The sequence below is a fragment of the Adiantum capillus-veneris genome, chromosome 24 (assembly GCF_014529385.1).
Source record: "Adiantum capillus-veneris isolate H3 chromosome 24, ASM1452938v2, whole genome shotgun sequence".
NCBI lineage: Eukaryota > Viridiplantae > Streptophyta > Polypodiopsida > Polypodiales > Pteridaceae > Adiantum > Adiantum capillus-veneris.
This window is the reverse complement of record NC_140954.1, coordinates 99,549,851-99,694,029: the sequence shown is the minus strand read 5'-3', so window position 1 is coordinate 99,694,029 and position 144,179 is coordinate 99,549,851. Positions and strand designations below refer to the sequence as shown.

The 144,179-nt window shown below is 43.4% G+C and overlaps 1 protein-coding gene across 3 annotated transcripts; it reads left to right on the top strand.

Moving 5' to 3' along the window:
- The first annotated feature begins 50,606 nt into the window (after positions 1–50,606).
- Positions 50,607–127,696, top strand: LOC147426849 (ycf3-interacting protein 1, chloroplastic-like). Of its 3 annotated transcripts, XM_086498859.1 has the most exons (7): positions 50,607–50,951; positions 51,259–51,303; positions 93,066–93,179; positions 93,364–93,444; positions 93,527–93,694; positions 126,876–126,997; positions 127,240–127,696. In XM_086498859.1, exons 1-6 carry the CDS (start codon positions 50,676–50,678, stop codon positions 126,963–126,965), a joined length of 774 nt encoding a protein of 257 aa, XP_086354985.1. In that variant the 5' UTR covers positions 50,607–50,675; the 3' UTR covers positions 126,966–126,997; positions 127,240–127,696. The 3 variants fall into 3 exon arrangements, with proteins under 3 accessions (XP_086354985.1, XP_086354986.1, XP_086354984.1); XM_086498860.1 differs by lacking the exon at positions 126,876–126,997; XM_086498858.1 differs by lacking the exon at positions 127,240–127,696 and having other exon boundaries at positions 126,876–127,208.
- Positions 127,697–144,179: the final 16,483 nt, after the last annotated feature.

The following is a 144,179-nucleotide window of genomic DNA, read 5'->3' as shown; positions in this document are numbered from 1 at the left end:
GTATATCTAAACACTATGTGAACGTCATCGTTTTCTTTCATTTGGGGCCTTCTTCTTCGTGGATTTGTAGATGACCTAAGGTGGAGCGTGGATTGCCATTGGTTGTCCCGCACCTAGATTATTGGTACCAACATTCTCCTTTTGAATAAATCAAAAAATGGCTTCCTACTCCAAATGGTCCTTGCATTCAGCCATCATCTCCACATTGTAGGGTGTCAAGGCATTCCATGTCTTTTTATCAGTATCATACAATGTGCATTGTCCCATGGTTAGCCTAGCTCTGGCTGGCTTATAACACACTGAAGCAGTATGTATCCATCCTTCTTTGATCCAAGCCTTGAACAAGACTTCAAACATTTCTCTGAATTGAGGCTCTAATGCAACCTTTTTTGCTAGTTCCTTCTCTGGAATCTTGGAAGCTTCAACAGATAACTACAATAACTCATTGGTGATCTTAATCAGCTATCTAAGTTGATCCTGCCACTAGTACATTTTGCTTTTGAAAAGTTACAGATCCTCTTTCAACTCATCCACAATGAACTTCTGCTTGTTTCCAGACAAAATATCTCTCCTAGCCACCCACTGTGATTTTCTTTGCTCATACCATTCTTGTAGCTGATCTACTATCTTGATGTAGCATTGCAAATCAGCTATTTTTTTATACTTGGGATTTAGAGCATTGAAAACTTGGGAAGAAGATAAGCCCAGATTCACCTTTGAAAGAAAGTGCAAGGTATAGACCCAATAGTCACCCACAAGACAATATAACCATTAACTCCATCATGCATAGTATTGTTACAGAATAAAGATACAAAACTGACAAAGGTAAATTGACGAAAGTAAATCAATAACAATTGTACAAATCATAGGCAAAACCACTTGATTGTTAAGCTTTGCAAATGTAATAGTTACAACACCATTGTCATTATTGAGAAAATACAAGGTTTTCCAATAGTTACAAAAAGACGTATACATGTCATCTTATTATACATGCTATGACAAAAGGAAACTAATGCTATCTGGCTATGGCTAGACTGACGTTGTCTAATCAGACATCTCATCACATCCAAACGACGTATCTGTCAGATTCTGCAAAAAACATTAAGACTTTCAGTAAGTATAAACATATAATTACAAAACAATCTATTTTCTTAGCTTATCATTAAAATACAACAAATGTAAAAGAGTAAAGTGAAATGCTAACCATGCCGCTGTGAGAACTTAGAATGTCCATCAAGGCGTTAATGCCCTTTCTACCTGCGTACTCGCGGGTCACGTCCTGTCATCGACCACTGTTCAAAACATACAAAGAATCAATTATGTTAGAATTTAAAAGTACAAATAGACATAACTGCCAAACCTAAAGAGCAATGTAAAAACATTTACACAATCGACCTCAAATGATGCCCACCCGTCGCTCCCCAAGTGGTGCGAGCTCCCTGCCTCTACTCGCTCTCCCCTCGCGCTTTGGATGCCTCCTTTTGTTGCTTCCACTTGTTAGGATTTTTGCATGTTGCTCGCTTCACATTCTTCCAATCTTCTTTGGCCAGCCAATCTGGTATGTTCCACCCATGCTTTATTGCTTTTTGTACTTCAGAACGCTTGTGCTTGCGGTATTTGCACATTCAAACCTTCATTAGGTCTTCATTGAAGCGCTCATCTCGACTTGACACGGGAAACTCGTCATGCAGCATGCTGATGACTCTGTCTTTTAATTCACTTGGCACTTCACTCCAGGTGTTTAGTATGTAGTGTCACGAGATCACCTTCTTGCCTTTGTCATCCAAGATGACGCCGCCGCTGAGGTCGACGGAGTACGGCAAGCCCTCTCGCCTGTGACAAGTGAACCTGGGTGTCGTGGCAGGGGTCTCTAGCGGCATCTTGATGGAGGTATGGATGTCAGGACTCTCCACTAGAGTCTGGCCCTGAAGCAAGGAGTGTCGACTGGGGTGACTCCCGGAGGAGTAGCTAGTGGTGTGTAGCCAGGAACGACCGATAGCCGTGCAAAACCTGGCATAGATGGCGATGTCGTGGCTGGTGTGGGGGTGGGCAAAGAAGGGGAAGGTAAGGAGCCTTGTCGAACACGAGGCGGTGTCGAGGCATCTACGGCGGCATTCCCACAACAACTGTCGCCGCCACCACTAGAGCGTTGGTGCCTAGACGAGTGTGAAGAGCGTCTTGTTGACACTGAAGCTTCGGAGTGCACTGAATGCTCCAAAACAAAGGGAGATGTTGAAGGAGTGGAACGACGTGATGGTGCTCCAAAGTGATGACACTCCTCGCACCACCTCCTCTGCTAGGGTGACAAAGAAGAAAGAAACTCATCATCATCCATACCTGCATTAAACACATGAACATTTAAACTTAATATTGAATGGAGAAGAAAACATGGACAAGTTATAATCTATACTATAGATAATAGGGAGAGGGATTCTTGTGTAGAGAGAGAGAGAGAGAGAGAGAGAGAGAGAGAGAGAGAGAGAGAGAGAGAGAGAGAGAGAGAGAGAGAGAGAGGACTCATAAAGGGGGAGGGATTCCTGTGTGGAGAGACTCCTGTGAAGTTCTTGTGAATTTGTCTCCCGTGTGCATTCTACGTATCTTGTAAAAGGATGAAACTCATAGTGCGATGGAGACTGAGGCTGCAATCGCGAAAGAGGTGATCCATCCCTGCTCATAAATGCAACATCTATGAGCAAAGACGGATCACCTCCTTCGCAATTGCAGCCTTAGTCTTTATCGCACTCGGAGCGCAATGCTGTGTCGGCATATCAGACTTTCACGACACACCGAGGAGTGTCCCTGCTTGTGAGAACATAACTGGAGTGAAAGCAATGACGATTAAATACAATTTAAATTTCTCAATTATTGCATATAGACAGGAATGGACAAAAAGGCACGTGAATATAATATATATTATAAAATGGAGCAAAATTGTTGAAATACAATGTTTATGGCTTAAAGAGGTCTCTCTCTCATCCTCGCTTAGCTTAGCATAACTCCCTATGTCTAGATAGAGCTCTCCATTTAGGCAGATGTCCTCCGTGATGTCCTCCGTTTCATTTTGTAGATCCTCTGCATGCACCCCATAGAGAGTAGCAGCTTGTTTGGCACTACCTCAGCGGCTTCTGACTGAGCATCTTCTCTGATCTCCTCCATTGATGCCGATGTGATTGGCACATGGTAGCCCTCATACGTCCGTGCACTACGAGGGGCTACCTCTATGACGTACCACCAGTTTGATGCAGACTTTCTAGGATGAAATATCACCTGCCAGAGCCACATAACTTACATGAGAGCTTCCAAGCACATAACTTCTAAAAATGGATGTTAACTATATACATACTTACTTGTTCACAATGCTCGGGTAGTACAAAAGTGTCTCTTAGGTCGGTCCATTTTTTAGTTGAATCCACCTCAAGGCAACTAGACTCTCCTCTGCGCACAGTAGTGTTGCGCCCCAAAAGCCGTCTCGTAACACATGATTCTCTGGAAGATACGCTTGATGACCTTCATAGATTTGCTTTTTCAATGAGGGTGCCCCACGTGCATTAATTCTAGGTCCACATGTGACAGATGCTCTATATCCACTTGTTAGAAGCCCTGCATGTATACACATGACAATAGATAAGCTTAAGAAAAACCAAGATTTACAGTGTTTGAGTTTGAGTGTAAATCAACTGAGCATTCTGTTAGTCCGAGATAGTCATGCATGTTATACATTAGAATGCCTCTGATCAAAGCATTCTGTCGACCTGTGTGTCGGCTCATATACACCACTTCTATGCCAATCCACAATTGTTGTAGCTCTTCCAATAGTGGACGAAGATACACATCCATATTCTTCACTTTATACCGCCCCAGCACAATCAAGCTTAGCCACAGGTGTCCCTTCTTGGTAGTCAACCACGGGGGGATGTTGTAATTGACGATGACAACTGGCCATACACTGTAAGATATTGATCTCTGACCAAATGAATTTACGCCATCCATAGCCAGGCCTATGCGCAAATTTCGAGCTTCCTTGGCAAAATCCAGCCATGTATCGTCTATATGTTTCCAGGCTGCACAATCTGTAGGAATCCGTAGCACACCATCCGAAGATCTATTCTCCTTGTGCCATGATGCTAGGGCGGCCATGGACTTACATTCGAAGAAATGCTTGATGCGAGGAAGCAGAGGAAAATGTTGCAAAACCTTTTGTGGAATATTTTTTCGGTGGAGATCTACTCGATATCTCTCGAATCACATTTCAGACACTTCTCCATGTCTATGTATTTCCCTCTGAAAAGAATGCAGTCGTTAGGACAATCGTGAATCAAATTGTAATCAATTTTTGTTCGGTGGAGATCTACTTGATATCTTTCAAATCACATTTCAGACACTTCTCCATGTCTATGTATTTCCCTCTGAAAAGAATGCAGTGGTTAGGACAAGCGTGAATCAAATTGTAATCCATCCCCAAGTTTTGCGAGATCTTTCTTGCTTCCTCTCTAGAATCTGGTATCACATTATCAGCTAGCAGTATGTGCTCTTTGAGCAATCTACACAGCCAAAAAAATACGGTACACTTGTGTAAGTAATCTATCAGATCATTATACATCTAGAGTTTTTTATTGAAGTAAACACATTGTAATAGATCACTTGAAAAGCGTTGTGATGCTAGTGTCACTCCATCCAAACTTTGCCTGCATGTTGAGAAGAACCAGAAGCGCCTTCAATCTAGAGACACGTGCTCCATCATACAATGGCGTATCGGCTTCACTTTTCATATCATCATAGATAAGCCTTTTTGAATCCATGATCGTATCGATCATTTCATCGATCTCAGGCTCAAACATTGCCTCGTCAGGAATGTGGTCTACGTGATCATCCTTCGAGCTGTCAGAGGCTACATCTTGTGGCCTCACGTATGCTGCTTTACCAAACCGCCTACGAACACTTCTATTGCAATCACTTATTGCATGACCCTTTATAGAATGGTTTCTCACTAAATATGTACAATGGATCCATATTGGCTTATTGGAAAAATAGCTACAATACTATGCAAAGGTAAATGGCCCAGAAGTATTATTTAATTGTTGGTGTTGTCATGTTGTGGCACGTACATAGTGGGAACAAATGCTAAGAGATTTATTTTGTGCCTTTTGATGCATAAGTATATTTCTCATAATGTACATATCCATGTCTAAATATAAGGATAATCTTTCTATCTCATCCTAGTATGTATCTCAAGGGTAACATATTCTTACTTTACCGTTAGAAAGTATTGTGGAAAAAACCATCAACAGTTGTGCCTCTTTAACATGGGGAAAAAGGCATTGGTGATTTTTTCTACTACCTCATTATCATCTCACACTCTAGCTAGATCCTATAGCTATAGTATGATTTTCAATATATGTATTTTTCATATTTTTCTCATATTTCTTTTCATAGCTACTAGGAAGGTATCAAATCTTTGTGGGAGTCTAGTTTGCATAATTTTCAAAGATGCACCTATTTTAATCCATTATTAAAAGGAAACTTAAAAACTTTTGTCAAGGAGCAATGTCATGCTTTCATATAACATGAGGTGTCCATTGGAATCAAATGGAAGTCTGGGCTAAGGAGACCACAAGTAGATTTTTGTTCCCAAAAAGATATCCTATTTTGATGATTTTTTACACATAGTTCCCATCCGAATAGAAAAACATATAAAATAGAGATCGTAGCCCATGTACTGAATTTTTTTCATATATTTGTATTTTTATTTAGAGACACTATTGAGGAGCTATGCTCAAAATGGTGGACCCCACTCTATGGACCCCAGTCTACCCACATCATGCAAGGACAAACCATTTCAAACTTTGCCATCTCCTATTCACACTGGCTCCTCTCTTTCTTGTGTAACCCTTGGGGGTTCTCTTCACCTATAAAAAGGGACCTCTTATTTTTTAAAAACCATTGAATTTAGGGTGAGAAGATTAATGACTAATTATACTTAGCCATAAACATCAACTTAAGCCCTATACTTGCTACTTGAGTAAGACTACCAATCTGGTAAGCATTCCTTGAAAGATCAACTCTAATCAACTCTAAGCATTCCTTGAAAGATCAAGTCTAATCAAAGAAGGCCTTGAGGGCTTGAAGTCTTCTCTCTCCATCAATTTGGCAAATAACTCCTGAGGGGTTTATCAAACAAGGTGTGTTTTGCTTTATGATTTTGTTGGTTTTTTGTTGTTTTGTTTTTCATCTCTATCCCTACCTATATCTCTATCTCTGTCTCCAAATCTATTCCCAAACCTAGGTATTATCCATTTCTAATTATACATCCACCCTTACCTCTATATGTACTTCTACATTCTATCTCTATTCCTATCTCAATCTCTCTTGTGTCCTAATTGTATTTATTGAAGGCATTCAAGCAATGACACTCCGCCAAAGCAACAAGCAACCTTCGTGGGAAGCTATGCTGATGCACAAGGTGAGTAGCCATATCCTCACCTACAAACACTCTCACAAATTTATCTCATTCTTAAAAGCGCATTCTCTCTACAAAATCTAGGTTCACCTTGCTAAGATTAGTCATAAAATACACTTCCAACAAACGTATAGTGTTTCTCTTTGGCCTAGAAAGGCTTAATGAAATACTTTGTTTATTGGATCCCATCACACTACCCCTTCTAGACTATAACTTTTCTTTAGATATAAGTATAGTTATTTTGCTATGAACCAAGAGCATTTGTACAGATAATTAATCCCAATCACTAGACAAAACATATATATCATAGTAAGCACAAAATTACAATTCCAAATAACAATGCATACCTTGTATGGTCGGCAAAGGTTGAATGCCATTAACACATCTTTTAACCCTTTCATATTACCCATGATAAGATACGACCAAAGCCTTGACGTATGTATCTTTGTGTTGTTTTGATTTTCTCTTTTATGTTCTTTCTTTGTGTATGTGAGTGCACAAAAAAGTGCCTTACCCCAATTCGAGTGACTAGCGCTACTGTGCCTTACCCCATTCTGAGTGACCAGCACTATTGTGCTTTTTGTTCTCCACATGCCCCTACACTATTCTAAATTCACTCACACTAACTAAAAGGAATGGAGGTCGGCTCACTTGATAGAGGAGTATGGTTAGTCTATCCCTTCCAATATTGGTACCTTGCCCAATCTCATGATTGGGAACTCTCTATGGAAAAAATAAGTGTATAGATAATTTACTCTTAGCCTTGTCCATCAGCAAATAATATTGGTATCAACTACTATGTGGATGTTGCAAACGCTATTTGTGTATGCCTACAATGGGATTGTTATATGCCTTTATTTTTCCACTAATACTAGTTTTCATCTAATTATTTTGCACAATTACATAAATTTATGATCGTAAACACCATGTGTATAAGGGAATGTGAACTCAATGCCTGTCCTTTAAGTAAAATGTTGTTGATGAAGCTTTATTGAACATTTCATGTATTATCATTCATCTTTTTAAACTTGATCATTCAAGCATGCCCCTTCTTTCAAGGCTTTGTTACTTGTAGATGTGGATTGCACTACCAATTGCTTTGTTTGAAAATACACTCAAGATTGTATTATTTTTCTTCTCTCTGTTTTATAAGCAAGGACTTGTAGATGTGGATTGCACTACCAATTGCTTTGTTTGAAAATGCACTCAAGACTGTATTATTTTTCTTCTTTCTGTTTTATAAGCAAGGACTTTTTATTAACTTATGGTAGAAAGAGTTCTCATAAAACGAGTTAACAAGAGTAGGCTAATTGTACATGGAGATCATATACATGCTTCTAGAATAGGAGTGCATGTCTTGTATTACTGCTTAATGTAAATGCCATGTTAGAAAAATGGAAATTATGTTTGAGATGCAACACAATGCAAAAGGTTGAGGGCCAAAGTATCCTCAGAGTGGCATAAAACGATTATCAACATGTTTGTTTGCATGTGCAAAGTGCGTATTCAAGAAACTTTTCCATCAAAGCATAAATTTATCATGTCTAGGGACTTTTTATCATCATCAATCGATCAAATGCCTGCTAGATTTATATACTTTTTTATCTTACTAGGGTTTCTTTAAGAATCTTTTTTATCTTATCAGGGTTTCTTCAAGAATCTTGTGCATTGAACTATGTCACAGGACAAATCTTCAATTCACATACTACAAGCCCATATTTGTAGAAGTTAAGAGTTGTATCTGATGGTAAATTAGCATAAACATGTGTCAAGAAAGTAACATGTAACTACATTTCTTTTGGTAAGAGATAAAGAAGATCTCTTGGGAGAAGGATTATTTATGGATGACCCTATATAGACCTCTGCACATACCCACTAGCCCTACATGAGCCGATACTTATTGGATTGTTTTGCACTTTCTTAGTGTTTGGAAATGGTTTGACATGCAAGGTCATCCACCCTCACTTAAGACATTATTTTGTATCTAAATCGTAGTAAAGTAATACTTTAATTGCTCTTTGTAGGGTCATACATTCTATGGTAAAAGCATTTAAATATAGCCATTCCAAATAGTGACATGCAACACTATGGTAAGTCTTTTTGTAAAACTTACTTGAAATTTAAAGTCGATTTAGCAAAAAATATATTATATCTTACAACTTGCCCAATAAGTTGATCATAGGCTATATATCTTTGTCAAAATTCTGGTGTTGTTATTTTTTTCATTGCACTCAGTTATAGTATGGTTAAGAATCCACCAAAACTCTAAAGTAATATCCGTTCAATCACATCTAGCATTTTTATACATGATTTTTTTTTATTTTGGTCAAAGAATCTAGTACTTCTATGTGATACAGAATTAATTTATGAAATGCTAAATTTATACCAACTAAATTTAGACTATCTTTGGCAAGTTAGAAATTTACCGTGAGGGCTTCTCAGACTTAAAATTTACACAACTAGCTTCTATTTTTAAACTCCTATATTTGCCTTAATTAGACCCCTTTGTCATGTATCGTTGATGAAGGTTGCTCGAGATAGACTTATCCTGCCTTGACCTTTGACTTGGGATAATTAGATAACAATTATCCTTGCTCTATTCTAGACTTCTTTTCTTTGGTCCCAATTTTTTGACCTAAATAAGTCTATAAGCACTTCAATCAATTTTCATGTTCTCTTTTACTTTCCCCAAACTTAAGTGGCCAATTTAAGATGGAAAATACTTTTAGAAGGTTAAAAATTAATTTTCATAGTGATGGATCTCATGAAATTTCTAGTTCCTTTTCATGATTTTTTTGTTTCCATGTATATAGTGGTGATGTGTAAACACATTTGGGACCATCGGGGCGATTGTTGCCCTCACTTGATGTTTTTTTCCCTCCATGCTTTGTATATATGTCCATCACTCTAGGGCTATCTTATCTTGAATTCACACATTTAGTAATACACTCTCATTTCATGTGCCTTGAGCTTCTTCTCCATCTCCAAGTTGTGTGTGCATTCATGCAATCTTAACTCCAATCTTTGGTATTCGAGTAGGTCACATCCCCCGAGCATAATTTCCAGTGTTGTTAGCACCCCCTGCTCACTTTCTTTGATTTAGGTGAGCTTTGGTGAATACTTTGGGAAAACTCGTATAGCTTGGTGTGATCAAAATTTTGATTTGAGCTTATTACAACCTTCGTTTCCACTACTGCAACTATTATACAAGCAATTTTATCATTTCATGAAGAATTTCTTTGACTACAAATTTCTACATAGTAGGTCTTCAAAATTCTATGGTTTGTGTTGTATAGCATCTATAGTTTTCCTTCAGTTTCTACTCAATTTAGGCATTTCCTATATCACATTCACTCATTCACTATGGTTGAGAGCAAGAATGGTTTTAAGACGTTGTTTGTTGATGACCGACTGACTAGATGGAGACAACTATCCATTGTGGGCTTACATGATGCAACACGGTGTATGGAACGTTGTAAATGGTTTTGATGTACTCCCAAAGTGTGTGTATTCAATTTATGTGGAGGGTATTGCACGTTCTTTCATTTCTGTTCCTATTGTTCTTGTTGTTTTATCTACAATTGAACATGCTTATTCGGATAGTAGAGATGCACAGGCACATGCATTGCGTGCAATCTCTATCAAGTGCACCATTACTCCTCGCATTTGTTCAAAAAAATAAGAAAAGGAGCTTGGGACATTCTAGTTGGATTGTATGTAGGTCACGATGAGGAAAAAATAACATATCCACGCAAACAGCTAGAATCAAAGAACATGCATGAGGAAGATGAAATTGACATTTTTCTTGATCAAATCAAGATATCAATGAGCAAGTTATTTCTACAAGTGAATTTAGGTTCTTATGACAAATGTGTGGAAAACTATGCAAATGTAGTTATGGATTCTAAAGCAATTTTAAATGCTAAACTATGACATGCACATTTTGGGCATTTAAATTTTTCCATTTTAAAGCATTTGTAGGAATCAAATATGGTTGCCTCATTACCCCATTTTGGAGCCACCATCTAAGCATGTTTGTGAAGGCTGTATTTTGAGGGAAATGGAACATTCTTTCCAAATAATGGTTTAGAGTAAGCTATTTGCAACTTGTAGCTTGTAGAAATCTAATTTGGTTGCCTCATTGCCCACTTTGGAGCCACTATCTAAGCATGTTTGTGAAGGCTGTATTTTGAGGAAAATGTAACATTCTTTCCAAATGATGGTTTAGTGTAGGCTACTTACAAGTTGTAGCTTGTTCATAGTGATGTTTAGAGCCCGATGCACACTCCTTCTTTTAGTAACAATTTGTACTTCGTGACTTTCATTTATGATTATTCACATCATACATGGTTCTATCTCGTTAAGGCTAAGTCCAAAGTGTTTATGTGCTTCAAGTAGTTTTTGTTGTTGACTAAAAATGTATCTACTTGCACTACACGCACCCTCCATTTTGATCGAGGGAGGAGAATATGTCAATTTGATGCATTTTTGTTGGAAATAGGGTTGTTGGGAAACATGCACAGCTTGGAGAAGATGAAGAAGCTCAAGGCATACAACAGAGATTATATTGCTTATTGCACAATGGAAAGAGTGATGGGCATATATACAATGCACGTGCAAAAATGCATATAATGATGGGCATATATACAATGCACGGGGGGAAAAAGCTCCTAGTGAGGGAAAAAATGCCCCTACGGTCCTAAGTGTGCTCACACACATCACTACCACATATATATGGTAACAAATCCCCCTAGGAGTGATGCAATAAACAAGAGCTAGCACATAGTGCAGAGAGGCGTGCCATGCCCTAAGAACATGATCAATCCACAAAGGGGAGTAAGCACAAAGCTTTGCAAAAAGCTTAAAACTTCTCACAAGACAATGCCTTTGTGAAAAGATCTACAAGGTTGTCTTGTGTTGGCACATAAGCCAAGCTGATCCCTCTAGATGAGAGTCTCTCTCTAACATAGTCATAATGCACCATAATGTTCTTTGTGAGAGCATGAACAATTGGGTCCCTCGCAACTGACAATGTTGTTTGACTGTCAAGGTAGATGATGTTGGTAGTGTCCTCTCCAACACCCAAATTAACCATAAGGAGTCTGAGCTATACACACTCAACCGTAGCTATGAAGATCGCCCTGTATTCAGCCTCACAATTGAAAGTGTCCATAGCAAGTTGCTTCTTGCTCAACCATGATATGCATGGACTATCGAGCATGAAACAAATACCACTTGTGGTGGACACTCACGTGACAGTCATAACAACTAGCCCAATTTAAGTACAAACAATCATGTAAATATTGCGGCAATGATCCCTCCTTGGGATAAAACAAGCCAAGATGTAAAGTGCCACTCAAGTAGCCAAAAATCCTCTTGATAGCCTGCTAATGCTTAGACCCTCGGCTATGCATAAATATACTAACCTGTGAGACTACAAATTGAATATATGGCCTCGTATCACATACATAAATAAGGCATCCAGCAATAGTCTGATAAAGACTGACATTGACCAGATCACCAACATCATGAAGAATCAATTTCAAACTTGTTTCCATGGGAGTAGAAATAGGTTTGCATTCCTCAAGTCCAAACTTGCATAGTAATGTCTATATGTAGCTTATTTGACACAAGACAATACCACCATCACACTGCTAAAATGTATGCCCAAGTAATGATGCAACAATCCCAAGTCTTTCATCTTGAAAGTAGCAATCAAATCAACCTCAAATTCAACAATATGTGTCTCATTTGGTCCAGTGATCAGCAAATCATCAACAGAAAGAACGATGATGAGAAGTACATCACACTCACGCTTTACACACAAAGTGCTTTCTCTTGGACTTTTATGAAAGCCGTTTAACCAAATGAGTGTCAGCTTTCTCATACCAAGCACGAGGAGACTGTTTCAACCCATATAAAGCTCTTTCAACATCAAGTACATCTGCATCAGAATTAGGCTGATCCGTAGCATTTTCAAAAACCCCCCATAGGCTGTACATTTGCCTCATTGGAATTTACATTCAAGTTTCCACCATTAAAAAGAGGCAACAAATTGTCATAAATGTCTTGTGAGATTACATTATTGTCTAGTACATGACAACAAAGGCTGAACAAAATCTTCCATAATGACAATATTTTGAGAAACCAAGCTATATTTTGTTTGTGGATGGTATGACGTGTAACCTTTGCTTTCAATACTATAACCAAAAAATCTCCGTTCAACATCGCCTATATCCACAGAAACATCAATGCCCTGCACAACATTCCAAACACCCTTTGACACAAGAACATGTTGCATCATGTAAGCCCCCATTGGGTAATTGTCCCCATCCAATTTATTCTTAGCAGCAACAAACATCTTGAACACATTTGTGTTGTTGTTAGCCATGGCGAGTGCCTACACCACCTGATGTGAAAAGTGCTCAAAAAGAGGAGAAACGAAGTGAGACCAAGAGGTGCTATGTAGCACAACCTGAAGAAGACTATAAGGGACCTATTACGCAAAAAATTACATTGACAAAAATTCTACACAAAAGACAAAATTGCCTACATAGTACTATGTGTAGTGGAAACGAAGGCCGGAATGAGTTTGAATGGAAATTTTGAGCAGACACAGTTCTACAAGATTTCCCAAGGTATTTTTTGACTTGCTCGCACTCACCACAGCTCACAAAAATCTAAGAAAGTGAGCAGGTATGTGCTGGCGAATAAGCTTGGGAGGATGCAACCTGCTCTGATACCAATTATTGGAAATAGGGTGCAGGGAAACACACACATCTTGGAGAAGATGAAGAAGATCAAGGCACACAACAAAGATTATATATTGTTTAGTGCATAGTGAAAGATAAGTTAGTCCTAGAGTGATGGGCGAACATACAATGAATGGGAGAGAAAACCTCCTAGTGAGGGAAAAAATGCCCCGATGGTCCTAAGTGTGTTTGCACACATCACTACCACATATGTCTGGTAACAATGTTGGGAGAGAGCGCATCCTCTGGCTCAATAGACTTCTTCTGTGAACCTCTACACTCCGCTATTAGCATACCCATTACTCATTGCAGGACAAAGCCCAAAAATATGCAGTACTCTATCTACGTAAAGCTCTTCCTCCTCTGGCGGGTACTCATTGTTGAGGTAATCCAACCACCACGGACACTTTACCCAAGCTGTCGTTGGTTATAGATCATCTATCCACACGTCTAGATATAAGCATGTCTCCTCTCTTTTAGACCTACACCATGCATCACTAGGGTGCAATACGATAAAAAGTGTGAGATGCTAATTCACCTATGAGAAAAATGTTGTGTGGCACAAAAGTCCAACCTATCAAACATATGTAAAGTGAATAGCACTAAATTCCAACCTATAAAACACGAGTCGTGTCGTGCAAGCAAATTGGGGCTGCTCTTCAGGCTCCTGTGTGGACTTGATCCGTGCATTCCACTTCCTAAAAGATTTGTGAAAGTACTTTCTTTGGTAAGTCTTCAATATATGTGCGAGTGTGCAACCATGCATTTCTTCAGCCTTCAAGTGTAGGTCGGCAAAATGTTGGTTTTTGACCTCCATCTTCTCTACCATCTCAAGCACTCACCTGCACAAAATAGCAATGCATGCCTAAGACTACTAACAAGCTAATTACCAAAACATAATCACTACTCCTACCTTTCCAGTTACCACCATAACACATGGTAGCAAAGCCATTGGATCCAACCCTTCTCCTTCATCCCTGCGACATTCTCCCTTAAAGTTGAATCACCACCTTGGAGCATGTCAATTAAATGGCACTTTCTAGCAAAAAGAATCAGCATGATATGTTTATTATAACATAATCTTAATCACTCTACAATAGACCAATGAAAAAAACTTTGCTTACTCTTCTATTTTGATGCACACCAATGCGACCTCGGTGGCCATTTTGCTCAAGATCTCGCGATGTCATATGATTTAGATGAGGAGCTTCATCTCATGGACACTATATGCCCTAACATGACTCCATGTTTAACCCAAAATTGACATTTGAAAGGGTTTAAGGAGATGCGATACAATCTACACTTCTCAAACACTTTTCGTAAGCATGATAGATGTTCTTTCCAAGAGAAATAAACACAAAGGTCATCTAAGAAAGCTTCACAAAACTCCCTCAAATATTCTCTAAAAGTAGTGTTTATTAATCTTTGAAAGGTAGCCGGGGCATTGGTTAAGCCAAAAGCCACAACACGAAATGTGAACACTCCAAATTCGGTTATAAAGGTTGTTTTAGCTTGGTCCTCCAGCGCAATTGTGATTTGATTGTAGCCAGAGTACCCATCTAAAAAGCTATAAGCTTCCTTCCCTGCAACTCTTTCAAGCACATGTTCTGAATATGGCAAGGGATAATGGTCCAACCTAGTGGCGGCATTGACCTTCTTGAGATCCACGCACACTCTGAGTTTCCCATTCTTTTTTGGCACAATCACTATTGGAGACACCCATTCTGAGTGCTCAATAGGGTATATGAATCCACATTCCACAAGCTTTTCAATCTCTTCTTGTTAGGATTCATTGGGTAGGGTCGTTGCTGAAGTGGTTTAACCATGCTATTCATGGGGATTGTGTGTTGCACCACGGAAGGTGGAACACACACACCCTTCATATCATGATATGTCCATGCAAATATATCCCTGAATTCCTTGAGAAGTTCTTTAAGTACACACTCCTCAGTCTCTTTCAGATCTTGGGCAATGAAAACAGTTTTAGATTCTTCTCCTGGGTCTGCTTACTCTATTTCCTTAACTATCATTGGACCGTCATAGACTCCATTGCTCCCATCGATAGGTTTTCTTTGAGCCTTTGTATACACAACCTTATGTTCCTCTGTGGTATAGGATTTGAAATGTTCAGGTGCAGGGTGTAAGTTTGTGGGGTCCTGTTGTTCTGTGGACTGTGATTTCACTTCCGATTCCTTTTGTTGTTGAGCTAACTCTCGATTTTGTCATCTCCTTACGGTACGGCCCAACTTTGGCTTCTCTGTAGCCTCTAGTTGTGCGATGTCAATGGGTTGTGGGCTACACCACATAACGCTTTGAAGGTATTCACCCCAGTTATCTACCAACTTTCGATGAGCATCACATGCCCCTATGTAATTAAGCCATTCTGCGTTCTTTTCATTTATTCTAGCACACACATTTGCTCGATATTGTCGCCTCTTATATCTCTTACTCTTCTTGTCTAATTTTCGATTACAACAGATCTCCAATGAAGAGTCACTAGATGAATTGCTTCTTGTGTCTTCTGCTCCCGGGCTGCTCCCTTGGATAGATTTTCATCTGGGGTACCACTGGGCTCTGAATGGTTTGTCCCCACATTTGTACTAAGATTTAACTCAAATTCTTCGTCCTCAGAGTCAATTTCAATTGATGATTCTGACCCAAAATCGTGTGGGCTATAGTCTTGTGAGGCGCTACTGGTTCCAATGCCAGTCAAACTTTCATCTTGTAGGTCATCAAAAGCTATATGCATCACTTCTAGCACATTTAAGGGTACAAGTGGTGGCATTTCAGTAGTGACGCTCGTAGTGCGACGCTCAAACATGAAAAACCACGGCGTTGCTATAAGCGTCTCTATGAGCATCGCTATGTTACAAGTAACATAGTGACGCCGCCAGGGCTAAAAATAATAATCGAGAGCGTCCGAAAACTCAGATCTCAAATCTGAGTTTTCGACGCGTACTCAAGCAAGCAAGGTAACGCTCTTCCTCTCTCTCTCTCTCTCTCTCTTTCTTCTACACACACACACACACACACACGAGGAGAGGAAGGAGAGCCAGGTATGCTCCTTCCCTCTCCTCGCTCTCATGTTCCCTTCCCCTCTTTCTCTCTCCCTCTCTCTCTCTCTCTCTCTCTCTCTCTCACACACACACACATTGTGTTTTTGAGAGAGAGAGAGAGAGAGAGAGCACAAGCATAAACAAAAAACGCACACACACATGCATAAACAAAGAATGCACACACACATTGAGAGAGGAAAAGAGAGAGAGAGAGAGAGAGAGAGAATGCACACACACACACACACACACATTGTGTTTTTGAGAGAGAGAGAGAGAGAGCACAAACATAAACAAAAAACGCACAAACATATGCATAAACAAAGAATGCACACACACATTGAGAGAGGAAAAGAGAGAGAGAGAGAGAGAGAGAGAGAGAGAGAGAGAGAGAGAGAGAGCATGCATAAACCAAAAACGCACACACACATGCATAAACAAAGAATGCACACACACATTGAGAGAGGAAAAGAGAGAGATATATATAAAACAGAGAGAGAGAGAGAGAGAGAGAGAGAGAGAAAAGAAGAAGAAGAAGAGAGTCTTGACATCGTAGGAAACTATCCCAAGAGACCTTAAAGATCTAGTCGACAGGAGTTGAACTCAAGACCTGTTATTCACGAGGGAAATGGCATAACCAACCTATCACACTTCGGTGATAGAAAAGTTATACCATTTTTCTCCTTTTTTTATTGGCGTGCACACACACCCGAGAAGAAGAGAGTTTAATTTAACGTCGTAGGAAACTAATTAAAGAGACCTAAAAATCTAGCCGACGAGGAGTTGAACTCAAGACCTGTTATTCAAGAGGAAAATGGCATAACCAATCTACCACACTTGGGTGATAGAAAGGTTATACCATTTTTCTCTTTTTATTGGCACACACACACCCACACACACACACATACACAAGAAGAAGAGAGTTTTAACGTCGTAGGAAACGATCCCAAAAGACGTTAAAGATTAGGTTAGATGTAGACTTACGTTAAATTAGATTTAGGTTTATTTAAGTTAAATTAGATTAGATTTATGTTTATTTTTAGTTAGATTTATGTTTATTTACGTTAGATTTAGATTTACGTTATATTAGATTAGATTTCGGTTTATTAATTTAGGTTTATTTACATTATATTAGATTAGATTTAGGTTTATTTACATTATTTACCTGTTATTGAAGAGGGAATTGGCATAACCAATCTACACACTTGGGTGATAGAAAGGTTATACCATTTTCTTCTTTTTATCGTTTAAGATAAGGTTAGAAGAAATGGCGAGAAAATGACGAGAAAATTTCCTGCGCTCACAACCTCGACAGTCCATGCGGACCAGCAATTCCACCTGCATGTTCGACTGCTGCTACCATACAATAAGCCGTCATGTTCAGCTAATGGAAGAGAAAATTGAGCCTACATAGAAATTAGTGATGCAAGATGACGATTCCAAGGGTCACACACACACACACACCACATCCCGTCAAATCTAGAGTAAGAATTAAGTACCTTGAGCAGACATCAGCTACATTGCAAGAATGGCGTACCTGCATGCTACAAACAAAGATCTACTGTGAAAAGATGGTAAGATGCTGTGAAATGCTAAGCTAGAAAAGAGGCAAAGGCGTTTTGTCCACTACATGCAGTATCATGCAGACGTGGGTGTGTAGATTTCTTGTACCCACAAATATAGGCATTGACCAATAAAGACGAGATTATAACCCGGTGGTTCTGATCTCCGTGCACCTCTAGATCGAGGTGTGCGAGGATTGGACATGACTAGAGAATGTGAGGTAGTTTACAGTGTGAACACAGAGAGAGAGAGAGAGAGAGAGAGAGAGAGAGAGAGAGAGAGAGAGATAAAAGACGAAGAATTCCAATAGAAGATTAAATTTCTTGTCCAGGTTATAAGATTTTTACCCTCATTGACGAGGATGTGGGGCAGTCCAACCGAAACACCTATCTCTCAACGAGGATCTTATGTCCTTGTAATCATTGCAAGCATGCTGTGCGACGGACAAGACGCGTTTCTTTTCAGCACGTTCGCGAATTTGGCGAGTTTTCTCCATCTATTATAGATCGAGTTGTTGCCAATTATAACTCGTCGGACTCTGACGCTGGCCAACATGCAGCAATCTTGCAACCCAATAGACGTGTTCGCAGGCGCTTTGGTCAAGCAGCATATGTGAGGCCACAAGATATAGCCTCTCACAACTCGGGGGATGATCATGAAGACCACATTCCCAACGAGGCAATATTTGAGCCCGAGATTGATGAAAGGATCGAGACGATCATGGATTCAGAAAGGCTTGTCTATGATGATATGAAAAGTGAAGCCGATACGCCATTGTATAATGGAGCACGTGTGTCTAGATTGAAAGCACTACTGGTTCTTCTCAACATGTATACAAAGTTTGGATGGAGTGACACTAGCGTCACAGCGCTTTTCAAGTGATCTATTACAATTAGTTTACTTTAATAAAACTCTAAATGTATAATGATCTGATAGATTTTTACACAATTGTACCGCATTTTTATGTTATGTAGATTGCTCAAAGAGCACATACTACTAGCTGATAATGTGATGCCAGATTCCCGAGAGGAAGCAAGAAAGATTTTTTGAAACTAGGGATTGATTACAATTCGATCCACGCTTGTCCTAATGACTGCATTCTTTTCAGAGGGGAATACATAGACATGGAAAAGTGTCCGAAATGTGATTCCGAAAGATATCGAGTAGATCTCCACAGAACAAAAATTCAGTAAAAGGTTTTGCGACATTTTCCTCTGCTTCCTCCCATCAAGCATTTCTTCAAATGTAAGTCCATGGCCGCCCTAGCATCATGGCATGAGGAGAATAAATCTTCGGATGGTGTGCTACGGATTCCTGCAGATTGTGTAGCCTGGAAACATATAGATGGAACATGGTCGGATTTTGCCAGGGAAGCTTGAAATTTGCGCTTAGGCCTGGCTATGGATGGCGTAAATCCATTTGGTCAAAGATCAACATCTTACAGTGTATGGCTCGTTGTCGTCGCCAACTACAACATTCCCCCGTGGTTGACTACGAAGAAAGGGCACCTATGGCTAAGCTTGATTGTGCCTAGGCGATATAAAGTGAAGAATATGGATGTGTATCTTCGTCCACTATTGAAAGAGCTACAACAATTGTGGATTGGCATAGAAGTGGTGGATATGAGCCGACACACAGGTCGATGGAATGCTTTGATCAGAGGCATTCTAATGTGGACCATGCATGACTATCCCGGACTAACAGAATGCTCAGGTGATCTATTTACACTCCTCACTCAGACACTGTAAATCTTGGTTTTTCTCAAGCTGATCTATTATCATGTGTATACATGTAGGGCTTCAAACAAGCGGATACAGAGCATGTGTCACATGTGGACCTAGACTGAATGCACGTAGGGCGCCCTCATTGAAGAAGCAAATCTACAAAGGTCATCAAGCGTATCTTCCAGAGAATCATGTGTTACGCGACGGCTTTTTGGGAAGAGAGCCACTGAAGATGTCTTCACAAGCATGGTTAGAGCAGAAGGAGATGTGTGATGACGGATTGCCCCCAAGGATGAAGAGACTATCTCTATGGTACGAGTTACCATACTCGCCCCGACTCATGATCAATCACTTGCTCGATCCAATGCACATATTCAAGAATGTGGGTAATCTACTATGGGACCATCTGACCGGCAAGAAAGATACTTTGGGAGCCAGAGTTGACCTTAGAAATGTGGATCGTATGGAGAAATATTGGCCGCAAATAGCTTAAGATGGTTGCACAACCAATTGAAAAGCGCACAACAGTGTGGTGAAGAAGTGACTGAGGAAGAGTGGGAGTACTCTAGGGGTTGCGTGACCAAGGTAAGTTTGCAGTGTACGACTAGTAACTTTCTAGATGTTTGAACGGCCACTCATAATTTTTGTTGGTTGTAGTATAAGTCATACACAGCAACATGGTGTAAAGGTCAACATTTTATGGTGGAACGGATCGACAAAAAGTGTTTTACTCAAGATTGCGGAATCATGGCAAAATTTGAACAGTCTAGTCGACGACGGTCCTCTGATGCAGATCTTGTGGTGGCAGAACTCACTTACTTCGGCACGCTACAAGAGATTTTGAGGATCGATTATAGAGGATTTTTTGTCGACTTGTTCGACGTGCAATGGTTCAAGATAATCATGGAGGGTCACAACGCTACTGTGCGTAGAGGAGAGTCTAGTTTTCTTGAGGTGGATTCAACTAAGAAATGGACTAACCTAAGAGACACTTTCGTACTACCCGAGCATTGTGAACAAGTAAGTATGTAAATAGTTAACATTCCATTTTAGAATTTATGTGCTTGGAAGCTCTCATGTAAGTTATGTGGCTATGGCAGGTGATATTTCATCCTACAAAGTCTGCATCAAACTGGTGGTACGTCATAGAGGTAGCCCCTCGTAGTGCACAGACGTATGAAGGCTACCATGTGCAAATCACAGCGGCATCAATGGAGGAGATCGGAGAAAATGCTCGGTCAGAAGCCGTGGAGGTGGTGCCAGACGAACATCAAGCTGCTACTCTCTATGGGGTGCATGCAAAGGATCTACAAAATGAAACAGAGGACATCTGTTTAAACGGAGAGCTCTATATAGATATAGGAAGTTATGCTGAGCTATGCGAGGATGAGAGAGAGATCTCTTAAAGCCATAAATATTGTATTTGAACAATTTTGCTCCGTTTTGTAAATTCAAAGTTATGCACTTGCCTCTTCCATCACTCAAGTTGAATAGAATAAGAACGCTTTCTATTGCTGCTAGCCTTTGAACATTCCAAAGCTACAAGCACCTTCAAGTTCTTGTACGATTCTCCGTTTTGAACAATTTTGCTCCGTTTTGTAAAAACTCTGGCTCTCTAAGTATTTGCATCATTGCGTCATTGTATTTATATGCGTCATTGCATCATTGTATTTAATGGTCTTTGCGTCCACTCCAGGTACGTATGCTCTAGGTATGTTCTCATAAGCAGAGACGACGAGCACCTACTCTCTCTCTCTCTCTCTCTCTCTCTCTCTCTCTCTCTCTCTCTCTCTCTCTCTCTATCTCTCTCTCTCTCTATCTATCTATCTATCTACTTGTCCATGTTTTCTACTCCATTCATTCAATATTAAGTTTAAATGTTCGTGTGTTTAATGTAGGTATGGATGATGAGGAGTTTCTTTCTTCTTTGTCACCCCAGCAGTGACAGTGGTACGTGGAGCGTCATCGCTCTGGCGCACCATCGCGCGTTCCTACTCCATCCGCATCTCCCTCTGTTTCGGACTCCTCAATGCGCTCCGAAGCTTCGGTGTCGACGAGACGATCTTCACACTCGTCTAGGCACCGGCGCTCTAGTGGTGGCGGTGGCGGTGGCGGTTGTGGGGGTGGCGCCACCGATGCTTCGACACCGCCTCATGTTTGACGAGGCTCTTTACCCTCCCCTTCTTTGCCCGTCCCGACACTAGGTTTTACACTGCTGACTGCCGTTCCCTGCCGCTACACACCACTAGCTACTCCTCCAGGAGTCACTCCAGTGGACACTCCTCGCTTCGGGGCTCAGAGTCCAATGGAGACACCTGGCGTCCGTACCCCCGTTGACACACCGCTAGAGACCCCTGTCGAGACACCCAGGTTCACGCGTCAACGGCGAGAGGTCTTGCCTTACTCCGTTGACTTCAGCAGCGGCATCATCTTGGATGATGAAGGCAAGAAGGTGATTTTGCGCATGCACGGTATTTGCTCTCAGGTGTTTAGACACTACATACTAAACACCTGGAGTGAAGTACCAAATGAATTAAAAGAGAGAGTCATTAGCATGCTTCATGACGAGTTTCCCGTTCCAACACGGGATGACCGCTTCAATGAAGATGTGATGAAGGTTCAAATGCGCGAATACTGCAAGCATAAGTGTTTCGAAGTGCAAAAAGCAATCAAGCATGGGTGGAGCAGACCAAATTGGCTGGCCAAAGAAGATTGGAAGCATGCGAAGAAAGAAGCGCGCGAGAATCCCAACAAGTGGAAGCAACAAAAAGAGGCAGCCAGAGCGCAAGTAGAGGCAGGGAGCTCGCACCACTTGGGGAGCGGCGGGTGGGTATCATTTGAGGCCGATTTTGTAAGTGTTTTCGCATCTATGTTTGATAGTTTAGGGTTTATGGGATTTGAAATTCTAACATAATGGATTCTTTGTATGTTTGACAGTGGTCGTTTACAAGACGTGATCCCACACCGTACGAGCGTGAGTACGCAGGCAGGAAGGGCATAAACGCCCTTATCGACATCCTGAGTTCTCACGGTGGCATGGTTAGTATTAGGGTTTATTCTTTTCTATTTATTGTATTGTTTTATAAACATTGTTATATGTTTATACTTACAAAAATCTATCTTATTGTTTTTTTTTTGCAGAATCCGACAGATACGCCGCTTCGACGCGATGAGACGTCTGATTAGATGACGTCAGTTTAGCCATAGCTAGATAGCATTAGTTTCTTTTTGTCATAGATTATCTATCATGAGATGACTTTTATACGTCTTTTTTAAAACCGTGTATAGTTTTTAAATAATGACAATGGTTTGTAACTATTACATTTGCAAAGATTAACAAACAAGTGATTTTGCCTATGTGTATAATTGTCATTGATTTACTTTCATCAATTCACGCTTGTCATTTTTGTATCTTTATTTTGCAAACAATAGGTACTATGGATGATGGAGTTAATGATTATATTGTCTTGTGGGTGACTATTTTGGTTCTATATTTACCTTTGCACTTTTTTTCAAAGGTAAATAGGCAAATGAAACATTCAATATGGTTGATGGATGCCCTACCACCAAAAAAATTTCATCTCGTGTGTCGCTATGACCGTCGCTATATTAGGCTCTGCAGCGTCGCTATTGATGGCCCTGCAGCGACGCTTATAGCGACTGGCATAGCAATGCTTATAGCGACGTCCCCGTATCGACGCTCTTTGCGACGCCGGGGGTTATAAAAACCCAGTGTATTTCCGTCGCTAAAAGCGTCACAAGAGCACACAACCTCTTGTAGTGTTGGTGAGGTTGTTGTTGCGTAGGGAACATGGTGTCTGTAATCTGGATCTGCTTAGGTGCTGGTTCTAGATCCCTTTGGGTATCTTCTACCAAAATCCTTAATTGCTTGACTTGCTCAATCTCCTCTGTAGGGTTTGGATAAGTTCCTATCTTCTTCTTGGATCCTGGCCATTGTGGCTCATGAAGATCTTCCTTGTTGGTTTCTATCTTAGTGGTCGTTTTGGTCTCCATGGTTTCACCTGAATCAGAATCCTCTTCAGCGTCGTTCATATATACGGGGTCGTCACCAGTCCCTATGTTGGTCTTTGAACTGGGGTCTGACTTCGCTGCTTTTTGCGATCTCTTCCTTCATGTTTTCTTCTTTTTTTGAGATTGGGCAATTGATGTCGTGTCTCTTTCCTCAAGAATATAATTTTGCTCTTGATCGATCGTGTGAGTACGTTTATTGGTACCACAGGTGCACTTTGTGATGGCTCCTCGATAACCTCAATCAAGTTTAATGGCGTGATCTTCGATGCATTTGGATTATTTGGACATTGGGCAATCAAATGATCTATGCCACATCGATTACACATGAGTATCGTCATTGTAGACGTGCTCACTTGATTGGTTTGCATTAGTGTGGCATTCTTTTGTAGCCTACTAGGACACTCGGCTACACGATGTGGACCTCCACACTCATAGCATTGAAGATGTGGTCCATGGCGTGCATATCTTGGCTTGAGCTATCAGGATTAGGCATTGGGAAACCCTCCATGATGTCATAGTCAGAGGAAGAGTCACTAGCCGCTATGTTCGGGTCTTGGTTTGTACTACCTTGGATCCCCGCCGAGGGCCCCGAACCTAAGATAGGTGGATATTGAGAACTCGCTTAAGTCAAAATGCTCTCTAGTTGCTTCGTCTCGAGCACACGACCAGAGCACAGATGCATGTGCCTTTGGCACCCTACAAGCATCGACGAATAACCTCGAAAGTTAACCGCTTACTTTTTTAGGCGTTCGTTTTCATTCGTTTTTTAATGTTTTTCAATGTTTTTTAATGATCGGTTTTTTTATTAAAGTGTGTGATAGCTCAAAACGAGCATATCACTCATAGGGTCGCGGTGTGCTTTACATCACAACGTTCGGTCACCTGAAGCTCCGTTGGTCCTCAAAAAAGTCAATTTTTAGCTACGTGTGAAGCTAAAATACGTAATTTCAAAGGGCGATTGAGGCCTGAGCCTGAGCATGAGCTTGGGCTTGGGTCTAGGAGATACTCCCGATCCCGGTCCTACCTTTAAATTTTTTTATTTTTTATTTTTATTTCTTTTGTTGGGATAAGGTCGCCGCGGCTTGCGCGCGAGCGTACACACACTCTACCTACCTACTTATAACTAATACACCTATTGTTACACACTAACACACTTCATTAGCTCTAACAGATCTACTTTCTTGTTAGCAGCAAGCTAACGTGGACACCATTTCTCGGAGTTCTCTTTGTAAAACAATTATTATTTTGATAAATCAAGAATATTGTAACTCCTATTTTCTTGGTAAACTTTGTAATTAATGAGCCGAGGCTACAAGCTTCTAGATTGTATCAGCCAGTCAACTCCCACCTTTGGTAGAACTCCAAATTATTACTTTTGACCACTCAAAAACAATTTTTATAAGTTTTTTGGATAAGAACTACACAGCGTGAGCAAACGGTGCTCACTTCTCTCCTTCTCGCACTTCCTACTCCCTCTCCGGTTGTCACATTGCGATTGCGTTTGTTGCATTGCAACCGCCGCAGGTAAGAGCTCTACGCATTGACGTAAGCCATTCACAGTATTTCGTAGCTTTTGGCCTCGCTGACCCGCGGCCTAATTTCATCATAAATAGAAATTTACATGTTTAAATCAAAAACTAAGTATAGGCGAGGTATTGGGGCATCATTGCTAAGCATTTAGATGCATTCTGGGTCGAAAACGACTAGGTCAAAAATCCATTGTTGTTAATAATCGCGATTTTGGAACTTGACCTAAAGTGGGGTTTGAAACCATAAGCATGTGTGCTTAGGTCTTATAAACTTGTCTTAGAAGTTTCGTTACGTTTGGATGTCATTTGATACTGTAACGGATGTGATTTGCTTGCCGATGAGCGATTGGCTTTTGGTGATTTCAGTCACTTGAGTGTAGCCTGAGTTAGATGCGAGTTTTAGTTGTTTTCCGAGAGATTGACAACCTCTTGTAGCCTCTATGCACTAGTCGAGTCAGCTTCGTCCCATGGTTTGACAAATTAATCGTGGTTCTCGCTAATACTGCAATAAGATAGGATGGTGAGGTTAGACATGCGTCCCACATTTGACGCCGCTGTCGGGGATCGAAGAGACCTAAACTAGAGAAAACACGACCGTCTTGTGCAATTGTCCTTTAACTTCCTCTAGGTTTGCCTAGAGTTCAAAACTCTGTTTTAGAAACCACATAGCTTAAAATTGTCGTCTTTGGCTGTGTAGAGGTAGCTTGAACGTAATCGTACTTATTGAGTACCTTTAGGACTGTAAGATTTTAGATTTAGATTAGGATTTGGAGGATGATTGATAGATGAGACAAGTCTTAAGATCAAGACTCTGAAAAACAGAAAAAAAACAAACACAAAAAAACGAGTGTTTGTGGACACTTTCCACAACCCCATTGCATGAGAAACTAGGAGTAGGGTAAGTAAGATCCGAGGTGGATTTCATAACATTGCTCTCTCTGAAAGAATCACGTGTGAGTTGTTATGTAAAGTTGCATAATTTCAGGTCTACGGCTAGAAATAGCTTGAAAAGACTCGAATTCACTCAATCCGACTGGAGAGTAAGCCTAAGAGTTGTCTGAACCAGCGGGTAAGCTCAAAGACATTTCGAGGTAAAAATTTCAAGAAGTTGACCAAAACTCAAATTATTTACTTTTTCTTGACATTTTAGGCCAAATTAAGTTTTGACTTGATTTATAGGCTTAAAAAACATCATAAAAAGATTGTCTTTGAGAAAATTGCAAAAAAGTGCTCATTTCAAGCCTCAAGTTAATAATCGCGATTATTAACTTTTTGCTCTAAATTGGCCAAGATTCCTCATTGCATGTGTACAAACAACTTTTGTAAAGGCCCAAGAGATTTGGATCACTAAACTGGCAAGAATCTGGATAAAAACTAAAGTTTGTACTGACTTTTTGAATCTTAAGTGTGAATTGGGAAAAATTTGTCCAAAATTATTGAAAAACTGATCCATAGGTTTATATTGATGTGATAAACATGTGTACATGCTTAGTTGACCAAAAACTTGTAAAATTTTGGCAAAAGTAAATAATCATGATTATTTACATCTGCCCTGTTTTTGAACTTTTTTTATCAAGTTGGCATACCACTATTGATGACCATTTGACCAAAAATTGTCCAAACTTGATGAAAATTGGCTAGTGACCTTAACTTAAGGTGCTTAACAGATCTATGTCAAAGTTGGGACAAAAATTTACAAAAAAATTTCAGGAGTAAATAATCGCGATTATTTACATCTGCTTCAAAACTTGATGATTTTGTAAATTTGGGTATACCACAAGGTCAAGCACATCAAGTAGACCCCACAAATCAATTTTGGTGAAATTTGGACCACAAAAGTGAGACTTAAGCCAGATTCTCGAAATCAGAGTCTGCGGACACAGAACAGTGGATAACCTTGATCAAAATTTTGTCCAAACTTGTTGAAACTTGCCCAAGGGCTTTAACAAGTTGTATACTTGCCAAACCAATCCAAAAAGTGCCAGAACGTAGCAAAAGTAAATAATCGAGATTATTTACTTCTGTTATCCAGAGACTTCAATTTTGACTTTTGGGCTTATACAGTGTTAGACCAACATAAAATAAGGCCATAGGGCAATTTTGGGTTCAATCGGATCAAAGTTGGTACATATACACTCAGTTTAAGGTTACAGATTAGACCTTTGATTTTGATAAGCTGAATCTGAAAGTCAAAATTTTGACTTCCATAGCACGATTTGAAGTGATATACAGAGACCAATCACGAGAGTTCTCAAGAGCTCTATTGTCCTTATAGAAAAATAGCTACTTTGATTAATTTTGTACAGGAATCAGGTTGTAGATGAGGAATCAGTGTCTTGACAGAAAGTTGCAATTGAATCGAGTGGAAATTGACGACAAGTCAATCCAAGGTGAGTACTCTATCTAGGGCTTCATAAGTCTATATGAACCTTAGATCTGGTCGTGTAATAGGAAATCAAGGCCTATTCAGAGAAAACACCAGTAGAGTATCCACTCAAGAAAGCGTGAATCAAGGCAACTCCTTGCACACAATTCCTAAAGAAGTGTCAGACACTTTTTCAGATTCAACATCCGAAATGTCTTCTTACTCGACTCACTCGAAAACCGGAACGACAATGCGCTATAAACAAAGACTCTCTTTTTACAAGACTAACCATCATGGTGCCCAGGTTTACTTGGATCCTAACGAAGAGTACGCTATTTGCATTGATGACCATGGTATTGAGTTCGAAGAAGAGGTTAGGGCAAACAAGGAAAAATGTACATGGATCGAAACGGATCTCAATATGTACAAGTCAAAAATCCTGATGTAGACAAATGGGGGTTAGAAGTAAACATTATAATCCCAAATATGTCAGCAAAAGAAGGACCAGCAAAACCTTGGAATTCGAGGGATACGATCAAGTAGATTTGAAGCCTTTGAAACGGCTTAGTACGGATAATCCTAGAATCGGAGTCTATTGTTAGGAAGATAGAAACATAAAAGATCTTTTGTGGACTTCTCATGCTAGACCAGGACAATTAACGGCCATGAAGATCATCTATATCTTCAAGATTAAAGATAAGAGATCTGCGGACCTACCAACTTACTTGTTTAGGGATTATTAGGGATTTTTGTTATGATGACTCCTGAAGAGGTAGAACAAACCAAATACCAAGGGTATTCCATATGGGATTGGATATTGGGTCAAGGTTCAGAAACCACTCCAAGAGACGAACATCGTGAGAGATCATCTGAGAGTAATGTGAAGAAACCAGAAACCACCTCATCACGTAGAAAACCGGGTGACACTAAGGCCAGTCTAGGGCTACACGAGTCACTATTTCTGACAGACTGGTTTGAAGGACTCGGAACAGAACCAACTCCTAGAAGACCTGGAGTTGAACCAAACAGACGTGTCAGACCAGTTGATTTTCAAAAATGGGTCAGAAAATACAATGGATCAAGGGATCCATATGACCACTTGGCAAGCTTTAAGCACGTGCTAAGAGCAAAGCATATATTCGATTTCCATACTCAATTCGAGGGGTTTGGAATGACATTAGAAGGAAAAGCTTTGACATGGTTCCAAAGCATTTCACCAAGGTCGATCATGGACTTGAACACATTAGCTCAAAGATTTGTCGCTGCTTGTTCTAAAACGGAGATTAAACATAATACGGTAGCTCAAACCTACAGCTTTAAACAGAAACATGGTGAGTCTGTTAGGGATTGTGCAACTCGAATGAAACAATACATTGCCAAATGCCCAGCGATGGAGATACCTGCAGAAGAAAAACTTATATCGTTGTTTCTGGAGGGACTGCTAAACAAAGAACTTCATGCTATGCTCTATAGTAAAAAGCACACAACCCTAGAAGGGTGTGTGTCTGATGCTATTGACCTAGGAGACAATTGTGAGATCTTCAATGAAGAGGATGTCCCTAAGGATAACCAAAGCGAGAAGACAGCATCCACAAAACCAGCACAAGTGGGAACGGTTGTTGCGACACGACTCTCAGCCATAGAAGATATGCTAAAAAGGATGAATGACATGATGAACAATATGCAAAAAGCACCTATGAGAGGACCAGGACAAGGGATACCTCCACAGGGACAACCAATTAGGCCACAAAAATGGTGTGCAATCGATGGTAAATGGTCCAACCATGAGACCCACGAGTGCTACTTCAGACCAAAGTATGATGGGAATGTTCAGTACGTGCCCATGAGGCCCCAGGGACAACCCATGTATAGATATCAGCCTAATATGGCTCAAGCTCAAAGACCACCAATGGGTATGGAAAGACCTCAACCTGTATTGGGACAACAACCTCCATATCCAGGACATAATGCGGTGCCTGTAAAGTACATGCACTCAGAAGGAGTCATAGATGAACAAGCATTAGTGCCTGTTACACCCTATGCAGAGCCTAGTCCATCTACAATAATGGTAGAGGGAGAATGGTATAGTCCACATCCACCACCAATGGAAGAAACCATGACTTATGCTCCACCAGAGCTCGCACCAATGTATTATGTAGCTAATCGAGGTGTCAGACCTCCCATGGGAAGACCCATGATGAAGCCCAGAACAGGAAACTGTCATCACTGTGGTGTTGATGACCATTGGAAGAATGAATGTCCACAGCCTGAAAAAAACCTCAAACCAATTGAAGCCTATTGCATACAATGTTGCAAAAAGGGAGAACACTTTCCAGAAGATTGTCCTAAGAATCCTTTAAACACGGGAAAAACTGTTGTAAACGTACTCCAAGTGATGCCTAGTAGCTCATCAGAGAGTGAACCGATTGTTCCAATCAAGGTAATCACTAGAGCCCAGGCAAAGAAAAAGAAACACAATTCCTCTGATGATTCGGAGAACACAAAAGTTTCTTCTCAAAGAATCAAAAGGAGCAGAAGCAAAAGATATGAGATGAGAAAACAAAAACAACGGGTTGAAAATGAAGAGAAAGTAAAAATGCTAGCCCAGGACAAGTTGAAAGAAACTGGCAGTGAATTCAAGGAAACAACCGTGAAATCTGGAGGATCCATTCTGGTTGATAAAATTTTTGAGCCTATTAATGCTGCCTTGGAAGCTTACCAAGCAGGACTTAAAGCAAGCCAAAACATAGAAAACAAATGGAAAAACTATCCAGCTCCAGATATGGAAGCAGCGAAGCTGGAAGCTTATCAAAACTTGGTAATAATCACGCAAGAAATGCTGGATAAACAAAAACCCAAGCTTGAAAGTATTGCAAAACCGGAAAAGCTTGCGGTAGAAGAAATGAAAGCAAAATCCGATGTGGTGGCAGAACCCCACCTTGAAACAAATGAACCAGAGCTCATAGTGTCGGACAACGAAGAAGCCTTAGATGGAATTCCATTCGTAGAGGAAGACTGGCCAAGACACTTATGGGAAAGAGTAAGAGAGATCAATGATGGGAGCCTAACTTTAAGGTCACCTCCTATAGAGGAAGTTTGGTTAGATAACCTACCATCTGATATGAACATGGATTTACAATCCTTGTACGGGATTGCGGATCGGAGGCTTTAGGAATATCTAAACCAGTGACATTAAAGACATTACCTTCTTACTTGGGAGATAATGAAGATGAATCCATCATTTGCAAGACCACTCAAGTAAAACGAGCCAAACAGACCTTAGAAGTAGACAACATTCATTCAATCATGTCTACACCCATCCAATGCACTCTTACCTTGGGAGAACTGTTGAAACTCGGGCCATACTTATGGAACGATTTACAAAAAATCCTAGAGAAGGTGGGGATAACAGGGTTAATCTCTAAGAATTTGGGCAAGTTGAAAAATGAAATGGAAAACAAAGAGATTCGATCAGTGAGTATGAACAAGGTCTGAGAATATTATGAAGGGGAAGAAGGAAACACTACCCTCCCATTGAAATATAATGACATTGAAACCATGGCAATACTGGATAGTGGGGCTGGCATAGCCATAGCCACTAAAGCAGTATGGGAATCCTAAGGACAGCCAGCCATTAGAAAAACGCAAATGAAATTGCAGTTGGCTGACGGACACATTGAGAGACCACTAGGGCTACTAGAAAAAGTGATAGTCAACTCCTATGGAGTTGAATATCAACACACTTTTGCTATAGTAGACTTTGGAAAAAAACTCAACTATGAAATTATATTGTGAAGACCTTTCATCCGACAGGTACAGCTTATCCAAGATTGGGGAAACGACTATCTGTACTTGAAGCAGGTGGGATCTATAACAAGAGTCAATCTAAAATATCACACCGATAGAGATGTCTTGAAAACACCTATCCAAGAGTTTGATTCAGTCTCTTCCGTTGAAACTAAACTCCCATCATGGCTAAACAAAGACACTCCTATTTGAATGTGCGGAGCTTCAGAAAATGAAAGCTTAAGACGAGAAGAATGTATCCTAGAAAGGGACTATACAGACGAAGCCTACATACATGAACCCTTTCCAGAACATGTATTCGAACCATTCGAGTGGACTCAAATCTTAGTGACAATGGATGTATGTGTGAATACGTCTATGCCTACTCAATTTTGCAATGAGGATGGCTACGACATAATTCCCATCCAAATGATGACAGTCCTTAACATTGAAGACAAAGATGAGGAGACAAAGGACTTGATGAAAGCTCAACAAATCTTTTCTGACCTCTATTACGATGCAACTGATGAGTTAGATGAAAATTCAGCTACCTCAGAAGATTCGGAGTCAAAAAAAGAGCATACGAGAGCTCAATTACTCTTAAAGGGAGGGGAGGAAAAGTTTTTTGACTTTCCAAACCAGAAATCAAGAAGACAAAAATGGTATAGAAGAAAGAGAGACACTAAAATCGTGAAACCATGACCTATGTCATCAGTCTCCAGCAAAACACAATTTCTGATGCAGATAGGTGCATGCTAATGATTGTGTCAAGGACAAAATAACGGACAGATATCCTTCAAACAGAAACTTAGAAATGTCTCAAACATCGAGAAAAGCAAGGAAGGGTACTCATGAAAAATCTCAGGATAAAAAACCACTCATTGAAGGGGATCGGAGAGCACCACAGACGGAGAGTGAGAGAGAGAGAAGGAGACACACGACACACAGATATGGGTGGGGAGACTCAATGAGTGAGCAGCCCCCTATACACTTATGTTATGTATAAGGTATACAAGTCAGTGGGATCCCAGACTCTGGGCGGCCGGGCAAGGCACAAGCGCCTATATCCCAACAATCTCCCACTTAAAGGCGACTGTGCCTTTAAGCAAGGGAACCTACTCTAAAGACTACAAAAGGCGAGAGAAAACCGCTCTCAACCGATGTCCATTGGCTGGCTGTCATCGTGTGCATCCGACTGTCGTGCTCTCGTGTAAGTCCATACACCACCAGATGTATCGCACACGTACTGCAAGTATGTACGCAATACTTGCATATCTCTCTCGTGCACTATGCCATCATTAGTCAACAAACGATTGACAACCCCAACTGCAAATGCTCCCACTGCAGCAGTTGCGATATCCGGTCTCAAGATCAGCATCTCATACATGAGACCACCGAATGCCGATGCAATGCTAGCGGGCCCTGCTAGCTCTATGGAGCATGCATCGACATATATATCCCTGGCAATAGGCATCTCTGACTGACAAGGCGTGTCAACCACATGCATCTCCTGACTGTCCGCAAAAGACGCATCAACCTGTCGTGCAACCTCAGAGCAAACCAGCTGCTCTAGGTGTCTGCTAGAAGACATATCCTGCACAACTATATCCCCATGCTCACTGTCGAGCATAGAAAGGAATGACTGCATAATCGCTGACATCTCAGCCTCCTCTGCAATCATCCACTGCAAACATGACCACTCAATCTGTTGTGACTCACTAGAGCTCTCATGCTCTAACTCCTTATGCATAGACTCTTGCACAACGTTCTCCTGTCGTGACTCACTAGAGCAAGACCGCTCTACCTGTCTATCCTGCATAGAAGTATCTCGCACAACTGACTCTCTGCTTTGCTGAGTCACTAGCAAAGCATGCATGTCTGACTCTGTCACCTCTCTGTGTGACTGCTCAAGTTGTGCCCCAACTGTGTGCACAACGAGCTCACTACTCTGCACTCCATGCAAAGCAGCCTGCAACCCATGAGCGAAAGAGACTATCCGGGTCTCTCGCTCACTGTATGGCTGTAACAAGATTGAGACTCGACCATCTCGCACCAGTACTACGTGCAATGGGTACCATATGCCAACTCTAGCACCTCTTGCAATCACTAGCGAACCCAAATGCAACACAAAAGATCGCTTAAGCAGCGATACCCGACATCCACTATCCCTGAGCTGACCAACGGAGATCAAACTCATCGTCAAATTTGGCACATGACGCACATCTCTGAGCACGTACGATGCACCGCTCGGTAATGACAGTCTCATGTCTCCTAAACCAACAATCTCATGCAGTGACCCATCTGCCAATCGCACACTACCATGCACTTCGCTAGAATAGCTACTGAACCAGTCACGATACGGAGTGACATGAAAAGTAGCGTCCCTGTCGAGCACCCACTGCAAAAGAAGTGCATTATCCTCAGACGTCAAAAATCAGGAGTAATACAGGAAGCAAATGTGACCTCACTGTCACTAGGGTACTCAGACACTGTATCTGATCCTGCAAACTGTCAAGTCAACGGAGCCTATAGCATCTATTGCATGCTTGAGACTAGCCTGTCTCCTGTGCTGTCTCATATGATGAAAGCATCGCCGTCTAATGTGCCATGAACGACCACAATGCCAACACGTATCCCGTCGGCACATATGTGAATGCCGTTGTCTCACAAGAGTCTCATATGACTCAGATCTGTCATACATCTCATGCAATCTCTGCCAACATGCTCTCGTAGTTGTCTCATACATAACAAGAGCAAATATAGACTCCGCAAGGTGCAAACATATCGTAGATAATGCCATCTCATCTAGCTCCTGCCACTGATTGTCAGACAAGCATGAAGGTCTACCTGCATCACCACTTAATGGTCCATGCAACCCTCGTTGTGTCAATGCATCAAGCATACACTCTCTCCATGTTGCAAAGTCTGACCCATCAAACATGCGCATTTCAGAGAGATCATAATCTGAGCGATCACATGTCTCTGCCATGAGCACAATGTAGCAAACTAGAAAGCAAAATCAATGTCTCAGCACCTGCCAACTGTCCAAGAATATGACAAAGTCACGATGCAAAATCTGTGAGCATAAAGCTCCCACAAATGGCAATGATGCAAATCCCAAATGCCAAGTGTACGAGGCTCCTGTAGAGTAAACCAAGCTCCTGTATGGCTGTAAAATATGGCTGCAAATCAACCCCAAAACAGCCCCAAAATTCAGCTCTTAAACAGCTGCATAAACAAGTCACAAATGTGTCCCAGATCAGCCTACAATTGAGCCATGCATGGACACCTGCAAAGAGGAAACAATGGCTGAAAATTAAGCGTCCAAATAAGCCCTCAAACCTGCCTGTAAACTTGTAAACTTGTAGCTGAAACCTGTTGAAAAACCTCAAGCCATTAGTGCTCGAATCCGGCTATCTAGCTCGTAGCCACACAAGCATACATCACAATATTCACTCCTATGAGTGTGCCAAGATAATTGTACGCGTGTCAAATTTCACTCCTGTGAGTGTGCCAAGTGTACGAGGCTCCTGTAGAGTAAACCAAGCTCCTGTATGGCTGTAAAATATGGCTGCAAATCAGCCTCAAAACAGCCCCAAAATTCAACTCTTAAACAGCTGCATAAACAAGTCACAAACGTGTCCCAAATCAGCCTACAACTGAGCCATACATGGACACGTGCAAAGAGGAAACGATGGCTGAAAATTCAGCGCCCAAATAAGCCCTCAAACCTGCCTGTAAACTTGTAAACCTGTAGTAGCTGAAACCTGCTAAAAAACCTCAAGCCATTAGTGCTCGAATCCGGCTACCTAGCTCGTAGCCACACAAGCATACATCACAATATTCACTCATGTGAGTGTGCCAAGATAACTGTACGCCTGTCAAACCGTGAGCTAATCACCAAGCCCACACTGTGCGGTATCGATGCATACACATGCACAAAAAATCTCCCACCTACAGAGAACACCGCACGCAAATGCTGAGTGCAACCCGTAATCTCTACCTAGATCGCATAAATGATGCGCATAAAACTCCTGGAAAAATTTTGCCAGAGTTTCGACGCACAATGGCTATCAACACAAAATAACCATTATCCTGCAAGCTCAATACGATGAGCAATCAATGCATATCAAACTACACTCAACATACATGCATAAGCTCTGCAAACCTGTGTCCAACAAATGCTCACAAAGGGTACCACATGTGACCATATATGTCATCCACAACCAACCTCTGCACTTGCTCACAAAATCTACTGCTCACCACATAAGCATACATAGAGCATTACCCGCTCAAAGACCATGTATGCAAGCCACAACACTGCAGAAGAACCACTCAACTGCAACTGGCAACACCTGTGGGAGTACTAGACTCAACCTGTACCTAGGAGTCAAACCCGATCTTGTAACACCTCATATGTGCCTGCTACCTGCAGTGTGCACGAGTAAGCTGTCTGCAGCAAAGAAAACAACAGAGCCCAAAACTGTCCTAAAAGACAGTCTTTGTGTTTTTAATTTCAGACCCACCTGCACTCCGAATCAGAAAACAATTCCTTCTACAAAGTCGTAGAGCTTGAAGCTAGCTCCATTTTGAACCAAATTTTTTTGGAATCGAAGCTTTGTAGCTCAAGTTATGAGCAAAACAGTAGACTGCTGTCAAACTGCCAAAAACTGAACGACTTTCTTCTGTGCTTCTTTGAGCTCATAGAAAGGCTCAAACTCACTTCCCACCTTGATGCGTGAGCTGAATGTATCAATCTCACAATGCTTCCGTGTCTATGGAAGCTCCAAGCTCCAATCTGTCACCGATGTAACCGTTGCAAAGCTTGCCGAGAAGAGGGAAGATGCTGTACGCCGTGGGCTCATCTGTAGAGGAACTGTGGACTGATCTGTGAGCACTAGGAAGCTCCTGAGAGCTCTCCTGCAAAGCCTCTGTATGGCTGTCCACAAGCCTCCTCTATTTCTTTGCTTAGATCTGTGACCTCTCCGCCATAGCCGACGAGTTCATCGCGAAGCCGTCCATCTACGCTCTCACACCTATCACTCTGATACCAATTGAAGGGGATCGGAGAGCACCACAGACGGAGAGTGAGAGAGAGAAGGAGACACACGACACACATATATGGGTGGGGAGACTCAATGAGTGACGAGCCCCCTATACACTTATGCTATGTATAAGGTATACAAGTCAGTGGGCGCCCAGACTCTGGGTGGCCGGGCAAGGCCCAGGCGCCTATACCCCAACACTCATGACCAGAGTCGAGCAGAAAAAGAAATATCAACAGTTGAAAAAAGATCTAAAGGAGATATACACAACCGAAATGAAAACCACGGAAGAGGATGGTAAGGATATAATGCATGGTAAGGATGTAATGCATGTTCTATCCGATTACAAAAAGTATACTCTCCAAGATCGAAAAATCATAATCGAACAACCTGTTAGGGAACTACGGAAACAAGGCGAGTCTTACGAAGAACCTGAAAACGCTAAAAGGGTAGACTTAGCCCAACCAGGAGAAGAGCCTAGATCGGCTTACATTGCAAATGACTTAACAGAAGAAGAAGAAAAGCTTTTGCTAATCTTGTTAAAGGAATACCGGGATATCTTCGCTTGGTCTTACAAGGATCTCAAAGGTGTCGATCCAGAAATATGTCAACATACTATACCCATGAGAGACGATGCGAAACCAAGTAGACAGAGACCATACACTTATAACGAAACATTTGCCAGAAAGATCAAAGAAGAGATTGAAAAACTGAAGGAATCTGAATTCATTTACGAAATTGAACACACAGATTAGGTGTCTCCAATTGTGGTAGTACCTAAGAAGAATGGGAAACTACGAGTGTGTTAATCTCAAAAAAGTGAATGCAGCTACCATTAGAGACAACTTTCCTCTTCTGATAACTGAGTATGTTTTAGAACGAGTGGCAGGAAAAGAAGCCTACAGCTTCTTAGATGGTTTTTCGGGATACAATCAACTTTTGGTTGACCCAAAAGATCAGCATAAAACTGCTTTTGCAACATAATGGGGTATATTTGCCTATCGGGTTATGCCGTTTGGGTTAACTAATGCTCCAGCCACATTGATGAGCCATGCTTTCAAAGAGTATCTTCGGAAATTGGAAGTATACATGGGCTATCTATGCGTACATTCGTCAATCCGAGCTGATCATTTTGAACACCTCAAAAAGGTATTCGAGAAATGTAGAGATTTGCTTAAATCCTAAAAAGTGCACATTCATGGGAAGACAAGGGAAATTCTTGGACATATAGTGTCTAAAAATGGCATAGCTAATGATATTGAAAAGATTCATGTCATTGCTGATTTGCCTAGACCAACAAACAGTCAAGGGGGTACAAGACTTCATGGGACATTGTGGATATTACCGACGGTTCATCTACATGTACGCTATAATTGCAAAACCCATGTATAGCTTGATTACGCACTTTGAATGGACCGAGGCATGTGAAGAATCCTTCATGAAGCTTAAGCAAGCTCTCACTTCAGCTCCAATACTGAAAGCACCCGATTGGGATAAGATATTCCACGTACATGTAGATGCTTCAAACTTTGCTATTGGTTGTATACTAGCCTAACCAGGAGATGGAAAAATCGACTTTCCTATTTCTTATGCTAGCCGACAATTGAACATGGCAGAAAAGAATTACACCATTACTGAATAGGAATGATCTATGCTGTTAAAAAGTATAGACATACCTATTAGCCAACAAGTTTGTGTTCTTTGTGGACCACCAAGCCTTGTTATATTTGGTCAACAAGCCATGCAACACATGAAGAATAGTGAGATGGTTCATCATTCTTCTTGAATTTGATTTCACTGTGGTTGTCAAAAAAGGCACTACACACCAAAGAGCAATCATTTGTCAAGGATTTTTTCAGGGGAATCACCTAAAGGGGTAGACGATGATCTACCAGATGTCTATTTGTTCTCCATGGAAATGATACCTAGATGGTCGGAAAACATTGTGTCATTGATGACAATAGCTCAAGTGGATTCACCACTTCCTATCACAATTGATTTAATCGAGCAATTGGCTATGTATCAATTACTAGTTGGAAGGCTATATAAGAGAAATTGAGACGGGATATTGCTTTTATGCATTAACCCTGAAGAAAAGGATCAATACCTACGTCAAGCACATGTTACCATAGTAGGACTTCACTTTGCGGAAGACCAAACTATGTAACGAATCTTAAGACTTGGAGTATTTTGGCCGACTATGAAAATAGATGTTGGATCTTTTGTAAAAGATTGCCATCAGTGTCAAAAACAACCACCCATTCCTCATGTAACATTATTTCAAATGTCACCTGTCCCTAAGTGGAGTAACTATCTGGTTACTTACTTATCGAGCAGAACGTTTCCTGAGGATATGAGTAAACGCCGTCAAAGAGCAATTGAAACTGAAGCAAGAGACTATGCTATTATTGGGAACCAACTGTATCGGAGAGGTAAAGATCAACATTTGTGTCTTTGTGCAAATGAACACGAGTATATTCCGATAATAGAACAAGCACATGTTGGATTAGCTGGAGGTCACTTTTCTAGTGAGACCATCACAAGAGTGATCTTGATGGCAGGCATATGGTGGCCAACACTTTTTGCAGATACCAAAGAATATGTTCGAAGGTGTGATGCTTGTCAACGAGCAAAAATGCCAACACGAGTAGACATCATGCCCTTAAGACCAATGATGGGGGCTAGAGCCTTCGCAAAATGGGATATATATTTTGTTGGACTGATACAGCCACATGCTTATAGAACCCAAGCTCAATATATCATTGTAACTACAGACTATTTGACGAAGTGGGCTGAGGCTAAAGCGACTCAAAAGAATGATGCCAGAACCATTGCTGCATTCTTATATGAGTATGTATTCACAAGGTACGGACTGCCAATAGAGATTGTCAGTGATCGGGGAACTCATTTCCTCAGCGAGGTAATAGAGTCTTTGCATAATGAGTTTATGGTTATCCATAACAAATCAGCACCCTATCATCCACAAGCAAACGGACAAGCTGAGCATATGAATAAAATTCTTAGCTTGGTATTGACCAAAGTGGTTTGTTCAGGAAGGACAGACTGGGAAATGAATCTCCATGCTACTCTATGGGCTTATCGAGTTTCATTCAAAACAGCTCTAAATGCTATACCCTTTAACCTTGTTTATGGTCTTGATGCCATACTGGCAATAGAATTTCTATTGCCGACATTAAGGGTAGCACAGACTCTTAAGTGGATTGGACATGAATTGTCAGAAAGACTTGAAGATTTAGAAAATCTAGATGAGCAAAGGCTAACTGTTGTAGCTTATATCTATGCACAAAAGCGAAAACAAAAACAATTTTTTGATTCCCACTTAATCATTAAAATCTTCAAAAAAGGGGACTTAGTTTTATTCTATTCCCTTAAGCAACACATTCCCAAATTTAAGAAAAAGGAAAATGGACCATTTATCATTGAAGATGTATCTTCAAGTGGAGCAGTAAAATTGTCCACCCTAGATGGTGAACCAATGGCTAATTGGATTAGTGGATGTCATTTAAAGAAATACAATTTGCCACTAACCAATGAATTGCTAGAGAGAATGCATGCAGCCAAACAAAGGAAGATGAAGCGACAACAGGTTATTGATGAAGCCCAAGAGGAAGCTAGACTTGGGGTACTCAAGCGTAAAGCTGCTCTCAAGAATCAACAGATACCAATGTCCATCAACACTTTGGAACTAGATGATCGACAATGGGAATAAAGACGTAGTTTCAACATATGACGACTGGTTAGATGGAATGGATCTGCGCATCAAAGTACAGCTCAACAATCATAGCACCAATGCTTTGGTAGACACAGGAGCTAGAGTGAATGCAGTCAGTTATTCCACATACAGGAAGGCAACAAGTCAAGCATTGACCGCAGGAATAACGACAATCAAAGGATGCAACAAGAATTCAACTCCAACATTGGGCGTAGTCAATTTGAACGTGATAGTACATGGATGTTCATGTCCGTATCAATTTGTATGCTTGCCATATGAACACATGAATGAAACGATGATTCTTGGCATTCCTTGGATGCGTACATACAAAGCAGTACCAGATTGGGATAGAATCAGCTAAAGCTATCACTTAAAGGAGGGAAACTCATTGTTCCTATTGCACCAAGCAAGGAGGAATGGAAAAGATGCAATGAGAAGACCATTCCACGAAGCAAATCTTCTCCATCTCCTCGACAACCAAATGCTACAAGTAGCATGCAAGGAGTCAGGAAAATTTGGGTACCAAAAGCACAACTTGTGGATAAACCAAATCAGATTTGGGTGCCTAAAACTTCACCAAAGAAATAGAAGACAGTTCCAAGGATTCGAGCACAAAATCGAGCATCTATGAACAAGGAACCTAACATGAAAAAAGTTTGGAAGAAAAAGGAGCACTTATCTTCTCCACACACCACGAAACCAAACAAACAGGGGTGAGTTAAGTCTCAATAGGCTCTAAAACACTATACAGCACCAAGCCGACCGAGCTACCAATGGCGAGAAAAAGCTCGACAACCGTCTAACGTGCTACCAACAACTCAAGCAATCAGCGTGCTAAAACACCCTGATGGTACTATCAAAGAGAGAGCACATAAGCTATAAGATTTGCTCTTTGGAAGACACCAGCAGCAAACTTCGACATCGGAAACCCTTGAGTTATTTACTCAAGACCGAGCTCTTTCACAACATATTGAGTTAAATTGCATTGGTCTTCATATCATGGTAGAGCCAATCACGACTATGCATATACACACTTGTTCAACCCATGCACGCAGTCGTCTCGAAGAACGCCATCTAGGAGGGGTGGAAGGGCAAGGTACTAAGTGAAGGGCACTAAGTACTAAGTAATTAAGGGCAATGTTTGAAGAGGGAGGAAAAAGTTCCATGTTAATGTGTGATTTTTTGCAAAATTACCTAATATTGCCCTTATAATTCATCCACAAGGGAAAATTCATTGAAAATATCTTCCTGATGAGTGTAAGTAATGTGTATACTATCAGAAAATCATAAAAAATGATCCTTTTTTGGGTATTTTTCATCATTTTTGTTGATAAGAAGGATTAAAAATGGAGAAATCCAACAAAAAACAATAAAGATGTGTTTTTCAAGTGATTTTCTTAATTATTGGATTTTTACTTTACTTTTTTAGAGAATTTTGCTATTTTCCTTCATTTTTTCAAATAAACAAGTCAAAATTAATAATAAATAGGAAGAAAACTCAGATGGAAAAATTGAAGACACGATGGTGATCAGAAGGACAAGGCGGACAAGCACAAAAATTTTCAACGAAATCAGAAGATGGAAGCGGGAAGCCTAAATTAAGTGGCCAGGCCTACTTCTGCAAAATTCTTGCAGAATAAGCTACAGGAATCCAATTTTGGAAATTTTTGAGCCTAACATAGATTTCACAACGTAATAGGACTAGCGGGGGAATCTGGGGAAAATTGGTTCGAAAGTCCAGGTATAGATATCCAAAGTAGGCTAAAACCACCTCATTTCCACTTGGAGCCTTTGCAGAAAGAGCATTTCGGCCTCTTTCGCGCGACATTTTTGGAGCCCACAGTTGATCTTTTTCAGCGCCATCTCACACGAGACATGAGGGGTAAGTTCTTTACTCATCAATAATCCATTTTGTACGGCCGGTAGCTAGTCTAAAGCCTTAGAAAAAACCCTAGAAATCGAGCAGTTCACGAAGGCCTACGACCTAAAACTGACCATAGCGGCCTACCAACTTGACCAAATCAGACGGGATTTGAACCATAGCATGCCCTAACATAATAGAACTTTTCCATACCATCATATGACCATTCGACTGGGGTCAAGGGGGTCCCCAGTAGAGAAATTAGGGTTTTTGGCAAATATGAGAATTCCGACCTGAGTCCACAGATGGCTTGCTAATGAGGTTCATATACAATGTATATGATTGGTTTGAATCCATCAAGTAAAGCCCTCCAAAAGCAAAAAACGGCTCGAAGGTTACAAAGCGTCAAATTCGACATACGAGGCCAAACTGACTCCAAATGAGCCAAAATTGGACAGGTAGCTTCACGACTATGTTACGGACAAGTCCAAAGCTTCAAAGCTGACCGACCAACCCAACAGACAGAGTAATTACAAAAAACGGTGATTTCAGAGTCGACAGAGCACAAAGTGATGCCGGCATGACCAAACTTAACCAAATTCAATTTAGGACTTGTATTAGGTGTATGAAACATGTTTAGGTCAAAATTTGTGAGATTTGCAAAGTTTTTGTCACTGTTGTAAATAATCACGATTATTTACTTTTGCATGATTTTTGCTTGGAAATTATCAAATCACCTCACCCATCATGTGTACACACCTATTACATGCCAAAAATCAAGTATGAGCCAAAATGACCACCCATTACTTGTAAAATTGCCAAAAAATGCAAAGAAGTCCTTGCAAGCCAAAATATGGGTTATGAACAACTTTTCTTGATCCAAATCACCTCATATTTCATACCCAAGGTCTATACCATGCTTAGAACCAATCTATGCCAAAAATTGTCAATTTTGGAAGAAAAGTTAATAATTGCGATTATTTACTTTTTGGTCAAAATTGGAGAATTTGGATATTTTGTCATCATCCATCCAAAGTAAATATTGTGGTAAGCCCACTAGCCAATTTTGAGTCAATTTGGATTTCAAAATCTCAAATCTACTGTTTCAGAGTCCTAAAACCAAAATCTGGTACCATTTTCACCCTGTGCATCCAAAGGAGCCCATATTTCACTCAGAGCATGTAACTGGCATATACTTCAAGCCTATAAAGCCAAGTTTACAAAAGTTGAAAATTTTTCTCATCTGTAAATAATCGCAATTATTTACTTTGGTTGCAAATTTTTGTTTTGACCATACAGTTTTGTTCCTTGCATGATTTTATGCATCTTTGTTTGTTCAAAAATTGATTTGAAGCAATTTGGACCAGATTCTCAGTATTTCAGTCTAAAAGGACATTCCAGAGAAAAATTCGACAACTCTGCTAACTTTGCACTCTATTCACTGAACATGAGCAATGCAAGCCGCGGAGAAGGCCAAGAAGAAGCTAAACCAAAAAGAGAAACTACAAGAACTGCCTGCGTATCAACTGGACCCCGAATCAGTCAAGGCGGGAAAAGCATCCTATCTTTCTAAAGAACAGCTGGAAGAACACCACACCATGGTCTTCACTAGCAGATTCAAGAGTGAAGAAGGGCATCCGATAGAGTTGCACCTCTTGCCTAAAGAGGTCTACGATGTAGCTGCAAAGCCAGAAACCAAAGAAGCTAACCACAGGTTGGGGCTCCGACATTTCTACAAACAAGAGCCTTGCGGAGTGGACTTTCAGAAAGCTTACGAGCTTCTGTCCACAATCAAAGAAGACGGAACCGCCCAAATATCAAACAACCAAGGAAACAAGGTTGAGGTTGTAATTACAAAAGAAATAGTGGTAGAGGCACTCGGACTGCCCATTGAAGGGATGACCATGCGGGCAAGAGACAGGAAGACTGTGGGCACATTTACCAAGGAAACAGTCACGGCTACATTCGTCGATCTCATCCACAAACAGGTGGAAGAGCCAGCCTGTATGTACCATCAACACTTCCATTTCCTGGCAAAAAGGCCACCAAGGTACACGACACCAAATCACACCGTGGCCACCATCTTTACACAAGTTCTGAAGTCAACAACAAGGCAGCCTGTGGACCACACGCAGTATGTCTTGACAACATTGAAGGCCACCAAGAAGGAGGGTAAAATAACATACTTGGGTGTGCCAGAAGTATTAACAAGAATAGCCTATCATGCCATCGGCATGGCCGACAACCTATCGCCTGGCTTGGATCAGAATACATGGATCTTGGCAGCACAACCCTCTCCAAGAGCTACAAGATCCGGGAAAAGATCATTTAAATCAGATGATAGCTCATCAGAGCGGCACAGCAGTGAAAGCTCTGACAACGAAGAAAAAAGAGCTAGGAGGGAAGAGATGAAGAGGAAAGCTGTGGCTGCCCACCAAGAGGAGCCAGCTCAAAAAACAAGCACAAGGAAAGGACCCAGAAAAGTGGGTACCCACAGGCTTGAAAGGACTCCGAATGAAGCATCATACAAGAAAAGAGACCGAGGATCCAAAATATTATTTAGAAAGAATGTACCAAGAGGCCGAAGCCTTAAAGCTGAAAGAGGCAGAAGAAGCGGCAAAGAAAGCTGAGGAAGCGGCTACTCGAGAGCAAAGCCAGGCATCTCCCCGACCCACCTCACCGCCGTCGGACCAACAGGACCAGTCCATGCCTAGTCCACCACCATCATCGCGATGCCACCATACCAATGAAGAAGCCGAGACCAAAAAAGAAAAAGATTCTGAATTCACCCACCAAACAGAAGCCACACAAAAGGCTGACCAAACCAAACAACAAGAGGAAAAGGAAGCTGGGCTAGAACCGGAGCAGGCAGCCGTAGAAACTCAAAAGCCGATGGAAGAAACTGATAAAGAGGTAGATACAGAAAAAGAGCATATCACTACACATGAGAAAGAGCCCGAGGTGGAGAAGGTAAAAGAAAGGCCAGCAACTGAAGAGACGGTGAGGGTTGAGACCACACCACCTATTTCCACTCATCCAGAAACTGCCGAGGTATCAAAGCCTCAGGATGGCCAAGGAGAAGAACAACCATCCACCTCTACAGAACCACCAGCACCTACATCACAGCAAGAAGCAACACAAGAGGCTGCTGGCACATCCCAACTCGCAAGACAGGAGGAGTGGAAGTCCAATGACGAAGTGATTTTACAAGTAAATGAGTATGCAAGGCAGATGCAAGTCATGATGGAGAAACTCCGCTCAATAGCCTTCAACCGCAACACTAAAGCCAAAGAATTAGAAATGGTCATCGATGCTCTACAAGGAGAGCTCGACGACAGGATGAGTACTATCAACGATCTCCAAAGGCAAGTACAAGAGCTAAAGACAGAAGCAGAACAGCATCAGATAGTCAGGGACAAACAACAGAAGGAAATAGAGGAGTTTGGTGACCTCCTTACTAAATTATCTGATGCCTAAAAAGTGAAAGATGAGCAGCTGACAGAAGTGACAAACAAAGTTCTTACCACCTCTCTGTCAGCTCAAAAAATTCAAGTGCAGTTAGATGTAGCCAACGCTTCTCTCTAATATTCCGAACAGAGAATCAATGATCATGCCACTTTCTTACGACAAATAAGAGAAAATCCAACCGTGGCCTCGATCAAGGGAACAGATGAAGTGTACAAGGCACTTGAAAAGAAAAACAGAGATTTAGAAATGGAGTTGAAGCTTGAACAACCACAACGCAGAGACCTAGCACTGATGCGGGTCCAGAGAGAGGAGGAGCTCCTAAAGGAGATTGCAGAACTGAAGCGAATGAATCAACTCCTCATAGATGGAAAAGCCCGATACACAGGAAGAGGCAGGCACTTCAGAGCCGCCCCAAATTGACATCCCCTCGGTCTCGTTTGCTGAATTTGAGATGCAGTCTACAGCAGAGCCGAGTGGTGACAAAGACTTTCAGGTCCAAATTACAGACGAAGATACAATGCCAATGGTCCAGCTGTCAAAAGTTGAAGAAGACGCACTGAAGGAGAAGATCACCGTAGAGGTGAATGAGTAGTGGAAGGCCGCTATGGATTGGGAGTTGAGAGTTTTATACTCTATCAATGTCACTCAACTCACTCCCAATCAAATCAACCCTCAATGGCACCAACAATCCCTGCCATACCCTCTCATCAAGGTAGAACTCTTACAGGTAAAAGAAAGGTTATACAAGGATATGCAAGAGGATGACGCAAATAAAGACCACCCAAAGTGGAGGTTAAGCTGGTTGAACAAGAATCCAAGATACCTGATTCTGTTCACAAGAGCACCTGCGGCCTTACAGAAAGATCCAACATTCTGTCCTGTATCTAGAGTAAGGACATGGCAAGCGCATGAAGCACTGCAGAAGAAGAGGCCAACTTGGCTCAATTTTCCTAGGTTGCCAGCTCCAGAGAGAGGCCAAGCGACAGAAGAATACATGGTGAAAATCCTAACGGGCACCATGACATTCTTCAAGAGTCTGCCAGATCTCTCCTGTGCAATGCTATATAAGATCTGCAGGATGCTACTCACATGCATACAGGTTTTCAATGAGCCTGAGTAGACAGGAGCCCCATGGCTCTCATTTTTGGAAGGGAACAAAGGCCTATGCTACGATCTGAGTGGGCAACCCATAGAAGAAATCCTTTACGGATTCTATGCCAGATGCATGTTCCTGCCATCGCATAATATGCTAGCCTTTGAAGAAGCATTCTACATTGGATTCTTCACCTGGCGAACGAAGATATTTGCGCCGGTGATAAGAAAACTCACATCCAGATTTGTAGGGTACTCAGTGGTGGAACTGAAAATCCAAGTCACCATGCAATTTTTGCAAGTTCCTGACAAAGAACGAAAAATCAGATACCAAAAGGCACTGAAAGCACTGGAAGACCGCTTCGCCCGCCGTCAACTCGAAGACTACTTCAGCCCGTAAAGCTGTGTCACGGGACGACACAAGCGATGAGGGGGGAAATGTTAGCAGCAAGCTAACGTGGACACCATTTTTCGGAGTTCTCCTTATAAAACAAATATTATTTTGATAAATCGGGAATATTGTAACTCCTATTTTCTTGGTAAACTTTGTAAATAATGAGCCGGAGCTACAAGATTCCAGATTGTATCAGCCGGTCAATTCCCAGCTTTGGTAGAACACCAGATTATTACTTTTGACCACTCAAAAACCTTGGCTAAGGTATAAAAACCAATTTTTGTAAGTTTTTGGATAAGAAATACGCAGCGTGAGCTAACGGCGCTCACTTCTCTCCTTCTCGTGCTTTCTACTCCCTCTCCGGTTGTCACATTACGATTGCGTTTGTTGCATTGCAACCGCCGCAGGTAAGAGCTCTACGCATTGACATAAGCCATTCACAGTATTTCGTAGCTTTTGGCGTCGCCGACCCGCGGCCTAATTTCATCATAAATAGGAATTTACATGTTTAAATCAAAAACTAAGTAAAGGCGGGGTATCGGGGTATCATTGCTAAGCATTTATATGCATTCTGGGTCAAAAACAACTAGGTCAAAAATCCACAGCTGTTAATCATCGCGATTTTGGAACTTGACCTAAAGTGGGGTTTGAGACCATAGGCATGTGTGCTTAGGTCTTATAAACTTATCCTAGAAGTTTCGTTACGTTTGGATGTCATTTGATGCTGTAACGGATGTGATTTTTTTGCCTATGAGTGATTGGCTTTTGGTGATTTCAGTCACTTGAGTGTAGCCTGAGTTAGATGCGAGTTGTTAGATGTTTTTCGAGAGATTGACAACCTCTTGTAGCCTCTATGCACTAGTTGAGTCAGCTTCGTCCCATGGTTTGACAAATTAATCGTGGTTCTCGCTAATACTGCAATAAGATAGGATGGTGAGGTTAGACATGCGTCCCACATTCCTACTTACTGTACTTTACATTACACAGAACTAACAACCTTAATACTAACACCTTATCACAGAGAAAACACAGTACCTTTCAAAACTTCGTTAACAAAAAATTACACAGTAGCAAAACAAAATCCTTCTTCTCAACACACACAGCTTCCTTCCCTACCTTTCCTACAATTGAAATTGCACCACAAAAGAAACATAGAGTGCCATTCAAGCTTAGTGTATGGCATTCCCTAGAAGCGGCGCCAAAAATGTGTGCGTATGTCGCACGTCTCAATGCAAGGAACTTGCCGATACACTGTGTGCGAGCCACAAATGGCTGCAAGCACGCAACTAGCCTAAACTAGTAAACTCAAAGAAGACAATGGTGTGTCACTCACCGCTCTACGCTTGCTGTCGTGGAGGATTTCTCACTGCGAAGAAGAGGGAGACACCGCTACGCCGCGCTCAACCTCCTCGCCGTCGTCGTGCCGCCGCAATGCTCGATCGCGCACACACTCTCTCTCTCTCTCATGCATACACACACAAAGAGATGAAGAAGAAGAAGATGGAGATGGAGCAAGAGCACTCTTCAATTGCACAAATGAGAGAATGAGTGAGTTTTAAGTTTAGTTGACTTTTATATGAGCTCGCTCCATTCACACTTGGGCGCCCATGCTTAGCCAACTAATCCCTTGAATGTTCCAATTAGAGTGCGCCTCTCATCAACGATCACTCTTACCCTTTTCCTATTGGACCGACAAACCCCATACCTGACTCTACCAAATAAATAATACGGCATCCGTCTTGGTGATAGGAATGTGCGTGAGGGTTAACAACACCAATCAACCGTGTAGGAATGAAACTTTCAAACACATGAAATTCCAAATGAAATGAAGTGAACCCTTGAAAAATCTCTCTTTATAAACATAATTTGTGGCCAATAGTGAAAACCAAGAAAGAATGATAATTCCATTCATCTCATTTTCTACCAATCAACATCTAGTCAATTTAAAACACATACAAATCTAATTGATTGTGTGTACTCATATCTACTACATCTCAATGTATCCACCAGTGACAAAATTTTAAAGGATGATTTTTTTTTTCAAAAAATATAGTTAAGCCAAAACTGTGTATCTATTGGCAACCCTCTCGATTTAATCACTCGTTTGAAAAGTTCTCCTATACGATCTTATGATACAAAAATGGACATCAAATTTACAAAACCCCTTCTCTCTCTCTCTCTCCACATCACCTAGGCATGTTTAGAGGGGATGAATAGTGCCATCCAATGCAGCTAGGTAACTTCAGGGTAGATCTATAAATATGGGCAGTACCCACCCCTCAACCCTCCCCAATCTGAACCTAGGATATCGTCACACTTGGGAGCCTAATACCTAACCGTTTGACCTATGCACAAGTTTTGAAATAGACGTAAATCGTTTGATGTCTAAATGTGGAATGATGTAAATTTGGGTGTTTGGGGAGGCATGTTGTAAGTAGGGGGCGCCAAATTTTGATCCCCTCTCACCATGCCCGTGTCACTTAGAGGACCTTCACACGGTGAGTTTCAAGAGGGGGATAATTTGAAACTTTAAAGAGAGTTTCATCAAAGAAATTCTTAGAAATAGGGAGGGTGTTCCTTTTCTCTGACTAGAAAATTAATGCTCAAGAGTGCCAAGTATGCATGCACATTTAAAAAAAAAAAGCCAAATTTGTTAGAATCTGTTAGGATTACCAATACAAAAATATACATATTACCTACTAGTACTGTTGGTTGCCTCTCTCTCTCTCTCTCTCTCTCTCTCTCTCTCTCTCTCTCGTGGTTGCGATGAGCGCCCTGGGCTTCATGCTACATTGTCGGAGGCTGGCCGAAGCGAGGAGTCCTTGACACATGTCGAGGGAGGGGATCGGAATCCCTCCCCCTTTTATAATAGTACTAATGGGAGCTTGTTGAAAAAAATACATTAGTGGAGAATATATACATCCCCCCCCCTCTTTCCCCCTTTTTCTTGCCCTGCGCCGCCCACCCTCCTTCGCGTGTCTATATTAATGCACGAGGGTAATTGGTGTAGCCCCCTCAACAAATTATGGAAGAGGCGCTGGACGGAAAAACGGTGGGAGGGAGTCATGGAGAACATATGGAAGCCAAGGTGGCCTCAGTATATGAAGATATTTTTGTGGAAACTGATGTGGGGTGCTTCGCCGACGGGCGTAAAGATACAAGAAAGAGGAATCGGGTCCGATCGTTGCTTGGGGTGCAGAATAGCTAGTGAAGACCTAGCCCACCTTTTCATGGGATGCCAGGCAATCAGTGGCATGGTTGGGAAAATATGCAAGTGGATTCAAAGGACATGGCAAATTAAGTTCTTCAAGACTGATCTGTTCTTGGGTAGTAACAGGTTGGGAAGTCTTGCTCTTCTTGTCTGCACTCAAATTGTCAGGTACTACTTCTGTCACCATATTTGGCAAGCAAGGAACTGCCACGTGTTTGAGGGGGATCTGGCTGTGGCAAGCTTTTGTGAAATCATATAAGAGAGTAGAGTGAAGATCCACATGATCGGGGGCAAACAAGCCTCAGAGGACCGGTCTAGAACAATACATGTCATGATGACATCTTGTAATAAGTAAAGCCTAAACAAAAAACTTGTAATCCTTTGACCCCCAAGGCTCGGTCTGAACTCGAGGTTGGTGTATATTTCTGATGTTCTTAATATTATCCACTCACAATTGTGAGTTTTGGAAAAAAAAAAAAAGAGAGCCAGTGAAGGTGAGGCCTAAATTTAAGGGACAAGTTTTGAAAAGTTATGTTTCATGAAACTGTGCGTGATATACGCAGGTATCGAACTGAAGACGTACAAGGCAGGTGAGTAGTGTAAGCAAGCAATGGCGATGGCAGCTGCAACGGTGCCTCATGTGAGACTACAGCACACATCCCCACAGCTCTCCTCATCGAGGGGGCCAGGATGTTCTTGCTATCTGCAGCAGCTTAGGTTCCCCTGCCAACGCCCAGAGCAGAGGAAGCTTCGTCTTCAGCGTCCGCATAGGCTCCTGCCCTACGCAAATGCAGATACTGTTTCCTTGCAGGAAGATGAAACTCAAGCTCAACTACCCCTCTCCACGGAGGAGGAAGATGAAGCCAATTGCAGAGAAATTCTTCGGGTAAGTGGGTGCGTTCTCACAACGAGAGAGAGAGAGAGAGAGAGAGAGAGAGAGAGAGAGAGAGATATACTAGTTAGTGTAATCGCATACTTATACATACATGTATGAGAGCTCGTTCACACGTGCGGGGTGCATGCACTCACACCCATACAAACACATGCCAAATGCTTCCCAAAGTTCTCCAGTGGTTGTTAACCCCATGCATTGAATAGCCAAGCCAAGTTTCTTCTCCCTGTGGTCTGCTGGAAATGTTTGTGTTCAGTCATATCATGCTTGGGATTATGTATTTTGCCTTTTGGATTTGCAGGTTCTAGATGTTCTCAAGGAGAAAAGAGATATGACTTTCAATGAGGTATGATGATTTTTTTCACTTTTTGCAACACGTGTTGAGCTGGCTCAAGGTAAGCCTCGGCTTTGGCAGCTTTGAGGTTCCATGACATTGTTGTACTCTTGTTGTGTATACTTGGTAATGGCTGCCAAGTTCATATCTATATCTAAGCACCCTCAATTCCCAATCATTATAGAATTAAACTTCATTAACAAAATTTCTTATTTCTCTGGTAAGGTGATGTCATTGCTTTGCATAGAGCTAGATTCAAGCAAATCTTTGTATTGATGTATGCTAGTGTGGCTAGTTCTACACCTACTATTGGGCACTAGTGACTGTAGTGGGGATGTTGTAGTATGTAGTCAATACTACTGTGCGTTATGGAGGTAATTGTTATATTGACTTGTGGATGATGACCATGAGTCTATTCCTTGCACTTTCCTTTAGAGGTGGCTGTGGGCTTATCCTGGATTTCTCAAGATAAATATATAATTATTATCTTCAGGGGAACATTAATAGGGGCTCTCAGAATTCAGTCAGTCCTTTTGAATGGTGGAAACAAGCTCTCTTTTGTGAAATATTGATTTGCAAAAGACAAATGGCATAAGAAGTGCATGGAAGTTTGAAAAGAGGAAGACAACTTTTGGAGGCCACAATAGGAGTTGCCTGTGTCAGGCACAACGGATGATGAACGTGACACAGATCAGCAATCACACTAATCCAACTCCCTTTGTGTGCTAGTTGTGGTACCACTTAGTTTCTTTTTGGTTCTTTTCTTAGAGAAGGTTCACATACACACACTTTTTTGTAAATCTATATGTTTAATTTACTAGTGGGAAACCTCAAAGCGAGGAAAACCCACCGAAAGGGTAATGTACAAGGGGAAAAACACAGAACTACTCAGCTGTACAGAGTAGCTAGAAACATTCATAAGAAAGCCGATGTATCCTGCGGTGATATCACCAACTTCCAAAGCAAACTGTAACGATTGCCTAAGGAAAAGCTTGAAGAGTGGGAACGGGTCTGCATGAGTACGATGAAAATGTAAGCATTATGCTGACTCCACAGGGTCCAATAAGCCCAGTATCTGACCCACATAAAGAAGACCGCAAAAGGCTGTAGAGTTGGTGAGAAAATGCCAAATACCCAGAACCTTTTGTGAAAAACAACCCCAGGAAAGGAGAGCCACATACAGGCCGATACGCGGTGAAGGAAGCCTCTAGTAATGCAGCAATCCCACAACAAGTGGCAAACATCCTCTTCTGCAGTGGAGCAACGGATGCAAGAGGAGGGGCGAATATGACGCGCCCTAAGAAAAGTGCCAACAAAAAGCACTCCAAGCAAACAGTGCCAAAGAAAGAGTCGCTCCTTCAACGACAAATGACTTTTCCACAAGGTAGAGAGAAGCTTCCTCCACCAAAGATCAGATTTGTGCATGTGCCAAAGGGCTTTGCAATAATCAGCAAGCCATGATAGTGGTAGAAGAAGAGCATAAATTCGACCCGCAGAAATATCTCGAAAAGGTGTTCCCCGAAGATCCCAATCAGACATGCGATCACCATCAGGGAAAGGTGAAACTGGCAAAAAGTCATGCAACATACTTTGCAGTTCTCTCCAAAACTGACGGTAATGTATGCCCAATCCAAAACGGCGAGCAGCAAAGGGAAACTCAAGAGTATATCCAGCCTCATCGACTACATCCTCAACCACACAAATGCCGCGGCAAGAGAGAAAATAGGCGTGACGAGGGGAGCGGTCGACCAAAGTAAGAGAAAATGCTCGACTCCAATGGAGGCTCTCCAAACGAATCGAATCACCTTCCTTGCCGAGGATTCCATGAAAGATGAATCGTAACCTCTTTCCAGGCAGACACTAAAGTGGAAGCAAGAGGACATCTAGGAATGTACCCTTCCATCTTGCCGAAAATGTAAGGTGCAACGGAAGTGGATGTTGAACTTTGCTCAAGATGAGTGCTCCGAACTGTGCTCAAGGTTCCTTTTACTTACGGAAGGGAGAGCCTTCCGTTCCTTTAGTGAGAGAGTGAAATGGACACAAACAAAGTGAATGGACACTGTGCGTGAAGATGCATGAGATTGAGAGATAGAGAAGAGAATATGACACCAGAGACATTGTAAAACCCTCCTCCGAAGGCCCCACTCTCGAGGGCGAGAGTGGTCTACTATTGATTGCACAATTTGATACGATGGCTGATGCAATGCGTCTACAATGCTTGCTATGTCGATGTCGTTGGTGTGGACGATGAGGACTGGACTATGGCTGAAAACTGAATGTTCTGCTAACCTGTCGTACTGCTGTCCAAAAACGCTAGGTATGCTGAAATATGCTGATGTAAAAACGCCATCTGCTGGTACTCTGAATGCAACTGAAATCCACTGCGGTACTGCTGTCCAGAAGCGCTATGTGTGGCTGAAAACTGCGGCTTCAAACGCTGAAATGGCCAGCCCAAAAACGCTGGTGTAGGTTGCCAAAAACGCTGATCCCATGCTGTGGAAAAACGCTGGCTGTGGAGACTGTGCTTGCTGAATTTTCTGGTTGGAAAACGCTGCAGGCCGAGGCTATGGCGATGAGGCTAATGGCTGAAAACGCTAGAGGGAGTGTGGTGTAGGTCGCGGGTCTTGCTGGGGGAAATCGCCACCAAGAAGGGGGAGTCTTGCTTGAGAGAGAGGGGGAACCTGCTGCCCTTGGCCTATGTTCTCCTTACTCTTCTGCCAAATACTGCTAGCTTAGGTTTGCTTATATATTATCTTACCCAATTTGCCCTACTCAGTTCCCAACAAAAGTCACTTAAAATAATAAGTGAAAAATGTCAAAAATAGGGAAAATAGGTTAAATGCATTGGAAAATTCCCCTGATGGATTCTAATGGGAATGCTTATGATCATGCTGTGTGTAACCGGAGGATATGCCATAGTAACAGGGAATGGCCATTTTCAGGTCCCCGTTCCCCGTTCCCATCCCAATTTCCCGTTCCCAATCCCCGTTCCGTGTTTCAAACGTGAGTATCTGGCATTTCGTGCACGTTGCCGTTCCCCGTTCCCCGTTCCCCGTTCCGATTTCCTGTTCCGGGTAACTATGGGATATGCATCTAATCTAAGTGACAGGTCATGCACGGTCTGCGAATAGACTCACAAAAGTGCCAGATCACTTCCTATTCTAGACCGACTTGATGCAAGTGAACCCACTTCCTATTCTAGATTGACTTGATGGAAGTGAACCCTGGTCATGCTGTAGCTTGTCCACGGACACAGAGGGTTGGATGTGTCACGTGACATCCCCTCCTTTTCAAAGTTGTTGGGTTAAAGGCCTAAATAACCCCCTTTTTGTACATTTTTATACTTTGTCCAGAGGTTCATATTGAACCTGGACACATTTTTAAAAGGTCACTTATAATAAAAGTGGGAAAACCCAAAACTCACTTATTGAGTTCTCCCCAAAAACGTGAGCTCTCTCTCTCTCTCCCTCTTCGTTCTGCTAGCGCTTCCCTTCTGCAGCACAGTGCCTCTGCTTCAAGCCTCAAGGCCTGCACATCTTCGCGTGCTCTATCACTTGCACACACGGCCGCGCGCTCATCAACTGGTATCAGAGCCAGATTAGGGTTTCAGAAGCTTTGCGCAGATGGCTGGATAGCAAGCGAAAGGCTTCTCTCGCGTCAAATTTCCGCGTTCATCGCGAAGCCCCTTGCTTCTGGTGTCACCTAGGGTGATTAGGGTTTCCAAAACAGCCTAAAACAGGTTGAAATTAGGTCAAAACAGGTAAAAACGAGAAAATTACAGGTCAAAACAGCAAAATGCAGGTGTTCTAAATCGATTCCCGTGAATGCCCCTTGCTTTTCCCACTCAAAATAGGTCCATTTGATGCAAATTGATGCGCCAAAACAGTAAATTTGCAAAAAATTCAGAATTGGACTGTTTTTATGTACACAAATTGAGATTTATGTACGCCTTTTGTGGGTTTATGCAAGTACGCATTGGGGATACTTGTTAATTGCTGAAATTTTCAGCACATTGTATGCAACGTGCTATACATTGTGATCACTGGAAATTTTCAGATTTTGTGTAGACACTTTCTGTTGCATTTTTATCCGTGCAAATGGCCTCTACTTCCTCGTCGTCTGATGCCAAGAGCTTGATGAAAATCAAGCGATTTGACGGTACAGGTTTCGACCTATGGCAGGACAGGATGCAGGGGATTTTGTTCCTCAAGGATTGTGAGGACGCCCTATTGGCTGTAAAGCCTGAGGATATGCCGGATGAGGATTGGGCCAAGCTCAACAAGAGGGCAAAGGCCTACATCAAAATGGCTGTGACCGATGACATTCTGGTGGATATAAAGGGCTTGGACAATGCACATGCAATTTGGCATAAGTTGAAGGCCACTTATGAGAATGCCACCCCTGTGAATCAGGTGCATTTGATGCGCAAACTGGTGAACATGATGCTTGACGAAGCCAAGTCGGCTTCTGAGCACTTAAGTGCTTTCATCAGTGTTATAAGTCAGCTACAGGATACTGGGCTTCAACCTTTTGATGACAAGTTGAAAGCCATATTTTTGTTGATGACTTTGCCAGACTCTTGGGAAACGCTTGTGGTTTCTTTGAGTAATAGCCCCAACCTCACATATGATGGAGTGCGAGGCTCCATCTTAAATGAGGAAATTAGATGCAAGTCTAGTGGTGGGGAAGGTGGCAGTTCTGCTTACAATGCGAGAGGCAGAAGTCAGAAGCAAAATACAGGTACCAAGACTCAAAACAAGAGCAAAAGCAAGTCTAGGGATAAGGATGTGACTTGTTATCAGTGTGGCAGAAAAGGCCATAAGAAGCCAGATTGCAGGTATTTCAAGAAAGAGCAGGAAAGAAAGAAGGAATCACAGGAGAAGAAGAAGACAGAGGATAAGAAAGGGGAAAAATCAGTAGGCACCTCCTCCAAGGATTCGGAGACTGTCAATGTATCCTCTAGTGTGGTTATCACAGAGTTATCCGACAGTGAGGAGATCTTGGTTGCAGCTTCATGCCCCTCAGATTTTGTTGTAGCAAATGCAGAAGACATGCTTATCTCACGTAGAGATGTCATTGATGCATTGCTAAGTGAAAATGATGGCCTTACACAGTCTTGGATAGTAGATTTGAGTGCCTCATTTCATGTGACTCCATCTGTGGAATGTTTTGCTTCTTATCATGCAGGCAAGTATGGCAAGGTTTACCTTGGGGATAACCATGCTTGTGACATTGAAGGAACGGGCATTGTGCGCTTGGCATTAAATAATGGCCAAGAGTTTATGCTTAAAGATGTAAGGTATGTACCAGGCATCAAGAAGAGTCTATTGTCTGTTGGCCAGATGGATGCACAGGGTTATACAACCATTTTTGCTGGGGATTCATGGAAGTTGCTTAAGGGATCAATGCTCATTGTCAAGGGATGCAAGAGTGGTACATTGTACTATTTACATGGCAAAGCTTTGCCTGGCAAGTTTCTTGTAGTGGCCAAAGTTGCTTCTCATTTGGAGTTGTGGCACAAAAGACTTGGCCATATGAGCCAGAAGGGACTTGATGTGCTCTCCTCTTTGAAGAGGGTTGATGTAAAGGGCACCAAGTTAGATTTTTGTAATGATTGTTTGTATGGTAAACAAAAGAAGTCTTCTTATTATTCTGGTGTCTCGCGCAAAGCTAATGCTCTTGATTTAATTCACTCCGATGTATGTTCAATGCCTGTTAAGTCTTTTGGTGGTGCATCATACTTTGTTACATTCATTGATGATTGCACTAGGAAAGGCTGGGCATATTTGTTAAAGAATAAGAGTGAGACATTTAATGCATTTAAGAGGATTCATGCTTTTGTGACCATGCAAAAGGGTAGTAAGCTTAAATGTCTGAGATCTGACAATGGGGGGAGTATACGTCTGCTGAATTTCAGCGTTATTGCGAAGAATATGGGATTAAAAGGGAGTTGACAGCTCCTTATAATCCATCTTCTAATGGTGTGGTTGAGAGGTATAACCGTACTTTATGTGAGAGAGTGCGTTGCATGTTGTCCACGGCTAATCTCCCTCATGGGTTTTGGGGAGAGGCTTTGAAAACTGCAGTTCATGTATGCAATCGCTCTCCTAACAGTACGCTGAAAAATGACATTCCAGAGGAGGTTTGGTATGGCAGACCTGCCTCTTATGATCATTTGAGAGTGTTTGGCTGCGAGGCTTTTGTCCATGTTCGTAATGACTTGAGGACAAAGCTAGATGCCAAGTCCATCCAAGGACTCTTTCTAGGTTATGGGGAAGAGGGTGAAATGGGCTACAGGATATGGTTGCCTCAGTTTAAGAGGGTTGTACGCAGCCGAGATGTAGTGTTCAATGAGGCTAAATTGCTGAAAAATGCTACATCTTATGAAATTGACAAGAAATCGGTCAAATTTCAGCCTCTCTTGCCTCCTATTGATGTTGAAAAAGAGCCTCAGGATGCATTACCGCAAGCTGAAATTGATAATAGTCGATTAACCTTGAGCCAGAAGAGGTAGGACATGATTTAGATGCTCCAAATAAGGATGGACAGCCACCTATCATGGCTGAAAATGATTTTCAGCAGCATGAGCATGCTGAAAATGAGTTGCCTCCTGATGTAGAACTTGTGCCTGAGAATGTAGATCATTGGGTACGCAGGTCTACTCGTGTCAGAAGGTTGATACAGCGCTTTGACCCCTCTTTGTATCATGTTATGTTGACAGATGAGGGAGAGCCTCTTACGTATAAAGAGGCAAAGACATGTGAGTCAAGCAGTAAGTGGGAGCTTGCAATGCAAGAGGAAATGAAATCCTTGCATGCAAACAATACTTGGGATCTTGTGCCATTGTCTAAAGGAAGAAAGGCTCTTCCTAACAAATGGATTTACAAGGTCAAATGTGTTGATGGAAAGCCCACGTATAAAGCAAGGTTAGTTGCCAAAGGGTATGCAGGGAAAGAGGGGATTGACTTTCAAGAGATCTTTTCTCCTGTTGTAAAGCTTACGACATTGCGTGTCCTTTTTGCTCTCGCTGCAGTGCTTGACTTAGAATTGAATCAAATGGATGTAAAACCAGCTTTTCTTCATGGTGACACTGATGAAGATATCTACATGAAGCAACCTGAGGGTTTTGTAGTTCCTGATAGAAAGGAACTTGTATGCAAACTAAGAAGGGCACTGTATGGTTTGAGGTAGTCATCACGTCAGTGGTACAAAAAGTTTGATACTTTTATGCTGTCTCAAGGCTTTAAACACAGCCATTCAGACCATTGTTTGTATACAAAGAAGGATAATGATGGAAGTCCTATAATCCTTGTGCTATATGTAGATGATATGTTGATTGCTGGGAAGCATAAGTCTACCATTGATGCTCTTAAACGTCAGCTGAATTCAGCTTTTGCAATGAAGGATTTAGGTGATGCTGAGCACATCTTGGGCATGAGAATCAAGAGAGAGAGAAAGCTAAAATTGCTCTTCTTATCTCAAGAAAAGTACATTGCTAAAGTACTTGACAGGTTTAACATGGCTGAAGCTAAGTCACTTGGAGTACCTTTACCTCCACACACAAAACTTAGCAAAGCCGATTGCCCAAAGGATGACGTGGCAGTGAATGCTATGAAGGGAATCCCTTATGCATCAGCTTGTGGTTCTCTTATGTATGCTATGGTTGCCACTCATCCTGACATTGCCCATGCAGTGGGAGTTGTTAGTAGATACATGTCCAATCCCGGCAAAGCACATTGGGAAGCTGTGAAATGCATTCTGAGATACTTGTCAGGTACACAATCTAGGTGTATATGCTATGGCAAAAGTGACCTGAAGTTGCAGGGCTATTGTGATGCAGATATGGCAGGTGACTTGGATACCAGGAAGTCCACTAGTGGCTATGTGTTTGCTATTGTTGGTGGTGTTGTCTCTTGGTGTTCACGACTGCAGAAAATTGTGGCATTGAGTACTACTGAGGCTGAATATATTTCAGCCTCTGAGGCTTCTAAAGAGGCCATATGGTTGGGCAGACTTGTCAAAGAGCTTGGGATGTGATAGCCAGAGTGCTGTCTATTTGGCCAAGAATGCCATGTTTCATGCACGGACAAAGCACATTGATGTGCGATACCACTTCATACGATAGGTATTGGAGGATGGTCTAGTCACCTTGACTAAGATTCACACATAGGATAACCCTGCAAATGTTCTCACCAAGAGTCTTGCTAAGGCTCAACATGAGCATTGCATACAGTTGGTGGGAGTTGGTTAACTTAAAGGCGTCATTTATGCCTTTAGGTGGGAGGTTGTTGGGTTAAAGGCCTAAATAACCGCTTTTTGTACATTTTTATACTTTGTCGAGGTTCATATTGAACCTGGACACATTTTTTAAAGGTCACTTATAATAAAAGTAGGAAAACCCAAAACTCACTTATTGAGTTTTCCCAAAAAACGTGAGCTCTCTCTCTCCCTCTTCGTTCTGCTAGCGCTTCCCTTCTGCAGCACAGTGCCTCCGCTTCAAGCTTCAAGGCCTGCACATCTTCGCGTGCTCTATCACTTGCACACACCGCCGCACGCTCATCAAAAGTGAGGTACTGGTACCGAACTGTATGGCGTCGAGGGAGATCGCCAATAGAATCCGGAATCTTGGAAGGGACTCTTTGCCGGCCCACTCTGATGTGTGGGTCGTGCGGTACTTGAACTTCATAAAGGTCTGCAACGCTTGCTTCTTTGGGCCGCGTCGAAAGCGACACAGTCATTGGTAGCTCCTTCAATGCTTCAACTTTGTCTATGGACGTAAGTCCACCTTCTTCAAGAATCTCCATGGCTGAAAATTCATGAAACCACTTCCAACACAAAAACATGAACATACCTATGCCATGTAAAGTGAGTGGAAAAAATCTCGTCTTCCTCAAGGACTGTGCATGCAATGTAGATGAACAAATAGATGGAGTGCCAAACCATTCACCAAACACATGCAAACAATGAGATCAAATCTTGTCTTTTTGATCCAAATCAATCAACTGTGGCAATTCACAAGGAAATGCCCATGCTTGGTGCTCATACTTTCTTGTGCTCTTTCTACAAATGTGTCATGCCAAGGAAGAGACATGGAATGTGACTTCCTTGAGTGCATACTTTTCAACTTTTCATGAACAATCCGCATACATTCGTGCTCATTCATGAGTGAAACGTGCTCAACATACAATATGTCATGCCTAGGAAAAGGGATCACATAAAGACGCTGACGAAAATACAGGAAACGATCACGAATGAGTTATGAAACACTCGAACAATGTGTGTTGACGAATCATTCGGACTCATAGTACTTCCTGTAAGGGTTCTTTGGACCTAGGCTCAAGAGCCAAGATCGGTTCGCCATGTTTGATCAAATCTTCCTGTGGGGGTTCTGTGGACCTCGACTCGAGAGCCAAGATCGATTCTTCGTGATTGATCGAATCTGCAACGAGGTTAGCTTCGCTAGAAAAAGCATCAACTAAACCATCATCCTTGTGAACAATCACGTCTGGAGCATACAATTCATCATGCTTGTGAGAAAACACATCTTGATCATCATGCAAATCATCATGCTTGTCCTTATCATCCAAATCATCATGCTCATCATTATCATTCAATTCATCATGCTTCTCATCATGCAAATCTTGTGTATCATGCTTTGGAGAAGACGAGACCGAGAGAGTCTCCTTCTCCTGAATCCGTTCAATCTTCGCCTGCACATTAGAAATGAGAGAGGGAGAATGAACAACTTGCTCTCCACGAATGACAATGGGAGAGTCACTTTTGGCATTGAAAGCAAACGTATTTTCCGCCCAATCAATGAGAGGATTATGCTCACGAAACCATCGAATGCCCAAAATCATATCACATCCTGAGAGAGGAGAGACAAAAAATTTTCTACGGAAAGCAGAACTGTAAACAACACATCAAGGCACTCTTTCGTGATGAGAGAGTCCATACCGGGAGCAAAGCCAGAGACCTCGAGAGGAGATTTCTTACTAACCTCTAGGCGGGCTCTCTCAACAAGAGAGGGACCGATCACATCATGCATACTGCTTGGGTCAAACATTATGACAAAACGTTGCCCTGTCATATGACCATAACATTTAATGAGAGACTCATCAATGGGAGGGTCGAGAGAAACTTGGGGCACATTCATGTTGTCATTTATTGCATTGACAGAGGAAGTGGGTTCTGTGGATTCTTTAGATTCATTAGAGTCAAGCTTAGGACATGTTCTTTTTATGTGACCCTTAATGTGACAATGAAAACAACGACCTTCCTTAGAATAAGTACTTTGCTCTTCTGACGTGATGCATCCTCCTAAAATTCCTTGTGCTACCTTTTCATCTGGAGTGAGCTTAGGTTTAGCAATTGTGTTAACTTTACCCTTAGGTTCACTTTGAGAGTTCTTCTCTAAGAGACTATTGGAAGATTGGTTAGAAGAGTTACCGTTCTTACCATTCTTACCGTTCTTACCGTTCTGAGAAGTCTGAGAGGTACTTGTCGAAGTCTTGTTTTTCTTAGGCTTTCCCTTGTTGTGCTTCATCTCCTGTGCGAGAGCAATCGCTACCGCCTTGTTGAGATCGATTGGATCGAGCACCTCGACATCATACTTGATATACTCGTCCAATCCATAAAGGAATGCATCTTTGCGCTCATCATCCGACTTGCGTAATTGGGTACCTAGCTGCAAAACACGATTAGAGAAAGACATAACTGGCATACCATTTTGCTTGAGAGCGCGCCAATCGTCCTTTAATCGTGCGAGGTATTGAGGTGGCATAAACCGCGTCTTGAGCTTGTCTTGGAAATCAGCCCAATTGAAGGAAAGGGGCGTGAATTCGTCGGCTTCCTCTAGGTGCACGACTAACTGTGCCTCTTGCCATGCGTGGTACCAATTGATGGCATCACCGGCAAGATACATAGCTGTCGTCAAAACCTTGCTATTTCCTGTCTTCTTAGTTGTCACAAAATAAGCATTAAATTGATGCAACCAAGAATGAATAACCGTAGCATCCATCTTACCATCATACTTACTGAAAGTCAACTTCTCTGTGACTGGGTTGTTGGAGTCCGAATCGCGGCTTGTGCCACTTGAGGAACTACCAACATCTTTGGCTGGTTCGGACTTCGAGGCAAGAACCTGTCGAACCAATTCTTGGGTGCGTAGGTCTCTCTGGGCCTCACGATCGGCCTCAAAGGCCGCTCGTCTTGCTTCGGCGTCCTTTCTTTGTGCTTTTCTTTCTTTTCGTGCATCGCGCTCGCGTTCCAAAGTAATGCGAGTCGTTTCTTGTTGTGCCAGCGCAACGCGATTCGCTTCTTGTTGTTGTGCCAACGCAACGCGATTCGCTTCTTGTTGTTGTGCCATCCAGTCCATCATTGATTTCACCAAAGCCTCCTTAGGGTTTGGTGCAATCCTTGGCGTAGATGGCGAAGGGGGAGGGTCAGGAAAACCTCCCTGGTGAGGAAATTCTTCTTCACTACTTTCATGCCCATCACCTCCATGCGAAGTATCCATTCCGCTTCGGGTGATAACCATGCACTCTGATCTTTGGTTCTTAAGTTCACGAGGAACTTGGGTTCTTGGGTTCTTGAGGGTCTTGAGTTCTTGAGGTTCTTGAGGTGCTTCTTTCGCTTGCAATCTGCGTTAGAGAAGGATCTTCTCTTTACCCGAGTTCTGCTCTTTTCCGCGGGGACACCCTGTAACAAACTTGGACACTCCAAGTCAAGAATCAACCGCGACAGCACCAAATAACCACTTCAAAACAATTCACAGATCACAATAGATTTGCACTGGCCCGGCGGAGTTCCGTGCCTAGAGATATTGGCCCCAAAGACTGGCGCCCCTTTCGGTATTTCTTTTTGTATTAATCAATCATCAAAGTACAAGAGAGCGGTTAGGGTTTCACTCTCAGACTCTGCGTCCAGATGCTCTGAGAAGTGAGGCCCTCACCACTAATTTAAAGGTTACAAGGGATGCCCAAAAGCAGAGCCCCAAAAGCTTTTAAAATCAAAAGCATCAGTTCTCGCTCTCTCTTAGAGAGTCTTTTCTCTTTTTTTTTATAAAAAAAAGCAAAAGCAAAATTCGCGTCGCTCATCATTTTCCAAAAAAAAAAAAATATATATTTTTTTATAATAATCCGCCTCCGCGATTTCCGGGATTTAGGGTTTTTGGCAAAAATTAGGGTTTGCAGGAATTTTAGGGTTTCTGGCAGAAATTAGGGTTTCTGCTGTCCGCCACGTCATCACTTTGTGACATACCCCCCTCTTGAAAGCATTGTAATCGACCGCGATTACGCCTGCAAAACCGACAAAAGCCATAAACCGTCTTAGCAGACACTGACTGTTAGTACCTACGTACTAGGAACACACATCTAGCACATGTACAAAATCGACAGTCACATCACACGACATCACAGGACATCACCAGACATCACAGGACATCACATGACATTCAACATTCATTCGGATCTTAGACCATGATTTATCGGCAATGTAGCTAGCAATCACATCTAGGTCCAATCGGGACCTCATCGATGTCCGATTGACTAACCCCTATTGCAACCATGTCTATTCGAGATCAATCAGACCAAAATGCTGCAGTCATTTCGGCTATCAGTTCCTGCACTCACAAGAAGTCAAGAACAAATCAGTATCATAATCAGGAATTCCATTTCATAAAGTCATCCAGCAGAATACTGTCAGCTCTCAGTATCCCTGAAGCTCAAAGAGACATCAGTGACTTTAGTATCAAAATCGAGGCATCTGTTGACAAAGGAGTGGAGTGACTCCCCTCTTGTGCATCCCACTGCACCAGATCTTCGGCCAAGCTGAATTCTGGGTTCCATTTGGAGTAGACTATGCTAAACCAAAAGCATCGAGGTAAAGTTTCACAATCCGAGGAGTATCTGCTAGGTCCTCCTCCTCCATCCACTTCGCATCAAATGCAGGAAAGTTCTTGAACTTAACCAAGAACCGCCTTCGGACTTTACCTTTCTTCGTATCATTATGTGCCAAAATCTGTTCAGGAACAAGGATCTCCTCGTTTGCTTCCACTTTGGGTTGCTCATCAGGCTCCCCATCATCAGGCACATCACCCTTAACAGGGTTCAAGAGACTCACATGCAATGCATTATGAATCCTCCAAGTATCTGGCAGGTCCAATCGGAAGGAGACATCATTTATCTTGTCAGTAATCTGGAAAGGTCCGTAGTATCACATACTAAGCTTTGGAAAAAGCCTCTCCTTTCCCTTTTTTTCTTTCTTAGGCGTGCCTTCTCAAAAGTAAGAGCACCCAATCATCCTCCTTCAGTTTCCAGTCGCGACGATGGCGATCCGCTGCCTTTTTCTGTCGTTCTTGAGACTTCTGTAAAGTCTCGCGAACCTTGGCAAAAGCCGTATCCAAATCTCGCGAATATTCATCCGCTTCAAATTTCTAATCTTTCGTGCTCAGGAAGGATGGAACCTTCGCAGCAGTTTCAACAATCTCTCATGGCGTCTTCCCCGTCGAAGAGTGTATCGTGTTATTGTAGGCAAATTCCACCAAAGGTAAGTTCTTTTCCCATTGAGTCTTCTGATCCGAGATACAAGACTTCAATAAATCTAAAATCACTGAATTGACAATCTCAAATTGCCCGTCAGTCTGCAAGTGGAACGATGACGAGAACTGCAATTGCGTGCCAATGTTCTCCCAAATTGCTTTCCAAAACAAACTCATAAATCTGGGGTCTCTGTCGGAGACAATCGTCTCAGGCGTGCCATGTAATCGGAAAATCATCGTGATCATTCTGTATTCTCGGGAGATAAAAAAAAATGAAATCCATTTCAATATTTTCCCAGGGGCGGGTGGGTATGGGTAAAGGCTGTAACAATCCCTGTGCCTTATGCCTGTCAAACTTGACCTTCTGGCATACCAAGCAACTGCGCACAAACTCTTCCACATCCTTCTTCAGTCTCCGCCAAAAGAAATATCTCTCTACCCCTTTCATGGTGGTAGCAATGCTGCGGTGACCCGTAAAAGGTGGACAGTGGCAATCAGTCATAACCTTTTCCCTCAACGGCTGTGTAACGCACAACATAGTCTTTTTCATCAAGTAGCCTTCCCGAAGGGAGTATCCAGCTACTGTCTCCCCATCCCGTATCCGTGTGAACATATCTGCAAAACCTGTATCTGTGGCATACTGATCGACCATATCCTCGAAGCTCCTATGATGTATCGCGGAAATAGCCAGAACCAACGGTTTCCGAGACAAAGCATCTGCCACCACATTCTTCTGTCCCTGCACATGGACAATCTGGAAGTGAAACTGTGACAAGATGTTCGCCCACCGCATCTGCTTTTCCGAAAGCTGCTTCTGTGACAAGAAGTAGCGCAAACTCTGATGGTCTGTAAAGACAATAAAATCCGCTCCGAGTAGGTAATGCCGCCACTGAGTAAGAGCATGGATAACCGCCAAAAGCTCTTTCTCATAAATCTGTGCTGTCATCTCCGGCCTAGAGAACAAACGGCTCTCGTAAGCTATGACATGGCCTTCTTGCATCAAGACCGCACCCAGACTACGACCACAAGCATAACAATATACTTCAAATGACTTCTGCAAGTCCGGCAAAGTCAAATCTGGTCCCGTAGTCAATTTCTCTTTCAACGTCCGAAAGGCAGTCACCTCTGTGGGTCCCCACGGAAAAGGTACTCCTTTCTGTGTCAAGGTATGCAAAGGGGAAGCAACCTCTGCAAACTTTCGTATGAACCGCCTGTAGTACGAACACAGTCCCAAGAAGCTTCTAACTTCATGGACATTCCTCAAATCGGGCCAATCACGGATAGTCTCTATCTTGGCCGGGTCCATTTGCACTCCTGTTGTGTTGCTGACACAATGTGTCCCAAAAAGTGTATCCATGGTAGGAAAAAATTCACTTTTCTTTGCATTAATCACTAGCGTGTGATCTCGTAATGCCTAAAAGACTTGAAGCAGATGATCTCTGTGTTCTGCCTCATTCTTCGAGAAAACAATGATGTCGTCAAAGAAAGTGCCAACAAATAGCCTGTACTCTCGAAAAATCCTGTCCATCATCCGGTTAAATGTCGCAGGAGCATTGGTTAAGCCAAAAGGCATCACCAAAAACTCAAATAACCCAAAAGTCGTCCGAAAAGCTGTCTTGTAGACATCTCCTGGCGCTATCCTGATCTGATGATATCCACTCTTCAAGTCAATCCTGCTAAAGCACGAGGATCCCTGTAACCTGTCGAGTATATCATCGATCCTAGGAATCGGAAATCTGTTCTTGATGGTGATTTCGTTGAGAGTGCTATAATCGATGCACATTCTCCAAGATCTGTCTTTCTTCAAAATCAACAACACTGGAGAGCAATACGGTGAAGTACTAAGCTGGACAAGACCCTTTTCCAAGAGGTCTTTCACTGAGTTCATAATCTTTTCATTCTGTACTCGGCTCACACAATAAGGTGGCCGATTCGGTGGTGTGCTTCCAGATATCAGATCAATGGTATGATCTTCAGGCCCTCTCAAAAGCAATCGGCATGAGCGTGGAGAAAAAAAATCTTGGCGTTCTTTTCTTCAGGTCAAAACATATTCAACTTTTATCCATGGTTCAGTTCTCCCAAAAGAATGAGTAAGAAAACTGAAGTTCATCAAGTACAATCTCTAAGCCCTTCATTTATCAAAGTCGCTTTCTCGGCCCGGTAGTCAACCACGGCGTAGTTCTTGTGGTACCAAGGGATCCCGAGTAGAACGTCACTCACGTGCCCTGAACACCCCTGTCATTGCAAACGAAGTTTGCCAATGCTCGGTGTAATGGCAACATCCCATCCGGGTGCCAGTCGAACTACCTCCGCCAGTGGCGTCAGTCTGTCGGGCGCAGTTCCAAATCGAGCCGCCAATTCCAAGTGAAAAGAAGTTGGCCTTGGCTCCTTCAAAAGAGCTTCTTGATCCTTCACTTTGCCCCAAAAAAAAACGGCAAAGTTTGTACTTTCATTCATTTGATTCGGTGCAAGTCCCACGCCATGTGGTACCAGTTCTGCTTTTCTATCTGCCTTTTCTGCCACATTCCTCAGCTGCTCTCGAACTCTCAGACCTGTCGTCGTCTTTATCATTCTGTTCTTTCTGTGCCTTATCAGGGCACTTTGCGGAAATATGTCCATGTTTCCCGCATCCAAAGCACTTCCCCTCTCTGATGAAGCGAGCTCTCTCCTCAGGAGTAAGCTTGGGTCGTGCATCCTTTTTTTTTCTCTGGGTTGCTCTTTTTCATTCTACTTTCATTCCCAGAAGTCTGTTTGGCTCGTTGTGTCATGGCCTCATCTGTGGGGTAGGTCAGACTGCCAGAGTGAATGGCAAAGCCCCGCTTCACATGACTCATCAACTCCTGAATAGAAGCTGACTTCTGTTCCAAGCAGTGATCTCGGATCTCTGTAGGTAGACCCAAGGTAAACCGCTCAATTTGTTCTCTGAACGAGATCTTCTTGAATGAAGAGGCGGGTAGAAAAGAGCTCCAGAATCTTTCACAATAAGAATTCACTGTATCGCTCTTGGTCATCCGGAGATGGTTCCAAGCAGCTCGTATATCTCGCTCAAACTCTTGAGTCAACCAAGAAGAAATAAAAAGCCTCTTGAATTTCAGCCATGTAACTGGCACAGTCTTGCTTAATAGAAGCGTGGACCACCAAGTACGAGCATTCCCCTCAGAGTAAGAGGCAGCTCTCCGAATCTTGGAGTGCTCTGAATAGCGTCCTCCCGCGAAAGCGATGTCAAACTGCTGTATAAGAGATCCTGACTTGATCGAGTGGCCACCTTCCTTAAACTCTCGGACTTTCTTGCTTTTATCTTCGAGAAAGTCATACTGGTTGGCTTTGTAAAAATTCTTCTTGTTCGCATAAAACTTTCCGTCATCGGAATCTGAGCTGTCTGTAGACGAGTCCTCAGTAGAACTGTCAGTCTCTGGGCGAGATGTAGCCTTCTTTGCCTTTTTCTTGCCCGTTCCGAAGCTTTGTGTCTTGCTTCGCTTTTTGCTTTTTTTTCTGTCTTCTTCGCTCTAATCCGAGGAGCTAGAAGAACTGTCAGAAGAAGAAGAAGAAGAACTGGGTACTCCTTCAAATCGAACACGCTTCTTCCGTTTCTTTGCTTTGTCGAATGTCGACTGACGACCCAAATATCCCGGGAAGTCAGTACCTTTGTTCTGCTTTTTGCCGTGCTTTTTGCCGTGCTTTTGCACGTCGAAAAGCTGAGCAATCCGTGCATCAACCACGTTCTCCAGTTCCTTCTCCGTATATTTCTTGGAGGTAGAAGGTTTCTTGAGAGCGGGTTTCGGGAGTGGTGTTGTGGTTCTCTGCCACTCCATCTGTACCTCTTTCAAAGAGGTCTGGTTCATATATTTTACCATCTTCGGGTCCTTGGCAAAATTGAGCATCATCTTTGTTGCATCGCCAATCAATTGACGACGCTCCATCTCTGTTTGCTCCGCCTGAGTAGGCCGAGGCGGGCCATACTCTCTGTCTGAATCTTCGTTGTGATCCCAGCCCGCATCTCCAGATGCAGAGGGAGTCGACTGATCATTGCCTGAAGCCATAGGTGCCGCGGAAAAAAAAAAAATCGGGGATCGGATTTCCCGTAGAAGAGAAATCGGCCGTGCTCTGATACCACTGTAACAAACTTGGACACTCCAAGTCAAGAATCAACCGCGACAGCACCAAATAACCACTTCAAAACAATTCACAGATCACAATAGATTTGCACTGGCCCGGCGGAGTTCCGTGCCTAGAGATATTGGCCCCAAAGACTGGCGCCCCTTTCGGTATTTCTTTTTGTATTAATCAATCATCAAAGTACAAGAGAGCGGTTAGGGTTTCACTCTCAGACTCTGCGTCCAGATGCTCTGAGAAGTGAGGCCCTCACCACTAATTTAAAGGTTACAAGGGATGCCCAAAAGCAGAGCCCCAAAAGCTTTTAAAATCAAAAGCATCAGTTCTCTCTCTCTCTTAGAGAGTCTTTTCTCTTTTTTTTTATAAAAAAAAGCAAAAGCAAAATTCGCGTCGCTCATCATTTTCCAAAAAAAATAAATAAATTTTTTTTAAATAATAATCCGCCTCCGCGATTTCCGGAATTTAGGGTTTTTGGCAAAAATTAGGGTTTGCAGGAATTTTAGGGTTTTTGGCAGAAATTAGGGTTTCTGCTGTCCGCCACGTCATCACTTTGTGACACACCCCTTGGCGGCCTTGCGCTCACACCAAGGTTGCTTTTTCCCATCCCACGTCGATTGGCCGGCCGCTAAGTGCACGGTCTGCTCTCAATGAGTGAAAAGAGGCACAAGGGGAGGCTGGACAAGCCCTTCTTTCTTGGGTTTCCTGTCACTTTTCAAAAGCACGATTAGGAATCGACACGCCCAAGTGAACTTGGGTTCGTGCGACCTCAACAAGCAAATTTTTTTTTTGTGGTTCTTGTGGTTCTTTCCTTGAGTGATACAGAACACTGCCAAAGCACTGATACCAATGTAAGGTGCAGCGGAAGGGATGTTGAACTTTGCTCAAGATGAGTGCTCCGAACTGTGCTCAAGGTTCCTTTTACTTACGGAAGGGAGAGCCTTCCGTTCCTTTAGTGAGAGAGTCCAATGGACACAAACAAAGTGAATGGACACTGTGCGTGAAGATGCGTGAGACTGAGAGATAGAGAAAAGAATACGACACCAGAGACGACGTAAAACCCTCCTCCGAAGGCCCCACTCTCGATGGCTAGAGTGGTTTACTATTGATTGCACAATCTGATACAATGGCTGATGCAATGCGTCTACAATGCTTGCTATGTCGATGTCGTCGGTGTGGACGATGAGGACGGGACTATGGCTGAAAACTGAATGTTCTGCTAACTTGTCGTTTTGCTGTCCAAAAACGCTAGGTATGCTGAAATATGCTGATGTAAAAACGCTATCTGTTGGTACTGTGAAGGCAACTGAAATCCACTGCGGTACTACTGTCCATAAGCGTTGTGTGGCTGACAACTGCGGCTTCAAACGCTGAAATGGCCAGCCCAAAAACGCTGGTGTAGGTTCCCAAAAACGTTGGCTGTGGAGACTACGTGCTTGCTGAATTTGCTGGTTGGAAAACGCTGCATGCTGAGGCTATGGCGATGAGGCTAATGGCTGAAAACGCTAGGGGGAGTGTGGTGTAGGTCGCGGGTCTTGCTGGAGCAAATCGCCACCAAGAAGGGGGAATCTTGCTTGAGAGAGAGAGGGGGAACCTGCTGCCCTTGGCCTGTGTTCTCCTTGCTCTTCTGCCAAGTAGTGCTAGCCTAGGTTTGCTTATATATTATCTTACCCAATTTGCCCTACTCAGTTCCCAACAAATTAAAATAATAAGTGAAAAATGTCAAAAATAGGTTAAATGCACTGGAAAATTCCCCTGATGGATTCTGATGGGAATGCTTATGGTCATGCTGTGTGCAACCGGAGGATATGCATCTAATCTAAGTGATTGGTCATGCACGGTCTGCGAACAGACTCACAAAAGTGCCAGATCACTTCCTATTCTAGATTGACTTGACGGAACTGAACCTTGGTCATACTGTAGCTTGTCCACGGACACATAGGGTTGGATGTGTCACGTGATAGAAAACCACCTCCCAGATAGATGGTTGCCAATGGCCAAAAGAGGAAGCCAACCTATTATTTTTAGCATGAGTGGTTTGGTCTCAAGATTCGTTCCTCTCAATGTTATTATATTGAGAAAATTTGGGTGTTAAGACCAAGATGTGCAAACATAAAGAGTCCAAGGCTGAATTTGTTGCGCAAGTGTAGGCAACAACATAGCTTTCCGAGCAAGAACATGCCTGCGCAAATCCAAGATGTTAAGGCCACCCAGGTGTTTAGGAGTGCAAAGCTTTCCCACAGACATCAAGCACAAGCCTTTTTTCTGAGCATGGGTCCGCCACAAATGGGACATAATATCCGACATAAGAGAATCAAGGCAACAACGAGGCCAATGCATCAGTGGCAACAAGAACTGAACATATGCTTACAGGTACTCTGAACAATTCGCAGACGAACATGCAATGTTCACACACACACACACACACATAGAGAGAGAGCATAGTAACAGGGGACGCCCTTTTTTGGGCTTCCCGTCCCCACTTTTCCGTTCCCACTTGCCGTCCCGCCCTCTTTTTTACACTAAAAATCCATTTGAGCCCCATTAGAGAGAGAGAGAGAGAGAGAGAGAGAGAGAGAGAGAGAGAGAGAGAGAGAGAGAGAGAAGAAGAGGATTTTAATGTCGTAGGAAACTATCCCAAGAGACCTCAAAGATCTATCCGACGAGAGTTGAACTCAAGACGCGTTATTCTAGAGGTAAATGGCATAACCAATCACTCTCTCTCTCTCTCTCATAACCAACCTGTTATTAGAGAGAGAGAGAGAGAGAGAGAGAGAGAGAGAGAGAGAGAGAGAGAGAGAGAGAGTGTGAGGTGCAGCGGAAGTGAATGTTGAACTTTACTCAAGATGAGTGCTCCAAACTGTGCTCAAGGGTTCCTTTTACTCACGGAAGGGAGAGCCTTCCATTAATTTAGTGAGAGAGTGCAATGGACACAAACAAAGTGAATGACACTGTGAATGAAAGTGCATGAGACTAAGAGATAGAGAGAGAAGAATACGACACTAGAATGTTGTCAAACCCTCCTCCGAAGGCCCCACTCTCTATGGCGAGAGCGGTCTACTATTGATTGCACAAATCTCTACAATGCTTGGACTTGCCGACGATGTCGACGACGATGTCGACGACGATGAGGAGGACGACGAGACGGCTGAAATCTGAGAATGCTAAGGGCTGAAATCTGCAAATCTTTATCTGCTGAATTTTGACTCTATGTCGGTGACGATGTCAATGGCGACGATGCGACGACGATGCGCTGAAAACGCAGATGCTGAAATTTGCGTTTTCGAGCTGAAACTGTGAACGATGCTGGATCGGACCATGGGCGAGGATCTGCTGCGGGAAGGTGAGATCTGCGAGGTTCGAGGGTTCTACTGCGGGTACTGACTGCTGAAAACTGACAACGCTGATGCTAACTGAGGTCTTGTCGCGAAGATCTGCAAAACGCTGATGGTCTGAGGCTGATGCAAAAACGCTAGGGCGGAAATGTCTTTCTGCGGTGGAAATCTACTAACGCTGGCCTGATCTGCTGTGGTTCTGTGGCCAGGTGGTTGCCATGCAAAAACGCTGGCTGATCTGATGCAAAAAACGCTAGGTGTTGCAGTTTGCAAACGCTAGTCTTCTGATGGGGTTTTGCTGAGAAGTTGCCTGTTGAGCAAGGTGCTCCTGCTGCCTCTTTTGCCAGAAAGTGCTAGCTGTGGTTTCCTTATATATTTCATTAGCAAAATTGCCCTACCTATTTCCCAACAAAAGTCACTTAATCAATAAGTGAAAAATGTCAAAAATAGGGAAAATATGTCTATGCACTGTAAAAATGCTTCTGATGGGTTTTGATGGAACTCTGATGATCATGGTGTTTGCAACCAGAGGATATGCATCTAATCTAAGTGTGTGGACTTGTACGGTCTGCGAACACTCACAAGAGTGCCATATCACTTCTATTCTAGACTAACTTGACTAAACCCAACCCTAGTCGTGCTATAGCTTGTCCACGGACACATGGGTTTGGATGTGTCACGTGACATCCCCTGCTTTTCAAAGTGAGGTATTGGTACCGAACTGTATGGCGTCGAGGGAGATCGCCTACAAGGTCTGGAATCTTGGAAAGGACTCTTCGCCGGTCCACTCTGATTTGTGGGTCATGCGATACTTGAACTTCATAAAGGTCTGCAACGCTTGTTTCTTTGGGCTGCGCCGAAAGCGACACAAAGTCTTCCGTGGCTCCTTTGATGCTTCAACTTTGTCTATAGTCATGCGTCTATCTTCTTCAAGAGTCTTCGAGGATGAAAATTCCTGAAACCACTTCCAACACAAAAACATGAACATACCCATTCCATGTAAAGTGACTGGAAAAACTCGTGTCTTCTCTGAAGACTGTGCATGCAATGTAGATGAACATAGAGACGGAGTGCCAAACCGTTCATCAAACACATGCAAACAATGAGATCGAATCTTTTCTTTCTGATCTAAATCAATCAACTGTGGCAAATCATAATGGAAATGCTGATGCTTGGTGCTCATACTTTCTTGTGCTCTTGCTACGAATGTGTCATGCCAAGGAAGAGACATGGAACGTGACTTCCTTGAATGCATACTTTTCAGCTTTTCATGAATAATCCGCATACATCCGTGCTCATTTATGAGTGAAACGTGCTCAACGTACAATATGTCATGCCTAGGAAAAGGGATCACATAAAGACGTTGACTAAAATACAGGAAACGATCACGAATGAAACACTCGAACAATGCGTGCTGACGAATCATTCGAATACATAGTACTTTCTGTAAGGGTTCTTTGGACCTAGGCTCGAGAGCCAAGATCGGTTTGTCGCGTGTGATCGAATCTGCCCAGGGGGTTGCTGTGGATCTCGACTCGAAAGTCAAGATCGATTCTTCGTGATTGATCAAATCTGCAATGCGGTTAGCTTCACTAGAGAAAGTATCAACTAACACATTTTCCTTGTGAACAATCACATCATCTTCATGCAAATCATCATGCTTGTGAGAAATCACATCTTGATCATGCAAATCATCATGCTGGTGAGAAATCACATCTTGATCTTGCAAATCATCATGCTTAACCTTATTGTGCAAATCATTATCATGTAAATCATGTGTGTCATGCTTGGAGAAGTAGAGACTGAGAGAGTCTCCTTTTCCTGATTCTGTGCAAAGTACGCCTGCACTTGAGAAAAGAGTCGCAACATCTCTTGCATTCTTGCTCTATTCTCGCAATCAAATATTGCTTGTCTTTCTTTGTTCTCGCGCTTGTGCTCACGCTCTATGTCTTCCATTTTTGCGTCGTATTCATGATCTATGGCTGCCCTTCTTTCTTCTTAGTCACGATCTATGGCTGCCCTTCTTTCTTCGTGTTCTAACTTCCTGTTCATAAACAACTGCGGCAACTCCTCCATAGGAGTTAGTGCAACCCTTGTCGTAGATGGGGAAGGGGGAGGGTCAGAAAAACCTCCCGGTGGGGAAAATTCTTCTTCGTCTCTCTCATGCTCATCACCTCCAAGCGAAGTATCCATTCCGCTTTGAGTGATGACCATCCATTGAAGTCGTGGGTTCTGGTGGGTTCTTGTGGTCTTGTGTTCTTAAGTTCACAAAGAACTTGGGTTCTTGGGGTTCTTGAGTTCTTGAGGTTCTTGCGGGTCTTGAGGTTCTTGAGGGTCTTTAGTTCTTGAGGTTCTTCTTTAGCTTGCAATCTGTGTTAGAGAACGATCTTTTGTTCACCCGAGTTTTGCTCTTGTCCGCGGGTGCATCCCTTGGCGGCCTTGCGCTCACACCAAGGTTGCTTTTTCCCACCTCACGTCGATTGGCCAGCCGCTAAGTGCACGGTCCGCTCTCAATGAGTGAAAAGAGACACAAGGGGAGGCTGGACAAGCCCTTCTTTCTTGGGTTTCTTGTCACTCTTCAAAAACACGATTAGGAATCGACACGCCCAACAGGACTTGCGTTACGTATGATGGCAACAAGCAAAAAAAATTCTTGTGATTCTTGTGGTTCTTTCCTTGAGTGATACAGAACACTACCAAAGCTCTGATACCAACGTAAGGTGCAGCGGAAGTGAATGTTGAACTTTGCTTAAGATCAGTGCTCCGAACTGTGCTCAAGGGTTCCTTTTACTTACGGAAGGGAGAGCCTTCCATTAATTTAGTGAGAGAGTGCAATGGACACAAACAAAGTGAATGACATTGTGAATGAAAGTGCATGAGACTGAGAGACAGAGAGAAGAATACGACACCAGAATGTTGTCAAACCCTCCTCCGAAGGCCCCACTCTCTATGGCGAGAGCGGTCTACTATTGATTGCACAAATCTCTACAATGCTTGGACTTGCCGACGATGTCGACGACGATGAGGACGACGACGAGACGGCTGAAATCTGAGAATGCTAAGGGCTGAAATCTGCAAATCTTTATCTGCTGAATTCTGACTCTATGTCGGTGACGATGTCGATGGCGACGATGCGACGACGATGCGCCGAAAACGCAGATGCTGAAATTTGCCTTTTTCGAGCTGAAACTGTGAACGATGCTGGATCGGACCATGGGCGAGGATCTGCTGTGGGAAGGTGAGATCTGCGAGGTTCGAGGGTTCTACTGCGGGTACTGACTGCTGAAAACTGAAAACGCTGATGCTAACTGAGGTCTTGTCGCGAAGATCTGCAAAACGCTGATGGTCTCAGGCTGATGCAAAAACGCTAGGGCTGAAATGTCTTTCTGCGGTGGAAATCTACTAACGCTGGGCTGATCTGCTGTGGTCCTGTCGCCAGGTGGTTGCCATGCAAAAACGCTGGCTGATCTGATGCAAAAAACGCTAGGTGTTGCAGTTTGCAAACGCTAGGTCTTCTGATGGGGTTCTGCTGAGGAGTTGCCTGTTGAGCAAGGTGCTCCTGCTGCCTCTTTTGCCAGAAAGTGCTAGCTGTGGTTTCCTTATATATTTCATTAGCAAAAAATAAATAAGTGAAAAGTGTCAAAAATAGGGAAAATAGGTCTATGCACTGTAAAAATGCTTCTGATGGGTTCTGATGGAAATCTGATGATCATGTTGTGTGCAACCAGAGGATATGCATCTAATCTAAGTGTTTGGACTTGCACGGTCTGCGAACACTCACAAAAATGCCAGATCACTTCCTATTCTAGATTGACTTGACTGAACTGAACCCTTGTCGTGCTGTAGCTTGTCCGTAGACACATGGGTTTGGATGTGTCACGTGACACACACACACACACACACACACACACACACACACACAGAGAGAGAGAGAGAGAGAGAGAGAGAGAGAGAGAGAGAGAGAGAGAGAGAGAGAGAGAGAGAGAGAGAGAGAGAGAGAGAGAGAGAGAGAGAGAGAGAGAGGTGACTTGAGGCACTGATCCGGGCAACCAGTGACCACTAACCTTTGCAAACGGAAGCGCTTTGTAGTTGTATTGTATTTGGAGAATGGGTCTCTTGGTGCGTATACCTGTATGCGTGCTGCCCATGGTGAGAGACTACTCTTTTGAGCCACAACACCCTCAACCCAGGGCGCCACGTAGGGTTGGCAAAGGGCCACTCACTGTCACAACCACAATATCCTGTGGCACCACACTCACCCCCGTAGTTTCACAGGTCTCAGTCACTTCGCCAAATCTCCGTTGCAAGACATATCCTCTACTTTGAGGCATCCACCCAAGGCTTCTCAGGCGTCTAGGCCAATCATCACTGTTGCTTCACCAGCACCTCCTCACACTTAGCTTCACCAACACCTCCTCTCCTTTATGTAAGGATTCTAGTTACTAATCCTTAATTAAGTACTTAAATTCATGGTTAAGACTTAAGAAACTTAAACTTGACTCGGAGATAAGACTTAGAAGACTACGTGTTTGATTGATTGAATGATTGAAATGTGTTGCAAGGGCGTTCTTATATAGAAACTGAAGAGACACGATGAAGAGACATGACCATATGTCAAAAGACACGACTCTTGGGCGAAGAGACGCATCCTTTGGAGAATCGGGGTCTTGGATCAGGTCCATCTTCGTATCTACAAACGAATCAAGTGAAGAAGGTAATACAAGACAAAGAATACATCACAATTGTGACAACTTGATTAGTGCTTTTTTCAAAGTCATTTGTAACTTTGAGCTTTGTCCAAGAAAAGATTGAATCTTTATGTGCTTCGAGTGAAATTATTGGTAAACTGACTTGAGTTTTTTGTTGAGTGATGACCATTGGTTGGAAATCTGCAAGGTATTCCATTGGTTTGTCTGGAACATTAAAATCCTCCTGAAGGGATGTCGTAGACTGAAACAGAGTAGTGTTTGTAGGTATAATCATCTGTAAAGGTTTGCTTGTGGAACAAGTTGTGTCCAAAGATTCAATTGCGGCGATTGAAGTCATGCTACAAGAATATGCATCTGTTGCCACGTGACACATCCAACCCTATGTGTCCATGGACAAGCTACAGCACGACAAGGGTTCAGTCAGTCCAGTCAGTCTAGATTTAGAAGTGATCTGGCACTTTTGTGAGTCTATTCGTAGACTGTGCATGTCTAGACACTTAGTGTAGATGCATATCCTCTGGTTGCACACATCATGATCATAAGCATTCCCATCAGAATCCATCAGAATCCTTCAGGGGAATTTTCCAGTGCATTTAGCCTATTTAGCCTATTTTTGGCATTTTTCACTTATTATTTTTAAGTGACTTTTGTTGGAAAGTAGGTAGGGCAAATTGAGTAAGTTTGTATATAAGCAAACCTAGACTAGCACTAATCGGCAGAAGAGGAAGCAGGAGCACCAGTGCTCAACAAGCAACTTCTCAGCAAGAACCTCCTTTGGTGGCGTTTTTCCCTCCAAGCCAAACAGTCCGAGTCCTAGCGTTTTTCATCAACATCAGCTTGGCGTTTTCCTCACCAGATACCCATCGCCAAGAAGACCTCAGCACTAGCGTTTTGCAGCAAGATCTCATCGCCAGACCTTCTCATCCCTAGCGTTTTTCAGCATTATATGATCGCCCTCATCCATGGCGTTTTTCAGCAGATAAGCACCGACAGTTTTCAGCCCTAGAGACCAGCAGATAAGCACCAGCAGTTTTCCGCCATTAAGAACCTGCCCACATCAGCGTTTTGGGAAGGGAGAGCCTTCCGTTCTTAATGAGAGAGTACAATGATCACAAACAAAGTGAATGGACACTGTGCGTGCAAGTGTATGAGACTAAGAGATAGAGAGAGAAGAGAAATACGACATCAAAGACGTTGTAAAACCCTCCTCCGAAGGCCCCATTCTCGTTGGCGAGAGTGGTCTACGATTGATTGCACAAACTGGTACAAAGTGGATGCATGTGACTGATGCAAGTCTAGGCTAGATCGGTGACGACGACGGGGATGGCGAGACCAATCTAAGGGCTGAAAACTGACGCTTCCTATTTGCTGTCCAAAAACGCTAGTGGCTGAATTCTGTCGCTGATTCGCTGCTGTCCTCAAAAGCGCTAATGGCTGAAATGATATCAGAGCTTTGATAGTGTTCTGTATCACTCAAGGAAAGAACCACAAGAACCACATAATTTTTTTTGCTTGTTGAGGTCGCACGAACCCAAGTTCGCTTGGGCGTGTCGATTCCTAATTGTGTTTTTGAAGAGTGACAGGAATCTCAGGAAAGAAGGGCTTGTCCAGCCTCCCCTTGTTCTCTTTTCACTCGTTGAGAGTGGACCGTGCACTTAGCGGCCGGCCAATCGACGTGAGGTGGGAAAAAGCAGCCTTGGTGTGAGTGCAAGGCCGCCAAGCGATGCGACCGCGGAAAAGAGCAGAACTCGAGTGAAGAGAAGATCCTTCTCAAACACGGATTGCAAGCAAAAGAAGACCCTCAAGAACCTCAAGAACCTCAAGAACACAAGACCCGCAAGAATCCAAGTTCCTCGAGAACTTAAGAACCAAAGATCATAGTGCATGGTCATCACCCGAAGCGGAATGGATACTTCGCATACAGGTGATGAGCATGGGAGTGGCAAAGAAGAGTTTTCCCCATCAGGAGGCTTTCCCAACCCTCCCCCTTCCCCATCTACACCACGAGTTGTATCAAATTCTATGGAGGCGATGGTAAAGTCGATGATGGAGATGATGGCACAACAACAAGAAACGAATCGAGTTGCGTTGGCACAACTAGAAAGAAAAGCAGAACGACAGGAAGCCAAGGACCGCGAGCGCGAAGAAAGAAACGAAAGAATTGCCATACAACAAGAAGCGACTCGCATTGCCTTGGAACGCGAGCGTGATGAATGAGAAGAAAGAAAAGCACAAAGACAAGAGGAAGCTGAAGCAAGACGAGCGGCCTTGGAGGCCGATCGGGAGGCTCAAAGAGAACTCCGCACTGAAGAATTGGTTCGACAAGTTCTTGCCTCAAAATTTGAACCAGCCAAAGATGTTGGTAGTTCCTAAGTGACGCAAGCCGGGATGCGGACTCCAACAACCCAGTCACAGAGAAGTTGACTTTCAGTAAGTATGATGGTAAGATGGATGCTACGGTTATTCATTCTTGGTTGCATCAATTTAATGCTTATTTTGCGACAACTAAGAAGACAGGAAATAGCAAGGTTTTGACGACAGCTATGTATCTTGCCGGTGATGCCATCAATTGGTACCACGCATGGCAAGAGGCACAGTTAGCCGTGCACCTAGAGGAAGCCGACGAATTCACACCCCTTTCCTTCAATTGGGCTGATTTCCAAGACGAGCTCAAGGCGCGGTTTATGCCACCTCAATACCTCGCACGATTAAAGGACGATTGGCGCGCTCTCAAGCAAAATGGTATGCCAGTTATGTCTTTCTCTAATCGTGTTTTGCAGCTAGGTACCCAATTACGCAAGTCGGGTGATGAGCGCAAAGAGGCATTCCTTTATGGATTGGACGGGTATATCAAGTATGATGTCGAGGTGCTCGATCCAATCGATCTCAACAAAGCGGTAGCGATTGCTCTCGCACAGGAGATGAAGCACAACAAGGGAAAGCCTAAGAAAAACAAGACTTCGATAAGTACCTCTCAGACTTCTTAGAACCCTCGGAACGGTAAGAACGGTAACTCTTCTAACCAATCTTCCAATAATCTCTCATTAAAGAATTCTTCCAATGAACCTAAGGGTAAGGCTAACACAATTGCTAAACCTAAGCTCACTCCAGATGAAAAGGTAGCACAAGGAATTTTAGGTGGATACATCACGTCAGAAGAACAAAGCACTTATTCTAAGGAAGGTCGTTGTTTTCATTGTCACATTAAGGGTCACATAAAAAGTCCTAAGCTTGACTCTAATGAATCTAAAGAATCCACAAAACTCACTTCCTCTGTCAATGCAATTAGTGATAACACGAGTGTGCCCCAAGTTTCTCCTGACCCTCCCATTGATGAGTATCTCATTAAATGTTATGGTCATATGACGGGGCAGCGTTTTGTCATATTGTTTGACCCAGGTAGTATGCATGATGTGATCAGTCCCTCTCTTGTTGAGAAAGCCCGCCTCGAGGTTAGTCCGAAATCTCCTCTCGAGGTTTCTGGCTTTGCTCCCGTATGGACTCTCTCATCACGAAAGAGTGTCTGTTTACAGTTCAACAAGCCGCTTTCCGTAGAAATTCTTTTCTCTCTCCTCTCTCAAGATGTGATATGGCATTCGATGGTTTCATGAGCATAACCCTCTCATTGATTCGGCAGAAAATACGTTCACTTTCAATGCCAAAAGTGACTCTCGCATTATCATTCGTGGAGAGGAAGTTGTTCATTCTCCCTCTCTCATTGCTAATGTGCAGGCGAAGATTGAACGGATTCAGGAGAAGGAGACTCTCTCAGTCTCTTCTTCTCCAAAGCATGACACACAGGATTTGCATGATGATACGCATGATGATTTGAATGATAATGATGAGCATGATGATTTGGATGACAATGACAAGCATGATCCAAATGTAATTTCTCACAAGCATGATGAGTTGCATAAAGATGAGGTGATTGTTCACAAGGATGATGTGTTAATTGATACTTTCTCTAGTGAAGCTAACCTTATTTCAGATTCGATCAATCACGAAGAACCAATCTTGGCTCTCGATCCTGGTCCAAAGAACCCCCTCAGGAAGAACCGATCTTGGCTCTCGAGCTTAGGTCCAAAGATCCCTCACAGGAAGTATTATGTGTTCGCATGATTCATACGCACACATTGTTCGAGTGTCTTATTCATGATCGGTTCCTGTATTTTCGTCAGCGTCTTTATGTGATCCCTTTTACTAGGCATGACATATTGTACGTTGAGCACGTTTCACTCATGAATGAGCACGAATGTATGCGGATTGTTCATGAAAAGCTGAAAAGTATGCATTCAAGGAAGTCACATTCCATGTTTCTTCCTTGGCCCGACACAGTTTCAGAAAGAGCACAAGAAAGTTTGAGCACCAAGCATGGGCATTTTTGTTGTGAAATGTCAGAGTTGATTGATTTAGATCAGCACGACAAGATTCGATCTCATTGTTTGCGTGTGTATGGTGAATGGTTTGGCACTCCGTCTCTTTGTTCATCTACATTGCATGCACTGTCTCTTAGGACGACATGATTTTTTCCATACACTTTACATGGAATAGATAGGTTCATGGTTTTGTGTTAGAAATGGTTTCAGGAATTTTCAGCCATGGAGATTCTTGAAGAAGAAAGAAGCATGACTCTAGAGGAAGTTGAAGCATCGAAGGAGCCACATAAGACTGTTGCTTTCGGCGTGGCCCAAAGAAGCAAGCGTTGCAGACCTTTATGAAGTTCAAATACCGCACGACCCACACATCAGAGTGGGCCGACGAAGAGTCCCTTCCAGGATTCCAGATGCTATTGGCGATCTCCCTCGACGCCATACAGTTCGGTACCAGTACCTCACTTTGAAAAGGAGGAGATGTCACGTGACACATCCAACCCTATGTGTGCGTGGACAAGCTACAACACGACAAGGGTTCAGTCAGTCGAGTCAGTCTAGATTTAGAAGTGATCTGGCACTTTTGTGAGTCTGTTCGCAGACCGTGCATGCCCAGACACTTAGTGTAGATGCATATCCTCTGGTTGCACACAACATGATCATAAGCATTCCCATCAGAATCCATCAGCAAGGGAATTTTCTAGTGCATTTAGCCTATTTTCCCTATTTTTGACATTTTTCACTTATTATTTTTAAGTGACTTTTGTTGGAAAGTAGGTAGGGCAAATTGAGTAAGTTTGTATATAAGCAAACCTAGACTAGCACTAATTGGCAGAAGAGGTAGCAGGAGCACCAGTGCTCAACAGGCAACTTCTCAACAAGAACCTCCTTTGGTGGCGTTTTTCCCTCCAAGAGAAACAGTCCCAGTCCCTAGCGTTTTTCATCAACATCAGCTTGGCGTTTTCCTCACCAGATACCCATCGCCAAGAAGACCTCAGCACTAGCGTTTTGCAGCAAGATCTCATCGCCAGACCTTCTCATCCCTAGCGTTTTTCAGCATCATATGATCGCCCTCATCCATGGCGTTTTTCAGCAGATAAGCACCGACAGTTTTCAGCCCTAAAGACCAGCAGTTTTCAGCCATTAAGAACCTGCCCACATCAGCGTTTTTGGTGTCAGATCATTTCAGCCATTAGCGTTTTTGAGGATAGCAGCGAATCAGCGACATAATTCAGCCATTAGCGTTTTTGGACAGCAGATAGGAAGCGTCAGTTTTCAGCCCTTAGATTGGTCTCGCCATCCCCGTCGTCGTCACCGATCTAGCCTAGACTTGCATTAGTCACATGCATCCACTTTGTACTAGTTTGTGCAATCAATCGTAGACCACTCTCACCAACGAGAGGGGGGCCTTCGGAGGAGGGTTTTACGACGTCTTTGGTGTCGTATTTCTCTTCTCTCTCTATCACAGTCTCATACACTTGCACGCACAGTGTCCATTCACTTTGTTTGTGATCATTGCACTCTCTCATTAAGAACGGAAGGCTCTCCCTTCCCTAAGAACAAAAGCAACCTTGAGCACACTCATCTTGAGCAAAGTTCAAACATTCATTTCGTTGCACCTTACATCTGTTTTATCCTTTGTACCACTGAAGGTAAGGACTGGTATCTTCAAGTTTGAAGAATCATCATTCACCATAGCATTTGGTATCTGTTCAGAGAAAGAGACTTTATTCTGCAAGGGCGGTGACGAGGCGAGTTTTTTTGTCTGGATCACGACCAAAGGAGGGGTTATGTGCTTGTCCATTGTCACACAAGAACCGGAATCTTTTGAATCTTCAGCTGTTTCAGCGGGTATTAAAGCTTCCAATTAATAAGGGGGAGGTCGAGGGAGCTGTAGCTTGTTGCCTCTTAGACCTCTGAAGAGTCCTCTTGGACAAGGAAAGGATCAATAAATCTTCAACTTTACCACCATTAGATAAGAAAGACTTAAATGTAGGGAAATGGCTCGCGAGGGGGAACTTGTCCAGCGTCGCGGCATTCACGACCGAGTACGATATATATGCCACTAAGTAAGCCTATCTTGATATGGTTGATTTCTTTTTAAGATGAGATCCTTTGGAAGCTTCATGTTGCTGGTTTTGTTGCTAATGATTCCAATAAGAAGTTGGTTGCTTGGAACTGTAGCATTTCCAAGAATATTCATGCTGAGACTTTTGCTGCTTGTAAAAGGTACTTTGTGTGTAGTTGTCTCTGAGAAATCATGCTTTGGGTGAGAAAATTTGAGTTGGAAAACCTCCGATTTGTTCGGTTCAGAGGTTTGCATCTGCAACTGCTCCAGGCGAGTATTGATTGATGCGAGGCTTGTCGAAAGTGCTGCCATCTGCCCTTTGAGAACTGCTATCGGGTCCTCGGCTTAGCCTTCTCTATCCAGAGATGTCGGCATGGTTGCGCCTCAAAGAAACTCGCGAACATGTGAAGGAGCAGGTTTTGTCTCAGGTACTCCGTGAGCAGGAACGACGTCTGGCGGCTTCGGTGTATTGGGAATTATGATTACTTCGGATTCCTGCAGAACCTCTTCGAGAATCTCGTTTATATAGAAGAGAAATGGGACGAGTACCCTGAACGCGTCGTCTGCCATAGGTGCGGTGCCGACGGCGTGCAGCAAGGCAACAGAGGGCCAGCGCTAGAGGATGAGTGAGGGCCAACGCTGGTTGTCATCGTTCTTTGTTTGTGTTTTTTTTTTTTAACACAAGGTGCCCAAGATTGGGTTCACATGATATGAAGAGGGTGCCCGACCAACTTGAACATTTTTTTAACAAGGTAAATGGCAAATCGTAACTGGCTGGCTGCGTTAAAACCTCATCGTAAAAAAATTTGCAGCGTAAAACTCTATGCACGATGAAAAGGCAGGCGCAAAGGGCAGCCAGTGAAAGGGCAACTTGAAGGGGCAGCGCTGGGAAGAATTGTCATCGTTGGTGGATTGGCTACGTAGACTTCAACCTGTAGATGGGTATTGGGCCAAGCACACTAGAGAGTGTAGAAGCATGAGGGAGAGAGGCTACCAAGGCATGCCGAGGGAGAGGACTCTTGCAAAGGATCCGTGGTGCCCTTTCACGAAGAGATGTGCCCGTTGATGTGCAACACTCAGCAAAGGTATTCAGCCGTCAGCAAAAGGGAGAGCCACACCCATAAATAGGTACTCATGTATGCGAAAGGGTGCCAACAAGGTGAAGAGGTGCTGCCCTTTCACATGAATAGGTGTGAGCGCGATCCGAAGGGATGCCACCCGATGAAGAGGCACACGAAAGGGCACTAAAAAAAGTTTGCCCGAAATTCACCGAATACGTGGCACGCCGCTCACACACATTTGCGTCTCTGTCTGTTATTTATGTAAGTGAAACAGAAAAATTCATGTTACCTCATATACATATGTGTGTGTGTGTGTGTACCACCTTTCTTCTGCTTCCATGCAACTCTGGGAGAGGGGGGAGAGGGTAGTGACGAGAGAGAGGCTCACAGCCTTCGAGTTCCAGGAATTTCTTTTGCTCGGATACCATTGTAAGAATTCTAGTTACTAATCCTTAATTAAGTAAGACTTAAGAAACTTGAACTTGACTCTGAGATAAGACTTAGAAGACTTTGTGTTTGATTGATTGAGTGATTGAAATGTGTCACAAGGGCGTTCTTATATAGAAACTGAAGAGACACGACCATAGGTCAAAAGACACGACTCTAGGCCAATAGTTGTGTCCCTCTGCTGTAGAGTCGTGACTCTTCGGCGTAAAGGTGCAACCATTTGTTGAAGAGGCATGGCTATTCGCCGAACAAGTGCGATTCTTGGACGAAGAGACGAATCCTTTGGAGAATCAGGGTCTCGGATATGGTGCATCTTCGTATCTGCAAAAGAATCAAGTGAAGAAGGTAATACAAGACAAATAATACGTCACAATCGTGACACTTTAGCTGTTATGGGCTTGGACACTCCAATCGAGAAATCAATAGCAACACACGAACAAAAATTGCAAAATCACTGAACTTCATCTTTTGGGTCTTTGGAGCACTTGGTCAATCTTTTCACACGCTTGTCAACATGCAAATGACGTTTGTACTCCATTTTGTTGAGATCCCCTCTGGAAATTTACCAAACTATCCCACACTGGGTTTTAGCTTTCCTTCATCTCCACGGTGACCAACAATTGAAGGGGTGTCGTCTTTGTTGGATTCTCGGCGAGAACCCATGTTTATTGTAGAAGGGATGGGATCCTCCGTAGAAGAAGAATCATTTTGAGCTCCGATACCACTGTTGCAGGCTTGGATACTCCAAGGGAGAAATTGATAGCAACACACGAGCAAAAATTGCAAAATCACTGAACTTGGAGAGAGAGAGAGAGAGAGGAGGAGAAGAGAGAGAGTCGACACGGCTTGGCAGAGGTCCAAGCCAAGATACACTGCCCCCAAAGTTTGGCACCCCTTTCGGTATTTCTCTATTATTGCTCTTTGCGAAGTACAACTCCCGAGGGACCAACTCTTTCCGAGACTTTGTGTCTAGATGCTCTATGGAAGAGTGGCTCTTTGGGCACTTATAAACTTACAAGGGATGCCCAAAAGCAGAGCCCCAAAAGCATCAGATGCAAAAGCACTTGCACTTGAAAGTCCGTGCCGAGAATTGCAAAAACTGCCAGCACAAAATGTGGAAAGCCGTATAACAGCGCCACACGGCAGCAACGTGATTTACGGAAATCATTCGGAGATGTCAAGCTTTGAATTTTAGGTTTTAGGCCCCTCGGCCGGTTCTCTATAAGTTGGTAGAAGTTAGGCTTAAAATCTCTAATCCCCTCCTGTTTTACGTCCCTCGGCGACACTTTTATCAATTCTTCAAGGTTCAATTTCTCCTTGTTCTCTCGACCATTTTCCTTCCAGTTGGGCATGCCACGTCATTACTTTGTGATATTAGCCTCCATCCATTGATGCTCCAACACCCCTACCCCCTGCCACCCTGTCACATGCACATGGCTCTGTGTGCCATGTGGACATTGCTTCATCGACTTCGAGAGGAGATTATGTAGATAGGAGCGTCTAGAATTCTAGGAGGATTAGTACTAGCAATTTTGTGAGGCTACTTGTAGGACCTGCATGTCTAGACGAGTCCATTAGATAGGTTTTCCAGTTTTGGAACCCTCTTGCATAAATGGTTTGTTTATGCATTTTGACAGATATTAAGGCATGTGGCATGACATGCATGAAGGTCTAGGTTAGAGAAACGTGTCCGTCCAATCTGTTCGTCAAATGGGTCACAAAAAGTGAATTCATTACGTAGTTAGAATGCAAGAGATGTTGCGTCTCTTTTCTCAAGTGCAGGCACAAATGCAAGAGATTCGGGAAAAGGAGACTCTCTCAGTCTCTTCTTCTCCAAAGGATGACACACAGGATTTGCATGATGATAAGCATGAAGAATTGCATGACAATGACAAGCATGATGACAAGCATGATGATTTACATGATCAAGATGTGATTTCTCACGAGCATGATGATTTGTATGACCACGATGTGATTGTTCACAAGAATGATGGGTGATGCTTTTTCTGGTGAAGCTAACCTCATTGCAGATTCGATCAATCAGGAAGAACCGATCTTGGCTTTCGAGTCGAGGTCCATAGCACCACCATGGGCAGATTCGATTGATCACGAAGAACTGATCTTGGCTCTCGGGCCTAGGTCCAAAGAACCCCCACAGGAAGTATTATGTATACGAATGATTAGTCAGCACGCATTGTTCGAATGTTTCATTCGTGATCGTTTCTTGTATTTTAATCAGCGTCTTCATGTGATCCCTTTCCAAAGGCATGCCATATTGTACGTTGAGCACAATTCACTCATGAATGAGCATGGATGTATGCGGATTTCTCATGAAAAGCTGAAAAGTATGCATTCAAGGAAGTCACATTCCATGTCTCTTCCTTGGCATGACACAATCGTAGAAAGAGCACAAGAAGGATTGAGCATCAAGCATCGGCATTTCCATTGTGTTTTGCCACAGTTGATTGATTTAGATCAGAAAGTCAAGATTCGATCTCATTGTTTGCTCATAGTACTCAACTTCGAGTACTGTTAGGCAAATTTCTGAAGTCCAAAGGTCCTAGTCTGAAAAATCCCTTGGTTGGAAAGAAAGATTTGTTGATAACTATCTTTACCTCCCCTGACTTAGACAAGATTGGATTAAGCTCTATTTTGAGATCTCAAGAAGATTTGGATGCTCTCCCTCCTTGTGTGAGAAAGGTATGGAACCATCCTGTCGTAGCTTTCAAATATGTGAAAACTTTAGGACAAAAAGCTTTCAACTATAGTGACATAGGACGTAATCTTAAAAAGCAAGAGAGGCTAGCAATCTCAAGTATTGATTGCCCTTGTAGTAAAACTGCCTTTTCTTCTTACGTAAATGGAGCTTTGGGTCATGTAGTTACTGCCGATTGTTCTATCCTTCCTTCGGATTCCTTGAAAGACCTTTTCTCAAGAGGTACTAAATATAGGCTCCCTTCCTCAAACGACTCTTGCCTTCTCAAAGCCATAGAAAAAGGAATTTCTAGTTTCGTAGTAAAGTTTGAGGAGTCTTTAGGAGTTCAAGGTATTTTTACCCATTGGAAGTCTGTAATCCTCAAGAAAGCTTCTTTGAAATTAGCATCTTGCTCTCGGAACGTTTCTTCAAGAAGGAATAGCTTATCTTCTTCTGATCGTGATGCTCTTAGGAAATTTCATCGTGATTTTGTAATCTCTTATGTAGATAAGTGCTCTAATAACTTTGTTGTTACGTGCAAAAAGTTCTATTTAGAATGCTTGTTAGGTGAAGTAAATTCTCAGACTTACAGTGATTGTGATCTTTCAATGCAAGAGGTTATCTTGAAACATGAAGACTTTTGTAAGTCTTTTGGTTTTAAGTTCCAGCCTAAATTACCTTTTTTATATACCGTTTGGAAGTTCCACAAGAACCCTATAAAGCCTAGATTTATAGCTGCTTCTTGTAACACCTCTTTGACCGAGGTTTCCAAATGGCTTAGTTATTGTTTCAAAGCCATTTTACCTAGCGTAAATGAATTGTGGAATAATATGCTAAAGGAAGCAGACGTACCCACCGATTCAAGTTGGATTTTAAATGATTCAGTAGGTGTGATTCCTGTTTTACAGTTTTTGAACTCTTCAAGAAGCCTTAAGGAGAAATCTTCTCCTTTATGTCTCCAAACTTTTGACTTTACAACGCTATACACGAAGCTAAATTTGGAGGACCTTAAATTTAGAGTCAAGTCTCTTATTTCAAAAGTTTTTGCGTACAAGCTTGAAAAGGATAGGTACAAGGCATTGCTAGTAGAAAAGTCAGCCTTGAACTTTGACTTCTTATGGCTGAAAAATAAGAATGTAGATGTAGACAAAGGAAGAAAGAGATTCACCAGGATTGTAGATGACATTGACATCATATCTTGGTTAGATTTTCTTTTGGACAATTTATATATAACCATCGGCGACTCTCTTTTCAAGCAAACAATTGGTATCCCTATGGGTACCAATTGTGCTGTTTTTCTTGCTAATTTCTATCTTTTTACTTACGAGTTTGATTTTATGGAGCGTCTTGTCCTTGATAACACTTGCCCAATATTTTTGCACAAGTTATGCAATGTAAGACGCTTTGTAGATGATCTTTTTGTCCGTGACGTTCCTTCTTTTCAAGATTTTATGTACTTGAATTCGAGTTCTGTAGGCGGAGGGATTTATCCCAAGGAGTTTTGTGAACTTAACTGTACCACAAATAGTGATTGTTGTGCCTTTTTAGACCTTAAGATTTTTCAGACTCCCTTGGGATTAGAAGTAGATATCTATGATAAGCGCCTTGAACCAGAATATGCCAATCTAAAAATCATCCGCATGCCTCACATTTCTTCGAACATTTCTCTTTTAGCTAAGTACGGTGTCATTTGCTCTCAACTATTCAGATTTTCTCGTCTTTGTTCTAGTAAATCTACTTTTGTTGTTCAATCTTGCCATCTTATTTCTTTACTAGTTGAAAAAGGATACTCATTCAAAAGAATCATGAAAAAAGTTCGTTCATTTTTGCATCGTAGTAAGTTTATTTCTAGTGTTTCTTCCTTTGGAATGTTCAAGATAATCAGTAGTAAATTCAATAGAAGTGGGGAGCTAAAAAGCCGACTTATTGTTTGACTTAATAACACCTTATGTTGTTGTTTTGATCTTTAGCGTTTCTAGTATTTTCACTATAGCTTGACAATGGCTAGCCTTTATCATGGCTGAGTATGCCCATCACCTCCGGAGGGTGATAGAAACTCAGCTCGTTGGTTTTGTAGAGTACGTTCAAAGCATGAATGACCTCTATGTAAACCTGCACTACTCTTGGGCACTGACGACGTGAGTAGGGATGTCATAGCTGTTGTCCAAGCTATGCATGATAAAGGTGATAATCTTATTCTTCGTGTTTCGACAAGCAGTGAAGTTGAGATCACATATTGTCAAGTTTGGTTCTTTGCTCTTCGTAGGTTTGTAGTAGTATTCTTTTTTCGATTTCATATTTAGCTTACCTGAGGACTTAAGAATGTGTTTCGTTATAGGTTGTTGTGTGAAGTTTGATTTCTAGGATTAAGTTTTTAAGATGTCTTATCCTTTTTTTTTTTGCTTAAAGTTGAGTACTTGCTTTAAGCCAAGTAAGTTGCGTCAACTTATTTTACACATACCTTTTTTGAAAACATTTTTAAGTTAATAATGTTTTGTTTTATCTAGTTTTGTTTCGAAGCAATCAAAGTGATTTAGTTAGTTAGTTTGTTTGTTTTTGTTTTTCTTTTCTTTTCGTGTGTCCCCTGCTTTTATAGTTTTATGAGTGCTTTATTCCCTCTTATAATTCGTGAGTTCAGACTATTCTGAACTTATGAAGGTATATAGTCCTTGCAGGCTGGGACTGAGGCTGTGGGGTAGGTAGGTCGAGGCCTCCTCCGTGGGCAGGCCTTCGCTAGATGGCCCATCTGTCGCAAATGAAGCACTGGTTCGGGAGGCCCGAATACTCCACACTGTTTAAACCAACCCCCACTCACTCGAGGCAGAAGAATAACCTTCGGGAGCGTGTGAGTGTCTTTGACCAAAACGCGGACTGAGGGAATGCCAGCCGCCTTGGTAGCTACTGAGGTTGCCGTGCGAGGTGACTCCAGGACAGTCCCAATGGCTGAGCCGATCCTGGACAAAAGTGGAAGTACTCCCTTCGCAAAGCCGGAAAGCAGACGAAGATGGGGATGTCTGCCTCCTCTACTAGAACATCCGAAGTAGGGTCGAAACCATGTCTCCACTGTCGAAAGTGGGCTCGTGCTACTCGGATGGTCAATGGACTCGTGGCGATGACCTTGGACGCCATCTCAGAGGTCTCAAACTCGATCTGATAGTAACCTCGTCTGAGTATCTGTACGTCCAAGACATGCCCACCTCTGCGAGAAGGCGGGCTTGGAGAAGGTCACGCAGCTCTCCTCTGCTAGGTCGGGTGGTGAGAATCTTGCAGATGACAGAAGTTGCCTGCAAGCGCTCTACCTTTGCGGCTAGGCTCACTTGCTCTGTCGGTGAAAGAGCAAGTCGAATGGTGGGCTCAGCAGGGTCGGGCGAGGGGGCTTCGGACGAGTCCCTCTGTGGCGGACCTAGAGCCTCCATTTGTGTCTACTGCTGTGGCGAAGAAGCGGACGGAGAAGAGACCCTGCAATCGAGCGCGTCGAGCACAGTCCAAAGAAAACTATGCTGCCAGAGCTAGTTGCAGGAGTCTTCAGAAAAGAAGAAGACCGGGGGGGGGGGGGGGGGGGGGGGGGGGGGGGGGGGGGGGGGCGGGCGGGCTGGGCTGCCGCGCGCAAGGATAGGCGGGGGTGGGGGACAGCGAGGGGGGGGTGCGTTTAGCAGTAGCGAGCAAGCTTTCAAAAGCCCCCAAAAGCAGTAACTTAAAAGCTTCTCCAATTAAAGCAATTATCCCAAAAGACTTTGCCACGTCAGGCTGTCAACGCGTTTTGCGCCGAAAAATCCGGGCTGCCACGTGTCTGCTATTAGCGCATTTACTGGGTCCGTACTCTGCTGCCCGACTCTGTGAGTGTGTCCAGGGTTAGCCACGTCACCCATTTGTGACAGTACCCTTGACCAAAGTATCGGTGGACCTAGCTTACCTTTCTGTTCTTTTCTTGTGCCCTGTGACTTGTTGGTAGCTCCATTGGCCCCCCCTATCCACTCGCACATCAATCTGAATCTTCGGAATTTTTTGATGAATCATTAGTTGATTCTCTTGCTTCTTCGGAACTCTGATGAATCATCAGCTGATTCCATTGCTGCTTCAGAAATCTTTGATGAATTATCATTTGGTTCGCTTGGTTCTTTCTTTTCCTTGGAAGACTCTTGCCCCGTTGAGGTGAACATTGGCTTGTCTGTAGGATAGGTCAATGAGCCGGCATGCATAGCAAAACCTTGCTTGGTATGTCCCATAAGTCTGTGAATGAAATCAGACTTATTTTGTAGGCAAAATCGTCCTATTTCTTTAGGTAGTCTGGAACAAAACCGCTCAACCTACTTCCTAAAAGTGGGGTGAATCGGGTGGTGATCTCGTTTGCAGCTGCAAGCAAACCTCCTCTCGGGACCGGGTAGCCAATGGATCTCAGATCTATCGCGACAAATCTTCTTGGAATCGACCTCAACGTACCGCCCACTGAACGGGCACTGGTGCAATTTGCAAGTGCAAGGACTACAAGTAGGGTGTCGATGCAGAGGGGAAGGGAAGCACTAGAGCAAGGGAGAGATATCGCTAGCAAACTGGGAAATAGAGAGAAAAACACTGGTGCTCAGAAACGCTAGAGAGAGGAAAAATACGAGACTCCAGCAAAGCGCTAGAGAGAGAAGATGCTAGAGAGAGAGAGTATGGCCCAAAACGTTGGAACTCTGCAATCACTGGTATGCCAAATACATCCACTGGGGTTCCATTATCCATATATATAAAAATGCCCTACCTGCATGCATAAAAGCCCATGACTGGAAAAAGTGGGGAAACTAATGATAAAATGTGCAAAGTCACATAAGTGACTGACTACCCACATATCATAGGAAAAAATGTAGAACATAAGAGACTCTGACCTTGGGAAATTGTACGGGTGGGCAACACTATGGAATGCACCGCCGAGAAAGTATGTCTACCTTAGGTACGGCCGGGCATAGCCACATTACAGCCCTCACTCCCTAATCTGGATATTGGAGCCATCACCGTACAGGAATTTGAAACTCTAACAAAACGTGCCTGGCTGGTTGGTTTTAGTCCATTGCACCAATTTTAAGCCACCTTCATGTGAGACCCTGCTCCCTATTTTTGTGCAAATAATTTCTTTATTTACTGGCACAGTGGACTCTATTTCAGAGATGTAGAAAGACCTGACATACATCAGGACCCTTGTCCATTTATGTATATCCAATAGCCCCGGCAGCTTCACTAGAAGCAAATTTTGTTTAAGATTGCATATCTATGATTTTTTGTCCTTCAACATGCTCCTATTCTTATGGAACAAGAGAGCAGATTGTGTCTTGTAAGTGCTTTTTAAACTTACGTGTGTAACAGTGTTTGCCTGTGAACCTTGGTGAATGCCTGCACTTATGAACATGGCTTAGTCAAAATGAACGTTGAAGTGTGAATAGAGAACATTATTTTCTTCAGGTTCGGTTGACAATTATGATTGAAGATCCTGCTGAAGAGGAAGAAAGAAAGCAATATAATGTTGAGAATGAACGTGGATGCTCTCGAGAAGAGATGGCAGCTGCTCTTGTGGATGTAAGTTGTTCTGTTGTCGAAGACTGGAAATTTTTGGCTTATATTTCTGTCTGACTTTCCCCTCATGCATATTCTCCAGCCTAACATCTAGGAACACCCAAATAGGGGAAGGGTCTTTTAAATGTTTTTCTTTTAAACTTGTTAACATATCTTTTCTGTTGCTGACATTTCATTGTTCATTAAGGTATATGAAGGAAGAATTCCTTCTGATAGGAATGTTTTGCGAGAGCTTACCAATGAAATGGTTAACTGGCCCAACCTTGAGGTAAAATATTGCTTTGTGAGCTTGAGTTTCTTCTTTCTGAAGAAACAGATGTCTGACTCACAATATCTTCTGTTTTCTGAAGGATGAATCAGAAGCTTCAAGTGATCCAACTGAGTCACCGTATGCCAAAACTACAGACACTGGCGTTGATCCAAGGGTAGTAGCTCGAAAAGTGAAGGTGGAATTTGATGCAGCAGCAGAAATTCAACCTGGAACAGAATCGGATGAGCCAGATGTACCTCCAGTAGTAGTAAGTAGCTGCCGGCCCTTTTTAAAAAAGAATAGTTCGAAGAGTTGAGAAAGTCTTAAGTGGAAAACAATGATCCCCTGGTTTTGAGAAGGGAAGTCTTTGGTGTGGGCTGCTGCGTCGAAGCATGCAAGTATTATGATTTGTGATCTGGACAAAGCTGCAGTAGGTTAAGGGCTCCTTGCAAGGTCCTTTTAGCTGATTTATGCTCTGCAATTACATAATTTTTGTCTGTTCCTAATAGAGTGACATGTATTTATGGAAAACCTGTAAAAGCTCTATCATTGATGCAAAAATACCTTCATGCACAGCCTTAAGCTTACATTGTACTAGCCTGCTACTGTTATGTGCTTGTTCCACATTCTGAGTTCTCAAGTAAGCTGAAATGTAGTACACTAGAATACATCCAGATACTAACATACAAACAAATCATTATGACTTCTCAACAAAAGTCAAAACGTTGCATTGCATGTTCAAATTACATTATAGATTATATCCACATGCAAGCCATAAGAAGTCTGCTTGCTTAAATTTGTCTGAGATCACCCTCCTATTTCAGTCGCTTAGGCTTAATTTACATCCTCAAAAATGCAGTAGGTAGAGTGATTACCGAACATGCAACTTTAGCGGGTGTGGCCAGTCCAACTCTGCAAGACCATAGGAAGCTCCTGATGAGCTGTTGATGAGGTGCTATATTGGATCTATGCAGGAACTCAAATGTTGCCTTTGTGCATGTGGCTTGTCCATCATTGAAATGTCATAGGAAGTTCTTGATGGTGAATGGCTGTATCTGATCTATGTAGAATCTTGAATGGATCCTATAGGGTAATTCACCACATCATCACGGAAAATACTTGGTTACCCCTGGCCAGGGACAGACGGCCAAGCTCCCATGTACAAGCTTCCTCCGAATAGTCAAGGGGAGGGGGCAATCTGCTGCTCTGGTGCAAGTCAAGTCCAACGTGGCAACCCAAATATGGCATTGGGGAATCCATCTGAAGCCCTTACCAGGGAACCAATTGGGGTTGACTCCCAAATATAGTTTGAGGGGCCGTATGGTGGTCAAGGTACTTGAAATGAGTCCCATCACTCGACAGTTGCGTAGGCCTACGTCAGACTATGGCACCATGGTTTTGACCCTGCAATTTATGGGACTTCCGAGGAGGCAGGCTTTCTAGTTTTGGTCTACTTCCTTGGTTTGTGCTGTGTGTAACAAACTTGGACACCCCAAGTCTAGATTCTGTCGCGACACAAAAGAAATTCACTTCAAATACTTCACAAATAAAGAGTCGACATGGCCCGGCGTAGTTCCATGCCAAGAGAGATTGGCCCCTTGGGACTTATTTATTGATACAAGGGATGCTAAAAGCAGAGTCCCAAAAGCAGGTAAACTCAAAAGCAACTCGATCCAAAAGCTGCCAGTAAAAAGAAGTCTCATCAGCCGGCGGAATTCCGTACAGTTTGGCCACGTCAGCAGTCAGCGCGTATTGCGGCAGTTCATACAACAGTCATCGCAAATTGCGGCCGTCCGTACAGCAGCCACGTCAGCAACCCTTTACACATTGTTTTAATGCCTAGGTGTCCCTTAGGCCCCTCAGCAGTTGTCCATAAGTCGGAACAACTTAGTAGTTGGTCATGCCACGTCATCAGTTTGTGACATACCCCCCTCTTGAAAGAATTGTAATTGCCCTCGATTACGCTTGCAAAAGAGACAGAGGCCCTAAACATTTCAGCAGACACTGACTCTAAGTACTGACGCACTAGACACAACACATCTAGCACTTGTACAAAGACGACAGTCACATCACATCACAGGACATCACCTGACAAATCTATCACAGAAAAATTCATTCCAAATCTCAGACCATGATTGCCAGCAACATATTTAGTAACCGCATCTAGATCCATCCCAAACCTCACTGATGCCGGATCATAGTTGTCAAGAAACGTGTTTCTTCACTTATGAAACCTACAAAACATTTCTGTATGAGTTTGGACGTTTCAAAGGAAAAGTCAAGGCTCGTAAGTTTTCACACGTCAAGCTGTAGCGTTGATTTTTTTATGTCATGAAATCCTCAATGTCATGAATGTAGCTTCTGTCTTGCTTCTAATGATGAAAGTTAGTCATATTCTCCCTCTTTTTGATGTCTAAGATCTCAGCTTATACCACTTAAACTTACGTACATTCTTTAGTTTGCACGAAACTTCTGTTTTGGCGTTTCTTTCTCGGACGAAACCGTTTCGAAACTTCTGAAACTCGTTTCAAACGAAACGTTTCGAAACTCAGTGGCAACTTGTGCCGGATTAACTAATCCTTATTGTGATCATGTCTATAGAGATTTACGAGACCGAAATGTTGCAGTCATTTTGTCTTTCAGTTCCTGCACTCAAACAAGTTACATAAGAGAGTACAAATCATTCATATTGAATTTCGGGAATTCCATTTCATAAAGTTATACTTTTGCAAGTCTGGCAAAGCCAACGCTAGTCCAATAGTCAATTTTTCCTTAAGTGTCTGAAAAGCAGTCACCTCTGTCAAACCCCATGAGAAAGGGACTCCTTTCTGAGTCAATAAAGGCGAAGCTATCTCTGCAAACTTCCGAATGAAGCGCCTGTAGTAAGTCTTAATTTTGGTCGGGTCCATTTGTACTCCTATTGGTGAGACGATATGTCCCAAGAAATGTATCTCCGGCAAGAAAAACTCGCTCTTTTTGGCATTATTAACCAATCTGTGATCATGCAATTCCTGAAGCAGATGGTGTCGGTGCTCTGCTTCATTTTTAGAGAAAACTACAATATCATCAAAGAAAGTGCCCACAAAAGATCGTTGCTCTCGAAAAACCCTATCCATCATTCGGTTGAAAGTTGTTGGAGTTGGTAAGTCCAAAAGGCATCACCAAAAATTCGTATAAACCAAAGCTTGTCCAAAAGGTTGTCTTGTAGACATCTCACGGAGCGATTCTGATCTGATGATATCCGCTCTTCAAATCAGTCCTGCTGAAACTGAAACAAGAGGATCCTGAAGTCTGTCAAGAAGATCATCGATCCTTGGAATCGAAAATCTGTTCTTGATTGTGATTTTATTGAGAGCTCTATAGTCAATGCACATTCTCCAAGATTCGTCTTACTTTAGTACCGGTAAGGTGAAGTACTAGGCTGGATGAGACCCTTTTCAAGAAGGTCTTTCACTTGGTTCATGATTTCTTCATTCTGGGCTCGGCTAACACGGTAAGGTGGCCGGTTCTGTGGTGTGGCTCCAAGAATCATATCAATAGTGTGGTCCTCAGGACGAGATGGAGGTAACTTGCCTGGCAGGCCTTCTGAGAAACAATTAGCATGTGTGTGCAGAAATTCTTGTCCTTCTTTGTTCAATTTAGACATGTTCGTTCGTTGTTCATCATTCAATTCTTTCAAATAGATCGAGTAAACAAAAAGATTGGATTTTATTAATTTTGAAATGGTTGAAGCCGATTCAATAGGGACGGACTCCCCCTTCAATTTTACATCAAGGACAATTTTCCTGCCCTTCTCATTGGTCAAAGTCGCTTTCTTGGCCCGATAGTCGACCACGGCGTTGTTCTTATGGTACCAAGGGATTCCTAGGAGGACGTCACACCCTTCCAAAGGCATGATGTAAAAGTCCTCGTGCCCTAAATACCCCTGACAATGCAAACGAAGTTTGCCAATGACAGGTGTTGTGGCTACATCCCGTCTGGGCGCCGCTAGAACTGCCTCCACCGGTGGCCTCATCCTGTCGGGCGTTATCTCAAGTCGAGCTGCCAATTCAGGCGAAATGACATTGGCCTTGGCTCCTCCATCAAAGAAGATGAGGGCTTCCTGATCTTTTACTTTGCCCCATGCGCGGCAAAGTTTCGTACTTTCATCCATCTGGCTTGGGTCGGTTCCCATGCAATCCGGTACCAGTCTTGCTTTCATCTTGCCTTTTCTGCCACGTTCTTCCGCTGCTCTGGAACTCTCAAGCCCGTCTTCAGTTTGTCCTCGTTGTGCCTTTTTGGGGCACTTTGTGGAGATGTGCCCTTGTTCCCTGCTACCAAAACACTTTCCCTCTTTGAGATAGTCGGGTCTCTCTTCCGCAGTCAATTGGGGTCGTGCATCTTTCCTTTTCTGTGAATTCTTCTTCTTTCTATTATCGTTGGTCGAGGTCTGTCTGGTCTTCTGTGTCAAAACTTCATCAGTTGGGTAGGTCAAATTCCGCGAATGTATCGAGAATCCCCGTTTAGCATGTCCCATTAGTTTTTGTATAAACTTAGACTTTTGTTCAAGGCAGTAATCTTGGATCTGTGTAGGGAGCCCGTAGCAAAACCGCTCAATCTTTTCATTAAGAGTGATCTTAATCGAAGAGGTCGGTAGAAAAGAATCCCAAAACCTCTCACAGTATGCGTCCAAAGTGTCACCCTCGGTCATCCGAAGATTGTTCCAAGCGGTTCTCACATCTCGTTCATACTCCTGAGTTAACCAAGAAGAAATAAAGAGCCGTTTGAACTTCAACTACTTGGTTGGGGCTTCTTTCTTGAGAAGAAGAGTGGACCGCCATGTTCGGGCATTTCCCTTTAAAAACGATGCTGCCCTCTTGATCTTGGAGTGCTCTGAGTAATGCCCTCCGGAGAAAGCTATATCAAACTGCTGAATGAAAGCCAAAGCCCTCGGAGCATCTCGGAATCCAGAAAAGGATTCAAATTTTATTGATTGTCCACCCTCTTTAAATTCCTTTTCCTTCTTGCTCTTATCTTCGAGGAAATTGTATTGGTCGGCTCTGTAAAAGTGTTTCTTCTTCGCATAAAACATGTGGTTGTTGGAGTCCGAGCCGTTAGAGGATGACTCCTCCATAGAGCTATCAGAAACTGGTCGGAATCTGAGCTTCTTTGCCTTTTTCTTGTTCTTTCCAAAGCTTTGTTTTTTGCTTCGTTTCTTGCCCTTTGTGTCCTCCTCACTCGAGTCGGAAGAGCTAGAAGAACTGTCAGAAGAAGAACGGTTAGAAGAACGGTTAGAAGAACTAGGTAGTCCTTCAAAACACACACGCTTCTTCTGCTAGAAGAACTAGGTAGTCCTTCAAAACGCACATGCTTCTTCTGTTTTCGTGCAGATGCAAAAGAAGATTGACGGCCCAAGTAACCTGCGCAGTCAGTCCCCTTCTTACGCTTCTTCAATTGCTTCTTCGATGGCTTCTTCATGTCCAGAAGCTGATTGATTTGGGTCTGGACCACATCATGGAGTTCTTCAGTGAACATCCTCGGAGTAGGAGGCTTCTTGATTGCTGGTTTGATTGATGGCTCGATGGCTTTCTGCCACTGGGTATGCACTTCATCCACATGAGTTCATACTGTGTGGGCCGGGGTGGCCCGTACTCATTCTCTGCTAAGTCGCTTGAATTTTCCGTATTGCCCCCTCTTGCCTAAGCGGTGGCAGAAGGGGTCGATTGATTCTTTTTGGAATCCATGTGTCGCGAGAAAAAGGATCGGATTTCGCGGTGGAAGAGAAATCGAAACGTGGCTCTAATACCATTGTAACAAACTTGGACACCCCAAGTCTAGATTCTGTCGCGACACAATAGAGATTCACCTCAAATACTTCACAAATAAAGAGTCGACACGGCCTAGCGTAGTTCTGTGCCTAGAGAGATTGGCCCCAAAGATTGGCACCCGTTTCGATATTTCTTTTTATATTAATCTTTGAGCAAAGTACAACTCCCGCGGGTGCTCGCTCTTAGACTCTGTGTCCAGATGCTCTGAGAAGTGAGACCCTTGGGACTTATTTATTGATACAAGGGATGCTAAAAGCAGAGCCCCAAAAGCAGGTAAACTCAAAAGCAACTTGATCCAAAAGCTGACAGTAAAAAGCAATCAGTGTAGCTGGCGGAATTCCATACAGTTTGACATTGTCAGCAGTCAGCATGTATTGTGGCAGTCCGTATAGCAGTCAACGCAAATCGCGGCGGTCCGCACAACAGCCACGTTAGCAACCCTTTACGCATTGTCTTAATGCCCAGGTGTCCCTTAGGCTTGCTTCCTTGGATGGAGGACGTTATTGGCTCGTTTATTGGTCCCTAAGGATAGCTGTGTGGAGAGGGTCAAGGTTTGCATTGACAAGATCTCTCGGTCAGGGCTTCCCACTTGCGTCTTTCTTTCTTTTGTTCTTTGCAGAGGCTTTGAGCAGCTACCTCACGGCTCAAGACATTGGGGTCAGAGGAATAGAGAAGCCTCTACGAGAGGCGTCGCTGGATGCAAAGTTTGCCCATGACATTGCATTGTATTTTGGATTATGAGGAGCCAAATCTGAGGAGAGGCCAACGGGCTCTTGAGACTTTTTGTATGGCTTCGGGTAGGCTCATCTAGTGGCGCAAGACAATTGCATTCTCAATTGGTCGAACACCACCCTCGGCCAAAGATCTGAACGTCGATAAGCTTGCCAACCTCACCTAATAGGCAAGCGTGCATGAAATGTCAAACCACCCCTCCTTTAGGGTGAGTGTTGACTAACTGCAAATGACAGAGGTCGTGTAGCCAGCCGACCTCCACTGCAAGTCTCATTTTCTCGTCCGGCGACAATGAAAGTTGAATGGAAGACTTTGCAAGGGTGGGCAAAGGGGGCTTGTGTAGAGTCCCTCTGTGACGGAGAGGCGTAGAATGATTTATAGGCGTGCTTTGTGCTAGCTAGGCAATGAGACCCTTACAATGTGGGGAAAGCTTGAAGGTTTAAGCACGTCAAAGGCCATAAGTAAAGTCTAGTGAAGTTTTGCTTCTGTCTACTTAATAATCCGAGTCAAAGCTCAAGAGACTAACATTGATGACCACTATTATTTCTTAGTACATACATGCTTTAGATTGCATTTATCACGAACTATCATCTCAGGAGTTCATTGGGTGTATTGGGCAAATATAGGGAAATCGGGCAATGTTGGGTAATTTAGGGAAGAAAGATTAAACAAAATCCAAAATTGGGATGAAATGGCGAAATTGGGTAAGTTGGGAAATGTTAGGCAAATTTGAAACATCATGGCAACCTTGGACCTAAGGAATTGAGAGAATTGGGGCCGGTAGCGAAATTGGGGCGAGTTGAAGAAGTTAAAGGGGTTAGGGCGATCAGAGACATTAGTGAGTGTTTTAGCCCCTCTCATAATTCGTAAGTTCAGACTTTTTGTAACCTTATGAAGGCATATGTATAGCAATTTGAAGCATTTAGAGAAATTGGGACGTATTGAAATTAGACACAATTAAGTGAAATTCAGGGAGAGAAGAGAAGGGGAAGAAGTGGAAGAAAAAGAAGAAATAAAAAAGAAAGAGGAGAAAAGAAAGGAAGAAGAGAAGAAGAGTTCAAATTGCCAAAGATACACACATGTTGCAAGAGTGAACAGCCAACCACGGGTATTTTGCGTGCTCGTACTGATTTTGTGCCATGAAGACTTGGAAGAGAGAGAAGTGAATGTAATCTTCAAAAAGAGTTGTTTACAGATTTTTAAAAATAGATTAACAGTAAAACAACTTTTGGAATGCTGCTAGTCGGCACTGTCTAGGATTTTGGAGAGAGAGACGGCTATAGTACTGAACTAAACTGAAGTGAATTGAATTAAACTGAATTGAACTGAGTTAAATTGGAACTGATTGCACATAACAGACTGAGATCAAGATTGGTGTGTACAGCAGTAGGGATGAGTAGTAAGATACCAGTTTAATAAGCACAATTATTAAAAGGATTGTCAGGCTCAGCTTGCACTAAACCTGTGGATGTTTCGGACTTTAGGGCTCTGATACCAATTGAAAGCACGAAGGAGAGGCTACCGGGAGATGCGCGAGGTGAAGGAGTGCAAGTTTGGGCCAGGTGGAGCCTGGCGTGAGTGCAAGAAGACATAGCGCTGCAGATCGAAAACAGAGAGAGAGAGAGAGAGAGAGAGAGAGAGAGAGAGAGAGAGAGAGAGAGAGAGAGAGAGAGAGAGAGTACGACTTGGGGAAACCCACATAAGTGGTTTTGTGGCCTTCCCACTTTTATTATAAGTGACTTTAAAAATGTGTCCAGGTTCAATGTGAACCTTGACAAAGTATAAAAAATGTACATAAAGGGGATCATTTAGGGCCTTTAACCCAACACAAAGCAAGGGGGTCCTTGAGGGTGGTTGGGACCCGACATGTGGTGTCGTCTCTCTTTTCTCTCTCTACTCTGTCTTCATTGTGTTCAGTTTAGTTCTCTCAAGTGAAGTAAAGTAACCTTGTGTTTGTGCAGAGTACTAGATCTGAGTTAAAATCCTTTAACCCTTCCGTTGCACTTGGTATTGGTATCAGAGCTCTGAACGTGTTTCGGCTCACGAATTTGAGGAAAGAACGCAGAACCCAAAAAAACTTTCTTCTCAAAGAAGCTTCACGTCCTTGCCTCAGACTTATTGGCCACTCTCACCCTTAGTCCATCGCTCATCGGGGGGCGCTCACGTCTTCATCGCTATGTCTTTGAACGAAGATTGACATCAACATATACACGAAAATCGAGATCTTGAATACTCAAATCTGCTTGCCTCCTATGCAGAGATGGAAGGTGTTGATCCTTGACCCTTTTCTGCATTCGCATTCGCATGTAGCATGCATCCACTTTGATTGACAAGGAACCATTGGAAATACCTTCGAGCATCCTTACCTTTCATCTTCACCCGCAATGTTTTCACGACAGAACTATTCGGGTGGTAGTACTTGCTTGCAAGTTAGAGTCGCCATCAAGGTTGATATTCTGCGATAGTGGTAAGGCTACCTACTCGGCGTTCAGTGCTTACATCGCAGCAGTACCTACATCCACAGTTTCCATAAATTTGGAGGAGTTTTCATTCTTCATCTTTGCCTTCAATGTTTTTGCGACAAGACTATTCGGGTGGTAGTACTTGCTCACAAGGAAAAGTCTGCATCAAGGCTGATATTCTGCGATAGTAGTAAGGCTGCCTAGTCACTCAACTGGTCGGTATTTACATCGCATCAATACCTACATCCGTTGTATCCACAAATTTGGAGGAGTTTTTATTGGTTTATGCATTCACAAGCATCAGAAGCATTCAACATCAGAAGTAAAGAAAGCATCCACAAGAAAATGTTCGGCATTTGTGTCTCACCTTTAACAGGGGGGACGCCACGTACGCATTGCTTTGGAGCCACGTGGACAAACTATTGCCACAGTTTAGCGTCAATCTTAGTTAGCTTAGGATCCAGCTTGGCGCTTTATGAGCCTCTAAAAGGACGTGCATGATCAAGCTGGTCATAGTTGCATACCCTCACTTGCAGAGTATAGTCACTTAAGCATATAGGCGTATGCATAGTCACTTAAGTCATTTATTAATAAGTGACTTTGACATAACATTTATACAGAGTAGATAGGGCAAATTGTGAAAGAACCTGTATAAGCAACCCCTTGGTCCCCAATGGGAGCATCCGAAGATCAGAGGATAAGTATGGAGTACCCAGTACCCAGCAGTACCCTAGCATTTTCTCTCACCATCCATCAGCGTTTCCATCGCAAGCATCTTCAGCATCAGCAGATCAGCCCTAGCGTTTTTGCACCAAGTCAGCCAGCATTTTCGCATCAAATTAGCCAACGTTTCTGCACCATATCAGCCAGCGTTTTTGCAGCAAATCAGCCCTAACATTTTTGCATCAGCATCATTATCTAGCGTTTTTGCAGATCATTAGCGTTTCCATCGCAAACACCTTCAACATCAGCAGATCGGCCCTGGAGTTTTTGCACCAAGTTAGCTAGCGTTTTTGCACCAGATCAGCCAGCATTTTTGCATCAGATGAGCCAGAGTTTTTGCAGCAGATCAACCCTAACCTTTTTGCATCAGCATCATTATCTAGCGTTTTTGCAGATCATCAGCATGAAGCACTCCGTATTCAGCATTTAGCCATTGTATCAGCATTTGTGCAAGTAATTAAAGCAAATGCTTGCTCTACCATCAGAACAAGGGGGCCCTTGAGGGTGGTTGGGAGCTGACATGTGGTGTCATCTCTCTTTTCTCTCACTTCCTCTCTCTTTATTGTGTTCAACTTAGTTCTCTCAAGTGAGGTAACCTTGTGTTTGTGCGGAGTACTAGATCCGAGTTCAAATCCTTGACCCTTCCGTTGCACCTAACATTATTGATTGCAGATGTAGAGTGGTGCATGGCATACCAAGCTCATAGTCCAAGATTTGTTTCCTAAGACCGAGCCTTGGAAGCAATTTATGTACCATGTTGTATTTGGCGTTGCTCCTTTTGGGTCTATGGACAGTGATGGCTCTTGGTGTAGAACGATTCATTTCATTTTTACCGATGCCCCCTTGGATATTGTCATAGAGAGAGAGAGAGAGAGAGAGAGAGAGAGAGAGAGAGAGAGCTCTACTGTTGCATTCCGCGAAACCCTAACTGCGCGACCTCTGCTGCTGCTGCAGCACTGCCTGCGCGCGCTCTGCTGCTGGCCTGCCTGCGCGTGATCTGCTGCTGCTGGCCTGCCTGCGCGCAATCTGCTGCTGGCCTGTCTGCGCGCGAAACCCTTACCCTGCTGCGCACGCAACTCAGCCCTGCTGCCTGTGCGAACCCTAGCCTTGCCTGCCGCGCGACCTGCTTGCAGCCCTAACAGCCCACATCTGAAAACCCTAATTCCACCAAACCCTAATCCCGTAAACCCTAATTCCGTGAAACTCTAATCCCGTAAACCCTAACTGTCCCAACCCTTACTGTGCGCATCTCTCTGCCGCCTGCAAGAGAGAGAGAGAGAGAGAGAGAGAGAGAGAGAGAGAGAGAGAGAGAGAGAGAGAGAGAGAGAGAGAAAGAATCCAAGCTTCCTTTTTGGTCTTGCTTTTCCCGTTTGCCAGTCTCGCCCACTCTTCATGGCGGCTTTGCCGGTCTCGAGTGCTACACATGGCGCTCCATCACCACTTGCCTGTCGCGTGGACTGTACTGGCGACCTGTTGACACACATTGACTCCAAAATACAACACTTGGCACAGTATGCCTTTGTTGGCCGGATGATTGGACAGTCTCCACCTCGCTCTTCTATACGTGATTGGTGTCAGACTACATTGGGCACTACTTAGGGACGGGTCTCGGAGCTTACATTCCTTGGCAGGGGCATATTCATGGTACGTCTTTCAGATCCCGCCACTGCCTCAGCTCTCTTGGCTCGCTCTCCGATACTCTCTGATCGCAGGATGATATACTTGACGAGGTAGTATCCCGAGTTTACTACTGAGGAGTTTGACAGTCGACACCTTATTCCTAGATTCCCTCTGACGCTCTCCTTCCCGGATATGCCTCTCCATTTTATTGATGAGCATCTCCTTCGGATGATTGCTGCTCATTTTGGCACAGTAGTTCCAGGATCCTGCATCTTCTCATCTGGTCCACCTCGCATTCAGGTCCTGGTGTTTGGGGATACTTCATTACCAGATACGGTTACTGTGGCAGTGCGCGATCGAGACTACTCTTGCCGAATGGTAGTCACTGGCCGCCCAGGACAATGCTTACGTTGTCACGAGATTGGACACTTGGCACGATATTGCCCCACCTTGCCACACCATCGGCGACAACAACAGCCGGCTCGTGGCACTCATGCTCAGCCACGTGGTTAGCGTCAACAACCGGTTCCTCCTACTACTACTCGAGCACCTCAGCAGCCTGCAGGTGCTCCTCGAGCTTTGACCCTCCATGTTCCTCCCCCCGCTTCAGCTCCTATTGAGACTGCTTGGTAGACAGTGGGTCGTAACCATTCCTTCCGTCCTCGTCACCAATCTACAACGCATGCAGCCCCAATGTTACCTCTCCTGCTCCCTCTCAAGTTTCCACCACCCCCTTACCCCCTGCTTCTCCTCGCCATTCTTCTTCTTCAGCACAGGATCACTTACCTCTGCTACCAGCTCCTCCTTCACTTGCCGTTCCCCCGCCTGCTCCTTCCCCTCTTCCCGAGGTCCCTATTCCCATGCAAATGGATCATTCCCCGCTATTACCTCTCCCTTTTCCTCCTCTCCCTCTCGCCCTTACTCCCCCCCCTCCACCTTCTGGTCCTCCTCCTCCATCAGCCGCTCATACCTACGTCCCACGCAGTTTTCTCAGCTCCTGCCCTCTTTCCTGGGGCACTCATCGGGCTGAAATGTGCGGTGACTCAGAAGGACCATTGCGGGTGCAGCTCTACCTTATGCATCACAAGCTAGGTTGTGTTCCCTCTTTAATAGGCAGTCGCTCTCAGCCAACCCATTCTTTTTTCCTTCCATTCCACGCAGCTCAGGAATGGTCTGAGGATCAGGTTCTACATTTTGTGCATGCCCAATCTATGGCTCAGCTTCATTTATGGTTTTCTACTTCCGCTCCGGATGTATTGTCTCCACATTTCCCTTCCTGTATTGGTGCTATGGAATGGAGTGATGTTTATGCTTGCTATTCATTGCCTATGGTCATTCATGTATCCTCAGATGTGGTGCTTCCTATGTCTATGCGCATTTGGGGAGTCAAAGCTGCAGCATCGGTAATGCAATGTAAACAAGCTGAGGTCCGCAGTTGGTGCAATGAAACACCATATTTTAGAGAGGGCTTGCGGGTTGCTTTCCTACCGCCCGAAGCTCACCCCTTGGATGGCCCAGCTGCCTCCAAGAAGATGCGCAGTTAGTCAGATGCTTTACCAATACTTTCATGCAGACTATGGATTTACATGTAGTTTCTTGGAATGCTAATGGTTTACAGACTTCTCGGGTAAGAGGTTCCCGTAAGCTTTTACTTCGCAAAGATTTACACGCTCATGTAGTAGGCACTGTGGATATATTACTAGTCCAGGAGTATAAGATTGCCACTCCCTTTGGTAATCTCATGCCCTCGGGCGCTCACACTTTTTGGGAGCCTGCTCTGGGCATTCATGGATAGAGTTGCGGTGTATGCATTTCAGTGGGGCCACGCTACTTGGCCTCAGTTCAGCAGCATGGCACCCTTGTCGCTGGCAGAGCAGTTTATGTTTCTATTCGGATTCGAGACTCTATCATTGGTTTTATGTCAGTCTATGCACCCACTACTCCTCGGGAGAGGGCTACTTTTTGGTCCTCCTTGGCTGCTGTTCTACCTGCTGTAGACTCTTGGGTTGTTGGAGGCGACTTCAACAACGTCGAGAGCGATTCTGATTGGCGATCCATGACACCTCTAGTTCTTTCATCCATTTCCCCCGATGAGCAGCCAGCTTGGGATCGATTTCTTCTAGCTATTCAAGGTGTTGACGCCTGGCACATTCCCTCTTTTGGTCACCACCCTGCTACACTTCATTACTCGTGGGGGTTTCAGAGACAGCAGGGGAGATTATTAGAGAGACTTGATCATTTTTACATTGGCCCTTGGGCAGCAGCTCTAGGTGGATTTACTACTATTTGGAGAGGGACGAGCCTCTTAGATCATTTACCCATCTCATTGTTTATCTCCTTCACTAGATCCTTTGCACAGAGACGAGGCTGCCGCATCCCTGACAGTGTTCTCACCACTGAAGTTTTGCAGCAACAGATTCGTGACTTATGGTCCACGGGTGCTTCTTATTGTGGTCCCCCTGGAGAGTTCCTTGCTCATTGCATTACTCAGTCTAGTATTTACTGCCGTGATCACACTGCTATTATTCATCGTCAGTTGAGAGTACGCGAGTCTAATCTTCACATTCCTCTTGGTTCCACACAGCGCTTGCTTGAAGAGAGGCCTCAGGATGCTTATCTCGCTGCTAGACAGACAGAGCTCACAGAGGAAATTCGTCGCGTACAGGAGGCTAGGTCTGAGTTCACTCATCATGCTTCAGTATCTCATTGGATAGCTAAAGCTGATCGAATGAATAAAGCCTTCTTCGCTGCGCATAAAGAGCGCCCTCCTTGCACCACCCTTCGAACTTTGTGCGATGCTCAAGGGACATTTCATATGCATCCTGATGTTTTTCTTGATATTTCTGCAGATTATTTTGAGGCATTGTTCACTGCTGATGTATGCACTACTGAGGTTTTACTTGCCCGTGAGCAGATTTGGCATCACACCCGACGCCGTTGCACAGACACTATGGCCGAGATCTTGTTGGCACCCTTCACACTTGCAGAGCTTCATGCTACTATCGAGAGTCTAGATCCATCCTCCTGTCCAGGAGAGGATGGCCTCACTAGAGCTTTCTTTTTGACTTATTGGGATGTATTGCATATACCACCGCTTCGCGGTTGTCAGGACATCTTTGCATCAGGATATATGCATCCGAATCTTTGCTCAGGTCTCATATCTCTTATTCCGAAAGGGGGTGACACCACTCAGCTCCGCCAGTGGAGACCTATTACCCTACTCCCTTCGGTCTATAAGATACTAGCGTTACTTATCAGCCATCGCTTGCGACCGTTCTTACCAGATATTGTTCATACTTCTCAGACAAGCTTTGTCATGGATCGATGCATACTGGATAATATCTTCACTTTTTATGAGGCGGTAGAGTGGGCCAGAACATCTTCTGAACCTCTCGCTTTTTTCATCCTTGACTTCGAGAAAGCTTATGATCGTGTTGAGTGGGACTTTCTCGAAGGATCATTAGCCCGGATGGGTTTCCCTTCGAGATAGATCACAGGCATTTCCGCTCTCTTCAGGACTGCCAACAGTGCTATTACTATTGGTGGTCGTGTCAGTCGCAGTTTTGAGCTTTCTCGATCTGTCCGTCAGCGATGTCCTTTAGCAGCATATCTGTATCTGTTTGTCGGAGAGACTATGTCTGATTTTCTTTGTGCTCAGAGTCATGCATTTCGTGGCTTGACCATGCCAGTATCTTCAGCTCCGGACCTTATCGATCAGGAGTTTGCTGATGACACTATGCTGATGACACTATGCTGATGTTGCGCTATTTGCTAGCAGCTCTTGATGCCATGCGGGAGGCCCTGGAGGTTTTCAGCATTGCCAGTGGTGCACGCATTAGCTGGCATAAATCCTATGGGTTACTGGTTGGCAGTGATGACATACCTACTTGGGGGGTAGTTGATGGTTTCACATGGCTGCAACCGGGTCAGACATGCAGATATCTGGGCTTTCACGTTGGATGTGACGTTTCCTCACAGCAGCAGTTTGCACCCGTACTACAGTCTATTCGCAGGAAGCTATGTCATTGGACTTCTCGTCATATGTCATTGGCTGGCCGTGCATTGGTCGCCAACCAGGTCATTCTGGCTACAGTATGGTATACGGCCTCTTGTTGGATGCTACAATCCAGAGTGATAGCTCAGCTCCGCAGACTAGTGCGGAACTTTTTATGGAGTGGCACAGATGGCACTACTGACACTCGTGCTCGAGTTTGCTGGTCCACGATTATTCGTCCTAGGTCAGAGGGAGGTCTTGGCATTATTGATCCAGAATTACAGAGTCGCGCCCTTCTTACCAAGCTTATTGTTCGGGGTCTTTTTCCCGGCCAAGAACCTTGGAAGATGCTTCTTCAGGCCGCTCTTTGCACAGCGACTCCACGCCTCGGCACTAGAGATGGTCATACTTGGCATACAGGGTATCGTTTTCTCTTTACGGATGCCCCCTTGTTCACCAGCACTCTCTCACCCTTTATCCGATCACTCCTTCAGATTTGGGTTTCCATGCGAAGGGCTATCATACGCTCACCTCCCTCATGTCGTGAGGAGATTGAGCGCCAGCCTCTCATTTGGAATGATGCAGTTCTTGATTCTTCAGGTAATCCACCCCGTCAGCTTGGAGAGAGGACTCACATTGATTGGGTTGCTTGGGACACTGGCCCTGCTGCCTCTATGCGGTTGTTTCATGAGACACGTATGCTAGATGTAGATTTTGTGGCAGAACATTATGACATTGGTCGCGAGGTGACAAACAGGCTGCTTGAGATTGACTCCGCCGTTCCTTTGCAGTGGGACGCAGTCATGCGAGGCACGGTTCAGATGCCTCCACATAGTGGCTCGGAAGGTCTCTTTGCTCAGAGCACTCTCTTATTAGTTCGTTTAGACAACATGCTGTTCACAGTTGATACAGACTACTCTCAGGGGATTCATGCTAGATTGACATATGCTACCACCTCTCCGCACCTTGTCTACCCCGCCGCTCGATGGGAGGCCATACGAGTAGTTGGCTCCCGCAGGAAGCGTCGTTGTGTTGACCCCCGTTTCGCTTCCGCTGATGCCGCCCTTTGGAGGCTTTGGGTGTGGGAGGTTCGTGCACTATCTCAGCTTTATTGGGACCCAGGAGAGTGGCATTGGCCTCACTCTAACCCCACCGGTGCACCTGTATCATTCTTTGAGTACACTGTTAGAATTGGAAGATTAGCATTGATGAGACAGCACCCAGAGTAGCCCACTCGTATGCGTTTCTGGTTACATTCAGGTCTCTCCCATGCCTATCTACAACAGTTTTGGTCAGCCATTTGGGATTTACATGCAGCTCGTCGTATTTCTTTTTTCATGTGGATGATTGCACATGCCGGACTTCCCATTGGGACTTGACTAGCTACTATGGGTCATGATCCGTTATGTACTCGATGTCCTTTGCGACTACATGAGTCCCCTGCACACTGTCTTTGGTCATGCTCCTCTTTCCAGATAGTGTGGCTAGCAGTTTGCTTTTTACTTAGCAGAGCCGCTGTTCAACATGGATTTCTCACTTGGGGATCTGTCTCATGGTTGATGCCGATGCCCAGACCGCATCTTTTCTACGAGGGCTCAGACACAGATCCAGCTCTTATGCTTACCTCGACTGGTTATCGACGAGGGACTTTGGCTATGTTACCACAGATCGCTTGGCAGGGGGATCCTCAGACACGTGATGAAGTTTTTTCAGTCATCACTAGCATTACACTATGGAATGTTTGGAGAGCTCGTTGTCTTCACATTCTCAGTGCAGCACCACAGCTCCTTCAGGATACCCTCACTGCCATTTGGCTGGACATCATTCACACCCTGATTTGGCAGGGGATTCTTCCTCAGGTACATCTAGAGCAGCCGAGGCTCGTCGATTTGCCTTCCTTCGGCGTTGGGCCCGATCACCACTCTTCTTCACACTTACAGGTGGCCAGATTACATGGCATTATGCCCCCCCTCAGTGGTTTCTCCTCCACTCATCACACAGACCACCATGAGATTGTTCTAGTCAAGTTGTCACTATACTGGCTCTCACCCTTACATTCAGCTTGTACACCCCACGTGATAGGCTATTTTGGCATTCGTTGGGGATTATATTGTACTCAGTAATATACAACCTTGATTTTCACCAAAAAGAAAGAGAGAGAGAGAGAGAGAGAGAGAGAGAGAGAGAGAGAGAGAGAGAGAGAGAGAGAGAGAGAGAGAGAGAGAGAGAGAGAGAGAGAGAGAGAGATGAATGGGGATGGACACACAAGAGATAGATGGAAAAGGCTGGCAAGCCCGAGTAACTCCAGATGGCAAAAACTGCTGTGTACAAGATGGCAAGATGAAGGGGAGAGTGCCCCCCCCCCCCCCCCCCCCCCCCCCCCCCCCCATATATAGGAGAATAGGGAGTAGGTAGGGCAGACCAGAAACCCTTAACGACAATGCACAAAAATACCCATGAATGTGGAAAAAATGGAATAAGGACGAGAATAGGGCAAAGTGCTAAGCAAAATCCTAAATGTGCCTGAAGATCCCTGTCCAGCAGGTGTACGGGTGGCCAACTCACAACCAAGGGCCAGTGCACGTGATGTGTGTTAAGCCTGTAGGCAGGGTGCGAAGCATCTAGAGATGAAGAATCTAACATCCCCCCTCAAAGACAGATGCAGAGTCGCTAAGAAAGAAGATACAACACGCCTGGCAAATCTGGAGTGTGAAAGGAAGAAGCGCCAGCCAAACAAAACGACGAACCGTCGAGCACCAATGTGATGATGACCAAAGTTAGGTCAGGCTGATCAAGTCGCACAAGGAACTGATGGAGGCTAACAACAGAACAAGTCGCTGAAGAGGATATATATGAGGGAAAGATGGAAGACGAGCAGGGAGCGCATGGGTGGAGGTCAGTAGAAGAGAGAGACGGAAGAGAGAGAACCCCCCCTGAATCAGAGCACTCTGACACAAAAGGATAGAAGGCCAAGGTGGTAAACCGGCAAACTCCAAGCCAAAAAGTGATCTCGATCATAAGAGGGAAACTAGAGGGTGAAGCCATCAGCTTGTGAAGGGCTAGAGATGGCGGCGGCAGACGTCTGTCGAAAAGCTGTCCCATCCTCAAGTATTGAATCCTTCTTGCGGTCCCGCCGTCGTTTATAACATTTTGCTACATAGTGACCTTTCTTTCCACAATAGGTACAAGTAATGTCAGGGCGAGGTGTACAACCAGGTCCAGACTGTCTAGGAGCACTACCACCCCTACTGGATGTAGAGACCAATGCAGTAGAACCCGCAGAGGCGTTTGAGGTGGCTCTCTCCTGAATAGGCGAAGCTATTTGCTGCACGGCGGGTAAGAGCTCCTCCCAAGTGAGGAGTAGGGCGCATGGAGGTAGTAAGTGACTGGAACAAGGAATCATAAGTGTCAGGAAGCTTGAGCAACAACTGAGTTGCCACGCCCTCGGAAGAGATCTGGTAACCACAAGCTGCTAGCTCATCACGGAGCAGAAGCATGCGGGATATGAAGTCCTGGATAGTCGTAAATGACGAGACTTGTAAGTCCATCAAAGTCTTCTCCATAACGAGGATCCTTCCAGGTGTCTTTGCCTCGTACTTGTTGTGAAGTACATGTACATGGTCATCTCCCAAATCAAAGCGAAAAGCTGAGATTTGCGTCGCTCAAAATTTCCCAATTTTTTTTAAAAAAAATAATAATAATAAGAAAAAAATTCGCCTCCGCGATTTTCGGAAATTAGGGTTTGCAGGAATTTTAGGGTTTCCGGCAGAAATTAGGGTTTCTGTTGTCCGCCACGTCAACACTTTGTGACATACCCCCCTCTTGAAAGCATTGTAATCGACCGCGATTATGCCTACAAAACCGACAAAAGCCATAAACCGTCTTAGCAGACATTGACTGTTAGTACCTACGTACTAGGAACACACATCTAGCACATGTACGAAATCGATAGTCACATCACACGACATCACAGGACATCACCAGACATCACAGGACATCACATGACATTCAACATTCATTTGGATCTTAGACCATGATTTATCGGCAATGTAGCTAGCAATCACATATCCATTGCAATACTTTCCCAGGGGTGGGTGGGTATGGGTAAAGGCTGTAACAATCCCTGAGCCTTATGCCTGTCAAACTTGACCTTCTGGCATACCAAGCAGCTGCGCACAAACTCTTCCACATCCTTTTTGAGTCTCGGCCCAAAGAAGTATCTCTCTACCCCCTTCATGGTGGTAGCAATGCCGCGGTGACCCGTAAAAGGTGGATAGTGGCATTTAGTCATAACCTTATCCCTCAACGGTTGTGTAACGCACAACATAGTCTTTTTCATCAAGTAGCCTTCTCGAAGGGAGTATCCAGCTACTGTCTCCCCATCCCGTATCCGTGTGAAAATATCTGCAAAATCTGTATCTGTGGCATATTGATCGACCATATCCTCGAAGCTCCTATGATGTATCGCGGAAACAGCTAGAACCAACGGTTTTCGAGACAAAGCATCTGCCACCACATTCTTCTGTCCCTGCACATGGACAATCTGGAAGTGGAACTGTGACAAGATGTTCGCCCACCGCATTTGCTTTTCCGAAAGCTGCTTCTGTGAGAAGAAGTAGGACAAACACTGATGGTCTGTAAAGACAGTAAAATCCGCTTCGAGTAGGTAATGCCGCCACTGAGTAAGAGCATGGATAACCGCCAAAAGCTCTTTCTCATAGATCTGTGCTGTCATCTCTGGCCTAGAGAACAAACGGCTCTCGTAAGCTATGACATGGCCTTCTTGCATCAAGACCGCACCCAGACTACGACCACAAGCATCACAATATACTTCAAATGACTTCTGCAAGTCCGGCAAAGTCATAATAGGTCCCATAGTCAATTTCTCTTTCAATGTCCGAAAGGCAGTCACCTCTGTGGGTCCCCACGAAAAAGGTACTCCTTTCTGTGTCAAGGTATGCAAAGGGGAAGCAACCTCTGCAAACTTTTGTATGAACCGCCTGTAGTACGAACACAGTCCCAAGAAGCTTCTAACTTCATGGACATTCCTCAAATCCGGCCAATCACAGATAGTCTCTATCTTGGCCGGGTCCATTTGCACTCCTGCTCTGACACAATGTATCCCAAAAAGTGTATCTCTGGTAAGAAAAATTCACTTTTCTTTGCATTAATCACTAACGTGTGATCTCGTAATGCCTGAAAGACTTGAAGCAGATGATCTCTGTGTTCTGCCTCATTCTTCGAGAAAAGAATGATGTCGTCAAAGAAAGTGCCAACAAATAGCCTGTACTCTCGAAAAATCTTGTCCATCATCCTGTTAAATGTCGCAGGAGCATTGGTTAAGCCAAAAGGCATCACCAAAAACTCAAATGACCCAAAAGTCGTCCGAAAAGCTGTCTTGTAGACATCTCCTGGCGCTATCCTGATCTGATGATATCCACTTTGCAAGTCAATCCTGCTAAAGCACGAGGATCCCTGTAACCTGTCAAGTATATCATCGATCCTAGGAATCGGAAATCTGTTCTTGATGGTGATTTTGTTGAGAGCACTATAATCGATGCACATTCTCCAAGATCCGTCTTTCTTCAAAACCAACGACACTGGAGAGCAATACGGTGAAGTACTAGGCTGGACAAGGCCCTTTTCCAAGAGGTCTTTCACTGGGTTTATAATCTTTTCATTCTGTACTCAGCTCACACGGTAAGGTGGCCGATTCGGTGGCGTGCTTCCAGGTATCAGATCAATGGTTTGATCTTCAGGCCCTCTGAAAAGCAATCGGCATGAGTGTGGAGAAAAATCTTGGCGTTCTTTTGATCACGTCAAAACATATTCAACCTTTATCCATCGTTCAGTTCTCCCAAAAGAATGAGTAAGAAAACTGAAGTTCATCAAGTACAATCTCTAAGCCCTTCATTTATCAAAGTCGCTTTCTCGGCCCGGTAGTCAACCACGGCGTAGTTCTTGTGGTACCAAGGGATCTTGAGTAGAACGTCGCTCGCGTGCCCTGAACACCCCTGTCATTGCAAACAAAGTTTGCCAATGCTCGGTGTAATGGCAACATCCCATCCGGGTGCCAGTCGAACTACCTCCGCCTATGGCGTCAGTCTGTTGGGCGTAATTTCCAAATCGAGCCGCCAATTCCAAGTGAAAAGAAGTTGGCCTTGGCTCCTTCAAAAGAGCTTCTTGATCCTTCACTTTGCCCCAAAAGCGGCAAAGTTTGTACTTCCATTCATTAGATTGGGTGCAGGTCCCACGCCATGTGGTACCAGTTCTGCTTTTCTATCTGCCACAATTCTCAGCTGCTCTCGAACTCTCAGGCCTGTCGTTGTTCTTTATCATTCTGTTCTTTCTGTGCCTTATTAGGGCACTTCGCGGAGATATGTCCATGTTCCCCGCATCCAAAGCACTTCCCCTCTCTAATGAAGCGAGCTCTCTCCTCAGGAGTAAGCTTGGGTCGTGCATCCTTTTTCTCTGGGTTGCTCTTTTTCTTTCTACTTTCATTCCCAGAAGTCTGTTCGGCTCGTTGTGTCATGGCCTCATCTGTGGGGTAGGTCAGACTGCCAGAGTGAATGGCAAAGCCCCTTCGCATGACTCATCAACTCTTGAATAGAAGCTGACTTCTGTTCCAAGCAGTGATCTCGGATCTCTATAGGTAGACCCAAGGTAAACCGCTCAATCTGTTCTCTGAACGAGATCTTCTTCAATGAAGAGGCGGGTAGAAAAGAGCTCCAGAATCTTTCACGGTAAGCATTGATTGTATCTTTCTTGGTCATCCGAAGATGGTTCCAAGCAGCTCGTACATCTCGTTCATATTCTTGCGTCAACCAAGAAGAAATAAAAAGCTTCTTAAATTTCAGCCATTTAACTGGCGCACTCTTGTTAAAAGAAGCGTGGACTACCAAGTACGAGCATTCCCCTTAAAGTAAGAGGCAGCTCTCCGAATCTTGAAGTGCTCTGAATAGCGTCCTCCCGCGAAAGCGATGTCAAACTGCTGTATAAAAGACAAAGCCTTCGAAGCATCTGAGTATCCTGAAAAGTATCAAACTTGATCGAGTGGCCACCTTCCTTAAACTCTCGGACTTTCTTGCTTTCATCTTCGAGAAAGTCATACTGGTTGGCTTTGTAAAATTCTTCTGGTTCGCATAAAACTTTCCGTCATCGGAATCTGAGCTGTTTGTAGACGAGTCCTCAGTAGACCTGTCAGTCTCTGGGCGAGATGTAGCCTTCTTTGCCTTTTTCTTTCCCTTTTCGAAGCTTTGTTTCGTGCTTCGCTTTTTACCTTTTCTGTCTTCTTCGCTCGAATCCGAGGAGCTAGAAGAACTATCAGAAGAAGAAGAAGAAGAAGAAGAACTGGGTACTCCTTCAAATCGAACACGCTTCTTCTATTTCTTTGCCTTGTCAAAAGTCCAGTGACGACCCAAATAACCTGGAAAGTCAGTGCTTTTCTTCTGCTTTTTGCCGATCTTTTTGTCTTTCTTTTGCACGTCGAAAAGCTGAGCAATTCGTGCATCAACCATGTTCTCTAGTTCCTTCTCCGTATATTTCTTGGAGGTAGAAAGTTTCTTGAGAGCGGGTTTCGGGAGTGGTGTTGTGGTTCTCTGCCACTCCGTCTGTACCTCTTCCAAAGAGGTCTGGTTCATATATTTTGCCATCTTTGGGTCCTTGGCAAAATTGAGCATCATCTTTGTTGCATCGCCAATCAATTGACGACGCTCCATCTCTCTTTGCTTCGCCTGAGTAGGCCGAGGCGGGCCATACTCTCTGTCTGAATCTTCGTTGTGATCCCAGCCCGCATCTCCAGATGCAGAGGGAGTCGACTGATCATTGCCTGAGGCCATAGGTTATGCGAAAAAATAAATAAATTTCGGGGATCGGATTTCCTGTAGAAGAGAAATCGGCCGTGCTCTGATACCACTGTAACATACTTGGACACTCCAAGTCAAGAATCAACTGCGACAGCACCAAATAACCACTTCAAAACAATTCATAGATCACAATAGATTTGCACTGGCCCGGCGGAGTTCCGTGCCTAGAGATATTAGCCCCAAAGACTGGCACCCCTTTCGGTATTTCTTATTGTATTAATCAATCATCAAAGTACAAGAGAGCGGTTAGGGTTTCACTCTCAGACTCTGCGTCCAGATGCTCTGAGAAGTGAGGCCCTCACCACTAATTTAAAGGTTACAAGGGATGCCCAAAAGCAGAGCCCTAAAAGCTTGAAAGCAAAAGCAGATTCTCTCTCTCTCTCTCTCTCTCTCTCTCTCTCTCTCTCTCTCTCTCTCAATGAGAGTCAGTAAAAAGCAAGTTCTCTTTTTCTCTTTCTTTCTCCCAAATCAAAGCGAAAAGCTGAGATTTGTGTCGCTCAAAATTTCCCAAAAAAAATAAAAATAAAAAAAAATCCGCCTCCGCGATTTCCGGAAATTAGGGTTTCTGGCAGAAATTAGGGTTTGCAGGAATTTTAGGGTTTCCGGCAGAAATTAGGGTTTCTGCTGTCTGCCACGTCATCACTTTGTGACAGAAGCAAAGTCGAGGTGCTGTCCAAAGGAGCTCTAAACACCACGAGAGCGCAGGGGTTTGAGCAAAAACGCCAGGTTATGAACACCGGATGCCGAGAAGGTAAGGTGATCGGGAAATCGCGGACAATAGTATAACTGTTCAGCTTCCAAGCGGGAAGACCAAGGGGCAAGGAGCGGGGCTCCGGTTGTCCAAGATCGGCAAGTAGAGAAGGCTGAAGTGGCGATGAAAACCCTGGTCCAAGCTGCTGCTGTCCTGCTCAAAAACGTTAGATTCAAAGGGCTGTTGTCCTGCCCAAAAACGCTAGTGCATAGGCTGAAAAAACGCAGATCCTGTTGGTTGAAAAACGCTGGAGCAAAGGAGAAAACGCAGAGCCAAAAGGGGCTGCCCTCTTGCAAAAACGCAAGGCCTTTTGCTGGCTGAAAAACGCTGGTGTAGAGGAGGGGCAACAAGATGGCGATAGGGGTTGGAAGGAGGGCAAAGGCAGAGGGGAATGGGAAGGGATATGCAGCTCCACAAAACGCTGAAGTCAAGCCCAAAAACGCTAGAGCATGAGGCTGAAACGCTGGCTGAAAAGTTGAGAATGTTAGAGGGCAGAGCTGAGATCCTTTGCGATAAAACTCTGCAGATGATCCTCTTGTATGTAGGCGATGGCTGATCTACAAGCCTAGAGCTCTGATACGTTAGAGTGAGCAACGGAAGAGAGAGAGAGAGAGAGAGAGAGAGAGAGAGAGAGAGAGAGAGAGAGAGATGGAAAAGACTGGCAAGCCCCAATAACTCCAGATGGCAAAAATTGTTGTGTACAAGATGGCAAGATGAATGGGAGAGTGCATCCCCCCCTTTCCATATATAGGAGAATAGGGAGTAGGTAGGGTAGACCAGAAACCCCAACGACAATGCACAAAAATACCCATGAATGTGGAAAACATGGAAAAGGAGTCCAACCGGGCAAAGTGCTGAGCAAAACCCTAAATGTGCCCGAAGATCCCTATCCAGCAGGTGTACGGGTGGCCAACCCACAACCAAGGGCCAGTGCACGTGATTTTAGTGAAGCCTGTAGGCAGGGTGCGAAGTATCTGGAGATGAAGAATCTAACAGATATGTCTCACATGTCACCTTTTATGCATTGCTTGTTCAGGATATGGTTGATTGTACGTATGTCTTGTATTGTTTAGAAGAGACCTTGATGCTTGGAGAAGCTTGAGAGGCAACGTCTGGATTATGGATGTTCACTAGCAGTCTGGCAGCCTATTCAAGTACCATGCGCTCGTGTTGATCGAGTTTTCCCCATAGAGGAGGTAGCTTTCTTGAGATCATGGATTTGGAAGCAAGTCCTTCTGGTGGAGTTGGTATGGGACAAGGGTAGTTCTCGTACATAGAACGGAACGTTTCGTTCCGTTCAATCCATCCCGTACCGTTCCAGTCGGGACACTGATTTTGGGAGCGCATCTTGCCTGTTTTTTAGTGACAATATTGATCATGCATTTGGAGCCTTAGAGTTAGCCCCCGAATGTGTTACTTGGTGTGGATGATTGCACTTGCAGGGCTTTCTATTGGCACCTGGCCTGTCGTACGAACCACGACCGGACATGTTAGTGACGTACTACATAGCAAGAGCAGCTCCATTGCATTGCTTTTGGATATGCCCATATGCACAACCTGTTTGATAGACAATATGTTGTTTGCTTATTAGAGTTGACATTCATGATGGATTTGTGACGTGGGGGCGGTTGCGTGGCTATTGTGATTTCTAGGGTCGCACACTATATATAAGGGTTCTTCTACAAATCTAATGTTCTTGCTCACATCTTTGGGTTATAGACGAGGCATTCTTGATTCGTTGTTGTGCTCACAAGTTGGGCTCGCGACTTTCTGTCACGAGGCTGCGGCAACCACTAACCTTAGTTGTTGGTTTCTTTCCCTTGATTTTTCGGACATCGTGTGGCTAGTGTGAAACGGCCGATGGTCGATGTGCGAGAGCAAATCGTCGCGCTACATGAGACAAGGGAGAAGGCAAGCTTTCCATGCTTAAACTAACTCTACACCCAGCCAAATGCTTATGATCACTTGCACCCACTACTCACACACAAACTGTAGGCTTACAGTGTGAAATCAACCTTCTCTCTCAGTTTTGGGCGCCCCCTCATGGATGAGGCTTTTGGAGAGTGTGTGTGGTCTGCAGGTTGCTTTCCTACTGCCATGTGTCCAGTTTGCCTCTTTTGAGTTAATTTCCTAGTACCCACCGACTTATAACCTGCAGTGCCAACTGGCCCGACCATCTCGTGGCGACCTGCCCTTTTTCACTACTCTCTCCCCTTTGCACATATGGTAATGCCCCACTAGTTGGGCTTCTCAGTTGACCATGCATAGTTCTTGGGGTTTTATGTGCGTTTGCCAAGGCAAGAGCGTTCTGTACAAGAACCGGATTAGCTAATTGCTAATCCCCCACATGTACGCATAGTTCCATCGCGAAGGATTGGTTTTCTCGCGTGAAAACTCGTCCGTTTCAAAGGGGAACTCTCCCATTGCGTGTAGGAGCACCGGAGACACGCGTAGACGTGTTCGCTCCACCCAAAACGATCCAAAACAGAAAATTACAGCCTGTTGTGTTTTTGTGCAGGTTTAGGGTTTCACACCTAAACTGCAGAACATCGCCAGGGGAGCCTCGGCAAAGCCTTGGGATGGGTTTTGGGCACATGACAGTGACAAAACAGGGAACGACAACACGCTGATATTGACCTGCAGCTCATTGGAAAGCTTTTAAATTGCAAGGGAAGTGTCCTTGACGTCTACTTTTGACTTACAGAGGTTATTGCATTGTTATGTTGGCGAAATTGGGTCTAAAATCTGCAATTACAGCCATGGACAGGTTTGTACAGCTTGGTGAGAGTTATATGAAAGTGTTCGGATTGATTTGCAATAAGAATAAAGAAATATTGAAAGGGGCGCGAGTCTTTGGGGCCTACAGGGTGTCGTTGTCTGTTGGGTAGCACTCTAGCTGCCAGGCCATGGTTTGTTTGAAGTGTTAATTCCAGTCACATGCTTATTCATTAAGTTCCTTTGTGTCATAAAGTTAACATTGTAAAGATCGGGTAAAAGCTAAAGTCTACCGCCTTACGGGCCGGTTTCATGGTTCTGTTGCCGCGATCGAATCACTTTTTCCTTAAAGAGTGAGCCTTGGTTGGTTTGCGGCGAACACAGAGCACATGAACTTGGAGTTACACTATGGTTGACAGGACAAACGACGCCAGGGACAAGGGTTCCTCTCACAGGACAGACAGGCTGTTCCTCCTCTAGTGTTTGAGCGTGGCGAGAGTTCACGGCCTAGAAGCTGTTGGAGGCAAAGAGATCAGATTACAGAAAACTATACCAGAAGCATCACTTGACAAAAGATGCCACTATTTGTACCTTTTGTTGATTTGAAGGCTCCACAAGGTCAAGCATATATGACTGGGCAACTAGACGAGGATGCGTCCATGACAGAGTTGGTTGCCGCTGTGAATGTGTTTTCTCGGCTGGTGCAGAATCCTAGGTTATGGAATTTTTGCAAGCGCCACCAATATCACATCAAACAAGGCGATTGTCTCATGCATTAGACCCTGTTGAGGCTCAAGCCCAAGTCCCTTGTGTGTCTTAGCAGGGTAGGGAGAACTCTCATGTTGTGGAATCAATTGGGGCTCCAAGACAACTTCCTTCTATCCACGAATAGTTGGTTAGGATGCCTATTCCACATGCTTTACCAGTATAGCCAGACACCTTTCAGAGTCCGAATGTTGCGTTAAATGGCCAGGGAATTGGTTTCCAGGCTATGCAACAGGTTTTTCCACCACTCACGGTACATCCTGGGTATTTCGGGGGTGGATCTGTGTTTTTGAGCATGGCTGGTTAAGCGCCTAAAAACCAGCAATATATGCCAAGAACAATGTTTGGGGGTATGCAGGGCATAATGCGAAACCCCATGTATGGTAATATTGGCATGCAACAAGGGTTTCAGTGCAACCAAGGGCCAGTTTGGGGTGCCACATGACAATTTTGGCATGGCTGGTTTTTCCGACCAGCCGGCACATATGGCACCGGTGGCGCAAAATGTCAATGGCCCATGTCGCAGACAATTCCCTATGACAATTTGGGAGCACTAGAAAAGCCAAAAGCCTACAAAGGTGGTGGTGCAACTATCAAGTTTGAAACTTTGAGAGGCTTTGAGGATAAGGCAAAGCTTTCCTCTAGCAGTTTGATACAACTTATATGTAGGGGGGGATTTTATAGAGTCCTTCAATGTTAGGAAAGCTGCCACTCTCTTGAAAGGCAATGCGCTTATATGGTGGACGACAATGTTGATGCAAGGACATGCACCCGCCACATGGGTATACTTCAAGCAAAGTGTGCATCTGCATGGCTGTCAAATGAATTTGAAGCCGATGTCATGACGGATTGGCACCAACTCATTGCGGCTACTTGCAAGAGCCTATAGAAGTACCATTGGAGGTTCTATAAAGCGTCGCTCTCAATAACCTCCTACAGGTTTGTGCCACTGACAGAGCTGATTGAGAAGTATTGTTGTGGGCTACCTAAAGGGCTTCGAGGTTATTGTACAAAGAACAGAGTGGCTACCCTCACTCAGCTTATGGGGCATGGCTACATTGGGGGACAAACTGTTGTACGTTCTCATCAAGATTGGTGGGCGGTTTTTGACCGTAACTTTGGACTACTCGATTGTCGTGCAGCATGTGACATAGGTGTTTGGCATTGGAGAGATTGGCCATCATGGCTATCAGATCATATTGGTTTCATAGGAGGTACCTCTTGATCACCGGTTAGATGCTCATTGGCAGCCTGTTCGAGTGGTAGGCTCTTTGGGGAGACGCTCATGTTTGTGTTGACCATGTTTTCACTACAGAGGAGGCACCACTTTTGAGGCTATGAATATGGCAGGGACGGCCATTGTCCAAGTTGGATTGGGGTCGTGGTGATTGGCAGTGGCCTTCTTTAGAGGGTGATGGGGACCCTCTTTTAGTCTTGAGTACACTATATCTCTTGTGAAGAGGATTATCTTTAGGACACGATGCCCAGTTCATTGTCCACATCAGTCAAAGGTGAGATCAACGCATTTCTCCAGCTTTCAACGACAGCTTTGGTCAAGCATTTGGACCCTCCGGATCGCCCGCAGGATATGCTATTCTGTCACAAACTGCTGACGTGTCAAGTCACTGAAGAACAAAGCCAACCTTCAGATCACGGCCGAGGGGCCTAAACCCTAAGAAGAACAAGCAACAGAAGAAGAAGAAGTCCTACCAACTTATGGGACCCCGTCCGTTGCGGCCCTAGTGACATAAAGGCATATAAATAAAGCAGGACTCACACACATAGAGCTCGGATTTTTCGCTGACTGCTAACATGGCAGAACTGTACGGATTTCCGCAAAACGTTGACAGTGCTGACGTGGTAGATTTCCGCAAAACGCATTGACGATGCTGACGTGGCAGTACGGATTTCCGCAAAACGCATTGATAGATTTTTGGACATTGCTTTTGGACCAGATGCTTTTGAGTTTGAAGTGCCCAAACTTGCTCTCTGCATGCATCCTGACACTGTGGCTGAGGCTCAACTGACAATAGATCACGGTAAAAATCAGTAGCAAATGCACGCATATCCTTGGGCTCTGAAGCAACTGATCTGTCAGGTCTCCTCAACCGACTAACACTGGTGTGCGCATGGCGTGGCCCCACCGTCTCAAAAGACTCCGCAGTAACTCTGTCACCCACCCGAGTCCATTGAGATGCATGCTGATGGAAGGCAAAGTTCAAACTCATGACGCCGCTCCTCGATGGTAGCCAACTCCTGTCTAGCCTGTCGCATCTTGTTAGGTGCAGCGGAATGATTGTTTCACAACAAAGTGAATGGACACTGTGCGTGCAAGTGTATGAGACTGAGAGATAGAGAGAAGAGAGATACGACACCAGAGACGTTGTAAAACCCTCCTCCGAAGGCCCCACGCTCGTCGGCGAGAGTGGTCTACTTATGATTGCACAAAGTGGTACAATGCGTATGCAATGGACTGATGCAACTTGGACTATGCCGATGACGACGATGACAACTTTAGGGCTGAAATCTGTGGTCTTCTATCTGCTGAAAATCTGCAAATCTTTGGGCTGTTTTGGGTGGCTGAAAATGACTGTTTTGGCTGCGTTTTCTAGGGCTGAAAATGGGGGTTCTTCTGCATCAATTAGGCTGAATTTGCTACTGATCAAGCATGCTGAAAATGCTGCATATTCTGCTGCGTTTTGGCTGAAAATAAAAAACGCTGGACTGTGGGCTGAGCGCTAGTAAAATCTGATGACGATCTGGGGGGCTGGCGATCATGGGAGAAAAACGCCAGGGTGCTGAATATGGCGATGATGCAGGGACTGGAAAGGCCAAGGGGAATTGGGTACTGCTGATGCGGGAAACTGTTAGGACAGAAAACGCTAGGTGCTTGCGGGTGTGGCGAGGACGGGGAGATCAAATCGCCAAGGGGTTCTTGCGGGGTTTTGCTGAGAAGGTGCCTGTTGAGCATGTGCTCCTGCTGCCTCTTCTGCCAAATAGTGCTAGCTCTAGTTTGCTTATATACAAACTTAGCAAAATTGCCCTACCTACTTTTGTTGGAAAGTCACTTAAAAATAATTAGTGAAAATACCAAAAATAGGGAAAATAGGCTAAATGCTCTGGAAAATTCCCTTGATTGAATCTGATGGATTCTGAAGGGAATACTGATGATCATGTTGTGTGCAACCAGAGGATATGCATCTACACTAAGTGATTGGGCATGCACGGTCTACGAATAGACTCACAAAAGTGCCAGATCACTGCTAAATCGAGACTGATTGGACTGATTGAACCCTGCTGTGGTGTAGCTTGTCCACGGACACAGAGGGTTGGATGTGTCACGTGACATATCTGCTCCTCCAACCAAGGACTGTCTAGATGCTGCTCTTGCATCCTTTGCAAAGAAGCAATGCCTCGTTGGAGACGCTTCTCCTTCTCCCTGGCTGTAGCCAAACGAATTGCAGACTTATGGAGGAAGAAGCAACTAAGCTCAGCCAGTTCAGAGGCCACTCTACCATCATGGGTGTCCTACGTGTCCAAGCTCTCTATCCAAAGTACCTCCACTCGCTCTCTAAGCCTTGGATCTAGCAAGATCCTCTCAATGATGTGTAGCATCGCACCCCCTCTCTTCTGTCTGTCTGTCACAGTGAGAATCACTGGCGCATGGTCGGAAAAAGTAGTCCTTGCCAGGATGCAAACAGATCCCCCCATGTCACTGGCATAGAAGCGATCTATCCGAGATAGATTCACTCCTACTCTGTGGTCAGAGCGAGAGAAAGACAAGCTTTCTGGGGGCCTCATAAAGCCCGAGTGCTGCCAAACATCAGAAACCCTCAAAGTCATACATAAACGCTCTCAAGCTGCCAACTCAGCCCCATGCACTGTAGCATGGCCACCTCCAATCCTGTCAGAGGGGTCCTCCCAACATGTTGAAGTCCCCCCTAGCACACCACTGCTCTGCATGCGGCAAAGACTCTACAATACGAGACCAAAACTTTGCTCGTGCACTTGCCACATTGGGCGCATATATGTTCAGGAAACTCATGAGGCAACCCTGAACTTGCATAGTAATCCACTGAGCTTTGGCTAGCACAATAATACCTCTGCCCACAATGGCCTATTGCGAAGAGTCCGCAATAGTCATACATACCCCTCCTGGATACCTCTAGGTCCAAATGCAGCTGACCAAAATGTCTCATAGCAAGCACACAAAATTTGACCACATTGTCTAATGCGGCTCTCACAAAGATGATGCTCCTATAACATAAGAGCCGGGTACCTGCTGCCAACTGTCAACGGTTTGGTCACTGGCCTTTGTCGAGGTACGAGCCTGTGTGTCCTGTGTGCCTGTCTGCTGGGCATGCTCAGCCTTGGGAGGCTGCGCATACGCTGTGGGTCGAGATCTCCTGCGAGGATAGGCCTTCGCTAAGTGGCTCACCTGCCTACAAATGAAGCACTGGTTCGGGAGTCCCGAATACTCCACCCTCTGGGGTAATCATCCCCCACTCACCCTAGGTAGAAGGACCACCTTCGGGAGAGTATGGGTGTCACGAAACAGAACGCGTAGTGAAGGCACACCGGCAGCCTTGGCTGCAACTGAAGCTGCCGTGTGTGGGGTCTCCAACACTGTCCCGATCTCGGAACCAATCCTAGAAAGAAGCGGTAAGTGCTCCCTCCGAAGGCCAAGGAAGCAGATCGAAATAGGTAAGTCTGCCTCCTCGACAAGAACGTCTGATGCTGGATTAAAACCATGGCGCCACTGTCGGAAATGAACTCTGACCGCTCGGATGGCCAACAGGCTCATTGAGATGACCTTGGCCGCCATCTCGGGAGTCTCAAACTCTATCTGATAGTGTCCTCGCCCGAGAAGCTGGATGTCAATATGGGATGACTGCTGATAATCTTGCAGATAACGGAGGTGGCCTGAGGACGCGCCACCTCTGCCTCTAAGCTCGCTTGCTCTGTCAGCGAAAGAGCAAGTCGGATAGTGGGTTCTGGGGGGTCGGGCGAGGGGGCTTCCATCAAGTCTCGTTAAGGCGGAGCTGAGCCCTCCATCTGTGTCTTCTGCTGTGATAGCGACGAAGAGGATCAAAGGCGTCGAAGAGAGCGAAATGAGACGACAGGCTGAAAAGTAGCTGCTGGGAAACACCACCAAGGGCGAACTCGGGAGAGTAACCCAGAGAGCAAACGGGAAGGTTTGGGGGCGGGGGGGGGGGGGGGGGGGGGGGGTGTGAGGAAGTGCAGCGTGGAAAGAGGATGGGTTAGGGCAGGCTGTGGGCAGTGGCGGGCAGCACAAGGGGGAAACAGGGCAGCACGAAAGGAGGGGGGGAGAGGAGCGCGTAGGGGAGCTGTGGGGGGGGCGATGGCGATGTCTATGGCTATGGCTATTGCGTATGGCAGCAGCGAGAAGTACATCAAATGAGGATGTATAGATAGTTCACACCTTGTTAGCCCACTTTTGTACTTCCTTTGGGTGATAGGCCATTGTGCATCTCCTGAGGCCTCTTATGTACACAGAATACAGCCCCTTTTCTTACACACACACACACAGAGAGAGAGAGAGAGAGAGAGAGAGAGAGAGAGAGAGAGAGAGAGAGAGAGAGAAGATTAACGTTGTAGGAAACTATCCCAAGAGACCTTAAAGATCTATCCGACGAGGAGAGTTGAACTCAAGACCTGTTATCCAAGAGGGAAATGGCATAACCAATCTACCACACTTGGGGTGGGTGAGAGAGAGAGAGAGGGGAGCGCCGGGGGGGGGGGGGTGCGAGGATGTGTGTGTCTCTTGACCGTATGTTAGAGAACTAGAAAATTGAAACTTTGTTGTTTTCTAGGTATGTGTGTGTGTTGATTGTGTAATAGAGAGTTAGAAAATAGGAACTGCTTTGTGTTCTAGGCAGGTGTGTCTCTTGATTGTGTGCTTTTGTGCTAGTGTTCTAATCTTTCTCTGACCCCATCTCAGAGTATGGAAGCCCAGACGTTTCTGACCTTATAAAGGTATATGATGGCTTGCAGGGCTTTAGTGTGCTCTACCTCGTGAGTGCTGTGCCTATACTGATTGGAATAACTGTTGTAGCAATACTGTACGTCAACTCCTTTCGATGAGAATTGTATACAGAGAATCAAGCTACAACATGGTACATGTTTCATGCTATTTTGTATAGAATTTCCCAAATGGAATGGGCCTATGAGGAGAGAGCCTTTTCATTTTCATGTATTGATAGACTTGCGTGGGAGCTTGGCTGGCTACCCCAGCAGTTTTGTATGAGTCCACTGAACTGCTCCTGAAGTGGAGGTTATATTTGTGTATTTTTTACAACCGAATTGTAAAGGTGAGGTTTTATCTCATTGGAGTGTATCGTTGACCATTGTTTTGTAGTGATAGACCGCTGTAGAGTCGTCAACAAGGGCAAAGATGTAGAAATCAGAGGTCTCTTGAATGAAAACTTTTTCATCAGGACGCTAACAAAGGTGTGGCAATAACAAATGCTTAGAAGGTAGGAGGATATTGAATGGCTGTGGAGGATGTTTTGAGAATTCAACAATCTCAAAGTAATCAGACATCAAATGTTTAAACATTTCAAGGTGAGGTGATGGTTTGCTCCAGTACCTCATTCACAAAATTCGAAGTAACTGAAATTGTGTCTGGCATGCTATCCCTTGAACATCACTTATTTCATCTGTTAGGACATGAGGAAATTGATGGTATTGTCATGATGTTGCTCTCATTAAAAGCCTGTAGCACCAGGGAATCAGCGTTACCTCTTTTTTATTCCATATATAGTACTTGTGTAGATAACTTAGTTCCAACTTTGCACAACTTGCCTTATCTTTGATGTCTCCTCCAAATTTGGATGGGTGTATCAGGTTTAATGCAATGCTTATTTTCTTTCAAATTTGATTGTATACTTGGAAGTATGAAGCCCACCCAAAGCCGCAACGTTAGGATTGACATCGCTTAATGTAAACTGTGCATGACCGCATTTTGTACTGCTTGCACAAAAAATGCCACAATTTCTCTTGCAGTCTATGATAAGGAAGGTTGATGGCATGTGGGTTTGTGTTGATTAATGCCAATGCAACAGTTTGAAGAAAAAATTGTGGGCATCATCCATGAGGTACAAAAAGTGGAATTTTTCTTATTGTGCGAGCTAAATTATGAAATTGTAGGATACTCCTTCAAAGTATACATGTATTGTTCAAGTGCGCCTTAATCATCACCATTATACCATGTACGATACATGTAGCTATGGTCCTTTAGCCATGTCTGTTATTCTCTATCCTCCAGTAGTTTGGAAAGCTACATTGTCTTTTACTGGTGAACTCATCACAAGATCACATGGAGGCAGCTTCATGCTTTTTTTACCTCACTAAACTAATGCCGCAAAGATTGAAGGAAGAACCCTCTATATTATATTAAAAAGAAGTCTTTTGTGCCAACCACCTCCAAGCTTCTTACTTGATGTATCTGACATAAAACAAAAACTCAAACACAACTTGCATATTATAGTATTACTTCATCATATCATAGTCAGCTAGGAGCATCATGTTTCTCTGTAATTTCAAATGGGTACATCATAAATAGAGCAAAGAAAACACAATTACTTTGCAACCAGAAGGCAGTTGCTTTTATGGTAATCCTAGCAAATATCAAAATTGAATATTTTTATGGAGGCCTACCTTGCTTACCTAGATCAAGGAGGAGAAGAGCCTTGTAGCTCTCTATGTATCAACCACCGTGCGGGAAAGGTTTGCCTTATTTTAGCCTAGAGTGCAATAAAAATACGAAAGCGCTAGTTTCAAATGAGGGTCATACGAAAAAAATTCTAGAAAAATAACAATGAATTAGTTCAGAATCTTGCAAATTTGATTTTTTTTTTTTCAATTTCTTCAAGATAAACTTGCAATCTAGCGAGGACTTTGAAATTTCAGTCGATACAAAATACAATAAAGACCAGATTTTATTGAATATTGCATTGAAGTGCTCCAAAAAGTAAATTCAACTACAAGAAAAAAATGAATGCAAGTGGAAAGACGCGCATCATCTACACTTGTCAAGAAGACATTCTTGCAACACTAGTCACGGTGAGACAAAGAACAAAGAGCATCACTTTTCTCTTGAGCCTTGCACATGTTTTGAAATGTATCATATTGTAATAGTGTCACATATAGGATTGAACATTACCATCGTAAGCATGAGTGGTAAGACCTTGCATGCACACACAATGAAAAGGCATCTACGAATAATTCAAGCTTAGAGAAGAGACAAGCATCAATCTGTCATTGAAAACAAAGAAGGAGCTCATCAACAAAGCTACAACAGAAACAAAGACAACAAATAAATTTGGGCATTTTGATTTGTCCATGATGCCATCGACATTCACTCACTTTGATGTTTATGACCATAATTTGGAGGAGAGGAGACAATGTAAAGGGTGTGAAGCGTAAAGGCCTAGAGCAAGATGACAGGGAAGAGTTAGACAAAATGTGTAAGTCTCTCATCACACTCTCCTTGTCAAAATCTGTTTACTATATTGTGCAAGATGCAGAAGGTGAAGCTTATGCTTTATGGGAGCATATTTGTGACATGTATGACAAACATTCGATTGCCTCACAAGTTTGCTTGATTTAAAAACTCATTGATTTGAGGATGGAGGAAGGTGCCTCTATAAACTTTCACTTGAACGAGTCCAATACTATTTTTTTAGCAAGCTTGCAACTCAACAGATTGTTTTTGTTGATAGTGTCAAAGCTATGTTCTTCCTTGTCACCTTGCCTAAGTCACGGGACACATTTAAGATAGCCATAAGGAACTCCGTTCTTGTAGGTTAATGGACTATACTAATGTTGAATCTAGTTTGCCTACAAAAGAGGTTAATTGAAAAAACAATGCAGGAAGTAGTAAGTCTTCTATTACTACGGTTGTCAAAGGCATGTCTTAGAATAGACAAAAATCCAACAACAGGGAAAAATCTAGAAGCAAGTCTCGTGCAAGCACCAGTAAAGGAGGTGTGGAATTCTTCTATTGTGGCCAAAAGGGCCACTTCAAGAAGGATTGCCAAAAGTGTAAACATGAATGTGGACATCTTAAAAAGAAAAAGGATGGTGCAAAAGGCAAAGCAAAGTCGGATGTTAAGAAAGAAGCTATAATTGTCATAGTAGTCTCTTACTTTATGATGCTTGTGTCAGTTGTGCAGCATTGTGCATTGTGGAGCCATGCAGGTCGTCACTCGATACCTGCATCAGGAGTGTCATCATGGCTCTAGTCCTAGTGGTATGCATGTTGCATTTCCACTAGAGCGGTTACAGATGCACTCACGTGTCTGGAGTGAGCCAATGGGCATAGGTTGAGATCCGTCTTCTCTCACCTCTTGTATATACTAGTTGTATTCTAGTCTTCTCGCCACTTATTGGTACACATCCTTTAGTGGGAGAATGTTAGGTAAAGGCGGTGTGCCTCACCGTGCTTTGCTTGTGTCCGTCGGCCAGTGTCCGACCCCCCACATTTATCTCTTTATTATTTATACATACAAAGAATAAGGAGCTCTCACTCATTCTCACATTGTGCTCATACAGTGAGATTTGGGAGCTCCACCCCACATCCCTGTCTCTCTCTCTCTCTCTCTCTCTCTCTCTCTCTCTCTCTCTCTCTCTCTCTCTCCGTTGCACACACGCACGCCTACGATCCATTCCTTCACAATTGGTATCAAAGCATCGAGTACCCCATTGCCAGCATATTTGAAACTTAGCAAGAATGATTGTCCCAAATCTGCTGAGGAAAAAGCTACGATGGCTAAGGTTCTTTATGTTTCAACTTGTGGTAGTCTCATGTATGCCATGGTGGCTACGAGACCTGACATTGCACATGTAGTGGGAGTTGTCAGCAAATTTATGTCTAACCCTGGTAAAAAGCATTGGGATGATGTCAAGTCGATTCTCAGATACTTGAGTGACACATCGGATAAACAGTTATGCTATGGTCGTGGAGATCTATCCATCAAGGGATATGTGGATAGTGATTATGCAGGTTGTGTTGATACACATAGATCAACGACAGGTTGGATCTACACATTTGCTGGTTCTGCTATCTCTTGAAGATCCGTTCGTCAAGATTGCACGTCAATTTCCACTACAGAGATTGAGTATGTTGCTTTGAGTGAAGCATGCAAGGAAGCTTTATGGCTTGCTCGCCTAGTGGGAGATCTTGGATTGGAGCACAAATTGCCGATTCTTTTTTGTGACAATTAGAGTGCTATTGCTTTGGCCAAGAATCTCGTGTTTCATTCAAGAAGGAAACACATTGATGTGCGGTATCACTTCACTAAGGAGTGCTTGGCAAACAAAGAGCTTGACTTGGTGAAGATTCATACATTAGAGAACACAGCGGATGCACTCACAAAAAGTCTCTCCAGCCATCAGTTTCAGCATCGTCGTGAGTTGATGGGCACTTGGTGAGATGTAATCTTCCTCACTGATTCTTTCTTTTGGCCTCCTAGATTGGCCATCAAGTGGAAAATTGTTGGGTTGTTGGGTTTGCTTGCCTGTGTTCGGCCACCGTCACTACCTCCCGCCACTAACTCACTTACAGTTTCTTTATCCAACTGTATAGATAATCCATTATTACGAGCCATACCCTCAATCTCGACATAGTGTGTGATGTGTAGGAGAGAAAGGCTCACCCTCACCTATGTCTGCGTACTCTCTTCTCTCTCGCACTCTCTCTTCTCGCTCCTGCACTTGATCCAATAACTCGTGCTAATGCCGATATTGGAGAGCTTAGGAGATATGTTTCTTACTTCTTCTTTTTATGATGCTTTCTTCTCTCTCATGGGATGATTATGTCCATGGATTGGGTCATTAACAATGGTGCCTCTTTTAATGTTATATCTCATAGATCATGGTTTCATGACTATGATACTTCTTGCATAGGTAATGTCAAAGATAGTAGATCTGTGTAGACCATGGCATTGGAGACATTCACTTCACTATGCCAAATCCTTCTACTTTTGCCAGCTCTTGCTTGGAGCTTGAGTAGTGTAGTTCAACTTGACTCTCTTGGTTATCATGTATCTTGTGGTGATGGATCTTGGAAGCTCACTAAGGGTAAAATTGTGTTGGCTAAAGTACTTAAGAGAAGAACTTTGTACTCTCTTTTTGTAGCTCATTCTTAAATCATAATGTTGGGATCATTGAGCAGCCTCCAATGTCTTCATAGCAAGCGTTTGGGGCATATGTCACTGAAAGGAATGAAAATATTGGCACGTTCTTATTATGTCCCTATTTATCATTTTGATTATTTTGATATTTGTGAGCATTTCATTTTTTATCGTCATGCTTGCTCTTCTCGTAAGAAGAATGTTCCACACAAAAAATAGGACCAATGCTTCTCTTGGAGGTGTTATGTACTTGGTCACATTTATTAATGATGCTAGCAGGAAGGTATGGGCATAACCCCATTTGAAAAAAATTTGTGATGTTTAATGTATTCAAACAATGGGTGACTCTTGTTGAGATTCAAATAGATTGTAAGTTGAATTACTTACGTGCAGATAATGGGGAGAGTATATGTCTGATGCTTTCACTAAATTTTGTGTTGAGAAGGGCATAGGGTGTAAGCTTAGTGCTTCCTATACGCCTCCTTAAAATGGTGTTTTAGAGTGTATGAACATGTCTCTACAGGGAAAGGTGCATATGATGCTTACTATGGCTAGATTGTCACACGGTTTTTTGGGGCAAGTTGGTTATGATTACCGTGAATTTGATCAATCGTGCACCTAGTGTTCCTTTGGGATTTTTAGTGCCTGAAGAGCTATGGATATGTTCTCCACCATTGGTGTGGTGTGAAGCATATGTACATGTACCAAAGATAAATGCAATAAATTTGATCCAAAAAGCAAGAAAATGTATCTTCTTGGGATATGGTAGCTTAGAAGAGATGGGTTATAGATTAAAAGATCCAACAGATAGGAAGATTTTGTGTAGCGATGGTGTTGTATTTCATGAGGAATCTACATATAGAGCACCACCGCCAATAGTTGATGTTTATCATGTGATTTTTCAAGAGGATGGGCATCGTTATGAGGGTCCTATTGCTGCTTCTAATGCACCTCATGTGGGAGATCAACCCTTGCTGGGTGATCATGCAGATATAGGACAACCAAATGTACTTCGTTCATAGGTTTTTAGATTTTCAGAGCGGTGTGCTAGGCCGTCACAATGCTATGTGTCTTCTATGGACTATGTCATGCTCAATGATTGCGGAGAGCCACCATGTTATGATGAGGCCATGTCTAGTAGTGACAACCTCAAGTGGGAGTAGGTTATGCAATTAGAGATGGATTCATTGATTCAAGATGGTACTTGGGAGCTTACTCCTTTGCCTAAGGGTAAGAAGACACCATGCAAGTTGGTTTACAAGTTGAAGTCGTCTCTAGCTAATGGTAATGCCTAGGTACAAGGTGAGACTTGTTGCAAAAGGGATTCAAGCAGCAAAAAGACATTGATTTTGATGAGATCTTCTCCCTATTGGTGAAGATGACTACCATTCACAAAGTGCTTACTTTGGTGGCTACACAGGATATGGAGTTAGTTCAATTGGATGTAAAGACAAATTTCTCACATGGAGATGTACATGAGGATCTGTACATGAAACGGTTAGCTTGGTTAGTGGCTCCTAATAGAGCAGAGTTGGTATGTAAGCTTTGCAAGACCCTTTGTGGCTTAAAGCAATAAAAATGTGAATGGTATCATAAATTGGATAGGTTCATGCAATTAGAGGGCTACGCACAATCATAAGGTCCCATGCCTCTACACTCGCAGCTCCGCAAATGAGATCAATGCCACACAAATCACACTAAATTTAGTTTTGGATGTGGATGCCTTGAAACATGGGCTACATGAGACCTTCACCAAAGGACCTTTGGGATGATAGTCATGTCTTGGGAATGCAAATCATATCGTGATCGTTCACAAGCTACCCTTTTTGAGCCAAAAAGAGTACATTGACAAAATTCTTGAGCGTTTTCATACCCAAGGGGGGAAGGCCATTAGTAGCCCATTGCCTACATATGTGAATCTTATCATGATGACTACCCTTAGATAGATGTAGAGACTATATGTATGCCTTGGATTCCTTATGCTCAATTGTTGGCTCTTTGACATATGCCATTGTGGTGGCTACTTGTCTAGATATTTCCCATGCACTTGATGTGGTTACTAGGTACATATCTAATCGGGATTCTTAGGTACTTGAGGGAGACTTTAGAGTTTTCCTTATGCTTTGGTGAGCAAGATATGTGTGTGTGTGTAGATATGCCAATTCAAACTATGTAGGGTCAATAGACATCAGGAAGTCTATTGCAAGCTATATGTTCATAGTTGTGGGTGGACCGGTTTCTTGGACATCACGTCTATAGCCATGCATTTTCTTTGAGCACTACTGAGGCTGAGTAAATGACTGCCAAGCATGCCTTATGGCCCTCACAATAAGTGGAAGATTTTGTCCTGGCTGCAAACGCTCCTATATTACATTGTGGCAGCCAGAATGCCATAGTGCTGGCATGGAATCCTCTCTTCCATGCTGACCAAGTACATTACTATCATGTATCACTTTATTAGAAAGGTGCTAGAGGACACACATATCTACCTTGTCAAGGTACATGGTGATGATAACCCTACTGACATACTCACCAAGTCCTTAGGGTCATAGTGGTTTACACATTGTAGATCACTAATGGGTATGGCTTGAATTTTATTGTGCTTTAGCCACTATAAAGGCACAACGCCTTTAAGTGGGAGATTCTTGGGTTAAAGTCCAGAATGTCTGGTCACCCATGTGTATAGCCATTCTTTTGTCCATAACTATACTCACACCCAAGTAAATTGATTGTGTGTGAATATGGCTCCACCTGATCTGTGTGTCTTTGCTTTCCTCATGCTCTTTGTGTGTGCTTACATGCTTGCCATTGATTCCATTGCCTCGTTTACACATTGTAGATCACTAATGGGTATGGCTTGAATTTTATTGTGCTTTAGCCACTATAAAGGCACAACGCCTTTAAGTGGGAGATTCTTGGGTGAAAGTCCAGAATGTTTGGTCGCCCATGTGTATAGCCATTCTTTTGTCCATAACTATACTCACACCCAAGTAAATTGATTGTGTGTGAATATGGCTCCACCTGATCTGTGTGTCTGCTTTCCTCATGCTCTCTGTGTGTGCTTACATGCTTGCCATTGCTTCCATTGCCTCGTTTCACATTGGGGGAAGCGGAGAATGGATTTTAGTGATTCCTTCAAGATGGGCATAATAATATTCTAGTTTAAGACGTTGCAAATCCTTCCATAATAAAGAATATCTCAATTTTAAGCAGAATATTGCTACCAATCACACGATGCATGAGGGATCAAAATTGAGCTACATTTTTCTCCTTGGTATGAAAAATCTTTTGGATCGTAAAGGGATTTCTACAAGAAATGGAGGGGTGGCGTGCACATTTAGGCAAACAAGCATACATGCACGCATGCATGCTTGTATACATAGGCATATATCAATTTTAGGAATTCTAACTACTTAAATATCATTGTGAATAATTTTAACCCTAGAATGTTCACACTACTCAACCTTTTCAGTTTCTTTGGTAAAGGAATTCCTTCATCCATAGTATATTACTTTGGTGAAGATGTTTGTCATGTTCTCTACTATTATACATAATTCTACATGAATTGTGGAAGATAGGGAATATATGCTTCTTCATGCTCTCTCTCTCTCTCTCTCTCTCTCTCTCACACACACACACACACACACACACACACACACACACACACACACACACACACACACACAGACGCACGCACACACACGTACACACACACACACACACACACACACACACACACACACACACACACACACACACACACACACACACACACACACACACACACATACAGACGCACACGCACATGCACACGCACATGCACGCACGCACGCGCGCATGCACACACACACACACACACACACACACACACACACACACACACACACACACACACACACACACACACACACACACACACACACACACACATGCTATTGTTAATACAAGACGCAAACGCACACGTACACACATATGCAGACGCACACGCACACGCACACATGCACGCACGCGCGCGTGCACACACACACATGCTTCTGTTAATACAAGGATTAAATTCCTTCTGGATATAGGAGTGGCTTGTTGCCAAGGCCTCAATATAATTAACTAGGGATTCACCTCAATAGCTTGTATTGACCTAGGATATCTCTTGAAAAAAAGGGGGTTTGTATTCATGAGGTGAAATTTGTGGGTGGTTGCATAATATATTGTACCTAACACCTAGTGAGTTAATGAAGATAATGGGATTTTACGAGTTGGCTTGACTCTATACAATGTATCCTCATATGCTTGATGATGCGGTGGCTCCTTCCTATGGCATCGGCTCTACAGCGCATCTCTAGCGCTCTCTCTCTCTCTCTCTCTCTCTCTCTCTCTCCAAGGCGGTGCTGTTGATTCTTCCCCCTCTTGAAGACGATCGCACCTTGCTGCTGAATGGAATGTGGCTACTGGCAACAAAGCCTATAAAAGGTGAGCTTCCATGCTCACTTAGCATTGGTACAGGTGTGCATCTGTGGTGTGTGTGTGTGTACTAGTGAAAGGTTAACTGTACCTTAAGATTGTGAGGATTTACTCGCAAGGGAGTGTGTGTTGTTGGCTCCATGGCAAAAGGCAAAGACAAGCAAGCTATTGTGGAGCTAGCTGCTCCGACTCAATCTCAGGTGACTTTGTCTCCAATATGGACTACTGTCCGAGTTGCTTGGTTGTGTTGTGATTCACCTTTGATATGGTAGAAGAACTCATGCATGTTCTTAACTATACTAAGTCAATGTATGACTATTATGGGAATAGTTGGCTACTTGTTTTGACCCTTTGGTGAGGGTTACCTTCTCAACTATGGTTTTCAATGTTCCTTGACTTGAAGAGGGCAGACTTTTATATCTTCACGCTCTTGATTTTAATACTTGTGTATAAAGGCTGTTATGTACTCTGAATGGGAATTATACCACCTTTTCATTGACATAGTTTCTAGTGTCTTTTGTAATTTGAAAGGATTCTTTGGTGTATCAGTACTAGTATACTAGTACCAATATACCAGTACTACCAATATACCAGTACTTCCAGTACCAGTACTTCCAGTACCAGTACTTCCAGTACCAGTACTACCAGTACCAGTTCTAGTACTACCAGTACCAATACTGGCCAGTACCAGTACTGCTAGTACTAGCCAGTATTAGTACTGCGACTACTAGCCAATACCAATACTGCCAGTAACAGTACTGCTAGTACCAGTGATAGCACTACAAATCTAAGATCAGCACCATTATACCACTATAGTACAACAGTATGAGTACACTAGTACCGGTATAAGAGTATAGCAATATAGAACTCATGCATGCTCTTGACTATGACTGTTATGGGAATGATTGGCTACTTCATGGGCAAAACTTCTCATGCAGCCAAATATAGTTGTGAATGATTGGTTGAGACTATGGTTAAAAATGGTTGTGGCTGAATATGGTTACGATTATAGTGGTGAAGGGTGTGAAATATGCCCATGTGGCCGAATATGGTTGCTACATCTGGATATGGTTGCTCATATGGCCAAGTGGGTGTGAATATGGTTAAGAAGGGTTGTGGTTGAATATGGTTGTGAATATGGTTGCCAAGTATGGTTGTGCATGATACCTTATGGCTGCTCATATGGTCGGATATGGTGGCTTATTCCATCTAGGGAGGTGTAGGACTTACTTACTAGCATCTTTTTATGTTACAGGTGACTCCAAAGCATAGATTGACTGCACGTATGAGCACTATCACTGACCTTGAAAAAATAGCGGCAATTAATGCCAAACTCTGTAAAATCAAGAAACAGGTATAAGTGGCCCACTTCGAAGCTAAATTGTCTCATAAAACTCGTCTTCGGCCTTATCTCATGAGAGCTTGCAAAACAAAAGGAGCTCCATATGTTTTTCTTCCTTGTAAATGAAACCATCTCTGAATATTTGAGTATCTTTACCTTTTTTATTATTTATCTCTGAAAGCAATTTAGTTGGGGGACATCTATAACATGTGGGATACCCATGCATCACCTGCATACAATGCCAATGCTAACTAAAAGTTGTGTTGTTTCCATGGGTGCAGGTGAGGGTTACCTTCTCAACTATGGTTTTCAAAGTTCTTTGGCTTGAAGATGGCAGACTATTATATCTTTTGGCCCTTGATTTCAACACTTGTGTATAAAGACTATTCTGTACTATGAATGGAATTATACCACCTTTTCATTGACATAGTTTCTAGTGTCTTTTGTAATTTGAAAGGATTCTTTGCTGTATATGTTATATTGTTACTGGAACACACACACACACACACACACACACACACACACACACACACACACACACACACCTAGCTCTAAGAATAGTATTGATACTATTCAAAGACCTAGTTACTATATTTTAATCCCTCGATGTCTGTCATAGATATTTTTTACCTTGGACTTTTTCTTGAGGGATGGGGCTCTCTTCACACGACCCTTATAGGTTCTCCTGGTCGGTTGAAGGCTGAAGAGGCTACCAATTCTTATCTTTGGTGGTATATTTCTCTAAATAACTTTTTATGGACTATGCAAAACTTAGCACTATCTCAAGGGTTAGAGCTTCCTATGTAGCTTCTTTCTAAAGCCTCGCTTCAAGTACTTAGATGCATTCATGACCCTATGGCATCTGAACTAATAGTAGGGGCTTCAGCTAATCTAGCCAACTCTTTGGTTCAAACCATGTTGGTTGATAAATGTGTCCATACCCTTGCCCAACTTGTCAACAACTCTAAGGAAGGGGTGGCAAAGTTATTTGAATCCATTGAAAACATTCCCGCCCTGACACTTGATCACAAAGGAGAGTTAGCCAAGTTCTCTTCTAAAGGTGCTGAACTAACCAATTAATTACACAAATTATGTGGTCTCACCCGTGCGTTTGTTTCAGCTCCATCCGTCCCGATACAAACAATATCCAACAGTTTATTTTGTAGGGACCCCCTGGCCATAGATGTGGTCAAGGCCTTTCAAAAAGAGATGTGCTCCCTCCAAGAGACCTCTCTTATGGAAATGGTACCTAAAGTTTCTCAGGTTTTTCCCTTCTTGCATTCCAAACAAGGTGAAATCAAATCGCTTGGTGTGTACCATCACCTGTGGGCCCTTCCCAACAAAGGCTTTCTAGCTCCTATCTCTATTGAAACCTGGGTTTTTTAAGCCAATCTACCGGCATCTTCAATAGAATAAGCACGCCTCAAAGTAAGAATAAGTAAGTCTCTTGATAAAGGTGACCTTATTAAAGCCCCTTTCTCTATGTGGTTTCTTGATTCAAAGAAATGTGGCTCCAACACTGGTTTGTATGTGCGTACAAAGGGATTGATGGAATTCTCCAAAAATAACTCTGAATACTACATTGAGTCCATTTGGAACATTTACAGGCCATATGTCAAATGCGCTTGTCGATTTCTTGACCCTAAGGCCTCTTGTGAATCAAGCATTATCTGGTTCGATCATACTATATGGTATGCCCTCAACAACTTGGATCTCATGTCTCCCAACACTCCTTCAGCTCACTACCTCTCCCTTTTTTTGCTCTTGGCTAGGAGACCAGGCCAAAGAACTTGTGTTAGCTCAGATGGATTTCATTCAGTTTTGCTCCCTTATGCTCTCTCTTCTCACCCTTAAAGAGCTGGCTATAGAAAATCCTGGGCTACTTCTGACTACTTATGGTAACTATCTTGATATTAAAACTCTCCTTGGCCTATTAAAACCTAATACTGATACTGAGGATTCCCCTACTTTGGGAAAGCAAGAAGCATGATTAGAGGGAGAGGGAGAGGCTATCCTGTCAAACATTTGTTGGATTTGTAAATGCGGGTACTATGTAATGGGGTTGGCAGAATGCATCTTGTATCTCAGGAGGAAAGTATGCAAGGAATTTTCGTTCATTGTGTCTTCGCCAACAATTTTTGGAATTATTTTCACCTCGTTTTATATTTAACTAATGTTTTATGACTATCTTTGGTAATTTGGATTTACTAAACCAGGTTAGGATAGGATGGAGATTTCCGGAATCTATACTACATATCATATACTATAATGAGTTTTTTAGGAAGGAAAAACCCTTGTGATGTGACTGTCATTTATGGGATGGATTTATGAAGGAATTTGAAATTATAGGAATGCACATATGTACTATGGATCTCTCTATTATAGAGAATATCTTTGTAAGATGCCTCCTTTCCAAAGGCTTCAATCACATACCCCCTCACCCACTTAATCCTCATATTTCTTTAAAAGCACTTACTGAATGTTTGGTTGACTTGGTCAGTACACTCCAATTGGAGTTGTCAATTACATGAATTGAACATAACTTTAGAGGTTGTCTTTGCCTTGCTGGTATCACAACTCCCACATGATTGGTTACATATTGAGTCTACATGGCTAATCATTGAACTTTCCTTAGCCTTTTGCAAGCTTAAATCAAAATGGTTCATTGTGCGTTTAGATAAAGCATCTAATACGACATCTGTCATCTGCAAAAAGCTTGCTTTTGAAAGCGGCTCAAAATCGACTTAAAGTTGATGAGTTCTATTACATTGTAGGAAACTTGGATATTATTATATAGAGAACATGTAAGAGTATGACCGAATTATGATTTCAGATAGAAACCACCAAACTCCCCATCCTATTTCCAACTTTTAAAAGACATAAGAGTAAATTTTGATGGATCTCAGATGCTTCCAATTTCCTTTTTTCCGGTATTACGAAACATGTTACTGAAGGGCTTAATTTGGTATGTGAAGAGCTCAAAAACATATGTGCTAGTAAAATAGAAGATGTAAGGCGCTTCTCAGGAATGGATATCCATCCCTTTTGGGTAATTGGTAACTCCTCTGAAGTCCTTGTGAACCTTCCATCATTTATTCATTATATATAGCTAATATTACCCAATGCTATGAAACTATCCCTCTAGTAGGTGAATATGTGGTCTCATGAATGTATTGAATTATCTCATAGACTTGGCCTTCTCTAATAAAGCCACGGAAGGGCTCTCTGAGTTCTCCTCTTTGTTAAGTCAACCCGGTGGGTTAAAAAAGTGAGAAAGCCTTCCCCTCTTCATATGAATCGTATTTAGTTTCAAATAATCATTCACTGGGTTTTGAACCATTGTTATATATTAATTGGTAATAACTGCCTTCATCAAACATGCGGCATTCCTATGGGATTCTCTTGTTCTCCGGCTATGTGTAACCTTTATTTACTATATTTCGAATATAAATGGATTATCACCCAAAATTCCCAAGCAAAAGGGCTATCTCTACTTACACAATGTAATCACACCTTTAGATTTATGGATGACAAATTAAGTATCAATAGCCCTAACTTTGCCTAGTAGGTGTTGGATATCTATCCTCCTTGGCTAGCGATTGATCCCACCTTTTTAGAACAAGAAACTGTCAACGATATCGCCTTCACTAAACGTACTAATTATTTGTCAATTGAACTAAATATTGATACTTCTTCTGAGGGCAACTTCTCTACTAGATTTTTCTGGAAACGGGATCACCTTCAGCTGACTGTCAGTGAGTTGTAATGACAAAGAGCAATAGACCTTTCAAATTGCTCTACATACTTGTTTGAGTATTCTACATTTAATTATTTACTCCTCTTCTAATGTATTTTCAGCCCTAGAAGAAACTGGGGCTCTTATTAGGAAGTTTCAAGCTAATGGCTTCCATATAAGAATTTGATTTCTATGATAATAGCTGCCCTGGGTAAAAAAGAATGGCTTGGTGCAAAGTTTGATGCTACATTACTTATTCTTTTACTGAGAAATTAGGCCCATATCTAATGGGCCTACTATACTCATTAGTTATGGTGCCTGGGTAAGGGAGGACGCCGCACGCGCGTGTGCGCGTACACACACACACACATGCTGCTATTAATACAAGGATTAAACTCATTATGGATATAGGAGTGGCTTGTTGCCACGGCCTCGGTATAATTAACTGGGGATTAACCTCAATATCTTGTATTGATCGAGGAAATCTCTTGAAAAAAAGGGGGTTTGTATTTATGAGGTGAAATTCATAATAAGAAATTTGTCGGTGGTTGCGTAATATATTGTACCTAACACCTAGTGAGTTAATGAAGATAATGGGTTTTTACGAGCTGGCCTGACTCTGTACAATGTGTCCTCATATGCTTGATGATGCGGTGGCTCTATAGTGCATCTCTAGCACTTTCTCTCTCTCTCTCTCTCTCTCTCTCTCTCTCTCTCTCTCTCTCTCTCTCTCTCTCTCTCTCTCTCTCTCTCTCTCTACAAGGCGGCGCTGTTGGTTCTTTCCCCTCTTGAAGATGGACCTGCCTTGCCCTCTTGAAGACGGACCCGCCTTGCTGCTATGAATGGAATGTGGCTACTGGCAACAAAGCTTATAAAAGTTGAGCTTCCATGCTCACTTAGCATTGGTATAGGTGTGCATCTAAGATGTGTGTGTACTAGTGAAAGGTTGTCTGTACCTTAGGATTGTGAGGATTTAAATCACAAGGGGGTGTGTGTTGTTGGCTCCATGGCAAAAGGCAAAGACAAGCAAGCTATTGTGGAGCTAGCTGCTCCGACTCAATCTCAAGTGACTTTGTCTCCAATATGGACTATTGTCCGAGCTGCTTGGTTGTGTTGTGTTTTACCTTTGATATGGTAGAAGAACTCATGCATGTTCTTAACTATACTAAGTGAATGTATGGCTGTTATGGGAATGGTTGGCTACTTCTTCTGATCCTTTGGTGAGGGTTACCTTCTCAACTATGGTTTTCAACATTCCTTGAATTAAAGAGGGTGTACTTTCATATCTTCAGGCTCTTGATTACAATACTTGTGTATAAAGACTGTTCTGTACTCTGAATGGGAATTATACCACCTTTTCATTGACATAGTTTCTAGTGTCTTTTCTAATTTGAAAGGATTATTTGGTGTATTAATACCAATATACTAGTACTACCAGTATACCAGCACCACCAATACCAGTACTAGCAAGTACTGCCAATACTAGTACTACCAGTACTGGCAAGTACCAGTACTTCCAGTTATACTAGTACTAATAGTACTAGTACTACCAGTTATACGAGTACGGCCAGTACCAGTACTACCAATACTAGTACTAGCACTACAAATCTAAGACCAGTACCAGTATGTGAACTAGTACCAATATAACAATATAGCAGTATAGAACTCATGCATGCTTCTGACTATGACTGTTATTGGAATGGTTGGATACTTCATGGGAAAAGTTGCTCATGTAGCTGAATATAGTTGTGAATGATTGGTCGAGAATAATGTAACAAATGGTTGTTACTGAATATGGTTATGATTATAGTGATGAAGGGTGTGAAAATATGGGCAAATATGGTTGTGCATGGTACCTTAAGGCTGCCTATGTGGCCGAATATGGTTGCTACATCTGGATATGGCTGCTCATATGGACAAGTGGGTGTGAATATGGTTAAGAAGGGTTGTGGCTGAATATGGTTGCTATGAGAAAAGGGGAACTAGAACCTTGGAGTCCACCTCCCAACCACCCACATATAGCATGGCTCCTAGCCCTTTGCCCTAGTTGGACTCCCTTTCCACACTGCCTAGCCTGGCCTTGCCCTTGTCCTGACATTACTCCCCCCCTTAAAGAAGAGTTTTCGTCCTTGAAAACAAAAGTGGGAAACTTCTTCTTAAGAACACTAAAGTTTTCCCAAGTGGCGCCTTTCTCAGGAGGTTGATCTTTCCACTTGATTAAGGCTTGTTGAGGAACTAGAACCTTGGAGTCCACCTCCCAACCACCCACTATATAGCATGGATCCTAGCCCTTTGCCCTAGTTAGACTCCCTTTCCACACTGCCTAGCCCGGCCTTGCCCTTGTCCTGACATTACTCCCCCCTTAAAGAAGAGTTTTCATCCTCGAAAACAAAAGTGGGGAACTTCTTCTTAAGAACACTAATGTTTTCCCAAGTGGCACCTTCCTCAGGAGGTTGATCTTTCCACTTGATTAAGGCTTGTTGACGTACATGATGACACGTACGTAAATAATGATAGTCGAGAATGCGTTCAGGTTCATGCGATAAGGTAGGAGGTTCAATGAAACTCAACCAAAATCTGCTGGTCAATGACATTGTCGTCCCCATATAACCGCTCACGTAAACGGC

Excerpts from the sequence above, each read along its gene's own strand:
- LOC147426849 (XM_086498859.1), top strand. The coding sequence starts at position 50,676 with ATGGCGATGGCAGCTGCAACGGTGCCTCATGTGAGACTACAGCACACA. Across the intron at positions 51,304-93,065 it reads GAGATATGACTTTCAATGAG|GTTCGGTTGACAATTATGAT; the intron begins GTATGATGATTT and ends TATTTTCTTCAG. Across the intron at positions 93,180-93,363 it reads TGGCAGCTGCTCTTGTGGAT|GTATATGAAGGAAGAATTCC; the intron begins GTAAGTTGTTCT and ends TTGTTCATTAAG.